Source organism: Mustela lutreola, chromosome 6 (genome assembly GCF_030435805.1).
Source record: "Mustela lutreola isolate mMusLut2 chromosome 6, mMusLut2.pri, whole genome shotgun sequence".
NCBI lineage: Eukaryota > Metazoa > Chordata > Mammalia > Carnivora > Mustelidae > Mustela > Mustela lutreola.
In genome coordinates this window covers 99,377,614-99,521,213 of record NC_081295.1, presented here as the reverse complement: position 1 = coordinate 99,521,213, position 143,600 = coordinate 99,377,614, and the positions used below count along the sequence as shown (strand labels likewise).

Below are 143,600 nucleotides of genomic sequence, written 5' to 3'. Positions count from 1 at the left end.
TCATGAAACCTGTCAAAAACAAAAAAATCCCTGTCTTTTCTTTAGAAAGTAAACAGTCATTCTTGGCTCACGGATATGTGAGGATCAGTTGAATTACGTGTCTTAAACAATTTTCTGCCAGTAAGTGAAGTTAGCAAATGATCACTCAAGTATGATAGACTGCTCTTTATAGTGTACTGTCTGCTTTTCTTGTGTGTTTGGAAATTTACATTAACAGAAAGATTTGTTTTAATTTTTTCCATTTTTATTGAAGTCTAATTTAAATACAGTGAAATGACTTTCAGGAATTGCATTTGACGTACATCAACCGCATCCTGCAACAATACAGAATACTGCCTGACCCTCAGAACATCCTGTAAGCTTCATTCCAATCCTTGCCTGCCCCCATCTCTGCAGACAACTACTGCTCTGATTCCTTTTGCCATAGATTGACTTTGCCTATTTCAGAAATTCATATGAATGGAATCACACAGTATGTACCCTTTTGTCTCTGTCTTCTTTTATTCAGTATAATGATACTGAGGCCCAACCAGCTATCACAAGTTTTTTAGTGTTTGTTTTCATTGCTGAGTAGTATTACATTGTATGTACATACCAATTTCATTTATTCATTCTCCTGCTGATGGACATTTGGGTTCTTTCTTTCTTGCTTTTTTAAAGATTTTATATGTTTATTTGACAGAGAGAGAGAGAGAGTGAGAGAGGGAACACATGGAGGGGGAGTGGGAGAGGGAGAAGCAGGCTTCCCACTGAGCAGGGTGCCCAATGCGGGGCTCAATGCCAGGACCCTGGGATCATGACCTGAGCCAAAGGCAGACACTTAACGACTGAGCCACCCAGGCACCCCGTAGGTTGTTCCTAGTTGTCAAGGCCAAGGCTGGAAAAAGAGAAAACAAGGTAAAATATTTTGAAATTTGATATTCTTTGTGGAGTATTCAGGGTTAAGAGTAAAACTACTATGAACATCCAGGCACAAGTCTTTTCTGTGTCTAGTGTTTCCATTTCTTCTAGAAATATATTTGCTGAGTCATAGGGTAGATGTATGTTGGACTTACAAGAAACTGCCAAACTGATTTTCAAAGTGGCTGTACAATTTTACATTCCCACTAGAAATATTCTTCCCAACATTTAGAGCTATCAGTTGTGGTATTTCATTGTAGCTTTCATTTGCATATTCTTGATGATTAAGGATGTTGAGCAATTTTTTCATGTATTTATCAGCATATCTTTTGTGAATTATCTGTTCCAGTCTTTTGCACATCTTACTTGGTTTTTACGTTAAAAATCCTATAATCTCAACTTCCAGATATAACCATCATTAACATTTTTGGACTTTTTTCTATGCATTTATTTATTTCTACAAATTGATTCTTTACAAAAAAATGTGTTCATATTTATAAACTGTTCTGTAACCTATTTTTTTCATTCAGCAATTGGTCATGAACATCATTCCCTCTAATAAATATGCTTCTATGCCATCTTTTTAAAAAAGATTTTATTTATTTATTTGACAGACAGAGATCACAAGTAGGTAGAGAGGCAGGCAGAGAGAGGAAGGGAGGCAGGCTCCCCGCTGATCAGAGAGCCCAATGAGGGGCTCGATCCCAGGACCCCAGGATCATGACCTGACCCAAAGGCAGAGGCTTTAACCCACTGAGCCATCCAGGTACCCCTCTATGCCATCATTTTTTTCACTGAATTTTCATTGCAGCTTTATGCACAATAGCCCAAACAGGAAACAACATTTAACTTGGTGAGTGTAGAAACAAAATATGGCGTCTATCTATGCATTGGAATACTACTCAGCAATAAAAAGGAACAGCCTATATAGATAAATGCAACCGACAGACAAAACCATTATGCTGAATGAAAGAAGCCAGGCATAAAAGTGTAAATATAAACTGTAGTGAGAATGTAAATAAAGTGACTAAAAAAAGTTGGGGCAGAGGGATGGACTGCCAAGAGGTAGGATGAAACTTTTGAGCGTGCTGAAAATATTCTCTATATTGATTGTAGCTACAGTTTCACTGGTATACTCACCAAATTATACATTTTAAATGGAAGCCTATTGCAGGCAAATTATAGCTCAGTAAAATTGATTCCAACAAAAAAGCATTGTTGAGGATCTGCATTATAGGATACAGGCTGGGCCCTGAAGGAGGTGGGGCAAGCTTGATCAACACAATTAGAGAAGAATTAAGTAGTAAGAACCCAGAAAGGATGGGGAGTTGAGACAAAAAAGTACATAGCAGAGTTTATGTTGCAGAAAAAATAGTTTTAAGTTGAATTGGGGCTCTTAATTAAGCCTTGTTAAAGTAGTTTAAGCTGAAAGGGAAATTCATTGCCTTATAGTGTACAAAAAAAATGAGAAACTGGAATCAGAGACTCGGTTAAAACCAGAACTTAGGGAGCCTGGGTAGCTCAGTTGGTTAAGCGACTGTTTTTGGCTCAGGACATGATCCTGGAGTCCCAGGATCGAGTCCTGCACCGGGCTCCCTACTTGGCAGGGTCTGCTTCTCTGACCTCTGACCCTCTCCCCTCTCATGCTCTCTCTCTCTCTCTCATTCTCTCTCAAATAAACAAATAAAATCTTCAAAAAAAAAAAAAAAAAGCCAGGACTTAAATCTCCGATGTCACCTTACTGAGAGGGTAGGGGAGAGGGTTGGAGTACCTGATAATAATCTCAGAAGGATGGAGATTTAGGCTCCCTACTTGGGCTTGCTCTTGAGGATGGGGGTAGGGTTGCAGTTTTATCTGGAGTAGAGTTATTGTCTTAACAGTTTTCTGTCCTTCTAGGCTGTCCCCTTTTGGTCCTTTGACTAGAGCTAACAGGTTTTTCTGGGGTGGGGGGTGCACATTCATAGGCCTTTTTAAAGGTTGCTGACTTCTCCACCATCTAGTCTGGGATATATGAGACAAAATGAAAACCCAGGAACTCACAACCTTGTTTCCTCAGTTCCTGAGGTCTGCCCCGGGTCTGCCTTCTCTCCATCTTTCAGCCCTTTTAGCTTTGTTTTATGTAGAATGTCCACAGTTTTTAGCTGTACTTATCAGCAGGAGGAGTAAGGGAAAAAAATGTGCTTATTCCATCTTTCTAGAAGCAGAAGTCTTTTTGACAACTATTTTCTCCCATTCAATGTCTTAATAAAGAGTTTTGATGAATAGAAGTTTACAATTTTGATTAAGTCCATTTTACCTAGCTGTTTCTTTTGTGATTAGTGTTTTATGGGTTCTTGACAAAGAAATATTTACTGATCTCTAAGGTGCAAAAATAACCCCCATGTGTTTTTCTAGAAGTTTTATGATTTCAGCTTTTACATTAAGAGTTATAATCCATCTCAAATTAATTTTAGTGTTTGGTGTGAATATGAGTTGCAATTGATTTTTTTTCCTATATACACTGCCAGTTGTTTCAGCACAATTTGATGAAAGTATTTACTTTCCTCATTGAATTTCTTTGGCATCTTGGTGAAAAAAATCCATATATGTGAGTCTACTTTTGTACTATTTTCTGATCCAGTAATCTATTGTCTCTGTCTTTGTGCCAAGACTACATTGTCTTGATTACCATAGCATTATAGCAATCTTGAAATCAGATAGTTTATGTCCTCTGAATTTTTTTTCTTTTTAGACTTACCTTGTATCTGTCAGGCTCTTCATATTTCTATAAAAATTTCATAGTCCATTTGTCAATTTTTACAAAAAAAGTCTTCTGTGATTCTGACTGGGTTTGTGTTGGATCTTTAGATCAATTCTTGGAGAATTGACATCTTGATAAGAAATAGTATGTCGACTGTGGCCATTGCTGCTATGAACATTGGGGTACAGATGGTCCTTCTTTTCACTACATCTGTATCTTTGGGGTAAATACCCAGTAGTGAAATTGCAGGGTCATAGGGAAGCTCTATATTTAATTTCTTAAGGAATCTCCACACTGTTTTCCAAAGTGGCTGCATCAACTTGCATTCCCACCAACAGTGTGAGAGGGTTCCCCTTTCTCCACATCCTCTAATACACACATCACCAAACTGTGGAAAGAACCAAGATGCCCTTCAATGGACAAATGGATAAGGAAGATGTGGTCCATATATATTATGGAGTATTATGCCTCTATCAGAAAGGATGAATACTCAACTTTTGTATCAACATGGACAGGACTGGAAGAAATTCTGCTGAGTGAAATAAGTCAAGCAGAGAGAGTCAATTATCATATGGTTTTGCTTATTTGTGGAGCATAAGAAATAATATGGAGGACATGGGGAGATGGAGAGGAGAAGAAAGTTAGGGGAAATTGGAGGGGGAGATGAACCCTGAGAGACTATGGACTCTGAAAAACAATCTGAGGGTTTTGGAGGGGTTGGGGTTGGGAGGTTGGGTGAGCCTGGTGGTGGATATTATTGAGGGCACATATTGCATGGAGCACTGGGTGTGGTGCATAAATAATGAATTCTAGAACACTGAAAAGAACTTTATTATTATTTTTAAAGATTTTATTTATTTTTTTGACAGATGGAGATCACAAGTAGGCAGAGAAGCAGGCAGAGAAAGGGGGGGAAGAAGGCTCCCTGCCGAGCAGAGAGCCCGATGCGGGGCTCGATCCCAGGACCCTGGGACCATGACCTGAGCTGAAGGCAGAGGCTTTAACCCATTGAGCCACCCAGGCACCTCTGAAAAGAACTTTAAAAAAATAAATAAAAATTAAAAGAATTACAAAAATGAGAGAGAGAGAGATGGTCCCTATATACAATGGAATATTATGCAGCCATCAGAAGAGATGAATACCTAATTTTTGTATCAATGTGGAGGACTGAAGGAGATTATGCTGAGGGAAACAAGTCAAGCAGAGAAATTCAATTATCTTATGGTTTCACTTACTTGTGGTGCATAGGAAATTACATGGAGGACATTAGTAGAAGGAAGGGAAAAATGAATTGGGGGAAATTGGAAGAGGAGACAAAGCATGAGAGATTGTAGCTCTGGGAAACAAACTGAGGGTTTTGGAGGGGAGGGGATGGGGGGTTGGTGAGCCTGGTGGTGGGTATTAAGGAGGGCATGTATTGCACGGAGCACTGGGTGTTATGCCTAAATAATTAATCTTGGAACTCAGAAAAAATTAAATTAAAAATAAAAAGAAATAGTATGTCTTTCTGTTTGTCTCCTTTGATTCTTTTAGCAATATTTTAAAGTTTTTAGGATATCTTCTCTATATTTTATTATGTGTATACCTAAGCTTTTGAGGTTTTAAAAGTTATTCTAAGTGGTATTGTTTTAAGATTACTTTTTCAAATGTTCATTTGCTAATATATCTATATACAGTTTTGTATCTTGCCCTTGTATCCAGCTTTTGTTAAGTTGCTTTAAGATTTTCTATATACATGATCATATCGTCTACAAATAAGGACAGTTTTACTCATTCCTTTACAGTTTAGTGCATTTTCTTTCTTTTTCTTATCTTATTACATTGTTGAAGACCTCTGGTAAAGGTATTTCAGACCTCTACTAGGAGTGGTGAGAGTGGATATACTCACCCTGATCTTCATCTTAGGTGGAAAATGTTTTGATTTTTCCCCCCACTAAGTATGTTGCTAGCTGTAGGTTTTTTTTTTTTAAAGATTATTTATTTATTTATTTGACAGAGAGAGATCACAAGTAGGCAGAGAGGCAAGCAGAGAGAGAGAGAGGAGGAAGCAGGCTCCCTGCTGAGCAGAGAGCCCGATGTGGGACTCGATTCCAGGACCCTGAGATCATGACCTGAGCTGAAGGCAGCGGCTTAACCCACTGAGCCACCCAGGCGCCCCCTAGCTGTAGGTTTTTTAGTAGAAATCCTCTATCAGGTTGAGGATGTTTCCTTTTATTTTGTGTTGAATTTTATTGAATGCTTTTCCTGCATCTATAGAGATGATTGTATGATTTTCCTTTCTTATTATTTAAATTACACCAATTTGTATTCAAATATTAGACTAACATTGCATTCCTGGAATAAATCCCATTCAATCATGATGATTACTCTTTTTCTATGTTGCTGGGCTCAATTTACTAAAATTTCGTTAAGGACTTTTACATCTATGACTGTATTGGTCAGTGGTTTTCCTTTTCATAACGTCTTTTTTAACTTTGATATCAGAATAACACTGGTCTTATACATCAGGTCTAAGTGTTCCCTCTCCTCTATTTTCTAAAAGAAATTGTATAGGATTCATAGTGTTTCTTCCTTAAATGTTTGAGGTAATTCATTAGTGAAGTCTTTTTTAGTGTGTATGTAACTTGTTTTATTTTCTTTCTTTCAGGAATTAAAATCCTCCATAACTATTGTCCAGTATCTTAAAACAATATTTTATATATTTTATCTAGTTCAGTGGGGGGTTATAGTGGGAGAGCTTTGTGGTACCAATTGCTTCATCATGACTAAGAAGAAGTTTGTTTTAATTGATGCTGTTATTAAGATAATTTAAAATTCAATAGATTCAGTATTACCCCAGTATTGAACCTACCTCAGCAGGTTGTATTAATAACATTTCTGTTGAATTTACCCCCAAATTAAGTAGCAATATAATTTGTATAATTCATTATTAGCAGAGACTAGTACACTGAACAACAGACATGTACTCATCAACTAATCAATAATTAAAATTATTTTTGCTTACTTCAATTTTGATATGCTTTCTTATATGGGATTAAAAAATAGTAAAGTTACAGGTAGAGTTATTTTGCATTATTCTAATATGCTCCATGAGTGTTTTGCATTTCGTCCATTATGCTTAATAATAGGAGATGAAAAGTTTGAAACCCATTATTTAGAGATATGTTTCAGAAAAGTTATTGCTTAAATGTGGAAAACTTTTCTAATAAAATGAATGTAAACATGTGTATGATTCTGTTATCTGAGCAGAAATTAGGTGTTCCCTGGTTGAATATCTGAGAACTTTACCATTATACCTACATCTTCTGCTTGGCTTTGTCCCTGCTGATTCTCATCATGGGATTAGACTGTGTGGAAAGCAGTCCTTTTCCCAAAATGATACATAATATCCAGGTTAATATCCATTAAGGATCAAGCTGGAAACCTAATCCTTTGCTTATCAGGCCTGCTCCAGCTTAAATCTACTTTCTCAGACAATCAAATTACTTCAACTTCCTTTTGGAAATTAAGTGGGAATAGTAAACGAATGATAAAGTAAAATTAAGAAACCACTGGGCAGTTGTGGTTCTAGCCTTCACTTAGGGTAGGTGAAATCATTTACCCTACACTGAGTTAAAGCACCCCACCCAACTCTTTGGACCACCCAAGATCTGAAGCCTGTATCCCACTGGGTCCAAAGGGAGAAGTCCTCAAAGCTAAGGATCACCATGGGTATTCCACTGTGAACTTGGAACCAATTGTAGATTAAAAAAAAAAAAACACAACCAAAAACTTTCTGGCATTTATATTGTTATATTGCCACTGTAATTAAGGGTAATGTCATATCCTTTGAAAAATCTGAAATGATATTAAAGTGCAGAGAACATGTAAGAACATGCAGTTTTAGCACTGTGGAAAACTTATTTAAAAAGTACATTATAATGAAACAATATGTTCATTGTTGATAGCACTAGTGAATAATTCTAGCAACTGCTGGATTTTAGCAATCATTGCTCTAGACCTTCTCCCACCACTCTCGTCATGGAAATTAACCATTTAATTTGAAATTAACCCATCAAAATTAATCCAATGATGGGAGTGGGAGGCAGATCAAAAAATCTTAGTATTCTCTGCCAACAAATTTATAATAAAAAAGATTGATGGTTTATTTAAATGTAGTAGATTACAGGTCCCAGGTGCTTCAAAATTACCAGGAGACTTTAAAAATTCAAAGGCCCAGGCCTCATCCCCAGATATTAGGATTTGATTGATATGTCTCTATGAATTTACCTATTCTGGCCATTTCATAAAAGTGGAATCATATTCTCTGCCTGCCTCTCTGCCTACTTGTGAACTCTGTCTATCAAATAAATAAATAAATAAATAATCTTTAAAAATTTTTTTTAAAAAGTAGAATCATACGATATATGACCTTTTGTGACTGACTTTTTTGACTTAGCATAATGCTTTCTAAGTCATATATACTGTAGCATGAATCAGCACATCATTCCTTTTTAGGACTAAATAATACTCCATGATATGGATATAACACAGTTTGTTTATTCATTCATCAGCTGATAGACAATTGGATCATTTCCATTTTGGCTGTTAGAATAGTTCATACTGCTACTATGAACATTTTTTTAAATTTATTTTTTATTTATTTTCAGCATAACAGTGTTCATTGTTTTTGTACCACACCCAGTGCTCCATGCAATTTGTGCTCTCTATAATACCCACCACCTGGTTCCCCAACCTCCCACCCCCCCCACCACCACTTAAAACCCCTCAGATTGTTTTTCAGAGTCCATAGTTTCTCATGGTTCACCTCCCCTTCCGATTTCCCCCAACTCCCTTCTCCTAACTCCTCATGTCCACCATGCTATTGGTTATGCTCCAGAAATAAGTGAAACCATATGATAATTGACTATGAACATTTATGTGGAACTCTTTTTTATTTTTAAGATTTTACTTATTTATTTGAGAGAGAGAGAGAGCATAAGTGGAGAAAGGTCAGCGGGAGAAGCAGACTCCCCGTCAAGCAGGGAGTCTGACACGGGACTCGATGCTGGGACTCCGGGATCATGACCTGAGCTGAAGGCAATTGCCCAACCAACTGAGCCACCCAGGCGCCCTTATGCGGAAGTCTTTATGTGGATATATATTTTCAGTTCTCTTGGGTATATGTTTAGGGGTCAAATTATTGGGTCACATGGTAATTCCTTTTTAAAAAAATTTTTTTTATTTATTTATGAGGGTGGCGGGAGGAGAAGAGGGAGAGGGACAAGCAGACATAGACTCCATGCTGAGCAAGGAGACGGACATGGGGCTTGATCCTATGACCCTAAGATCAGAATATATATGTATTCTATATGTAACTTTTTGATGTATTGCTAAACTGTTTTCCAAAGTGGCTGCATCATTTTACATTCCCACCAGCAATGTATGAGGGATTCAATTTCCCCACTCTGTCCCCAATAACACTTGTTATTATCTGTCTTTTTTGTTATAACCCTAGTGGTTATGAAGAAGTGATATCTTATAGGTTTTCTAAAAATTTTTAATTATTATTTTAAAGTTTTAATTCTGGTATAGTTAACATATGTATTATATTCATTTCAGGTATACAATACAGTGATTCAACGATTTCCATATGTCACTCAGGGCTCATCAAGATAACTATAGTTAATGGCTCTCACCTGTTTCACTCATCACCCACCTCCACCCCTCTGATAACCATCAATTTGTTCTCTGTAGTTAAGAGTTATTTTTTTTTTGTTTCTTTTTGTCTTTGTTTGCTTTGTTTCTTATATTCCACATATGAGTGAAATCATATGTCTTTCTCTGACCGACTGATTTCATTTAGCATTATATTCTCTAGCTCTATATATGTCATTGTAAACAGCAAGTTTTCATCCTTTTTATGGCTGACCAATATTCCATTGTATGTACATACTACTTCTTTATTCATTTATTGATGGACAGTGGGGCTGCTTCCATAATTTGGCTGTTCTAAATAATGCTGTAATAAATATAGGTGTGCACATATTCCTTCAAATTAATGTTTTCATATTCATATTCAAATTCACTAGTAATACAATTACTGGATCATAATGTAATTCTATTTTTAGTTTTTTTAGGAACCTCCATACTGTCTGTCACACTGGCTACACCAGTTTACATTCCTACTAACAGTGCATGAGAGCTCCTTTTTCTCTACATCCTTGTTAACACTTGTTTCCTGAGGTTTTGATTTTAGCTATTCTTACAGGTGTGAGGTGATATCTCATTGTGATTTTGATTTGCATTTCCCTGATGATGAGTGATGTTGAGCATCTTTTTATGTGTCAGTTGGCCATCTGTATAACTTGGAGAAATATCTGTTCATGTCTTCTCCCCATATAAAATTGGATTATTTGTTTTTTTTTTTTTATGTTGAGTTGTGTAAGTTCTTTATGTATTTTAAATACTAGCCCTTTATCAGATATGTCATTTGCAAATATCTTTTCCCATTCAGTAGGTTGTCTTTTAGTTTTGTTGGTGCTTCCTTTGCTCCGCAGAAGCTTTTTATTTTTGATGCAGTCCTAAGAGTTTATTTTTATTTTTTTTTCCCTTGCCGCAGGAGACATATCTAGAAAGATGTTGCTATGACCATTGTCAGAGATATTACTACGTGTGCTCTCTTCTAGGATTTTTATGGTTTCTGGTCTCACATTTAGTTTCTTAATTCATTTTGAGTTTGTTTTTGTGTTTGGTTCAAGAAAGTGGTTCAGTTTCATTCTTTTGCATGTAGCTGTTCAGTTTTCCTAACACCAGTTGTAGAAGAGACTGTTTTTTCCCATTGCATATTCTTTCCTCCTCATTGAAGATTAATTTACCATATAATTATGGGTTTATTTCTGGGCTTTCTTTTTGGTCCTATTGATATATGTGTCTATTTTTGTCCTAGAATATACTGTTTTGATTATTACACCTTTGTGATATAACTTGAAATCTGGAATTGTGGTACCTCCAGTTTTTTTTGTTTGTTTGTTTTGAGATTACTTTGGCTACTCAAGGTCTTTAGTGGTTCTTTACAAATTTTAAGATTTTGTTTTAGTTCAGTGAAAAATGTTGGTATTTTGATAGGAATTGCATTAAATCTGTAGATTGCTTTGGGTAATATAGACATTTTAACAATATTTGGTTTCCAATCCATGGAATATCTTTCCATTTGTTTGTGTTGTCAATATTATTTATCACGTTTATAGTTTTCAGAGTAGAGATCTTTTGCCTCTTTGTCTAAGTTTATTCCTGGGCATTTTATTATTTTGATGTAATTTTAAATGGGACTATTTTCTTAATTTCTCTTTCTGTTTCTTCATTATTAATTTATAGAAATGCAACAGATTTCTGTACATTGATTTTATATCCTGTGACCTTGCTGAATTCATTGTCAGTTCTAGTAGGTTTTTGGTGGAATCTTCAGGGTTTTATATATATAGTATCATGTCATCCTCGAATAGTCAGTTTTACTTCTTCCTTACCAATTCGGATGACTTTTTATTTCTTTTTCTTGTCTGATTGCTGTGGCTAGGACTTCCAGTACTATGTTGAATAAAAGTGGTGAGAGTGGATATTCTTGTCTTATTCCTGACTTTAAGGGAAAAGCTTTTAGTTCTTCCCCATTGAGTATGATATTAGCTGTGGGTTTTTCATATGTGGCCTTTATTATGTTGAGGTATGTTCCCTCTAAACCTACTTTGTTGAGGGTTTTTATCATGAATAGATGTAGTACTTTGTCAAATGCTTTTACTGCATCTATTGAGATGATCATATGGTTTTTATTCTTTCTCTTATTGATGTGATATATCATCTTGACTGATTTGCAAATATTGAAGCACTCTTATATCCTGGAAATAAGTCCGACTTGATCATGGTGGATCATTTTTTAAAATGTATTATTGGGTTGGATTTGCTAGTATTTTGTTGAGGATTTTTGCATCTATGCTCATCAGAGATCTTGGCCTGTGGTTCCTTTTGTGTGTGTGATGTCCTGATCTGGTTTTGGTATCAGGGTAATGTTGGCTATATAGTATGAATTTGGAAGTTTTCCATCTTTAATTTTTGGAAAAGTTTGTAAAGAATAAGTATTAACACTTCTTTAAATGTTTGGTAGAATTCACCTGTGGAGCCATCTGGTCCTGGACTTTTGTTTGTTGGGAGTTTATTGATTACTGATTCAATTTCATCACTAGTTATCAGTCTGTTCAGATTTTCTATTTCTTCCTGCTTCAATTTTGGTAGTTTATATGTTTCTAGGAATATCTCATAGTTTTGATTTGCATTTCTCTCATAACTAATAATATTGAGCATCTTTTCATGTATGTTTTGCTCATTTATGTATCTTCTTTGGAGGAATGTCTATTCAAATTCTTTTAAATTGGATTTTTTAATGGTTGATTTGTAAGAGTCTTTATATATTTTGGATACTGGAGTATAGATAGATATCAATAGTTAGCAATAGATGCATTGATATATAATATCTGATGTATGATTTATGAATAATTTTTCTCCTTTTATGGGTTGCTTTTCACTTTCTTCTAAACTCTCTGATGCACAAGCTTTTCATTTTGGTTAAGTCCAGTTTTACTTTTTTCTTATTACTTGTGCTTTTGCTGTCAAATCTAAGAAATCATTGCCTAATCTAAAAATCACAACGATTTATATCTATGTTTTCCTCTCTAGTTTTATAATTTTACCTCTTACATTTATGTCTTTGATGCGTTTTGGGTTACTTTTTGCATATGGAGTGAAGTAGGAATCCAATTTAATTCTTTTGTGTCTGGATATCCAGTCATTCCAACACTGTTCATTGAAAATTTTGTTCCTTCCCCACCACATGTCTCAAAACCCTCTCAAAACCAAGTTGACTGTAGACACATGGATTTATTTCTAGACTCTCAATTCTGTTTCATTTATCTAAACATCTATCCTTATGCCAATACTACATAGTCTTGATTACTATAGTCAGCTTAAAATCAAGAAGGGTGGGTCCTACAACTTTTTTTTTCTTTTGTTTTGTTTTGTTTGAGATTGTTTTGGCTATTCTGGGTCCCTTGCATTTCCATGTGAAATGCTATGAAGAATATTGCTATCTTAACAATATTAAGCCTTCTAGTCCATTAACCTGAGATGTTTCCATTAACTTAGGTCTTCTTTAATTGCTTTCAGTGATGTTTCATAGAAGTTTTCTGTGTACAGTATTGTAACATTGATACTTTTTACAGTTTTCCAGTTAATTATAATTTACAGCCAGAGTTGAGAATCATTGCCTAATGTCCATAAGATTATCCCCCAAATCACAAATCTTAGGGTAGCTGTCCATGTGTGGCCCTGCTAAGAACAGGGAAGTGAGGTTTACCTTGACTAAGATGTCCTACTTCTGAGAGATGTCCATTTCATAGGAAAATCTGGTAGTAAAATGTAATTATACCCTACAAAGAATCTGAGAGTTTCAAAATCTTGAGAGGTCTGAGAATTAATTTATGCTGGCCCAGAGGGGTGAGAGTCTATCTGATTTTAATGTCTACTAAGAGTGAATGTACATTGAACAGCCTTCATCAATAACCCATACCCATGTTAACTAATTCTCCCCTCTGAAGATTTCCTCACCCACTACCTCTGCTTTCCTCTTTATAGCTAGATGTTTAACCCCCTTGGGCTCTCCATCCCATCTGTACCCAAACTATGATATGTCTAAATTCTGATTATTTAACTTAAGGCTATTTCTCAGTGGATCTGAGGAACATCTGTTCACCATTTCTAGTACAGAGACTAGAAAGCCTTTGTTGTTTGTTTTTGTTATTCTTTGGTTGCTTTCTTTTGGGTTAGTTTGTTTTTTTCCTTTTGGCTCTAGATTTCTGCCTTTCTCACATGCAACACCTTCAGGCTTGACAAAATCACTGAAATCTAAAGGGGATTAAATGTCATTTCATATTAATATTACATTTTGTGACCCCACCCATAGATAAGTGAGGCTATGGATAGCTGGAGACATTGACATAGGATGCTATTGTGACAAGTGGTCAGGTTTTCTCTGAGAAAACTTTGGAATAAATAACATATCAATCCACTTATGACAGTAGTCAACCCCTGACTGCTCAACTTCCTCTTCTTATCTCTAGAACTCAGGATCTCTCTGGGTCCTGCTACCATCTACACCTCCGCAATTCTAGTTTATATGACCACATGACCTCCCTGAAGACTGAAGGGCAGGATAGATTTTCTGGAATACAAATGAAGAAATTATCTCTTCACATAGGACTGAACGATAGGCCCAAGGCGCTCAACTTTTTCCCACTTCACAAATGATAGATGATGCTTACAACCACCCCACTCCTTAGTGCTCTATCCATACACTGAAAAAAGTCTAAATATTTTATAACAAAGATATGAAAATAGTACTAAGGCTTTTTTCTTGGTTTAATATTAATACATCATTTTATCCATCTAAATAAATCAGTCACTTGGAATTTTAAAAATTATAATAAAGCATGGGAAAATACAGAGCTAGTCTAATTTTTAAACTTTATTTGACAAATGGATAAAGAAGAGGTGGTCTATATACACAATGGAATATTACTCAGCCATCAGAAAGGATGAATATCCAACTTTTGCATTGACTTGGATGGGACTGGAGGAGATTATGCTAAGCGAAATAAGTCAAACAGAGAAAATCGATTATCATATATTTTAACTTATTTGTGGAACATAAGGAATAGCAAGAAGGAAATTGGGAGAAGGGAAAAATAAAGGGGGAGAAATCAGATGGGGAGACAAACCATGAGAGACTATGGACTCTGGGAAACAAACAGAGAGTTTTAGAAGGGAGGGGGTAGGGAATGGGTGAGCCTGGTGATGGGTATTAAGGAGGGCATGGATTGCATGGAGCACTGGGTATTATACACAAACAATCATGGAACACTATATCAAAAACTCATAATGTACTCTATGGTGACTAAGATAACACAGTAAAAATAACAAAAAAATAAAATACAAGACAAGTTGTTTTTCAGCCCATTTCTCTACAGGTATATCAACAGGGTAAGTAAGTATTTCAACTGAAGAATAAGCTTAGATAAAAATTGTTTTATCATTTTAATGTGCCATCTGTTGAATTTTTTAAAAATTAGCATTAATATCAATAATATTAATGTAAACATTGCTTTGGTTTGGTAATAATATTTTATCATGTCATTATAATAGAAATGTTCATAGCACCATTCTTGTTTATAAACTACTTATATATACTTTGTCTGTTCTTTGTATATTTATCCATGTTTCTCATTTTTTTACTACGTTATGTTAGTCACCATGTTTCTCATTTTAAAAAAGGTGAGAAATTTTCTCATAAGAAAATGAGAAAACACTCCATTGCAATGGTTTTCAATTTTCCTACTTATTAATAGTATATCATTAATAAAGGCCGATTTGGGCCTTTAGAGAAACCGAAGCAAGCCATATGACTATCTTTTCTCCTGGGGGGAAAAAAAGCACACTACCAACACTAAAGTCACAAGCCACGAAAGAAAAAATTGATAAGCTGAACTTCATTAAAATTAAAAATATTTGCTCTGGGGACACCTGGGTGGCTCAGTTGGTTAAGCAGCTGCCTTCGGCTCAGGTCATGATCCCAGTGTCCTGGGATCGAGTCCCACATTGGGCTCCTTGCTCAGCGGGGAGCCTGCTTCTCCCTCTGTCTCTGCTTGCCTCTCTGTCTGCGTGTGCTTGCTCTCGCTCTCTCTCTCTCTGACAAATAAATAAATTTTTAAAAAATTAAAAAAAAATTTTAAAAATATTAAAAAATATCTGCTCTGCAAAAGACAATGTCAAGAGAATGAGAAGAAAAGCTACAGACTGGGAAAAAGTATTTGCAAAAGACACATCTGATGAAGTACTGTCATTCAAAATGTACAAAGACCTCTTAAAACTCAACAATAAGCAATCAAACAACCTGATTAAATAATGGGCCAAAGATCTTAACAGGCACCTCACCAAAGATGTACAGATGGCAAATAAGCATATGAAAAGATATTCCACATTATATGTCATTAAGGAAATGCAAATTAAAACAGCAGTGAAATGCTACTACACATCTATCAGAACGGCCAGATGCAGAACACAGACAGCACCAAATCCTGGAGAAGATGTGCGAGAACAGAAACTCTCATTCATTGCTAGTGGGAATGCAAAGTGGTACACCTACTCTGGAAGACAGTGGGGCAGTTTCTTAGAAAACTAAACATACTCTTACCATATGATCTAGCAATTAAGCTCCTTGGTACTTACCAGAAGGAACTGAAAACTTACATCCAACAACCAGCCTGCCTACAGATATTTTTAGCAGCTCTATTCGTAATTGCCAAAACTTGGAAGCAACCATGATGTCCTTCAGGAGGTGAATGGATTAATAAACTGTAGTATATCCAGACATTTCTTTTTAATGCTAAATGGAGTATTATTCAGCATTAAAAAGAGATGAGCTATCAAGCTAAGAGAAGACATAGAAGAAGCTTAAATGCATGTTAATAAGTAAAAAAAAAAAATCTGAAAAGGCAACATACTGTTCAATTCCAACCATATAACACCCTGGGAAAGGCAAAACTATGAGGACAGTAAAGATCAGTGGTTGCAGGGGTTGGAGGTTGGAGGGACAGATGCACAGGCAGACCACAGGAGATTTTTAGGGTAGTGAAAATACTCTGTATGATACTGTAGTAATGGATACATGTCATTATACAAACCCACAGAATACACAACACCAAGAGTGGACCCTAATGTAAACTATGGACTTGGTTTGATTATCCTGTCTCAGTGTAAGCTCATCAACGTTAACAATGTACCTCTCTGGTGAGGGCTGCTGACAATAAGGAAGGCTATTATACGTGGGGCAGGAGGTATATGGGAACTCTCTGTCCCTTCTTAATTTTGCTGTGAACCTACATCTACTCTAAAATATAAAGACTTTAAAGTTAAAAAAAACTTTTAAGCATACTACCTATAAAAGAAATAATTTTGACTCTGCTCTGATTTTCTTAAAATCCCAAGCTGACACAGTATTTCACTACTATTAGTAAAACATTAATTGCAACGTGCTTCACAGTTAACTGAGGCTAAGTTCCTCTGGTCTAGACTAATGATCTCCATTTTTTTTTTTACATGTACCCATGCAACTAAAAATGTAAGCATGAATACCCCAAAGTTGGTATGTATATTTATTTAAAAATTATATGCATATAACACTGTGCTTACATATTCTGTACACAGAATAGAAAGTTTTAAAAGGTGACATGAAAATATAAATGAAAACTCTAACATTTTTCCTGCAACCGTATGGATTGTGTTGCACAGACTTTAGCAAGTTTATTTTCCCCTCCCACTTCTAGAAAAAAATAAAGCAGGGAGCAATTTGAGGACCCACCAGGGAGTACAATTTTTGGCCTCAAATTTTTCTTTTTGGTGAAGGACCTTAAAACTACTAAAGAGCAGGTCAGATGTTTGCTTATGTATGTAATCTGAGTTATATGGGTGTTAGAAAGACTTTGGGTCCTTCCAGAAGCTTCCAGACCGGATTGATTTTGACCTGTCATGTGAACTCTGGAAAGAAGGTGAAAATGAGTCATTATATAGGCTTGGGCTTTTTCTTTTCTTTCCTCCTTTCTTCCCATTGAAGGAATAGTGCAGAATTTTATGCAGCTTTCACGGTCTTTTCCTTTTGACAAAACACTGAAATGATGAACCTTTCTCAATTGTCTGTAACACAAGGTGTGTCATGAGCTTCTTCATGAGAGTGTCCATTGGCTTTTGATCCTTTCTATGTTTTGTTATTTTCATTATTTAAGTCTCTAGTAAAATTGTATGGAAATTGTAGTCAACCATGGGAAAGCTTTTATTTCATCCTCAAAGGAACTGAACCAATGGTGATTTGTTTACTTTCCTTGCTTTCTTTTTTAAAATAAGGTTTTCTTGGGGCATCTGGGTGGCTCAGTCGTTAAGCATCTGCCTTCAGCTCTGGTCATGATAGAAGGGTCTAGGGCTCCCTGCTCTGTGGGGAGCCTGCTTCTCCCTCTCCCACTCCCCTTGCTTGTGTTCCCTCTCTCACTATCTCTCTCTCTGTCAAATAAATAAATAAAATCTTTTTAAAAAGTAAAATAAAATAAGATTTTCTTCTAAATACAAAAGCAACACATAGCATAATAAAAAATTTTGGAAAATACAAGAAGAAAAGAACAAAATTAAAGCCTCTTATATTCATATTAACTAAAGATAATGCCAAGCTAATCTCTTTTTCCCCCATGAAAGTAATGTTTATCAAAATTGGGATCATATTGCATTTCTCATTTCATTTCATCCTTATAAATTAATACCTGACCATTGTGACTATTTTTCATGTGAAAATTTTTTCAAAAACCTTTATTTTTAATGAATGCAAACTATTTCATCAAGTAGGTATATTATAATCTAACATTCCCTTATAGTGGATGCTTAGGCTATTTCTAATGTTTTTGTGTGTGCTTTATTGACATTGACAAATACAATTGTATATATTTAAAGCATTCAAGATGATAATTTGATATACATATACACTTTGACATGATTACCATGATCAAGGTAATTAACACATCCATCCCTTCAAATGTTTAATTTTCTTTTTTTTTTTTAGTGAGAATGCTTAAGATTGCTTTCAGCAATCTCCAAGACTGTGTTATTTTTTTTTTTTAAGATTTTATTTATTTATTTGACAGAGAGAGAGAGGGAGAGCAAGCACAGGCAGACAGAGTGGCAGGCAGAGTCAGAGGGAGAAGCAGGCTCCCTGCCGAGCAAGGAGCCCGATGTGGGACTCGATCCCAAGACGCTGGGATCATGACCCGAGCCGAAGGCAGCTGCTTAACCAACTGAGCCACCCAGGCGTCCCTCCAAGACTGTGTTATTAACCGCAGTCACTGTGCCTCAGAACTTATTCTTCAACTGAAAATGTGTATCCTTTGGTCTACATCTCCCCAATTTCTAATTTTTTGATGTCATTTTTGCAGTGACAAGCATCCTTATATGGATGTGTTTTATTACATATCATATTATTTGAGAGTGATGGATTCTAAGAAACTTAATTCCTTCCTTAGAAAGAATCTGAAAATTAATAATAATTTGGATAATATTATAAAAATGTTTTATAGAAAGCAGCCACTAATTATACATCTATTAATGATGGATGGAAATGGATGTCACTCAGCATAATTATGAATACTGAGTATTATCTCTAAAACATTTTCAAGGGGAACCTGGGTGGCTCAGTGGGTTGGGTGTCTGCCTTCCACTTCTTTCGTGATTCCAGAGTCCTAGAGTCGTGGGATCAAACCACACGTGGAACTCTCTGCTCAGTGGGAGCCTGCTTTCCCCTCTCCTTCTGCCTGGCTACTCCCCCCTGCTTGTGTGCTTGTGCACTCTCTCTGCACCAAATAAATGAATACAATCTTTTAAAAAAGAAAAAAAACTTTACAAAAATAAATAAATAAAACAGTCTCAAGAGAGGTTGACTGAAAAGGGGCATGAGAGAATCCTTTGTAGTTTTGGAAGTATTCTGTATCTTGAATACTTGGTTTGGTTTGTGTGGTTTCACTCTGTGTGTGTGTGTGTGTGTGTGTGCGCGCGCGCGCATATGTGTATAAGCATGCATGTGGGTCAGAAATCATTGAATTTTACCTTTAAAATTTGTGTCCCTTACTATATGTATTTCCCAATATTTTTTTACATTGTATGTGTGTTTTATATTTGCCAACTTGACAGATGGAAATAGTATATATATTTTTCATCTTTCCAAGTGCATTACTATGTCTTAAAGAGGGATCACCAAATTTCTTTGTTTGACCACTAGTACATTTTTTTTCACTAGTACTTTTTTTTGTTTGTTTGTTTTTTGTTTTTTTACTAGTATTTTTTTTAAAGATTTTATTTATTTATTTGACAGAGATCACAAGTAGGCAGAGAGGCAGGCAGAGAGAGAGGAGGAAGCAGGCTCCCCAATGAGCAGAGAGCCCAATGCAGGGCTCGATCCCAGGACCCTGAGATCATGACCTGAGCTGAAGGCAGAGGCTTTAACCCACTGAGCCACCCAGGTGCCCTACTAGTATGTTTTTAATAACAGAATTTTCCACTGTGGTCAATGAGTGAAAGCCTTATTTGCATTGTGTCTGTAAATCAACATTATATCTCCCTGGCAGATATTCCTTTGGAATGTTGTGGCTCATTATCTCTTCGGTTTATTCATTGCTTTGTTCAAATGCTGTTTTGGCATATTTTCCAGACAACATCAATAAAATATTTTTTTAAGATTTGATTTATTATTTATTTATTTATTAGAGAGAGAGCGCGCGCACACAAGCACAGAGAGTGGAAGAGGGCGAAGCAGGCTTTCCGCTAAGAAGGGAGCCCCATGCAGAACTTGATCCCAGGACCCCAAGATCATGACCAGAGCCTAAGGCAGGCACTTAACAAACCGAGCCACCCAGGTGCCCCTATAAAATTCTTTTAAAGAATATTAAAGCTTTGAAACTCTAGGTACAATACCAGAGTTTTTAGTATCTAGAATAGTGTATCTCAGACTGGAATCCATGTACAAATCCACCTGGGATTCTTTTTTTTTTTTTAACGTATAGCATAAAATGCACCATCTTAGCTATTTTTAAGTGTATAGTTCAGTAACATTGGGTATGTGCACATGGTTGTATAGCGGATCTCTACAACTTTTTAATCTTGCACAACTTTTGTGGCACCTGGGTGGCTCCATTGATTAAGTGTCTGCCTTCAGCTCAGGTCGTGAGCCCAGTACCGAGCCCTGCACGGGGCTCCTTGCTCAGCAGGGAGCCTGCTTCTCCTTCTCCCTCTGCTGGTTGCTCCCCCTGCTCGTGCTCTCTGTCAAATAAATAAACAACGTCTTAAAAAAAATCTTGCACAACTTTATAACTACTGGACGACAACTGTCCGTGTTCCCCGTCCCCCAGCTCTTGGCAACCATCATTCTTTCTGATTCTGTGAGTTTGACTATTCCAGATCCTCATATTAGTGGAATAGTATGTATTGTGTATTTGTCTTTTTGAGACTGCCTTATTTCATCTATCATAACGTCTTCAAGATTCACCCATGTCACTGCATGTGACAGGATTTCTTTTTTAAAGGTGGAATAATATTCCATTATATGTATATACTATATCTTTTGGTGAACACTTCGGTGGCTTCCACTTCTAGATTATTGTAAATAATGCTGTAATAAACATGGGGTGCAAATACCTCTTCTAGGTCCTGATTTTATTTGTTTTTTGGATATAGACTCAGAAACGGGAGGGATTGCTGGATCAATTGGTAATTCTATTTTAAATGTTTTAGTGAATTCCATACTCTTTTCCATTGCAACTGCACCATTTCATATCCCCTCACCCCCAACAGTGCACAAAGATTCCAATAGCTTTACATCCCCACCAACATTTGCTATTTTCTGGGGTTTTGTAGTAGCCATCCTAACGGGTGTGAGATGTGGTTTTGATTTGCATTTTTTTAAATGATTAGTGATGTTGAGTATCTTTTAAATATGCTTGTTGGCCATTTGTATATCTTCTTTGGAGAAATGTCTGTTCGACTTTTTGCCTGTGTTTTAATTGGGCTACTTATCTGTTGTTGTTGTTGAGTTGTAGGAGTTCTTTATATGTAGTGGATATCGACTCCTTATCAGATAAATGATTTGCAAATATTTTCTTCAGTTCCATAGGTTGTTTTTGGTTATGTGGGTTGGTTATTTTGTTGTTGTTATTGTTTGATGTACAGAAGTTTTTTTTTTTAAAGATTTTATTTATTTGATAGAGCTCACAAGTAGGCAGGGAGGCAGGCAGAGAGAGAGGAAAGCGGGAGCTCTCTGCTCCCCGCTAAGCAGAGAGCCTGATGTGGGGCTCGATCCCAGGACCCTGGGATCCTGACCTGAGCCAAAGGCAGAGGATTTAATCCACTGAGCCACCCCGGTGCCCTGATGTACAGAAGTTTTTAACTTAGATGTCCCATTTGTCTATTTTTGTTTTCATTCCCTGTGCTTTGGTGTCATATTTAAGAAATCATTGCCAGGGATGCCTGAGTGGCTCAGTTGGTTAAGTGTCTGCCTTCGGCTCAGGTTATGATTCTGGGGTCCTGGAATTGAGCCCCACAGCAGGCACTCTTGCTCAGCAGGAGCCTGTTTCTCCCTCTCCCTGCCACTCCCCCTGCTTGTACTTTCTCTCTCTCTCTGTCCAACAAATAAATAAAATCTTAAAAAAAAAAAATCATTGCTGGGCACCTGAGTGGCTCAGTGGGTTAAGCCTCTGCCTTCAGCTCAGGTCATGATCTCAGAGTCCTGGGATTGAGCCCCACATCGGGCTCTCTGCTCAGCAGGGAGCCTGCTTCCCCCCATTCTCTCTGCCTGCCTCTCTGCCTACTTGTGATCTCTCTCTCTCTGTCAAATAAATAAAAATTTAAAAAATATATATCATTGCCAATTCCAATGTCATGAAGTTTTACCCTGTGTTTTCTTCTAGGAGTTTTATAGCTTTAGGTCTTTGATTTATGTCTTTGATTCATTTGGAGTTGATTTTTGTATGTGGTATAAGGTAAGGGTATAACTTCATTATTTTGAATGTAGATATCCAGTTTTCCTGACATTTGTTCAATGTCTTTTCCTCATTGAATGATCATGGCACTGTTGCTGAAAATTCTTTGACCACGTATGTGAGGGTTTATTTTGGGGCCCTCTATTCTATTTTACTGATCTAATTTTCTGTCTTTATGCTGTACCACATTGTTTTGGTTGCTAAAGTTTTGTAATAAGTTTTAAAATCATGAAATATAACACCTCAAACTTTGTTAATTTTTGTTTTTTAAAAATATTTTTATTTATTTATTTGACAGAGAGAGAGATCACAAGTAGGCAGAGAGGCAGGAAGAGTGGGGGAAGCAGGCTCCCCGCTGATCCCGGGACCCTAAGATCATGACCTGAGCCGAAGGCAGAGGCTTTAACCCACTGAGCCACCCAGGCGCCCCTGTGTTTTTTTTTTTTTTTTTTTTTAAATCAAGATTGTTTAACTATTTCAGATCTGTTGAGACTCTATATGAATTTTAGGATGGATTTTTCTATTTCTACAAAATACACCATCGAGATTTCGATAGTAATTGCACTAAATCTGTATATTGCTTTGGACAGAATGACATGTAAACAATATTAAGTCTTCCAGTCCATTAACACAGATACCTTTCTAAGCTTTCTCTCTTATGAGCAGTTTTTACATATCTTTTACCCTTTCAAGGTCATATTGGTATTTTTCATTTTCAGTGTTTATGAACTCTTTATATATTAAGGATTTAATGTTGTCTCATTATCATGGCAAATATTTTCCCCAGCAATACACTATCAATTTATAGAGTATTTCTGGACTATAAATGAAGTCAAACCCTTTTTTAAATGTATTGAACAATCATATTTCCCTTTCTTGTATTTTCTTTTTTTGCAAATTATCTGTTCATACTTTTTTCATTTTAAATTACAGATTGGCATTTTTTATAATTTATCTGAAAGAGTTAATTTTATGTTATAGTAGACACCTATTGGTCTAACTGCTTAACACCCCTTGTTAGGAATTGGCCTCTTCTCTATCCATACAGTTGCAGTGGGGCAACGTGGTTTCACAGTGAACTTCTGATCCCCATCTCCACCCTGACCACAGACAATTGGTCCTGAGATAGATATCAGTCCAGACTCAGTTATTCACAGCGTTCCGTAGGAATTCGGAATAGAACCAACAGAGTCAGGTCATTCATTTTCCCAAGTAGCTGGGAAACCTACAATAAAACTTGGATGCTTCTGGGGACTATTTGATCACCATGTGCTCTGGGAAACAGATGGGGATCTGTGGAAAAATTTAAGTATGAAGTAGAGAATCCAGGGAGTGAGTGGGACAATATTAAATATTGATAATGTTTTGGAGCCGATTCTAATAACTGAGATCCGGCTGCCTTTCCAACCTCAGTCAGTTTTAATTTAAGTTAGCTCAAGTGGTTCTCTGGCAATTATATTAAAAAGTACTAGTTAAGGGTGCCTGGGTGTCTCAGTTGGTTAAGTGGCTGACTTTGGCTTGGGTCATGATCTCAGGGTCCTGGGATTGAGCCCTGTAGTCATTGGGCTCCACGCTCAGTGGGGAACCTGCTTCTCCCTTTCCTTCTGCTCCCCACCCCCTCCCCCACCAGCTCATGCTCTCTCTTTCTCTCTCAAATAAATAAAATCTTTTTTAAAAAGTGCTAGTTAACAAGTATTTTTATTCAGTTATTTAACAAGTAAATACTGAGTACTACCCGCAGGCACTGTTTGTCTAGGAGCTAGACATATACAAACAGTCAAAGTAGACAAAATCCTTGCCCTCACTGAGCTTGTATTCAAGAAGCAGGCAGACAGAAAACAGAGAAACAAGTGAATGTGTAGAATGTCAGTAGGCATTTGTACCATGGAGGAAAATAAAGCAATCCTTTGGGGGAGGGGCAACCCTAATGAAAAAAAAAAATGACATAGAGGTCTGAAGAAAATGAGGGAGAGACCCTTGAGACAGAGGGAAGGGCAAGAGCAAAGACCTGGCAATGGGAGTGTGCGGGATGGGTTCCTGGCACAAAATGGCCGAATGTGGCTGGGATAGAGTAATAGAGGGAAAGACCAGACGAAGGCAAGATCAGAGAGGTGGCCAGAGGGTCCTGAGGCCGCTGCAGACTTTGGCTTCTACTTGGAATGAGATGGAAGGCACTGGAAGGATTGAAGAGAGAAGTGATCTGCCAAGTTGCAAAAGGATCACTCTGCCTAAATGTCTTTGTCATACATCATGAAGAAGTCTTTTTCAATTCTGCCTTTGTTTAATTTGCATGATGATATTTTTTTGCCATATAGAAGTGAGACTGCGGGACTGTTTAGGCTCCAGGAGTCACCATTCTGCCTCTGTAATTGTGTAACCCAGAAGCCCTGTAAGAGTTGGGTTCTTCTTTTTTTAATATGCTCAAAACATGATCTTTCCTCCTATTATCTCTTTCTTTTTTATGTTTAGAAAGTCCTTCTCTAAAAATATCACTTATATCTTAATCTGTGTTTTCAAGTAAAATCTTGTATCTTACAGTTATATGAAAAATTTTGAACCCCAAACATTGGAATTAGCTGTGTTTTATTTTCCTTTTCCTATAACAATTTAGAAAGGTATCATCTGTTGAATAATTCTTTCTTTCATCATTGGATTATGATATTTTTCTCAAAAACATATACAGATAGATCTTTCAGAATTATGTTCCTTCTGCTGTATTAGTTTTTCTTTTCATTCTTGTATCGGTACCAAAACATTTCAAAAAATTGATGTTCTGTGTGATATTTTAATTTTTGTGTAACAAGAGAAATGTTGATTTTTCTCACCAGTCTATTCTTTCATGTCCTCAAAGTCCAACAAGAAAACGAAATTCCACTAGGATTTTTCAATGGGACTGCCTTAAGCTTATAAATTAATTTGAGAAGGATTTATCTTTATAACAGCCAGTTTTTTCCACCCAGAAATATAATCTATGTCTCCATTTATTTCAACTTACTTCTGTGTATTTCCTAATAACATCTTGGTCATATAGTTCCCGGATATTCCAGGATGCTTTATGCTTTTTTGCTGCTATTGTCAACATAATTTTTTTCATTGGTGTCTTGCAATCAATAATTGCTTATATATTGGAAAACTAAGCATAACTCTGGATATTTTACTCAATTTCACTTTATTTGGGGGGGGGTCCTTATTTAGTCCTACATTTATTCCTTAAGTATGTCTTAGTAATAAAGTTTTCTATAAGAAAGTATTCACAGTTTCCTTTAATTATCTATTTCGTAGTCTTGAAACACCAACTAATGGAAACCATGACTTTGTCATCTCAATACACTAACACAAATGCAAATTCTTGCTTAATAAGTCTATATTTCTTTAAAAAATTTTTTTTACATGAATTTGGCAGATATCTAAGTGGGATCCTCATATTAACAACCATGAAGCCTGTTTTTTTTTTTCAGATTAACTTATTATTATTTATTTGATAATTATTTCTATTTATAGTTATACAACAAATTCAGGAATATATCTACTTATAAGAAATTGGATATTATAAATGAACTGAAGTCCCTACTCTGTCTTCACCCTCTATCCTGTCCTCTCCAGAAGTATATATCTTTTCCAGAACTTTTTCCAATATATTTACTTTCAGAAAAGACACAGAGATACTCAAATTTAGTTTTACTTTCTATTTTTCAATACATAACTATTGTCAAATTGTACATATTATTCTGTAATTTACTTTTGTAAATTGTAAATCCCATCAGTACTTCCTTCTTCCATGTTGCGTGATGTTCCAAATATGGTTACGTTAGTATATTAGCCATCTCCTATTCATGAATATTTTGGTTGTTTTCTGTGTTTTTGCAATCATAAGACATGTTGTAATGAATACCTTGTATGCTTCCTAGAGAACATAGTAAGTAGTAGAATGTCAGCTGAAATACTCTGATTTCTCATTGAGTTCCTAACCTACTTTCAAGGTCTTAGATCATTTTCATTATTTTTTCTAACACTAAATAGTAAAGCAGTATTGAGATGCAGAGTTATCCTCTGAGACTTGAATTGGTTAACAAGCCGACTGGGCTGTTGTTTTCTTTATTGGAGAGGGTGATTCCTGGAAACCTCATGCAAGCAAGCTCTGCTGTTTGTTTGTTTGTTTGTTTTTTTAAAGATTTTATTTATTTATTTGACAGAGAACACAAGTAGGCAGAGAGGCAGGCAGAGAGGGAAAGAGAGAGAAGCAGGCTCTGCATTGAGCAGAGAGCCCGATGTGGGGCTCTATCCCAGGACCCTGGGATCACGACCTGGGCTGAAGGCAGAGGCCTTAACCCGCTGAGCCACCCAGGAGCCCCTCTGCTATTTGTTTTTTACCTTGTGCCATTTGGCTTGGAACACTTCTGGAGTTGCTCATCTAAAGTAATGACTGTTTCTGGGTACAGGTTATTTGGTGGTTTTTAAAACTCGGACACGGGCCTCTGTTTTTGGAGAACTAGGTTCTGTGTACCTTGTTCCCCCATACAAGGGAGCCTTATGTAAGGGACCATTCATTATACCTCTCGAATGGGCCATAGGAGAGAAGCGATTTCACTCCAGCCCACTAGTTATTATTCCAAGGCATGGGTCAGAGTTGAAGTCAGGGAGAAAAACATTAATCTTACTCCTTTTGCATGGCTTAAACTCTGCCCTCCCATGTCTCTTCGGTTTTATGGATGATGTATGCTTTTTTGCCGCTATTGTCAACATAATTTTTTTCATTAGTGTCTTGCAATCAATAATTGCTAGATCACCCTAAATACCCCTCACCTTGTTCCCTGGTGTATTTCTCCTTTACTACTCGTTTCTTTATCCAATGACATGTGCACTTGTTATTTTCCCACCACTTTAGGCAAAGCCTAGAGTAGCCTATACACCTGGCCTTAGGAGAAGGATAATGGAAAGGAAATATTGTAAAATATCTTTGATTAATACAGAGTAAATTTCAGCTAACAAAACCTTAAAATTACTTGCACTTTGGAGTCCTATTGTTCTGGGTTCAAATTCCAGCTTTATTTGTTCATATCGTAATAAGCAAATATTTGCCATCAAGCTTAAGACCTTGAGCCAGAAACTTCAACTATTTGAGTCTCAGTTTTCTCATCTCTGAAATGGGTAAATAATATGTGTCTCACATACAGTAACATGGGTATATGAGCATGGAGTGAGCACTCAACCAGTGGCAGCTACTACCTTTATGGCGAGAATTTGATAGGAAACACCACTAGGTGACATACTTGTTTCTGTGTTGATTTAGGCAGATCTTGCCTATCATTCTAAGGCCCAACAAGAGCCTGAATTCTCCCAAAGTATGTTTCGGTTGGGTTACTCAGACTTCCGGGATGAATGCAGGGAAATTAATCAAGCATCTTAATACGATCATTAACAATACTCCTGGAAAGAAACACCTTACTTATGGTTCCCAAAGACTTCTTTCCTGATTTATGACACCAGGGTACGGCATTCTCACAACAGCCTAATGTGGTCATGGCCCTCTGCTGTTTCAAGCTTGTCCGGCCTAAACCTGTTAGCCCGGTTGAGAGATCTCAAACCCTCTGGACTTGCTTCTGTCTTATGTGTCTTGTAATCTGTAGTCCACCTTCCATTCAGATTCAATTTTTTTTCTGGAACCCAAAGTGCTCTCATCCCCAGGCCACAGCTTTTTCTGTCTGGTACACACTTTCTTCATCGTAGTGTCTAACTTTTACACATTCCCTCTGGGTCACTGCAGATGTCATTTTCTCTGGGTAACATTCTTTGACTTCTCCGAGGTTGGATACCATATAGTTCTGTGCATTCCCATCATTTTCAGTGCCTCATTAGGAACTGTGCTCCTCTTAGCATTGCCACGGTCAATTCCTTGGTCTGTATCCTTGACTAAACACTAAGCTCTTTGAGTGCGGGAACGGGGCACCATCTCTTATCGCAGACTGCCACACAGAAGACATCCAATCCATTCTTGAATATATGAATAAAGACTGTTAAAGAGCAAAAATTCAACTGGGTGAATTTGAAGATCTAATTGGCTTTATGAAGCAATTTATGAAACCCTGGGCAGCCCATCTAGCGAGCAGCCTGAAGTTGTACAAAATGGAAGGTTTTTATAGGAAGGAGGGTGGACTGAGGAGTTATTAGCAAAAGAAAAGAAAAGGACTATTGTTTCAGGCAAGGTCACTTTCCCTTAGGGGAAGAGCAAGGGGTCTTATCATGCAAATTACCTCATCTCCCTTTGAGGGAGAGGGAGAGCCCAGTGACAGATGACCTCCCTGATGCTTATCGAAAATTCAGGACTGACTGGTGAAAACATTTCTGAAGGAGGTTGAAACTACAATTAGTTTAGGTATTAAGCCCTGTTTGGGGTCTTAGCCTAAGTGACGCCATTTTGGGCCTGTGGCTTTCTCTTCAGCAATAGATTGGAGCTAAAAAAGGATGTGTACTTTTAGTATAATAATCTGACCAGTTTGTCCAAGTAGAAAATTTACAGTGGGGAATTGTGGGAAGTAAGATCAGGAAATAAATTCATTCCAGATTTCAGAAGCTTTTAAGAGTTAAATTAAGAGTTTGATCTTTATCCTATGAGCACTGAGGAGTTATTAAAAAAATTTACCTCCATGAAATTACATGATTATAAGTTTATTTAGGAATATTAATTTGGCAGTAAAGTGCTTTATGGAGAAAATGAGTAGAGATTGCAATGGGAGATTAGACTTGGAACTTCAACTTTGCACATACAAGCTAAAAAACTGAGAAACTGTTGATAATTGTGACCTTTGAAAAGCTTTGTAAGAGCCAAGTCTTCTTACTTCTATCCATTTTTTTAGTCTTAAACGTATTTCTGTCTACTGCAATCTAATACAATGGAGTGCGTTTTACTAATGGTCAGTAACAGTCTCTAAGTGAATGAGTGAGGTATATAATAAAGGACAAATGCCCAGGTTTTGGCAAGGAAGATATGCTAAGACTTGACTGGTTGTAGTGGAAAGGTGTCAAGTAGTTAATACTTAGAATAATTACTATTGCTAGAAATAGATGAACAGAAACAGGATCCAGTTATGGAAAAGGTGAGCCCAGAAGTCCACACTTTTTGAGTATCTTTTTCCTAGAAGGGAAGGACAAAAAGCAGTTCATTACATAATATCCTTAGCCTGCAAAGCAGTTCATAATATCCCCACTGTCCTTCTCACCTCTTTAGTAGCAGGAAGGAAGTTGCCAGAAGGTTGAGTGAGTCACCCACAGTTCTAAAGCCAGGAAGGCATGCCCTAGAGGGGCCTAACACACTCCTGACATGGTTATCCGTGGCTAAGATCATGAAGTCCCCTGACTTGTACTGAAAAGCAAATACTGATTTGAATAAGAGCTTCCTGACACTCTGCTTACATTAGCTCCTCTTCAGCTTTTCATCTAGGTTGAAGGAGATGAAATTCAAATTACCCACAGTATATGTATACAGCAATAGTAGAAAGGAAATAAAAACCATGCTGCTCTTAGTAAAATCCTCTGGGTGGCTATTTTCAGGGAAGGCCCTCTTGGGTAAAGAAGTGAAATGTTGCAAAAATGGTTAAATTACAACTAAAGGGAAGGGTGTAGGTGAAGCCTGGTGATATGTCATCTAAGCTGGGGTTAAGTAAATGGTAATCACCCTCCACGCAGGTTTAACCAGTGACATTTTCCCCAAGGCATAAAGATGTTGACTTTCATGCATACTTGGCCAAGGGTCTGTGGATGTTGCTTGCCAGCTGTGAACCATATGCTGCCCACCCAGATAGCCTCTGGATCTCCGTTCCCTCACAAATGCCCCAGCTAGGGTACCCTCATGTCAATGAGACTCGCTGTGGCATACATGGGGTAGGTCATGGTTACACATTCACACACAAATATTGATAGAGTGCCTTGTATGACACCATGCTAAGTCTATGAGAGGTGGGAAAGAACCATAAATACCAACACAACTAAAGCATTCCCTGAGCCTAAAAGGAATTTACGATCTACTCAGGCAAAGTGCATCCCTCGAGAAGAAAAACAGCACAAACTTTTAATAGAGCATTATAAGAGATGTGGGGATCCCAAGATACTCTGTCCGCACTCGATAATATGTCCAAAAATCAAGAGGTGACCTGAGTTTGTAGGACAGAGATAGAGCTTACTTTTTGTTGGAGGGAAGATCTTATGGAGGAAAGTTGAGCGGGATGCTTTTGCTGTTCTTATTCAAACCTGGCCTGAGGCTAAGCTAAAACATGCCAGATGAGTCAAGGGGAGATAAAACCATTAAACAACAGAGTGCCTGGTTTGCACAACCCAACATCCGCACTTGAAGCCTTTTCCTCTGCGTGACCAGTTCTGATACTGCATAGCCTCAACCTAATATTGCAACCTTTACTGTGCTGAGACTTTAAATTCACTGAACTTACTGTTTTAGGACCGGTAGGAGCTTTCAGCTGTCAGTTATGAAGGATTAGTCAAACCCCTGGATAATTAAGAAACCAGGAAATGGAAGCCATTTCACCCTAGAATTCAGGACTGTCGAGGCACATCAGGGAGGATCCTGGAGACCAACAGAACATGCTAGACCAGATGGGTGACCCTAACCTACAACTCTGAAATCAGACCAGAGGTCAAAGCCTGCCTTTTCTGTGCAGAACCTTGGTGGGAAGGAAACCGTCTGAGATGGGATACAAAGAGTGTTCTCTGCTCAGTCCCTCCTATAAGGGGGGGAAGACAGTTGGAGGTATAGAACTGTTTAAGGTTGCTCATCTTCTATTCTAATCCAGAAACCCTGAGAAATTAAAAATACCATAAAAGCTTTCTAACATGATGGTTATTATAGAGCCTTGGAGATCAACCAAGGCCTTTCTACTTAAAGCCTAGGGCAGCTGTTTAGCATACTGAGAAAGGGCTCCCATCTAAATGGTGAGGTGTCGGACATGGGCAGAATGAAGGAAGTGATTTCAGGTTAAGAGCAAATCCTCAGGACTGGTACCACTTGGCCTCTTATTCACCCGCAAACTCCTTTTCCCTCAAGCTTCATCTCCTTTGGAAGTCTTCGCTCACTTTGAGCCACCTCGTCCCCTGCCACAACCTCCATAATTGCATATCACATGGTAATGCAATGAGTCATTCAACCACACAAATCCCTCTTTAGACAGTGAATTCAGGGAGGGAAGAGACATCTTAATCACTTTCTATTCTCAGTGATAGAATTCTACATGTCTAATATGTCATAAGGATTCAATAAAAGTTTATAGACAGGGTGTCTGGGTGGCTCAGTGGGTTAAGCCGCTGCCTTCGGCTCAGGTTATGATCTAAGGGTCCTGGGATCAAGTCCCACATCAGGCTCTCTGCTCAGCAGGGAGCCTGCTTCCTCCTCTCTCTCTGCCTGCCTCTCTGCCTACTTGTGATCTCTGTCTGTCAAATAAATAAATAAAATCTTAAAAAAAAAAAAAAAAAGACAGAACAAGTCCTTGGGAATAATAAGTTGATAAAGTTGTGGCCCAGGGGTCTGTTTCTCAAACTGGAGTCCTGGGGCTCCAGACAGGTGTTCTGCGGGCCCCCAAGGGAATGTAGGGGAGAGCACTCCCAAGTGTCCCTTCTCCTCCTGTAAAGGGTCTTTGATACAAGTGGTTCTGCTTTTGGGTCTTTTAAATAACAGGAGTTTGTTTGTTTGAAAACGGTTTCAAAACTGCCAGAAAAGTCCTGGAGGTAGAAAAAGGAAGAGCCTTTGGGACTATATGATTCAGTACCAGTGGGCTATTGTTACAGGATAAAGGGGAGGCAGGCCACTCAGTAGTGTTGCGGAACAGGGTCGTAGCCACAAGACTGAGTGTAGGCTAGTAGAGAGAAGACCTATAGAAGGAGAAAAGTGGTCAAAGAGATCTTCTGAATTACTTCTCAAGGACCTCCATTTGGTCATTGGCTATGGACGGCTTCGCCCTTATTCCTTCTCTTGCTCTTCCCACTGTCTCACTCTATATTCCAGCTGCTCTTGCCTCAAATACAACATGATATTTCTTGCCTCAAGATCTTTGCACAGGCTGTTCCCTCTGCCTAGAAAAGTTCTTTCCTGCGCTTCTTTTCTGGGCCAGTGCTTCTTTGAGTTTCCATTGAAATGTCCCTTTCTCACATCCTACATCCCTCAACCTAGACCAGGGTGGATCCTTTGTTCCCTGGATTTCTGATTTAGTGGGCTTATCACAATTGAAGTAGTCTGTTCAAGGACTGCTCCTGTTCCCCCAGATGGATTTTAAGTTCTGAGAGAAGGAAGTTCACCACTATAGTCTCTGCACCTAGCACAAATTCTTTAAAAAATGTGATTGGCAGCCTCTAAAATTGCCCTGATGATCCCTACCTGCTAGTATGCACAGCCTGAGTCATCTCTTTACCTGGAGTAGCTTGCTTCAAACCCATAGAACTCAGCACTGTTGGCTTCCATTATTAGTCCACCAAAGATGGTAACTTCCATTTTCCTGATTACCTTCTCACTTTACATGCTCTGATGAAGTCAGTTCATGTGTTGGAAAAGCTCAAGAAATCAAATCCAACAGCCACAGGAGCTTAGGAGGAGATGCTTCCCCCAGTCAGCCTTCGGATGAGATCAAGGCCCTGGCCAACATCTTGATAACAGCCTTGTGAGAGAACCTGAAGCAGAGGCCCCAGCTAAGCATGTCTCAACTCCTGACCCTCAGAAACTAAGAAATAATAAATGTGTAGTGTTAAGCCACTAAGCCTTGGGTGGTAATTTCTTACACAGCAATAGATAACTAATAAGACAAATAAGTGAATAAATCAGTAAGTGAATGAATGAAACTGAAGACCTCACTAAAGGAAGGGGAAGTTAAGACTGGGGTGGGGAGGAAATGGTCTGATGTGCTAAGACAGAGACACTTGGTGATGCTTCCTGTTTGATCATGTTCCTCTCAACTGTAGAATCTGAAGGCGGGGCTTGGGGAAAAACTTGTCCAAAGTTTTCAGAATCAGAAACCCATAATATGAGTGGACATTTTGTATGCCCAGGCACTATCTGATATCATTCATGAGAATTTGTGTTTGTAGATGAAGAGCAAAGATACATCCTCAGTGATATCAGTTTGGATGCAATTTATATCAAAACATACAGTTTGGCTTGGGAGGCCTTTATTTGAAGTGGCTGTATTTCAAATCTTGATCCAAGCGACCCTCTCTGAGAATCTTTGTCTCATTTGTATTTGACATTGAAAATGAAAACAGCATTAATAAATTGGACTAGGTGAGTGGTCTTTGGTTGGGTCTACAGTGCAGATATAAATAATATAAAATCCTTGATAAAGCTATAAATACTAGCTTTATCAATAGCTCTCATACTTTATAATTTTCCACTGCATTTCTGAATGCTGACTCTTACCTTTTTCCTAGATTGGTTTCCTCACTTCAGAGTGATAAAAGAGTACAAAAAGTAATGATGTACTGTGGGGTGCATTCATGTTCCAATGGCCAGTTTTAATAGAGGCCTACAAAGAAGTTCCTTTCCTACCTTCTTAAATCTCTTATTTTTCCTGCCCAGTTCTATATGGGAACTATAACTGATTATGAAATTTCCCTTGGGTTGAGCTTGTTTCAATAGGAACTACTAATTCCATTATCACTAAGGCATTGTAACCTGCCCTAACATTTAAAGTTTATTTACTTTCAGATATAGGGCATTTTGTATTCCTATTATTTGTAATCATTTTCTTAATCTTGTCCTAGAAACCAAATCCTATTACAATTGCTCATTATAAAAAACTCATGCTTGCTTTCTGGAAATGCATAAATGCATTTAATGGCACAATATACCTTTGTATGTATCCAAAAAGAAATGGAGAAATTTGAAGCAATTTGAATGGTAAAATCTTGAAGTTAAAGATGAGTTATGGAGTGCTTATTTGAGTTACAAACTTCTTAAAGTTTAAACTTCATTACTGGGGCCCCTGGGTGACTCAGTCAGTTAAATGTCTGACTCTTGATTTAGGCTCAGGTCATAATCTGTGGGATCGAGCCCCACATCAGCCTCTGTGCTGAGCAGGGAGTCTGCTTGAGATTCTCTCTTATCCTCTTCTACTGCCCCTATGCCTGCACATTCTCTCTCTCTCAAAAATAAATAAATCTTTAAAAATTAAAATAAAATCATTATTTGCAGAGGGATGCATTGCACTATTCCTTAAAATGTCCAGCCCTTGAACAAGCTGCAAGAGCAAGAATCTATTTTTTTAAGCTTTTGAAATTCCAGTATAATTAACATACAGTGTTAGATTAGTTTCAAGTATACAATGTAGTCACTCAACAATTCTATATGTTACTCAGGGCTCACCGTGGTAAGTGCACTCTTAATCCCCTTCACCTATTTCACCCTTCCCTCCACTTACCTCCCGTCTGGCAACCATTGGCTTGTTTTCTATAGTTATGAATTTTTTTTTTTATTTGTGTCTTTTTTTCCTTTGTTAATTTGTTTTGTTTCTTAAATTCCATGTATGAGTGAAATCATATGGTATTTGTCTTCCTCTGACTGATCTCAGTTAGCATTATATCCTCTAAATCCATCCCAGTGGATGCAAATAGCCAGATTTCTCTGTTTTACGGCTAATATTCCAAGACCAAGAGTCTTTTTTTTTTTTTAATTCTTTTTTTAAATAAATATATAATATATTTTTATCCCCAGGGGTACAGGTCTGTGAATCGCCAGGTTTACACACTTCACAGCACTCACCAAAGCACATACCCTCCCCAATGTCCATAACCCCACCCCCCTTCTCCCAACTCCCCTCCCCCCAGCAACCCTCAGTTTGTTTTGTGAGATTAAGAGTCACTTATGGTTTGTTTCCCTCCCAATCCCATCTTGTTTCATTTATTCTTCTCCTACCCCCTTAAGCCCCCATGTTTCATCACCACTTCCTCATATCAGAAAGATCATATGATAGTTGTCTTTCTCCACTTGACTTATTTCCCTAAGCATGATACACTCTAGTTCCATCCACGTTGTCACAAATGGCAAGATTTTATTCAAGACCAAGAGTCTTGAAGCTGCGGGGTACTAGGGGCCACCACCAAGAGGTAACGGATCAAAAATCAAGACACAGTAGCTGTGAAATTGTAACAGGAGTGTTCTGGGGCTGGAGAGGCACACACCTTATGCTCAAGTGGGCTGGGAAAATAGCCTGTGAGTTTCTCACAAGCTCTCACCCAGAGTTACCTTGGTCTGCTCCAACAATTCAAACAGTGCTTGAAGGAGAAGGCTTAGTCTCACCAGTGTCCTTGCTCTCTCCTGTGCTTCCACAAGATAGGATTGTGGGGAGGGGTGTATGAACTGAATTATCATGAGACTAGAGTAGAGAGGTTTGGAATCCAAGAAATATCCCTGGATGCTTGGATCCCCTGCCTTCCCTCCTGACCTTTGCATACAGCTAAGTCAACTGTGGGTGTGTTTCAACAACTGGCCTCTTGGCTAGGATTCGGGAGTGATTCCTGGCTACCTTGGTTCTCCAGACTTTTGTTAGTGTTAAACCGCTCCAGTCTGTCTTCTATCTAGATCCTGGTCTAGGTCATTAGCCCATGCTCTCTGCTATAGGGACATTTCCCCTTGTCGCAGAGGGCCATTCTCTGTGACATTCTTAACTCAGCTACTTTCTTCCCTCTCACTCCATCAAGGAAATTCAGGAACCCCTCCATACCATATGGACACCCAGTCACTGTGCCAAGTTTACTTAGGAGTAGCTATCTCCTAGGTTTGCTATAGGACAGGTTGCAAGGCAAGCTCATCCCAGAGTCCAAGTCGTAAATTAAACAGAACAAAACAAAAATGCCCCTGTCCTTGGCATTACTCCTTACAACTCCCCAGACTTCCCCTAAAATAAAGAGATAGGGAACGTCCAATTGACTTCCTGCCTCAAGTGACTCTAGTTCCTCTCCCCACTATTAATTCAGGCAAGAAGAAGAACTTTTTTGTTGTTGTTGTTGTTGTTTTTAAGATTTTATTTATTTATTTGACAGAGATCACAAGTAGGCAGAGAGGCAGGCAGAGAGAGGAGGGGAAAGCAGGCTCCCTGTGGAGCAGAGAGCCCGATGCGGGGCTCGATCCCAGGACCCTGAGATCATGACCCGAGCCGAAGGCAGCAGCCCAAACCACTGAGCCACCCAGGAGCCCCAAGAAGAAAAACTTTTATTTCACTTTTCAGAATACCTGAAATCCCCTTCTGTCATATCGTTTTCCTTGCCAACTCCAGCCTCAAGATCCCCTTCTGTCGTATCCTCCACCTTGCCAGCTCTAACCTCAAGGTTGAGATGTAATGACTGATTAGATAGCATATGAGAAAGATTCACTTACCCATAAAGGAACTAATTCAGGAGGCATTTTGAAATATTACACCTCTTCTGTAAGTCAGCAGGAAATATATCATCTGATTTGGAATGAAAAGTGTAACTTGATTCTTTAAATATACTTAGAAACTCATTGGATGCCACATATGTGTCAGCCTTTAAAAATGATGAGCTTTCTGCCACTCATTGCATGATTCTATTTATATGACATTCAGGAAAAGGCAAAACTATAGGGACAGCAAACAGATCAGTACTGCTTAGGGTTAGGGCTGGGGAGAGGGGTTGATGAAAAAGAGGCACAAAGGAACTTTCTGGGGTGATGTATCTCGATTGTGGTCGTGGTTACTTGATTGCATATGTTTGTTAAAATTTGTAGAAATGTACACCAAAGGGGGTGGATTCTATTGTATATAAATGACACCTAAATCAACCTGACTTTTATCAAAAAGTGATGAGCTTTCCTATTGCCCAGATTAAAGCTGACACGTACTGAGCACTTAGTAAAGAATGCTCTGTTCCACCACGGAGATTGTATTAGCTCATTGAGTCTTCATAGTAACTCTATTCGGAAGGTACTGTTTTATTATGATCATCTCTATCTTACTGAGAAGGGAAGTGAGCCCTCAAAAAGTTGAGTAACTTGCATGAAGACCACACAGTGAGTACAGCTGGAATTCAAACCCCAGATCTGTTTGGTGCCAAAGAGTGTGGGTTTCGCCACTGTGTTCTATGGCCTCTCAAGATAAACAAGTGTAGGCTGATAAATATTTAAGAAGTAAACTGGTCACACCTATGTTTGCCTGTACCTGACCCTTCCAAGAGTCTTCTTTCTTTCATCACATTTACTCTCAGATCAGAAAGGCAGGGGTACACCCCCACCCCAAACAGGCACACATCCCAGGAACAGATTTCCCCCTTTGCCCCATTGCCTCAGAATGAGAGACCCATTCCTGTCAGTAGCCTTCAGTGAACTGAGAATGACTCAGATCTGGGTGAATGTTTTTTAGGAGGATCCCCCAGAAAGTTCTAGGGGTTGTGTGGCCGTCCTGACCGAGCCCCCACCTATGCTCTCCACTAGGGGCCTCGCAGTTCCAACCGACTTGCCACCACCACCTGGTACGACAAAGATGGCAGACTTGTCTCCTGCTGACAGAGTTCCCTCTCAAGGTCATATTTTTGTGACCTGGGTCTCCAGCTCATGCTCCCTTAACAGCAAATGAATGAAGCACTGTGTGCATTAGTGGCTGGTGCTAGCCCACCCCAGAAATCAGAGTGACCAAGAGTCTTCCCCACTGCTTTTTTCTACAACAGATGGCTTTTCCTAAAAAATTCTGGAGGTCAGTGTAGAATAGTGGTAAGATAGAGCAAACTTGTGGGGATTCAGTGTTGGTTCTTACCCAGGAAAAGGAGTGCCGATCCCCATACTGGTCTTCAGGCTCTCCCCACGTGGTACGTTTGCTGCAAAGCCCACTTCCCATTAGCAAGGCAGTCAGGGAGTGCACTCTATTATGACAGAGGCTCTGGGCATGTGCCGAACCCACTGCAGTAGAAATCTAATTGGTCATGTAGCAGTTTGCTCAACCAGGGACCTTGGATCCGAAGTAAACAATGCAAACACACTGAAAGGGCAGCGATGCACCCCAGCCAATACCACTTTGTGTTTTCACCTTATCTACTTTACTTAGGGAGCAATTTGGTCCTCCAAGTGGGTGAGTCACTGATGCCCACGGGGCTGGAGGAAAGTGCTTGGGAATCAAGACAAGACCACCCAGGCCACAGCTTAACTCATCAGTCATCAGCCTTTATTGGGCCCCTGGGCCAAACAAAGCACAAGGCTGGTCTACCATCTCACCAAAGCACTTGCCCCCTATTCTCACTATTAAGGGGAACTGTTGGTATATTTGGTTAATTGATGATGAAGACAGAGAAGGCCGGGACAGGTTGGATACATTTTGGTGGGATGGTGAGGAGGGGAGAAATATAGGCGTCAGAGCAAGGTTACAGATAGGGGGCCTTTCCTGAGCTGATGGAGAGCCTCAGAAAGATGCTCTTGAAGCCAGGGACACCTTGACACTGAGAAGAGAGGATGGAAAATAGTCATCTATTTTGGGCTTGGTTTGGGCTGAAATAGAACCTATTTGTGCTACTCGAAATTGTTTTCAGTGGGTTGTACCTCTGCATAATGGAGTTTTCCTTCTTTCTAGAGAAGCCATGAAAATACTGGACTTCTGATGGGAAGGATCATGGTCAAGGGAAGAAAGGCCTAGAGGAGTAAAGACTAGAGACAAAAAGAGCAAAATGTTGCTCATATTTACCTTTGCAGCCCAAGCCTGAAGGATAAAGAATATGCAAAACCGAGTGGGACTGGCACAAAGCAGCCGAGAGATCAGCCAAGACGCCAACACAAGGCCAGTGGCCAGTCTTCGCTCCCAGACAGTGGGTGGAGAGACGAAGGAATGGGCTTCCTGGAATTTTATCTCCTCAAACATTAGAAAGCACATGCCTGAAACCTATAAAGCCATCTTACGTGCTTAAATAGAAAAGAATATTGCTACATTTAGAGCCATCCCGTTTCTTAGAAATCTCTTTTGTTATTTCAGTCCTCTTAAATCTTGTGGCTTCCATAATCTTTTGTTTCATTTAACAGATAGCTTGTGGGTGACTGCCTGTGCAAACCTCTTGGCAAAGCTTATTGCTACCGGTGTGAAAAGATGGGCATTTCCTAAAATTGCTCTGTGTTCTATGCTCAGACCATTATGAAAGAAACATTAGTGTATTCAAAAACTGAGCACCCACTGTATACAAAGCACCGCACTGATAAGGGAGGACTGTGTTTATCGCGAGTAATGCTGCCCTAGCAATTCTGAAGATGGGGAATCCCTGATTTAAAGGAAATGCCATGCGATGGGACACTGAGTTACGAAGTTTCCATTTCCATGATTACTTCAGCCTTCTGCAGCCTCCCCCAAACCCCACCCGCCCAACTTGTTTTTTTTTTTTTTTCTCATCTAGAAAACACACAAGATCACATTTCATTGATTTAGGTAGCCTGTTCATTGATTTGTAAACACGGATCAAGATGCCAGACCATCATTTGTGCAAACTTGCCTTGCTCAAAGCCATGGAAACTAAAATAAATCAGACCTTGGGCCAGCAAGTGGTCAGCATGACCTCAGGAGTCAGAGACTGGGTGCTCCTCTAAGCCTGCTCTATGCTTCTTCCCATGTTGAACAGTGGTTCACTGATGCCTTGCCCTGCCCACTTGGTCTCCTAAGCACCAGAAGATTCTTGTCCTCCCCAACCCCAGAGGTTTAGTTATCTGCAGAATGCACCTGTATGTACAATAGCAGATTCCATTCTGGTTCCTAATGCTGGGGAGGCCTAGAAACTTTGAGAGCATGAGATGTTTCAAGTTTAGCCTTCAAAAAAAAAGCAATATAGGTTGGTTTGTAGAAAATTTGGGCAGTACAGAAAAATACAAAGAACAACTAGAATTTACCTTTAATTATATTTTCTAGTATTTTTTATGCATATAAGTCAAAGCCATCCTTAAGAATATATTTCAGAGTAATAACAGTGATTGTGATACTGTTGTTTCTGCTTGTTCTATAAGATTGCCCAAGACTCCATGGAACTTTCTTCATCCTTTGCCTGACCCTCTGACCTGATCCAGAATAAGCCCCATTCTTGGCCGGAGAGGGAGCAGATTAAAATTCTAAATATAGTAAGGCAGTCCCTTCCCAATTATCTGGGATTATGTAAGAAGACACTTCCAAGCAATGCGGTTTCCTTGTTTTGTTTTTGGTGCGGGGACGTGCGCATGGAGGGGAATTCCAAGAAACACACTGGAGTTATTGGTCAGTCTGGAGTGGTCCTAGGGCAAGCAGCAGGTGCAGGCTGGGAACACAGACTCCCGGGGTCCATCCCAGACCTCCTGATGGAGAACCTGCATTTTCACGAGATCCCCAGGTGCTTCTGAGCCACGCACCTCAAGTTTGAGAAGCACTAGCCTGTGGGCCCCTTTTCTGACCTTCCTCAGCTGGTACTGATTGTCAGGATTTGTCCATAATGTTCACACCTCCTTGATGTTGCAACCAGCAATAAAAATCCCACCTCCGTGGGAGTAAACACCTTTTCCTCGGGCCACAGCTCACATTCTTTTGGGAAAACTCTAAATGTGTTACTTTCTGAAGACCCTAAGAGTTGTGGGGTGCTCCAAATGGAAGGTCAAGGGAAGAGGCCAGCCCTTCACCCTGCAAAGTCCATTCCGGACTTTGTGACAACAGTCACAGCTGTTGTGTTTGGGGGTTCCAAAGTCCTAGTAAATCATTCACCCCAGTCGGGGACAAGAGAGAGACTCACAACAGGGCTCTTTAAATTCTGCTAGGGGAAAGATCCACAGTGATTTTTCTTTTCCTCCCCCTTCTCCACAACCACACCTGCCTTATTTGAGGACCCAAAGGATGCATTTAACCTTTGCTTGTCCACCAGGGGGCCCCAGGAGGCACAGGCAGGGCTCTCAGATCCTGAGGACCCTAATCAGACTCGCTGGGATCAAGGACTCTGAGTACAGTGTGGGCCACCGATAGAGGGTGAAAAAGAGATGACAGAAGCCAAAACAGTGGTGTCTGTCTGGGCCGCCAGCCACAACCATGTGTGGGCCTCGGGACGGATGTGGAACCAGCCTAGGCGGAGCCCTCTGAAGGGCTGCTTTCATGAGGCCTCCCCAAACCAGGCGGGTGTCCCTGGGCAGCCATCTGAAGCCATCTGGAAGGAGTGGTCCTCCCCCTTCTTGGCCTGGAAGCACCTGGGGATCTCTGTCAAGTCATTCCCCTCTCTCTTCAGACTGGAGAGATGTCGCAAAGCCTTTCTGTCTGGCTCCCTCTGGTTCTGGCCCTTTGTGCCTCCTCTGTCTTCTTGGCAGCATCTGACAATCCTCCTGGCTTGGCCGTCAAACTGTCTTCTGGGGCCTGTCCACTCCGAGGCTGGGCTGCCCAAGCTCCTGGGGACCGATCCACAAACTCTTCCATGAGAGGATATGATGCTTGTTGGGGTGCAGTCCCTGAAGCAGCAGGGGGAAAGGGGAAGGGTGATTAAGAGTGGCTTCTTGGGGGGCACCTGGGTGGCTCAGTGGGTTAAAGCCTCTGCCTTGAGCTCAGGTCATGATCTCAGGGTCCTGGGATGGAGCCCTACATTGGGCTCTCTACTCAGCAGGGAGTCTGCTTCTTCCTCTTTCGCTGCCTGCCTCTCTGCCTACTTGTGATCTCTGTCTGTCAAATAAATAATTAAAATCTTAAAAAAAAAAAAAAAAAGAGTGGCTTCTTGACCCTTGGGGAACTTACCCACATCCCCCTGTCCATCCTGGCAACCTCTGCTCATGTATAAAGCCAGCAACCATGCTGATTTTCCTTCCAGAGGTTATGGAGCAAAGTGAGTGAAAACTCAGGCCCTGGCATTGCAGAGACTGGTCCAGATCCCGGTCCATCATCACTAGCTGGGCGACCTGACTTGGCTTTCTGAAATTTTAGGCCTCAATTTGCACCTTTCTATTTTTTTTTTTTTTTTTTTTTTTTTTTTAATTTATTTGTCAGAGAGAGTGAGCGAGAGCGAGCACAGGCAGACAGAGTGGAAGGCAGAGTCAGACGGAGAAGCAGGCTCCCTGCGGAGCAAGGAGCCTGATATGGGACTCGATCCCAGAACGCTGGGATCATGACCTGAGCCGAAGGCAGCTGCTTAACCAACTGAGCCACCCAGGCGTCCCAGTTTGCACCTTTCTAAAATGGGGACAATACCAGCCACCTAGGTCATTATGAGGATCCAATGAGACGCTGAATGTAAAGCTCTTAGCACAGTGCCCGGCGCTTAGTAAGTACTCAGTAGGAGGTAGCTGTCGTTGTTGTTATTTTTATCTAAGAATGGACAGCAAGTCATGCCAGATAACCTCACGCGTCAGTGCTATGTCCCAGGAAGCCTGAGAGTTTCAGTTCTGGATCTGCTTGGAATTAGCCTTTGTACCCCACGTTCTCCAACTGTAAGATGCAGAGGACACTATCTGGCTCTTTGTTTTTGTAGCTAACAGTGATCAATGCTAACTTGCTTTTGCTAATTCACTTGATTCTCACCACATACCTTTTGGACAGAGAGAAAACTGAGGTACAGAGGCACTATGCCCAGGGTCGAGCAGCTAAAACACATGGAGCTAAGCAGCTAAAACACACAGCCTAAGCAGTGTGGCCCCAAAGCCTGCATCTCTGCCTTTCTTACTGTGAAAAATCCAGTGGTTTAATAAGTATGAAAGTGCTTTGGGAGTGGGAAGCATGATACAAACATGATGGTATCAGTATTTATCCAAGTCTCTTGGTGTTTGGTCTTCAGCTGGGATCCTTAACCTTTCCTGGCAGGACATGATATTGAGGGGCTACTTTAGGTTTTCCTGAAGCCTTTTAATCACTGCCTGTTATGAGTTGAATAGTGTCCCCACCACCACCAAATATATGTTGAAGTCTTAGCCCCTAGTACCTCAAAAAGTGACCTTATTTGGAAATAGGGTCATGGAGTTAAAATGAGTTCCTTCAAGTGGTTCCTAATTCCATTGAACTGGTGCCACGTGGACAAGGACAATCACAGAGGGAAAATCTGTGGCAGAAGTCACAGCAGAATGCCACAGGAACATGGAGGACTATAATAATCATCTCCAAGCCAAGGAATGCTGGAGGCCATTGGAAGATTGGAGAGAGACAGAAAATTCCTTCAGTGCCTTCGGAGACTGAGAGACAGAGATCACCGCTCTGCCAACACTTTGATTTTGGACTTCTAGCCTCCATCACTGTGAGGTAAAAATTTTCTGTTGTCCTAAGCCATTCCATCGGTGGGTACATGATATGGTGGCCCTAGGAAACCAATACAGATCAAGGAAGGTGGAGGTGAAGGAGACACGTGGGAAACTCGAGGCTGACAATGGGTAAAACGATAGTGAGAGGAGCCACATACCCCTAGATGTGCATGTGCATGTGTCTGTGTGTGCGCCAATGTGTGTGTGCACGTTTTGACAGTGTAAAAATTGATCTATGAGCTCACCAAGCTTGAAGATCATTCCTCTATATGAAGATCACTTGAGAGGCAAGATGAACATGAAATTCTATTCCATCTCCACTGGAACAGGTAAGAAGGAAGAACCTTCTCTCCGAGATAGTACAATCAATTCCAACCCATTTGTTCCGCAGCAGAGAAAGTGAGGTGCAGGGGAGCTAAGCTTCCTAGACTATTCAAGCAGCAGATAACAGAGTACGACTGGAAATCGTGTCTTCTGACTTCTGACTCTTCTGCCCCAAGGAGCGGGGGGCACACCAACTCTCAGAGTCTTCCTTGTGGTTGGCACGCAGAAATTATTCTTCCTGTCACACTTCTTTCAAAGATTACATTTTGGTCCTTTTTAAAGGAAACTTGATTCAAATAGAACATTCATACAGAAACGTGTCCATCGGTGGATAGCTCAGTGTGTTCACATTCATGTAAGTGGCGCCAGACAAAGAATTAGTATATCTGTAGCACCGCTGAAGCCTTCCTGCCTTTCCCGGTTGCTAACGCCAACAAAGGAACCACTATCCTGACTCCTAACATCACAGATTGGTGTAGCCTGTTTCGGAGCTTGACATAAATGGGATTTCACAGTGCTCCTTTGTGTCTGCCTTCTTTCACTCCACATTATGTTTGTGAGATTTGTCTGTGTTTTGCATATGGAGTAGTTCCTTCTCACAAGTGATAGATTATTCCACAGTACTGGTCTTTTGAACAAAATCGGGGATATACGGAGAGAGAAGCCTCATGAAATAATTCAAGCTGGCCCCTAAAAAAAAGTTAAAGCAAACAGATTACAGGAAGAACAACAACAAAAGTTGTTTAATCTTTACCAACTGGATCCAATTTATTGGCCATCTATTAAAACCATTTAACCAGGTCACTCTCCAATCTCCTTTTCCTCTCCTGTTTCCCTGGATTCCCACAGCCTGGCTGCATCGCACTGGGCTGCCCCAGTCTGGATGAACGGAATGGGGGCTGGAGGTTAACAAGCTGTGTTCCACCTGGGTGAACCCATCACGACTTCAGAGTACCTTGGAGCTTGTTCTGTCCCTCATTGGACCTGTCCGTCCAGCAGCCCCACAGGCTGGGGAGCTGTCTGTCACAACTGAAATTCCAGAGCTCTTCCCCTTGTCGGAATCGCCTCCCGCAGCCCCAGGCCAGCCAGAGCAGAAGGGAGCCTGCAGGAGTGGGTTGGTTCTCTGCCCAGTCCCTCCCCTTGCAACCTCCGCTTTCTCAGGCTCTGGCCCTCATTCCCCAGAGCTGTGTGGCTGGATGGGGCTGCCTCCTCTTCTCAGCTTTCCCTTGCCAGACCACAACCGGGCAGATTTCTTCATGCTGACCAACCCTTCTGGGGTCTCCCTTTTCCTGGTAACGATGACCTAATCCCAAAATGCAGTTTTAAGGGAGCTCCGATGCAAATCAGTGGGACCGCCTTCTTGAGCCTGAGTCCATATATGGTATGGTACAGGCCCTGAGGCAGGAGGAGGAGGGTGCTGAGTGTAATGCCGCACAGCTGATTCACCGGCTGTCCCGCTCCCTCCAGTTTCCAGTGACATCAGCACTGCACCCATGACAAAAGTTCAAGACAGTGAGGGGCAGGACTTCTTGGGAGGCTGCAATGTAGTTTTTCTTTCTTTCTAGGCTCCCTACTTCCTGGGGGGCCGTCCTTTCTTGAATGTAACTGAGCGCTAAATCGACTTGGTGCCTTTTCTCCATAGGTCTCTTGGTGTGGGCGTGGTCAGGGGGAGGTGAAGGGAGGAGACAGAGCTCCAGACGCTTGCTCAAGCCCCGCCCACACGGGCCCTTTGGAACAGGACTCAGTCACAGGGCCCCACCCTGACACTGGGCAGAGTCCGGTATTCACAGCCCTTATGGGGAGCCTGGACTTTTCTTTGGTCTCTCCCGTCAGTTAGTTTTTATTTGTTTGGCTTTCGGTGAAGTCTGAGCAATGGAACCAAGAAATTCTCAAACACAGGAAAGAATATCGAAGGCTGAGTTATCACACTCTCTTCAAAACTCCTTCATGGGTACTCAAGTTCTTTTTATTAGCATCCTCACCACCATTCCAGTACCTTTTCAAAGCAAATCGGGGGCACCTGGCTGGCTCAGTCTGTTGCGTGTCTGACTCTCAATTTCGACTCAGGTCATGGTCTCAGGGGTCGTGTGAGATTGAGCCCTGTGTGAGACTCTGTGCTTGGCAGGGAGTCTGCTGAAGATGCCCTCTCTCCCTCTCTCTCCCTCTCCCTCTGTCTCCCTCCCCATTCTCTCTCTCTTAAATGAATAAATGAATCTTAAAAAAAAAAAAAAAGAAAAGAAAAAAAAAGAAAAGGCAAATCCTTGTACTAGACCCTAGCAGTAGTGGGCCAGAACCAGTTCAAATGGTATGCAAACTGATTTATTAAGTCTTCAGGAAATTTGCAAGCTGATCATGAAACACAATAATTATTAAAATTAAGTTACATAAAATTAAAACAGAATAAATTAGATTTAGAACAAAGGTAATAACTAATCAAAAGTCATTTACTGCCTAATTATTTTACCACTTTTTACTATTTTCTGTCCTCTTGAGGTTATTCACATCCACTGTATTTGTGTGGTGGAAATATCATATGATGGTGTGTTTCCACACAGTCCTCCTAACTCCTTGTTCAGTAATGTCACGTTGGGACCTTCAAATCAGTCATGATGAGAGGATTTACTCCATGGGAGGGGCACCCACTTACTGGGTGGCTCAGTAAGTTGAGCATCTGCCTTCAGCTCAGATCATGATCTCAGGGTCCTGGGATGGAGTTCTGTGTCAGGCTCCTTGTTGCTGCTTGGCACTTCTCTCCCCCCCCCCCCCTTGCTCACTCTCTGTTGCTATCTCTCTCTCTTTCAAATAAATAAAATTTTTAAAAATTTTTACCCCATGGGAAACAGTACAAATGAGAGCTTCCCCACCACTACCCCCCCACCCACCGACCCTCTCCCAGAGCCAGTTGTTAATCTTGACTAGCGCATCACTGATGCTGGGGTCCACTGAAGAATGACTCGCCCCCTGCACTCAAGATGCTTAGAATGTAGTGAGGGAGACAGATCCTTCCAGACTTCAGTTGGGCAGTGTCTCCTCTAAAATGCCCAACGGAGGAATGAGCAAAAGGATATGGGCTTTCAAGTTGGTGAGACCTAGAGGGGTCTGCCACTTACTGGCCAGGTCACCTTAAATAAGTTGCTGGATGTTTTGAATTATTTGCCAGATGGGAGTGATAACACCCCCTTCTAAGACTGTTGCAAGGATGTAATGGTAAAGATATAAGGGTATGGAAAGGGCGTTTCTGCCTGATGGAGCAGCAGGAAGAATGACACAAAAGCATAAAAGTGAAAGGGCTTCTCAGGGACGGGACAGCAGCCTAGTGTATCTGGCTATTAAGCTACACCAGAAACACCAAGATGCGCAGAATGTAGGTATGGTGTGACCCTGGACAGGCAGATTAACAGGGAGGGAAGAGCTAGCCTGGATGGTACAGAGCTGGGAGACAGACCCACCATGAGGGCAGCCATCAATCCAGGCCATCAAGTTTAGAAGACAGCCTAAGTTCAGGCAGCATCCCGATGATCATCTCAATCAAGAGGTACAGACGGGCAGGCAGCATTATGGACTTGGGAGATCTATTCATCCACAACTAATCCCCCCCCACCACCAGTAATATAGGAGGCTTGCCGAGCCCCTAAAAGAGAGGGAAACAGGAGCTAGGCCGGAGATTAGGCTGTTTCAGTAGCTCCACACGGTCACCAAAAGGCAAGCTTTTCTTTTCACTCTGATATTCCCACTGCTTTTCTCAGCGCATTAGCTTTTATTCTTGGTGTTGATGCCCAATGCTAGTAGGTAGGAGCAGGGTGGGACTCCTCAAAGCCCATCTATTTATCAGGAAGCAATACCCCCCACCCCCACCCAGCAGATACCTCTTTATAGCTCCTCAACCAGAGTGGGTCACAGGCTGTGGAACACAGAACCATGACCTCCGAGGATGCTCACGTTCTTGTCTCCGGGAGCCTGTGAATGTATGACTGTGCATGGCCACAGGGACATTGCAGATGCAGTTAGGGTAGAACCTTGAGATGAGGAGGTTCTTCTGGACTATCTGGGGTGACCAGTCTAATCCCACAAGTGCAGCTGGGGGACATAGATGGCTGTGTGAGGATGATTTGTTGCTGGTACCGAGGTGGAGGGGGCTATGTGTAAGAACTTGAAAGAGGTGTCTCGACCCTAATAGAGGTCCCTAACCGACAGCCTGGGACCTCAGTCATTTTGTAGGGAACAAAATTCTGCCAATCCTCAAAAGAACAAGGAAACCAGTTCTCCCCTAGAGATTCCAGGAAGGAACTCAGCCCTGCAGACACCAGTTTTTAGCTTAGTGAGACCTGGACCTGTTTTCTGACATATATGAACAAAAGATAAGACCTTTGTGTGGTTCTAAGCTAGAATTCCAGTCATATGCGGCAGTAATAGTAAATGAATGCATACGCACACTCCTAAAGACAATGACAGCAAAAGAGACTGGTATAACCAGTCCTGACTTCGTCCACTTAGGGATTGTCCCCTGGGGTTGGGTGATCCACGAAGTTCCCAAGAGTGCTAACAAGTGTCTGTAAAATTAGGAAGGAGGGAAGTTGGCAGCAGGTTTGGAGTCAACAGCAAGGAGTACAACAGCCAGTAAGTGCCAGGACAGACATGCCAGATGTTTTCAGCTGTCTTTCTGTCAGATTGGTCTGGCCATTAAACGTTTAACGTATCGCCCATGGCTATGACTAGAGGGACCTGTGAATGCCGGGGAGATCACCTCCATTATACTGGACCCCATCCCGATTGAGAGGGAAAAGCCTCAGAGAACTGGCATTTAGGTCACCACCCCCTGGCTGGGCTTCTAGAGCTCTGATCTGGAAAATGCTACTTACTTCTTCATCACATTTAAGAGGCCTTCAGTTGTAAGATACACCATGATTTTGTGAACCACTGTGAGAGAAAAAGTACTGCCGAATAATGCTGTGCCGTTGGTTTTAGAATCCATGTTAAGTGAATAGGTTTTAGAATCCATGTTAAGTGAATAAGATGTTAAAATGAGATAAAAAGGTTCATCTTCCAACTGACCGAATAGGGTGCTGCAAATCTTCTACCAGTCGTAGAGATGAGCTCAGGACACGCTGTCTGCTCAGTCAAAACTGGCAGGGGAGGTCCGCCTGAGTCTCCAGGGGAAGACTAGAGGTCAAGGTGGGAAGGTGAGTGTGTGCTCGTGCAGCTCCTTGAAGCCAAGCTAGAGTGCCGGCTTCCTCCCGCAGGCAAAGGGCAGTGCTGAGGGGACATGGGGGTCATATGGCCCCTGGTATCTGCAACAGTATTTATGACCCCGCTGGACTCCAGGGTCATATGGCCTCTGGTATCTGCAACAGATTTATGACTCCATCTTCTATCAAAGCATGAGGGCTCACAACCTCTTACCCGAGAGGAGGACTGGAACGGCGGCCTAGCACTGGACAGTATGTCTGCCCTCTTCCAGATGGGGATACACTCAAAGAACAGGTTCTTCATCCTTTTCCCTGGGGCTGGCCTTGAGTCCAAGAAATTTGGGATCTCTCTGAGTGCCTTTATAATGAGGAAAATAATTAGTGTCACTGTACAGAAGTGCCCCAGGAAATCATCTCCTTTCCATTATTTTTCCCATCAGGAGAAGGACATCTGGAGAACAAACATGGCTGGCCCGAAGTGACCCCACTAAGTAGTGGCCGGAGGAGGCTGGAATCCAAATCCCCTTCTACCCCCAGTGCATGCCAGGGAGAGGTAACCCGAGGGATGTGGGAGTGGTCAACCCCCAGGCACATCAGGGTCTGCCTCTCTCTAGCCTCACATCCCATCTTGTTCCTCCTCTATAAAGCAGGGCTAGGAATAGTACCTGCCTACAAGAGAGGATTGTCTAGAAGACTGCATTAAGAAACAGTGAGAGACCATTGCCTGCCTGCTAACAATTGCCTCCCCAAGAGGGACTGTTAAGTGTCATTCTTTCCTGCACTCTCCTGCTGCCCGCAACACCTCCCTCCTGCTATCAAGCTGGAGGTCTGAACTTTGAGACTTAGGGACAGAGGCATCTGTGGAATTTGCTCCTCTTGCTAATCTGGTCAAGTCAACAAATCATTTCTGTTCAACCCAGAGGAGCCGCTGGAGAGGTGAGGACATGGCCTACATCAGTTTCACATGGGGGCACGAGTGCTTGCTGGATGGAGGGAGAGTCAGCAGCCAGACTGGGGGAAGGAGGAGGTCTTTTAAGGGCTGGGGAAGCCCATTGAGTGTGGAGGGGAAAGGGAAGGGGCACAGGAGCCTTGAGGCGCGAGGGCGGGGGCACTTGGCATGTGAATGGAGTGGAGAAGGCCAGGAGGGGGGATGTGGTGTGGGCCTGTACACTAGAAAGGAAGGGGACTCAGTCTATGAAAAGAACCATTTTCTGTGGCGCTCAGGAAGGGCCTCTCACTGGGGATTTCCTACACAGGGCTCCAGGCCTTGGCCGCCTTCCCAGGGAAAGGTGGTGTTTGTCGTGGGGAACTTGCACACTGCAAGTCTTTAGTTCAGGGACGAATGGGGCCCACTCTTGTCTCTGGCACTGCCGGTCTCCCTGAGCCTCGTTCAGCTGCGAACAAAATGCTCTTTGCTTGAACCACCCACTTGAGCTGTCTTCATGCAAGACAGGGACATGGAGGTCGAGGCAGAAGTGCAGTGGAGAAGAGTGGAAGCTATGAATAATGCTGGACTAAGGGGAGGTGAGAGCCATGAAGGGGGAGCCCCGAACCTTGTACAGAGGGGGCTATTTCAAAGGAATAGGCCCTTGCCACAGCTTTGGGATGGCCCTAAGCCTGCTGGCCAGCCCCAGGCCCCTGGTCATGCTGTCCTGGCTAGGTAGAGCAGCTCTGTGTGGTCTAAGGAAAAGCCTCCTTGGAGAGAGTAATTTCAAAATCAAAAAAGAAAAAAAAAAGCACAATCAACTCCCTTTTTCAGTCTTTTCCAACCCCAATCAAAAAAGTACAGTATGTGCTATTGAAAAATCACGTCTCAGAAGCAGTGCACACGTTCTGACAGCATCTGCCAAGATTTCCGAAGAGGCTGATAGAAACAAACGTGTTCCATTTTCGTGTTGTATAATGAGGATATGGAGTCCTTGCGCACCTGTTCCGGCAAGACAATGATGATGTTATTACAGGAGCCATTGTGCTGCAAAGATCATTCCTCTCTCTCCTGCCCCTGCCCATCACCAGCCTCACTGGGTGCTTCTCCCCTCTCCTCTCTTTACCATCCTGCTTCTCCTTTCCTCTCAGGTTTCCTCTCTTGCTTTCCCTTTTCCTGGTCTCTCATTTCTTTCCTTGCTCGGCATGCCCTGCCCACCTTGAAGAAACCCAGGGGACAAAGTAAGGAATTCCCATCCTACCAAGAGGTGGGGTGCTGAGAAGGCCAAGGGGCTCGCTGCTAGGGGTCAGTTGAGAGAGGAGAGCCTTTGTGTTGCTTGTCACAGCGCGGGCAGATCCTACCATAAAGGGCCCATTCCTACCAGTCAGCAAGAATCCTTGAGCCTAGTCAGAGAAACCTCTGGACCTGCCCTGTGCCTACCCTCATCAGCGTGGAATCAGGAGAGATAGCAGTGTGACTAGCTATTTCCTGCCAAGTAGACAACAAATGGAAAGAGCTGAATGTATTTAATATCTAGGAGTATTCCACATTGTAATTGGATACTTTCCGGATACATAACTGATTTACAAAGGAATGAAATTTTAATGTTGGAATATAAGCACAAAGAATCAGAATGTGGGCGTGAATTTCAGGGTGGAGGAAGTCTTCCTTGATTACTGTTTTTCAACTCGTTCATTCATTTATTCTTGGCAACAAATATTCACGTAGGGCCGACTATGTAGCCGGGAATGAGCTGGTTCTTAAGGCACATAGATGGAAAGCTATAATTCTTGCCTCTTAGGTCCTTAAAGTCTACCCCAAGCCTAAGTTCTACCCAATCTAAATATAGCTTTGGTCTTGAACATATCTCCTATGTAGAAGTAGAATCCCTTTGGGACCCCTTTACTATGGTATTAACTTGGGCACCACTGTAAAAATGGAATGGTATGGATTCCTGTATATAGATCCACCCACCCATCCATTCTTCCATTCCATGCACTCATCCACTCCTCCATTCTATTTGCCCATCTATCTACCTACCTACCTTCCTATAAATCTATCTATCCATCCACTCATGTAGGGAACAAAATGCTACATACATCTAACTATCCACCCATCCACCTTTCCATTCATCCATCTGTCCACCCGTCAATCCATCCTTCCATCCATCCATCCATCCATCCACCCAACCATCATCCTTTCAAGCATGCAGGAGGTCAATTATTAGCTCAGTGGGAATCAAGGATCACCTAAACAATTATTGGGGTAAGGAGCTATGCAATGAAAGACCCCAATAGTTGTGTGTAGTGTCCATGCTTAACAATTCACAAGTGAATGGTTTCTGAACCCTGCGCTGCGATCTGAAAAAGAGATGGGGTGAATTTCAAGGGTTGCTCGTGAAGGTTTATTGGGAATTGGCTAGATTTAATCAAGATAGTGTCTATATTTCTAGGAATCTGGAGAGTCTAATCTAGTCTAAAAAGTCTAGAAAGTCTAGTCTAGGAAAGTGTAGGAGAGAGAGGTTCAGGGAAGGCAGTGGTTCATGCCCATCTTTCCAGGCAATTCTTGCTATTGAGCTCGTCTTCAGTGTGATGGCTCTATGCATCACAAAGGTCACTCTAACAATTACTGCTTTCTCCCTAAACATGAAAACACTAAGGATGAGGATTTTTGTGGGCAGCTTAAGTTCCCAATATAGTTTCAATTGAACCATAGCCCCCTAAGTTGGAGAAGTCAGTGCAAATCAAGGTCTGAAATTATTCTCATGTTTCCCAAATGTTGTATTCCAGTGTTTTTTTTTTTTTCTGCTGTGGGAATTTTGACCGAAATTTACACTTTTCTAATGTCAACTTGAGTTGTGACTCTTTTGAAAAAATGCTCCCTTCTTCCCATATGTCAGGTGGCACATTCTTTAGTCGTCTGGAATTAATCTGTCTCTAGCTGAATGAGAGCTGGAAAGAGGAAATAGGGGGCAGTGGTTAGAGCCCTGCACGGTCAGGAGGCCTGGTTCCCACGACTTGCTCTGCCACTGAGTCACTAGCTGACACTGGATAAGTGACTAGGTTTTTGTAAGTTATTGCCTGTCTGCTAAAGAAGGGCAGGCAAGGCCTGCAGAGACAGTGCTGGGGGCACTGGGCTAGGAGGGGAGAGGCTCTTGTCTTTGCCCCAACTCACCAAATCCTTATTAACCTTGGCAAGTTTTGGGGCCTTCGAACTTCCTTGGTCTCTAAAAGGAAGGGAGTGGAAATATAATTTTTACAGTAGTTTCTAGTACCTGGATCTTAATTCCACTCACTCTTATATTTAGCATATTGAATGCCTGGAGCTGATCATTTTTAACTCTCTGCTCCTCAACATGAATACAAAATTCACAAATAATCATGACCCGTGACATGCAACAAATAATAATAATGGCAGGTTGCATTGTTTCACTGTTTCAAATTTTAAGCACATATAAAAGCTGCACATGGTCACACAGAATGACAGAATTGAAGCCACACATACTCTTTCTTCAACTCTAAAATCACTGTGCTAGAATTGTTTCCTTTTTTTTTTTTTAAAGATTTTATTTATTTATCCGACAGAGAGAGATCACAAGCAGGCAGAGAGAGAGGAGGAAGCAGGCTCCCCGCTGAGCAGAGAGATGGACGTGGGGCTTGATCCCAGGACCCTGAGATCACGACCTGAGCTGAAGGCAGCGGCCCAACCCCCTGAGCAACCCAGGCGTCCCACTAGAATTGTTTCCAATTTGTGGTTCAAATGCAAGCTTCCGAAGTACCCTTGGGCTGGGGACATGACTGGGCTGGAAACAAGCTCAAATGATTCCAGCTGGATATGAACTTACTCAAAACAAGCGCATACATCTGAGACCCCGTATATTAGGGCTCAACTGTATATGTGAGAGTTACTAGGATTGTATATATGAGAGTTACTAGGATTAACCCGCATGTGGAAAGCAATGTTTATTAAAAGATAAATAATAAAAACGTGCTAAGTTGGAACTTACAGTTTTATTATTAAGACTCAACAACAGCTACAACAATTGCTTAGAACCTAGAACTGAAAGACTTGGGTGAGGTCCCATGTTTTTACGGATAACATTGTTTAGAATTGTTATAGAGATAATACAAAAAAGCCTACCCAATTTTTAGGCACTTTTGTCATTTATAAATTTTTTAAACTTTTGAAATAATTTTAGATTTAAAAGAGAATCGCAAAAAATGAGATAGAATTCATAAATCTTTTACCTAGCTTATAGAAGAGTGATACAGTTATTGAAATATGGAAATTAAAACTTGTACAATACTATTAACCAATCTACATGGTGAGCCAGCGGGTTAAGCCTCTGCCTTCTGCTTAGGTCATGATCTCAGGGTCCTGGGATCAAGCCCTGCATAGGGCTGTCTGCTCAGCAGGGACATTGCTTCCCCCCTTCTCTCTTCCTGCCTCTCTGCTCACTTGTGATCTTTCTCTGTCAAATAAATAAATAAAATCTTAAAAAAAAAAAACCAATCTACATGCTATCTGGATTTTAGCAGTTTTCACTAATGTCCTTTTTCTGTTTCAGGGTTTTTAATCCAGGATACCACATTGCATTTAGAGGTTTATCATTGTTTTAAAATTCTTTTTTTTTTAAAAAAAGATTTTATTTATTTATTTGACAGAGAGGGGCCCATTGAGAGAGGGAACACAAGCAGGGGGAGCGCGGGAGAGGGAGAAGCAGGATTCCTGCTGAGCAGAGGGCCTGATGCGGGGCTCAATCCCAGGACACTGGAATCATAACCTGAGCTGAAGGCAGATGCTTAACAACTGAGCCACCCAGGGGCCCCTGTTTTAAAATTCTTTATAAAGCAACTCCTTAGCGCTTGCTGCCGGGGATGACTGCTTCTACAGCTCTGCCCTTCGAATACCATGGATTCCATTAAACTGCTGTGATACTGGGGGCAAGACGATCTTGCGGCCGTGAAGCCTCATTCTTTGGCGAAAAGGTGGTATGGAGTCTGCTATCATATGCTGGGCTACCAGAGCACAAACCACCCACTGTGTCATGTTGGAGATCCTTCAGCCAGACCCTCCAACAGTAACTGTTAGGGGTAGGACATTGGCAAGGTTCATGTTCCTTCCGTAAGAAATCAGAAAGCAAGGACGGTTTGGGGGCAAGAATGCAGTGTGTCAAAGATGTGAGGCAAAGATGTGAAAATATATAGAATAAGAAACCCTGAAAAAAATCACTGTGCAGATCCTCCTCGATGCCTGTTCCACACCCATTCTCCCCTTTTCTCTGGCAATCAGAATTTTTATTTTATTCAAGTAAGGGGTAGCCAGGATCTTCAAAGGAGGTGTGAAATCTCCGCAAGCTCTCTGAGGATGTCTCCCTGGTGAGGTTAATCCAATCATGTCAATTCCATTGACCTTGCCAATGGCTGGTTTAGGAATGGGCACGGGTGCATTACTGGCCAGTGAAGCATTAGGAGAAATCTGAGGTTTCTGGGAAAGTTTTCTTCACTCTTCAAAAGGCCCTTCTCCCCCTTGTCTGAATTTTGGGTCTTTTTTTTTTTTTTTAAAGATTTTATTTATTTATTTGACAGACAGAGATCGCAGTAGGCAGAGATGCAGGCAGAGAGAGAGAGGAGGAAGCAGGCTCCCTGCTGAGCAGAGAGCCCGATGCGGGACTCGATCCCAGGACCCTGAGATCATGACCTGAGCTGAAGGCAGAGGCTTTAACCCACTGAGCCACCCAGGCGCCCAGAATTTTGGGTCTTGTTGTATGAAGGAATGCAGACAGAATACCTAGAGCTGTTGCAGCCACTTTGTAACCATGAGGGACAAGTTTGAGACAAAAGCAAACACAGAGTGGCAAAGTGGGAAGATAGTGAGATCCTAGTTTTCGATGAATCATTTACTTCTGGGAATGAACTAACTCAGGACTTCTTCTTATGTGAGAAAATACATTTTCCATTTGTTGGGGATGATGGTTACCTTTATACCAGCCTAGGCAACAGCACCTCTTATTCAATCATTCATTCAACCAACACTTGATGAGAGTATGCCATATGGGATTCTTGTGCTTGGTGCTATTAGAAAAGAGAGCAAACGGCTAGATTCCTGCCCCTGAAGGGTGACACTATTCAAAGGCAGGGTGGGGAGTGATAAAACTCATAGACAAATACACTATAGGAGAACGTGCTGCTACCTGAGAGCTATGTACACAGTATGGTGCCCATGCTTCCAGCCCCATGCCCTGAAGATAGCTTCAAGAGGAAAGCACGGTCTTTATCTTTTTTTTTTTTTTAAGATTTTATTTTATTTATTTGACAGAAAGAGAGATCACAAGTAGGCAGAGAGGCAGGCAGAGAGAGAGGGGGAAGCAGGCTCCCCGCCGAGCAGATAGCCGGATGGGGGGCTAGATCCCAGGGTCCTGAGATCATGACCTGAGCCGAAGGCAGAGGCTTAACGCACTGAGCCACCCAGGCGCCCCAGCACTGTCTTTATCTTGAGGGCTGGTTACCATTTTGGCAAAGGGACATGGAACAAAGGCCTTGTGAGGGGAACAAAGACATGAAGATTGGAAGCTACATGATCTGTTCTGGAGAGAGGGGCTACTCCAATTTAGTTAAGAGTTGGTGTGGCAGAATTAGCAGCAGCCGTGAGGGGTCAGGTGGAGAGACAGACCATATGGCCCTGATCAGTGCCATGCTTTAGGAAGCCCGAAATGCTGCGGGGTGGTCTAGCAAAGGGAACTCTGTGCTGACCTGCTGGTCTAAGTCCTGGTTCAGCTACCCACTAATTATGTGGCCCTTGGTCATTCATGTGTCTCAGAAGAGCGACAACAGGGGTTGGTAATAACCGTCTTGCCTTCCTCACAGGGCTACTGTAAAGTGCAATAGAAACATGACAGATCATTATTTCCTCCACCTCCAGATGTAACTATATATTCACCCATTCTTAGGTCCTTGCCCCAGCCTGAGGAGTTTTCCTTCTTCCGCTTATGGTTGGAGCTGTTCTCCTTGATTTTTTCAATGATCTCTAGTATTATTTCGAGTATTTTCAGTTCTGCCTTTTCTCTCTTGTTTCCTCTCCAAACACGCTCCAATCTCAAAAAAATATGTAATTTAAAGATCCTGCCTTATATCCTGTCTATCCCCCAAGACACTATCAATTTCCCTTTTCCTCACCAAACTTCTCAAAAGAATAGACTACTCTCTCACCTCCTTTTCTCACCTTCTGCCCACGGTGAAGCCCACTCCAATGTCCATTTAAAAACAGCTCTAAAAAAAAAAAAAAAAAAAAAAAAAAAAAAAGATGCTCTCAAATTCTGTAATGACTGCATCGAGGGGCTTCATTTTATTTGTATCCTGCCCGATTTACCCTAGCCTTGTGAAATGCCTGTGTCCTGGCTTCTGGCACCCCACACTTTCCCTTTTCTTCTCCTCCCTTTTGGATGCTGCTGCCCTTAGGCTTTTTCTCACTCAGCACACTCTCCAGGGATCGCTTACTTCCAACGTCTCGGCTTCAACAGTCCCATTGCAGATGAACCACAAACACCTTTAATTCTGGGTTTCCCTCCCTAACTCCAGTCCAACAGCCATTTTTACCTGAGCTGTCAAAGTGGCGATTTGCATGTCCTGTGACTCCTCAAGCCCAGCTTATTCAAAGGTGAGGCCACCTTCTCCTCTTATGCCTGCTCTTTCTCTGCTGTTCCACAAAAATTTTAAATTATTTTTTATTTTAAAAAATATTATATTTATTTATTTGACAAAGAGAGAGAGAGAGAGAGCTCACAAGCAGCGGGGAGAGGAAGAGGAAGAGGGAGAAGCAAGCAGGGAGCCCGATGTGGGACTCAATCCCAGGACCATGGGATCATGACCTGAGCGGAAGGCAGCGCTTAACCGACGGCGGCACCCAGGCACCGCCACATAGTTTTTTTTAATGACGCCACCATCATTTATGTCATCCCAGCTTTAAGTTTTGATTCCTTTCACTTTTGTAGATCTTATATTAAAGCAGTCCCAAATCCGGTCAAAAGTTCAGATGGGACGGCAGTCGGCTGGACTGCGGTCGTAAAGACTTGACGAGGGCTACGAGATCTTTCCAAGGTGGCAAGCCTGGCAAATTAGTACTGGCTGTTGGCAGGAGGCTTTGGTTCTTGGCCACATGGACCTCTCCATAAAGCTGCTTGAGTATCTTCACAATGGGGAAGTCGGCTTCCCCTGGAACAAGTGATCTAAGACAGAAAGGGGGAAACAAAAATATCTTTCACGACCTAGTCTTGGGAGTCATATACCATCACTTGTGCCATATTCTATTTGTTAGAAGTGATCTGCCAAGTCCAGCCCACATTCGAGAGGAGGGATCAATTGCCACTGCTTGAAGGGAGTTTCAAAGAATCTGAGGACATATTTTAAAACCACCACACATGGATTGTCTTATGTTTCATCCCTGGTAACTAGAGCAGCATTTGGCACTTAGTAGGTGCTCAACAGATGTTTCTGATGGAATGGTGTATTAAAGGGGGGGATACTGGAGGCAGGGTATCTGTGGGTAATTAGTGTGGGCCAGGTGAAGAATGTTGGGTGGGGGGATTGTTGGGAGGTTGTTCTGAGGTGCTGAGATTCATAGGCTCCATGACCAATTGGATGAGGTGCTGGGAAGAGGTCTGTCTGGGGTTGAAGATGGTTTTGAAACTAGGACTTAGAGGGGTGCCTGGGTGGTTCAGTGGGTTAAGCCTCTGCCTGTGGCTCTGGTCATGATCCCAGGGTCCTGGATCAAGCCCTGCAGCGGAGAGCCTGCTTCCCTCTCTCTCTTTGCCTGCTGCTCTGCCTACTTGTGATCTCTCTGTGTGTGTGTGTCAAATAAGTAAATAAAATCTTAAAAACAAAAACCAAAAAACAAAACTTAGAGATGGCTGGGATGGCTGAAGTAGGCACCTAGTGCTTCCTCCCTGGGGTTGTGAGATAGTGAATACCAATCCATGCATCTAAGAACCCTTTGTCTAGTTGTTCAATTGCATTTGAAAGGATTCGGGGCTGGCAGTCATCAGTATGAGCAATGTCTAAGCTATCTACTTTACATTTCTCATTTATAAACCTGGAGGTTATAATTACTAACTATCTCCTGGGACTTTCAGCCGGAACACAATATAAAGAAGTTGACAGTATTCCACTTTTTATAAGAAATTCCCACCACAATATCCTCTACAAATGATCATGGGGAAACATGAGCAAAGTATTAGGTTGAACCATCTGAAATGCTGGTATTCTAGTTTTGACCTATGGAGAAACTGATTGCATAGGGTTCAACCTAATAGATGTGGCTGCAGTTTGAAAATAAGAACACCTTTTCATAGATGAAAAATTAAGATGCTCTACAGTTCTTGATCTTTCTATTCCTCATGAGACTCGGGTTCAGCTGAAGAAAGGTCAGCCTTGAAGTTAAATGTTTAGTTGAACATAGGCATTACTTTTTCATTTCCTGAAGTCATACAAATTAAAGACCAAAGGTTGTATGCTAAGTACTGACAAGTGAAGAAACTTCAGATGTCAAATTTATCTAGGAAGTCAAGGCCTGTCTCAAGCACATTTTGTACACGTGCCATGTTTAAGAAATCGTATTTACTTAGAAGTGAAATAACTGTGGACCTAATGAAAAAGAGAATAGGAATTAAAAAGTTCTTTGTTCATTTTGTATTTTTGCACATCTAGAAAGTGATTAGTTGGCTCCTTCATTACTGGTAGAATTAATCCAATATTTGCCTATATAAATTAATTTATTAAAAATACATTTTGTCCTTTCCAGGAGTACTTTTAAAACTTAATATTAAATAGAAACTTTACATGAGACAGTGCCTTCTTTTTTCTTCTTTCGTGTTTATTCTTCAGAGCAATTAATATTTGAGGCAAACTTTGGGTAAGACGTGTGGAACTAATTTATAGCAGCACAAGTGTCTCAGAAGTTAGCAGAACTGCACCCATTCATCCACTCCCCTCATTGGAAAACAGGCCACCCCGGGGCAGGTTTTTTTTTGTTTGTTTGTTGCATTATTCCCAGCAATCCGAACCGTGTCTAGGTCACTGCCAGCTCTCAATAAACACTTGGTTGACTTGATTCATTGATCATCCGTGCCTGGCGCTGCGGCCAGCGGGAAGGCCCGCCGGCAGCCCTCCTCCCTCCATCGAACCTGCGCGGCTCTCGGCCCCGCAAGGAGCATATGGCTACCCGGCCCACCCCGCTCGGCCCGGCCGCGGCCTCCCCGGCCCTTGCCTTCCCGCGGAGGAAGAAGCGAGCGCCGAGAAGTGGGAAACCCAGGCCCACTTCCTGTCCCGGCAAGGCCGGGCGTCAGCGCCCCCCGCGGCCTGCTCCCTGGGCGCGGCAGGCGGCCGGGCCACAGCAGCGAGAATGCGGCGGGGCGCGGCGGCTGCGGGACTCGGCGGCGGCTGCGGCGGCGGGCCAGGAGGCAGTCGCCGGGCCAGGGGACCCGGGTTAGGGGACCCGGGCCGCGCTCGCCGCCCCGCGCGCCGGCCCCGCCCCCTGCGCGTCCCGGCGGCCAGAGGGTTAAGCGCGCGGGGGGCGGGGCCGCAGCGAGGCCGGCGCGCGGAGTGCGGGCCGCGGGTGGGGAGGGGGCTGCGGCCGGGGGCGGTTCCGGGCGGCGGGGGCGGGGGCGGGCGGAGGAAGGGGGCGGGCCCCAGAAGTTGTTGGGCGCTAGGCCGGCGGGCGGGAGGGCGAGCGGGGCAGCGGGCCGGCGGGCGGACCGGGCCGGGGCTGGAGAAGTTTGCGCGGCGGCTCGAGAGCGCAGGGTGCGGGCCCCGCCGGCCGCTGCGCGCCCGCTGCCATGGCTTTCCGCAGGAGGACGAAAAGTTACCCGCTCTTCAGCCAGGAGTTCGTCATCCACAACCATGCGGACATCGGCTTCTGCTTGGTGCTCTGCGTCCTCATCGGGCTTATGTTCGAGGTGAGCGAAACTGGGGAGGGGGTGCCCCCTCTTGTGCGTCGCCCGGCGTAGCCCTGCAGGTCCCGCGGGTCCTCGTCAGAGCCGGGGCGCCTGGCTGCCATGTACGCTCTCCGCACCCCGGCTTTGTGCACTCTGCGCCCCCTTGGCCTCCTGGTCAGCCCGGACGCCACCCCTCAGCTCTGCGCCCTGCCAGCCTTGCCCTGCTCTGCAGCCCCCTTGAGCACCCACCCTATCCTGCAGCGCTCTCTGCAGCCCTGGATCCTAAGCCTGGCCTTGAATCAACCGCAGCGCTGCCACCCTGGCCTGACGAGTGGGGTTTCCTTTCTGGTGTCCTGGAGTCAAGCCCGGAGACTCCCAGACCCGCGGTCATTGCACAATTCCCCCTCTCAGGCGGTGGCCGCCAGCTAGCTCCCTCTGGCTTTGCCAGTGGGAGGGACCTTGACTCTTTTCCACGTCTCACCTGGTTTTCCAGCTCTAATGTATCCTCACGTCTGGGATATGCTCAGGGTGTTCACGTGTGGTCCTGGCCCCATCCCAGCAGTGCCCTTCTGCCATCCTCCTGCCCCTCCTCCCCTATTTCGCCCTTGCCTAAGAGGCCAGGTTTCATATACCCTTTATTACTCTGTGGACTGTTCATTTAGATCCATCTATAGTGGACCCAGAACTTCTCCCCTGTTACAGGAGCAAGGAGAGGGACAGGGATAGTCTCTGTTTTTAGGGGAAAGGTGATTCTCTCAGGGCTATGGGGGGACAGGGGCTAGAGAGGATGGGTCCTCACCAGGACAGCAGTGCCCTGGTGTGGGCCTCACCAAGCAGAGTTTTAATAAGGCCCCTAGGGGTCAGAATCCAAGGGAATGATTCTCTGCTCCGGAGAGGGAGAAAAATGTGATATCCAAAGTGGAAAGAACTGGAGGAAAGTGAGTATTGGGCTTGCTCTGGTATATCTTGTCTCAAGAGTGAGATTATGTGAGTGACACTCCCCTCACTCTCACGGATGATGTCCCCTCTGAGGCGTGCCTGGTCCTCCCTGCTGGCTTGTGTTGCTTATCTGTGTTCTTGGGCATGGGTTAGGAAGCTGTAACCATTTATAAACAGCCTTGGAATTGGAGGCTTCCCAGTGTGGCTAATTTCTCCTTCTGGAGCCCTCTCTCTCTCAGTTCCCTGTCTCCCCTCTAAAGAGGACAGGGGTTCTACTTAGCCCTGAAGCTGTGCTCAGGCTGGGGACACTTTCATGGTGGCTAGTCAGGGTTGGATGTGTGAATGCACCCTTGGCTGGGCTTCCGAGTCTGTAGGAAACAAACCTGGGACCAGGATTGGGGTCTGCTGTCCAGATTTTGCTAGCGCTCCTCCACTTCTGTCCCTCCGTCCTTCCTTCCCCCACCCCACAGCTTTCATGGTATATTCACCCTGACTCTGTCAAGCCGGGGTCGTCCCCGGGTCCCCTCTGCTCTGTCACTAGTCAGACTGCAGAGCTGACCCGCAGCCTCAGTTTCCCCTTGGCTAAAGAGGTTAGTAAAACCTGTCTTCCTCACAAGGTTATTGAAAAGTTTAACTGAGATCATGTAAGCAATAAAATAAGAGCCCAAACAGAAGCTACAGATGTGAAAACATGTCGCTTGCTGCTGAGACCCTGTACTGTTGATCATAGTACTAGCTTAATGAAATAAGAATTTTGTTTGGTGGCAGCCCATACCCTCAGTATCTGTTTGCTGTCCTCTGTTCTTAAGAGGCCTCCCAGCGCCGTGTCACCAGTCTTGGAGGGTGTGGTTGGAAAGACGCACGTGACAGCTGTAGCCCTCAGAGCCACGGCCCTTTGGCCAGCGGGGGGGTCTCTTGCATACTTGCGCCTCTGCTGCATTGCAGGTAATTGCTAAGGTTCGTAGCTCTGTGGGTTTTATCTTTGCTTAAAAGAGCTGCGTAGGGTTTGAGGTCGGTACCTCCTTCCCTGTCCTGCCTTCAATCTTGTGGAAAGTCCAATGCATGAAACCTGGAACTTTGTGGCAGTTGAAAAGTGCTAGGAGCCCTACCTACCTGCCAGAAGAGAAAGGTCCAGGATGGAGGACGTAACAGAAAAGCCCCCCCCCCCCCAACCCCCGTCTTGGGATTGGCCTGGAGAGTATGGAAAGGGCCCTGGCAGAGATGCACTGCCGACTAACTCCCTCTTCCCACCACCCTCTGTCTGCCAAATCTTAGACCAGCAGCCGTTGGCTTTACAGCGCTGGGCACCCTTTCTAGAAGGTGCGTCTGAGGTCTGTTGTGGAATTGTCCATGTATGCTCGTATGTGAGGACAGCGCAGGACTTAGTAGATCTCACTTAGGGTCTTCTGGGTTCTCCCCTGGAGGTGTGGTATATGTAGGGATGCGTATGGTGGGGGAGGGGCAGTCCAGCACTTAACCACCTTTTTCCTAGAAGTGAGAACGGAAGGGGGTGGAAAGGGAAGGGGAGATAGGGAGAGAGGATGTTAGGCTCTGGGTTTCTAATTTGGGCAGAGCTAGAGTTCCTTCATTCAGGAGCTGAATCAGGAAAACACAGTTATGATTCTTCCCACAAGGAGTGACTCTCCTGGCCGTTCCTTCCTCTGGGATCCTCTGCCCAGCCTCTGCCAATGAGTTGGACCCCTCTGCCTCCACCCCGGGCAGCCACAGCCCCTGGCATCCTGGCTGGTGGATCCTCCCCAACTCACCCTCAGCTTGCCAGCATTTAGGGGAGGCTTTCATTCCCCACGCCCTAGGACCCTAGAAGATGATGACTCCAGATTTCCTCCTTAGGGATCGCTTCCTTGGGGATCACTTCCTTTGGGGAACACACATGAAAGTGCCCCTCCCTCCTCCTTCTGGTTTAGTTTTGGGCTGTCCTAAAATTCCTTCTCTGATTTCCCGGGTTGGGGGGGGCAGGTTCTTCCCCCTGCACCCAGATTTTCTTTCCATTCCGCAAAGCTGTTTGGAATAGAGCTGTTCTGTGCAGTCACAGCACTTGGCTAAAAAATGTCAGGAATGTGGAGCTTTATTTTCCCCCTCCTTCCCTTCCAGCTTTCTCTTTCTTAACTCTGCTTTCGGGGGAGTTGGTGCAAATGGGAGTTTTCTACCCAGTGGTTTGGTTCTTTGGTCCTGGTGGCGGTGGAGTCAGGCCTTCAGGGTGTGGGCGGCCCGCCCGGGGGGTGTGTGCGTGAGTCAGATCGGAGCAGCCGAGTCAGATCGGAGCAGCCTTCCCCTCCCCTTTCCCTTTGCTTTCCCGTGGCCTGTTCCGTGCCACGTTTCAAACTGAAACAGGCAGGGGAAGAGGAAGACTTTCTCATTAGTGAATGGAGAATGAGAAGAAGGCTGGCGGGGGGCGGGTGGGTGGGGGTGGGGGGCATGCATCGAACAGAGAGGAAGCAGTTATACATTACCTCTAAAATGTCATTTTGAAACAGAAACTTTTTTGTTAGTTTTAAAGCCCGTTTGCAGGCTCTGCCGGCTCTGTGACAAGGAAATATTTCTACAGTCATTTGTAGATGCGGTTCCCAGTTTGGTCTGCCATGACTTAAGGGTTCAGACCCCAGAGCTCTTTTCCAGTGGTGGCTGGTTTTGCTGCTTTCAGGGGTAGCTGCGATAGGGCTGCCTTCTTCCCTCTTCTGACACCGTGATTGACTTGTCAGGATGACACGTGAGCTGCGTATACAATGGGAGTCCTGTTAGTGCATGGGCTCCGTGGCACGGGTTCACATCCTCCCAGACATACGGATCGGCGTTGTAACCGAAGTCAGGTGCCTATCCCGTCTGCTAGCCTCAGGAAACAGTTCTGCTTCTGTTGTGCTTCTGTGAAGGAGACGCAGGTAAATGGCACCGGCCTGTGTCTGCGAACATTGGTTATTTCTTTGACTGTGCCTTCCAGTGCACTTTTGAAGACGTTTCTCCACCAGTTTTTATAGCTTTTGACTTTATGCACTATACTGTCTAGGCTCTGACGTCGACGACCTTCAGTGGTGGTCTAGAGAAATGAGTCCAGGGAAACCGAGAAGGGTTACTCACTCTCTTGGGTGCCCTTGTTCTGTGGTTGGATTTCACTCATTGATCTGAGCAACAGAACAGAATTTGGGAGCTAGTTCTTCTACTGGTCAAGCCTCACATTTAGGCTTCGCCTATGGGACCTAATGGCCCAGCAGCCATCCCTGTGTCTTCCCTTGGCCAAAATGTGATATCCAGAAAGGTGGCGTTGATCATTTTGTGAGTTTTAGACCCTATTTCAGGATGAAGACTGAGACCTGTAAAAAGGCCTGGCACTGTGCCCGGCCCACGAGCTCTTGATCGATGGCCTCAGTGACAACGACCATGCTGATTGCTGCCCTCCTTGGCTTCATCGCTGGTCTTACCAGCACACCTTCCACCGTCATACTGACTTGTGGCCCACTGGGGCCACGTTTCATTTTAGGAGTGACATGTGTTGCCGTGAGACCTTGCCCTCGTGATTTCCAGTGCTGGCCATTTGCTCACCAAAGGGGATTTCTGCTCTACCCTGGGTCCCTCTTTTCCCCAGGTCACCTGGGGGATGGCCACTCTTGGGAGAACATCTGTTTTCTCTGTGACATCCAGTGCATTAGAACAAAGGCTGTGGGTCCCTGGGCAGCCTCTGTCAGCCGTGCGCAGGAGTCAGAACCGTGAGGGGAGCGCGCTGCACGCTAAGTGGGTGCCACTTTTCTCTTGCTTGCTCTGTTTTGTGAGCCCTCCCTTGCTGCTTTCTCGGGGGCACTGTCCGGACCAGTCACAACAGAGCTCCTCAGTCCTGACTGTTTGTAGAGTACATGTGTTGCTATGGTGAAAACTTCACTCTGGCAGGCATGAGCTCCCTTTTGATCTGCTTCATCGTGGGCAGGGGCCCCAGAAATCACTCCGTCGCAGAGCTGATGTGCCTCCTGTTCCCACCCTGGTAAATGATGAAGCCAGAGGGTTGATAAGACCGGATTAGAGTTCCCAAACGACAGAAGTGCTTTCTAATCAGCGAGAGCGCTCTTAGCAGGCTTCAGTGGGAAACTGCCTGATGCTATCTCTTCACCTTTTCATCCAGCGCCCTGTATCTGGTATCCACTGGTACCTAATGGTTAAAGGAAGGAGGGGTTGGGGAAAGGAGGAAAAGAAAACAGTAAAACTACTAACATGGCTCCTGACATAGCCCTTCTTATTTCACGGGCCGACCTTTATCTTTTACACAGCCCCTTGCTCTGCCTTGATTTCCCTCTGCTGTCTCAAGTGCCCCACAGTGGAGGAGAGCCCAACCCAACCTCGTCACAGCTGGTTGGCGTTTCGAGTTTACGGCGTGGTTTGAAGAGCTTTGCAGGCAGCTCTTCTGGCCCGTGTGGGTTCACACAGTGTTCCTTGCTTTTCAGCAGAGGAAGTGGAGCCAGACTGTGAGTGGGGGGGCGGATCTGAGGGCCCCCGAAGCCCTCTGGTGAGTTTGCGGGAGCCCAGGGTTAGGTGAGGCTCTGCTCCGTGGCTCTCCGCCCGAGCCACGTTGCCTCTTGACGGCTTCCCTCATGTGTCTTGAGGGGTTGGCAGCCCTTTCCCTCTGTGAAATGCTTTACTAGCCTCACCCTGTAATCTGGATGGTTTATGGGGGTTGTCATACCCATCCAGAGCCTGGCTTCCAGAGGAGAGACTTGGCCAAGGACCATTCCCTCCGAGTTAGAGCTGGAGCCAAAATAAGAATTCAGCAACGTCTGGCTCACATTTAGAGCTCAGCCCTAATGCTTCCATGAACGGGGAGTCTGTGGAATGTAGCCACAGGCAGCTTTATTTTTCTTTGTCTGAGCGGAATCTGTTTATTACCTGGAAGTAATGTCTGCAAGTCGTTGTTCCACTCGGAGGTTTTTCTGCCTGGAACAGTCACTGAAATGTGCATCTCCCTGAGCAAGAGACTACCGAGAGGGACCCAAACTCCTGTATCCCACGTGAATATAGGCGAATGGGCGGGGGCTTTACCTGCCGTGAAAGTTACTGCCTGTCGTTAGCCCACATCTGGGTAAGCGGAGCTGCCTCCAGCTGTTCTATTTTCATTGCCCTTATCCTCAAGTTAATATTGTGGCCATAGCCCAAGGGCATATCTTTCTTCCACATGTCATGAGTTGAAGGGCTAGAGGGAAACCTAGAAGTCATCTACTGTTTATAGAAAAGGAAAATAAGACTCTCAGAGGTTGGGACAGTTGCCCAGGACAGTAGAGGGAATTTCTGGCAGATGTGGGGCTTGAACCTACATCTTCTGACTCAAGTGTAGGGAATTTTCTACACATTTGCCCCCTGGAATTCTCAATGCTGCCTTTGAATGCAAGGGTACACGAGGAAGCTTGAAATTGATACATCTTTGTTAAGTGTGCCACGTTGGTTAATTTGGCAGCTGTGTATTGAATTCCGGCCGTGTGCCTGCATTGAGCTCTGGGAATGCAGATGAAGAAGGTGGGGTCCTTGTCCTCAGAGAGGTCACCGCGTGGTAGCTTGAACCTGGTAAACTCTTTGTGGAGGGGCATCAGGCCTTGAACTTGATATAAGTGGCAGGTGCAGCTTACAGACAGACTGTCGGGCCTCAACCTCAAACCACTGCTGTTGATGGAAGGGAGTGGTTTACTGAGCCCCAACATCCTGAGTGTGGTGTTGTCAGTTGTTAGAGGACAAGAAGGGTGGTCATTTAGAAGCCTGTGACGCACAGCTGGTAGTCTTGTACTTTATAGCTTTGAGAATAAGTGAGCTGACCAAGGCTCTGTGTGTGTGTGTGTGTGTGTCCCTGCATGTGTGCACAGATGTGATTTCTAGTACTAGGAGGTCTTTATTTATTTTTTTAAAGACTTATTTATTTCCGGGGTGCCTGGTGGCTCAGTGGGTTAAGATTTATTTATTTCATTGAGAGAGAGAGTGAGCAAAGTGCGAGCCGAGGCAGAGGCAGAGGGGGAGGGAGAATCTCTGGCAGCCTATCTGCTAAGTGGGGAGCTTGATCCCAGGAGTCTGAGGTCTCCACCTGAGCCTCAAATCAGGAGTCGGATACTTAACCGACTGAGCCATCCAGACGCCCCAGGAAGTCTTTATTAATTGAGGTTAGGAGAACTCGTCTGTATGATTTCTTAAGATTTTTGCCATCAAACTCCAACATGATCTGAAATGTTCCTTTTGGGTTAATGGAGGTGATGATCATACCTGGCATAAGAAGGATATCATCCTCAGAACCTCAGATGCCCTGTCTTTGAAGTAGGTTGAGGATTTCTTAATAAAGCTCCTGAAGTTTGCAAAAGCAGGGTTTTTTTGTTTTTTGTTTTTTGGTAGGCTCTATGCCCAACATGGGGTTCGAACTCATGACTTGGAGGTCAAGAGTCACATGCTCTACTGGCTGAGCCAGCCAAGTCCCTCAGGGCAGAGTATTATTAATCACTTTGTTCCCTCATTTTTTATTATAAAGGTATAGGTTACAGAAATTTTTAAGAAGAGACTTTTTAGTGACCCACCACTATTAGGAAGATTTCATTGACTTTTGGGGAGGCAGAGGGCTGTGTCTACCTTGAGACAAAAGATAGAAATGTGATTTGCCTCTCCCTCCGCCTGCCCCCACACTTGCTTTGAAGAATGTCCGGGATCATCCTGGTTAGTCCGCAAGTGTTTATAGTCTGGTCTGTGCGCCTGTACAGTGTGGGATCTGGCGAAAGATAGCGTTGAAAGTTGGTGAGAATGTTGCCTTAAGGCTTAGGGGTGCCAGGGATGTATTACGGCTCCGTTCCTGAATGTGAAGAGCAGTCTGGGGGCTCCTAACCTGAAGGAGCGCTCCTGGGGCAAGCAGGCCTTCCCTCCAGCAATTCCTGGAGTCCTGCAGGAAATCACTGGGCTTGCTTCACAATGCCTGGTTTCCTGCTGAGAATTCCTTGGAACTTGGAGCAGAATTGAACTTTTCAGACCCAGTGCTTCTGGAGTTTAGAGCGTGTGTCCTTTGTAGTCTGACTTTGCACTGTATCAACTTTTGGCCTCTTGGGCAAGGAATCACTTGTCTGTATGGATTTTGTGACTGTTGCCTTGAAGGTAGAAAGGAATGATTGATAGCTGTTTCTCTTCGTTGTGGTTGTTGTTTTAAGTTGCAGTTTGCTCTCTGGTTTGGTGCAAAGTGTGAACATGTGCTCCTCCTCCAGAGTCCTCGAGGCTTGAGTCCTGACCCGGACATGGAAGCACATGTGGGCAAGGGCAGGGGACTAAGACCTGGTGGCCTGGATTCTTGTTGGGGCTTTGCCACTAAATGGCTACGTGGCCCTTGCAAGCCCCTCGGCTCTCTGGGACCCCATTTGCTTGCTGGGGTGTCAACTCTTGTGTGGCTCAGTCATGCCATTTCCACGTGATTACACAGAACAGGGCTGGGGAATGTGTATACGACTTAAGTTGCCAATCAGAACTGGGTCCACATCTGGCAGGTGGCCACCAGCCACATGTGGCCATTCTGCTTCACCAACGTGAAACGAAATGGAAAGTTCAGTTCCTGGGTCACACGGGCCACAGTTTACATCTCAGGAGCACAGACACAGATAGAGCATTTCCATCACCGCAGAGAGTTCGTTGGACTGTGCCGGGGCACAGGTTGCTTTCTGAGGGCTGGTTTCTGTTTGTTTTTGTAGTCGTAAGCAGTATCTTGTGGTGTGGTTCTGTGGGGGAACCGTTAAAGGCCCCGGATCACTGTGGCTAAGGTCAGGGTTCTACCTCTGGATCTGCTCTGGTTTGTCATGTCCTCGTGTCCTCACCGTGTCCTCTTGGTAAGCGGTTTCATCTCTCTGCTGTAGTTTATACGTCAGTAAAAATATGCCCCAGAGTTGTTGGGAGGATTAGGAGCGTTGATATAAAATATGTCAGAAATGTTGATATAAATACAGTGCTTGGAAGAAGGCCTGGCACAGGCTAAGTGCTCAGTACCTGCTACCTGTTGTTCTTACTGGGCTCGGACAGGCTTGGAGTGATACCTTGACTCTGCAGAAACCCCCTTTGTGGCTGCCTCCTCTGTTTGGAGCGTAGCTAAGAAGTAGGATGGCATGGGAAGGACGTGATGCAGGAGATGGGGGTCCTGGAGTGGCCCGGGGATGGCCCCAAACCCACGTCCTCACCCCACACCCGGACTAGTTGCTCGGGCTCTGACCCCTGCTCAAAGCCCACTGCACTTTTCACACTTTTTAAATGAAGCTTGGTTATCTGGTTTCCAAGATTATAGAAGAAAGAATGAGTTAAAAATGAGAGAAGTGGCTTAGGTAGCTGACAGCTGGGAGGACTGTCCATTAGTAAACACTTAGGAGTCATAAGAAATGAAAAGAGAAAAAGTCATGCATATTTGGCATCATGTAGTGTACATACACAAACAACGTCTGTAGGTTTCAAGGTTACCAGGAGAGACAAGCGCACTGCAGGCTTGATCATAATGATTATCTGCAGAGAAAGTAAAAGCTCACAAACACCTTTCTTTTTTTAATTTTCACTTACTGATTTTTTAAAAAAGATTTATGTGTGTATTTATTTGAGAGAGAGAGGAGAGGGCACACAAGGAGGGAGGTGGGGTAGAGGGAGTGGGAGAAACAGAGCAAGGAGCCTGATGTGGGGCTTGATCCCCGGACCCTGAGATCATGACCTGAGCTGAAGGCAGACGCTTAATGACTGAGCCACCCAGGCACCCCTTTCACAAACATTTTTAGGAACATTACTATCCACAAGGATTAATGTTAAATTTTCAATACCTAGAACTTTAGCAACAGGGAAAAGTTGGATACCCAGAATCATTCAGCCCCAGAAATTTCTGGCAAGCCACGTTTCTTTTTTTTATAGCCTGGAAATAGAAGGCGAAGTTGGTGTGTTGTACAGTGTACATTCTTACCCACAAAATGTGGAAGAAACTTTTTTGACATTCTTCTCATCTAGCCTGGGAAATACCTTCATACAACACTATTCAACCATCTGCCAGTCAATTTTCTTCTTCTTTTAATCATTCAGTAAGTACACCTATTCCGTGCAGAATTCTGAAATCTGAAGTGGAAGCCAGCTAACATACTTGCTGACATGCTTTGCTCTCCTGTGGTCATTTTTGGAGCTCTGAAACAAAGAAAATGAGATGCTTGTCGGTCACTGTTTCTTGAGTTTCATGGGTCCAGACACTCTGGGCTGACAAACTGTGGCCTTGTCAGGTTGTCACAGGCCACCTCCCACACCTTCAGCCTGTAGCTGGAGCCAAGTATAACTTGACCAATGTTGCTGGCTTCTCAGTCCCACCAGGTGGGTCGTTGCTCATGTGGCTCAATGGATGTGAATCTGGACTGAGCTGATTCTGATTTCTGGCCTTGTTTTTCTACAAACATTGATTAAAGAGAGCTTTTTTTGTGAGGCATCCTTCTGGATGCTAGGAACACCGGGGAAGGACATGTTGCCCAGTTACAGGGAACCACTTTGCTATGTGGTAAGGGAGATAGATAAAAGGAAACAACTACAGTCTCTTGGTGATGAGCTTTCCAGTTGAGCTGCCATATTGGTTTCCCATGTCTAACCCACAGTGGTATTCACTAAGTACTGGTCTGCTGGAGGGGATGCTTGCCCAGGATAGGGGTGAGTGGATGCTGGTCCAGACCAGGGAGAGAAGAGGATGTGTGTTTGAGTTCATACCTGGGGCTGGCATGAAGCCTTAGCGTCCCTCAGTGGGCTCGTGTCATGGGATGCCCTACGTGAGATTGGAAACAGTGGATCTGGTTGGGAGGCTGTGACACTGATCCTTGTGGAAACTGCCCCCGACCACAAAATTTCAGCCTCCACCCCAACCAGGAGGCAGAACCAGGACCCCCACATCTGAATTCTCGGTTGTTGGAAGGGCAAGGCCTATTCTCCCCCAGTTCTCTTGCCTCAGGCATTCTGTGTGACACAGGCAGGCAGCTCCGGCAAGGACAGCTAAAGCTGGGTGAGAGGAATAGCCTTTCCTTAGACCTTACTGTAACCCTGAGGCATGCATTGATGTGGTGTTGCCCTTGAACATGACTATTATTGTTTTACTGTTGTGTGTTGCCGGGGCATTTTCACTGACGTGTCCTTTGAACTTATTTAAAAGGCATTTTTTGCTCTAATAGGATTTCTACTTGTTTAAAAAGTAGAGAGGGCCTCAGCTAGAGGAACATCTTTTTTTTTCCTGCCTTTTATTATTATTTTTTTAGCTAAATAGGCCACAAAGAGGCTTGCAGTTGAGTACTGTGGCCTTATCTGTGGAAGCTGGTTCTGTTCCAGTGTTCAGGGGAGGCCAAGGGTGGGGGAGGCTTTTCTAGGCGTAGGTGAGGTGGGACAGACAGGTACGTTCGCTGGTGGACAGAGAAACGTAGGCATGGCCCGTATGAAGCATTTCATTCACCAAATTATCAAACCCTCAGTGGGTACTAGAGTCTGTACCACATTGTGTTGACAAGGACCTGACAGGGGTGTCAGTGAAGAATTCTTTGAAGCAATCTGTCTTGTGCCTTCTGTCTCTAAAGTTTTGCAGACCCCTAGAAACAGATGCAATGAGACTTGCCCTCGTCTGACTTCTAGCACCTTGTTTGAACCCCTGGGTGTCTTCTTACCAAGGCCTGTTGGTGATTGTCCTCAATTTTATTGAACACCTCTTACCCCCATGAAAGGTTTATGTTGTTTTCAGAGGAGAGAGGGAAAACAAGAGCCTGTATTGGGACAGAAACCCACAGTGGTCGGTTCTCCCTTGCCTTGTCCCCTGCATCCAAGTCCTAGCGGTTTTAACCCCTGATTTGCTCCCAAGCCCCGCTCTCAGAGTTCTTGGGCCTTAGCTCTGAGCCCTGAATGGTTCCGTGGGTCCTAGCTTGGACCTCAGCCCGTGTCTCCTGTCCCATCCCTTTCCACACAGCTACCAGTGATGGTCGTCAGACACAGAGCTCAGTTAGGGGCTCCCTTTAGATCCTTCCATGGTGCCACCTGAAGTCCGAGTTGGTTAGCATGGCGTTCCAGGCTCCCCCGAGGTCTGACCAGCCTTTGTCCTGGACCTCCTCTGTTCCTCACTCAGGCCCTGCCCCCTCCCCCACCGCCCCTTCCCAGGCAAACCACCTACCTGAGTTCCAGAACATCACCTCTCTGTGCCTGCCTCCATTTGTTCATGCTCTCACCCACCCCCAGGGCTTCTCTTTCCCTCTGTCCTGTATGTCCTCCTCCTTGAACGCCTGACTCCCGTGTCACACGGGCACCACCTGCACCAAATGTTGTCCCCGGCCCTTCTTCCCCAGCAGCGTTCCCTCCTCCTTTCTGCCTGCCTCTGTATTTCTCTTGTTTATTCATGCTGCCAGACTCACACTGAGCATTTGCTCTCTGCCAAGCCCTGTTCTTGGAGCTAGGATAAAAGACGAGAAGGCGAAGGTTCTGCCATCACGGAGCCGAGAGTCCTTAGGGAGGTGGGGGTGTTGCTTCTGCTCTTGTGTGGGGCGCACACTGCGAGAGTCTGGGAGGGGAGCGCAGTTCTCTGAGGAGGCTTAGGGACAGTCTCTTAGAAAACGGAGAAGAGGTTTGAGCTGGGCCCTGAGGCCCGAAGGACACTGGCCAGGCAGACAGTGCATGTGTGTAAAGGACAGACAGGTGCGGGGGGGTGATGTGGCAAGTGGCTCCGTGTTACCAAAGTGAGGTGGGGGCAGGGGTTACAGAAGGAGGTGATGGAAGGTGGGTCTGGACTGGCAGGCAAGGTTTGGCCTATGGTGGCTCTTGTTCAAAAATTTGGATTTACTCCTCAGCTCAGGTAATAGGGAGCCATTGAAGTTTTCGGAGCCCAGGAATGACTCCATCACATTGTGCTTGGAGGGTCCCAGGCAGTAGGGCTAGAGCTGGCTCCTTGCAGCTCCCTGAAAGGAAGGGGTTGCTTTGCACTTTTGCAGTATCCCCAGCGCCTCTGTGCCTAACACGTGTGGTTGGCTGAACTGATAGAGGCTGGTTTGGTCACACAGGGGACAGTGGGTGTCTTGAGTTGCCTTTCTGCTGCTGGAGGTCATTTGCAGCTTTTCTATCTGTGCTGTTGCTTCAGGGCTCTTGGGGCCCAGTAAGAGATGTTTGTGAACATATTAGGAGTACCTGCTACCTGAGCGTGTGCACGCAGGTGGGGAACCTCTGATCCGAGCCATTTAACTTTTTTTTTTTTTTTTTGAATGGGCAATATTTGGCAATACAGTCACATTGTTCAAAAATCAGAAACATAAGAAAAAGAATATACTGCACGTGTCCCTCCCTGACCTCTTCTTACCCAGCTTCCCTCCCCTGCCCTCTCCCCATTACCGCTTTCATTAACTTTCAGGTATCCTTCGGTTTATTAATGCAAATACAAGTAGCTATAACCTATATGGTAGATTTTGCATATATATGTAGTATACCTATAGACATAAACAATATGCATATGTGTATGTGCTACATATACATATGTGTGTGTATTCCTGTCCCCTTTCTTGTTCAGAACAAAGCATGTCGTCTACACTATTCTGCACTTTGCCTTCTTTGGTTAACAAACCATCCTAGAGCTCTTCCCACGTCAGCACACAGAATTTCCTCGTGGCGGTCTAAGGTTGCCTAGGCTCGCGTCATGCAGGTTCACTGTAACTCATTTCACCCGTCCCCTTTGATGGATACTTGGGTCGTTTCCAGTCGTTTGCTCTTACAAACAATGCTGCAGGGAATATCTTGGCACCTAGGTCGTTTCATGCCTGTACAGCCATATGTCTTATAAAATATTTTTACCAGAAGTAGGATGATTGGATCCAAGCATTAGTACATTTGCACATTTTTAAAAGATTTTATTTATTTATTTGACACAGAGAGAGAGAGCGAGAGAGGCAATACAAGAAGGGGAGTGGGAGAGGGAGAAGCAGACTTCTTGCTGAGCAGGGAGCCCCATGTGGGTCTCGATCCCAGGACCTTGGGATCATGACCTGAGCCGAAAGCGGATGCTCAACCACTGAGCCACCCAGGTGCCCCTGCATTTGCATTTTTGATAGAAATTGTCAAATTGCTCTTGTTCTTGTTAAATACCATGTTGAAACCAAGGAATCAGCCACAGATTCCTTGTTTACCACATATCACTGAAAATGTAATACCAGTGTCGGCACTGAGTTCGTTCAGTATATTCTCAGCAGCTAATGTAGTGCCCAGCCCATCACAGGAGTCAAATACTTGTTGGATTTCTAAAATTAAATTGTTTGGCACATTAGGTAACGGGGGACTCTTCCGTATTATCTTTCAGCTCTTCTGTGATCTTTCTGTCCTGTCTGGCTCTTTATTTATTTATTTATTTATTTATTTATAAAGATTCTATTTATTTATCTGACAGAAGTCACAAGTAGGTAGAGAGATGGGCAGAGAGAGAGGAGGAAGCAGACTCCTCACTGAGGGGAGAGCCTGATGTAGAGCTCTATCCTAGGACCCTGAGATCATGACCTGAGCTGAAGGCAGAGGCTTTAACACACTGAGCCACCCAGGCACCCCCTGTCTGGCTCTTTATACAAATATTTCTCTCCGGACACTCTCCTGCTTTTCCTTGGCCACTGTTCCTCATTCCTTAGGCCACAGCCCACCTTTCCGGAGTACCATCCTTTGCCCCCCTGGTGGGGTACTTGCTTCTGCCTCAGCAGTCAGTTCCCTGGGCTCCCCTGTCATGGCTGTCATCACCCTGCCTCTGTGGTGTGTGGCCTTGTTGCTCTGTGCGACCCGCGAGGGCAGGAGAGAGTCTTGCTCGCCGTGGTGTCTGTAAGGACCCAGCATGGTACTTGGCATTCTGGTGGTTCCCCTATAATATTCTTGCAGTAAGTACGTGGCGAAGCGGAATTACCAACGAACAACCAGTTTCCAAAGGACTTTGTGTATTTAATTGAGGTATAATTTATATATCATAAAGTTTGCCCTTTAAAGTGAGCAGTTCAGCTGTTTTTCACCATGTATATTCATCATGATTTGCAACTATCACTGTTACTTAATTCCAGAACATTTCCATCATCCCCCAAAGAGATCAGTTAGCAGTCACTTCCTGTCCCTCCCCTACCCTCAGCCACTAATCTGCTTTCTGTGTTTGGATTCGCCTCTTCTGGATGCATCACATAAATGGAATCCTATCACACGTGGTTTTTTGTGACAGCCTTCCTTCACTTCACATAATGCTGTCAGGGTTCACCCATGTCGATGCTTGTGTCATTCCTTCTTGTGACTAATACTCCACTGTATGCAAACACCACGTCCTGTCTGTTCCCTCGTCGGTTGATGGGCACTTGGCTGGGCACACCCGATCGCGTGAGTAATGCTGCTGTGAACATTCAGGTACACGTTGTGCGGACACAACATTTTCTGTTTTCTTGGGCCTATCTCTAGGGATAGAATTGCTGGGTCATCAAATGATTGTAATGCACGGAAGGAGCCGGGATTGAAACTACCATTGGATTGGTTTGTTTTTTGGATCCAAGGGTTGACTCTGTCCCAAGGGCAGGCGATGCAAATACTGTTCCTTCTCACCCAGGCTTCTCATAGCAGTGCCTGCCTATTGTGAGTTATGTTTGATAGACTCTGGCTCCGTGATCATCTGTGAGTCTGAGGCAGATATCGTCAGGGTTTACACAGCACGATTTCCTGAATTCTTACCATGTGCATTGGGCTGACTCCATGGAGATGCCAAAACACTCGGGACACAGCGCCTGCCCTGAAGACATAATTCATTGGAAACAACCTAAATATCCATCTGTATTGAACAGATTAAGTCAATTATGGTGTGGTTGTACAGCGGAATCCTCATTCTACAGCTGTTTAAAAGAGGACAAGGTTGGTCCTTAGGTAGTGAGATGGACTGCCGTGTGAGGGAACACATAGGCTGGAGATTAGTAGGCACAGGGTGAGCCTGTTTTAATAAAAAATGTAGGTTTACATCTACACAGTCAAAATCTGGAAAGATCACAGAAGGCTGTCAACATTTATTACATCTCTAGGAGGTAGGCTGTGGAAGACTTTAGCTTTCCAAGGTTGCGTGTTTCCCGTTAAAAATGTTTTTATACTGGGTGTATGGAGCTTTTCAAACTTAATTAAACTCATTAAGTTAGTGGATCGAGTCTGCCCAACTCTATTTTGGAAAAAGAGCTTGAGATAAGCATTACGTGGGAAAACACTAGATATTCACATGGGATCTGATACTGCATATCATGTGACTAAAGCTGAGTGGGTTTGTACCTAAATGGTCTCATAAGTGGGATAGCCAGGCATGAGAGGGCGCTGAGACTCTGGCAGCCAGGGGAATTCCGTGAAAGCAGGGTGGGACTTTGCTTGGGCCTTGAAGGATAGTGACATTTAGGTAGCACTTTACAGTTTATCGGGGCCAAAGAATAAATGCATACCAAGTGCTGTCATGAGTAAGCTCTTCACCTGTCTCATCTCACTCAGTCTGCACTCACCCTGTGGGGCGGATACCATGATGACTCCCATTCTACCGATGAGAAAACTGAGGTTTAGAAGAGCTGAGTAACCGGACCAGGTACCTATTGGTCATAACGTCAGAATCAAAATTCAGAGCCTGTTTGCCTGACTTCAGACCACATGTCCTGTACTCCATTTTAAAGGGAAGGAGATACTGAGACCTAGAAAATTCAAATAATTTGCCCAAGGTTATGAAACTGGGAAGCCAGGATCTGAACTCAGAAAATTCCACAGAAATCTCTGAGTGTGGTCATGGGAGACTGGAAGGTTCTGGGTCAGAGAGGTGTGTGAAATTCTGCATATCATGCCCCCTTTGGAGAGTCACATATCACATAAACTTATTAAAGTAGCGTCCTACATTTCTGACCTACCTGACCATCTCTCTCAAGCACTATTTAGTAACATCCCACAGATCTCACTGTGAAACGCCACCCTCCGTCCTGTCAGGAGGCACGAGGGAAGGCAGGTTCGTGAGGAGCTTTCTGTCTCAACTTTAATAAATAGGAGTGCCAGCTCCAAGGTCAAGGTTGGAAGTGTATGAGGAAGAGCATATTTGTTGGAATTAGTGGAGTGGAGTTCTCTGGATGGATTTGAGGCCACATCTCCACCCCCCTCCCTACACAATTTATCAACCCTTCCTGCTTTAGAACATCTGGCTGAACATTCTGAGTGTCATAGTAATAATTGTCATAATAATTGCCACCTCGTTGTGACTTTTTGTCTCAGGAAATCAGGGTCCATTGTTGATAACAGTTACCTCCTTAAACTTTCCCCCATACTTCTTACACTCAAATTAACCAACCTGTACTCAACCAAATTTCATAAAGTGTTAGAATTAATGTGTGCCACCTTCTCTCCACCCCATAACAGGTACTGTTGTTTTTTTTTCCTCCTAAAAACTGTGGTTAAGATACTCATAACATAAATTTTACTATGTTAACCATTTTTAAGTGTACAGTTCAATAATGTTAAGTACATTCATGACATTGTGCAATCTCCAGAACTCCTTTTAATCCATTCCACGAATACTTATTGAGCAACTGCTCTGGGACATGGAGATGGTTAAGACACACTTTCTGTTCAGTCTGATGAGGAAGATGGATTAAAAAAAAACCAGTGGCTTCAGTTTGGTATGGCCAGAGTCGTGAGGTGGTCCTTATGGGAATAGATCCTTGCGGGGGCTTCTGTTCTTCACGGTGGAACCGCATTACCACCTAGAGCTTCACGGTACCTCCTTCTCTTCTGGTTCTTGGTGGCTATGTGCTTGTTGTTTCTTGCCCCATCGCTCCCTGGAGTAGTTTGCCACCTCTGCTCTCCAGAGCCTGGGGAGAAGTTGGGAGACTGTGCCCCTGTGAGGGCCAAGCTCTGTAGCTGAGCCCGTGTGGCCTGGGGCAGGGGTGGGGGGCAGGGTGGGAGAAGTGTGCTCTTGCCAAAAGCAGAACGGCACTAAACCCCCAAATCAATGGTTTGTCCAAATATAGCATGCTAGACCTCTTCCGCCAGCGTGTGTAAACTCAGTGTGCCTGTCCCTCAGCTTGCAAGCTCAGCGTCCTCCAGGAATGACTTCTGTGATGGTTCCCGAGTGCTGTTAAGTCCGCTGTGCTTTTAGAAATTGACCACAGTGACGTGGCTGGAATCTCAGACTAGGGGCATGTTGGAAACGAAGCAGATCGGCTCCGGGTTGTGTTTGGTTGTGTGCATTCCCACGGAGACCTTGTGGAAGTAAAAGACAGTCGCAGACACTCAGACACTCGTACAGTACTTAGAGCTCCTTACAGAGAAGAAGGTTTGTGATGATGATTAACTCCCAGGCTCTCCTTCCCCTGAAAAATAGGCTGCGGGTCTGGAGCTCATTGCCTTAGCCATCTGGATGCATACCCTGATTCCCCACTGCTTGGTGCCAGCTTGTATTGGGCTCATAAATACCGCGAAGTGTGTGCAGGTTGAGAATGCAGGCTTTGAATTCAGATTGCCTCATTCTTTACCAGCTCCCTCACTTCGCTAGATAACTTGATTAAGTTACTTAACCAGGCCCCAGTTTTTTTGTCAGTAAAACAGAAATGAAGATAATTGTGCCTACCTCATGAAGTTTTTGGAAGCATCGACCAAGCTAATAATGCATGTATAGCACTCTTACGTAGCCGAATACCGCGTGAGGACTCCACCAATGTGAGCTGCTCATGAATATTAATTAATTAATTCCATGACGGTCACCACCATCACTAGGCAGCCATTTTTCTGTTCCCCTCATTTTTGTATTCTGCGTTAGTTATGCATAGTCTGTACATTCTGGTGCATTCTGCACCAGATACAACTTTCACACTCAGACATTGCTCCGTGGGCCACCACGGCTATTAAGAAGCATGTGGGTTGAGTCCATCTGAGGGCTTCTCCTTTTTTTTTTTTTTTTTTTTTAATGATTTTACTGATTTGTTTGACACAGAGAGAGAGCACAAGCAGGGGGAGCAGGAAGAAGGAGAGGGAGAAGCAAGCTCCCCACTGAGCTGGGAGCCCGATGCAGGAGTTGATCCCACGACCTGGGATCATGACCTGAGCTGAAGGCACATGGTTAACCCACAGAGCCACCCAGGCGCCCCTGAGGGCTTTCCTGGATAGGCTCTCACCCTGAGCCCCCAGCCAATGGTTTTCCCTATGAATGCCTTTCCTTTCCAGAATTATGCCTCCCCTTTTCCCTTCCTCAAAGATCATATGGCTTCATTACTGCTCTCTTCCTTTCCTACTCGGAAGAAAACTCTGAGGTTAAATAAGTGGAAATCAGCCACTTGAAATATTTCACATTGAGGCATGACCTGTCCTAGCATCTTTTTAGACAATAGGGATTCTGTATTTTACAGATTTTCTGTTGAAGGACTTTTTTGCTGTTTGAATACTACTTACATAAACAGATTTCCTCATGCTCTTCCACATAGCACAGTTGATTTAATTTCTATTCTGTTCTTGTGCCCAGACACTATGGTTTTTGAGATTATAGTAAAAAAGACACAAACCAAATTCTGATTTTTTTCTGCTTGATATGATATCCAAATATTTGGAGATGTTAGCTTTTTTAAAAGATGAGGTTTTTCCTTAATGCCTACCAGTAAGGAATTGGTTAAATTTCAAATGATGACATATATTGATATGCAGTGTCACTGAACAGTGTCCAAAACATATGGCTGTTTTTTTTTTTTTAAAGATTACAGAATGCCATATTGTTGTGGGACTTTTTCTATAAATGTTTGGATTTGTTTTATTTTTATAAGAGGGTATCTATAAGGATCATCATCAAAATATAATTAGTGGTTTTCTCTGTGTATACGTAGAGTTTCAAGTACATTTTTTTCTTTGTACATTTCAATAAAATGTATATTATTTTGATGGTCAGAAAAGGCACATAAAAGCTGTTTTCATTTTGGAAGTAGAAAGATGGGAAGGTGGGATCAGTGACCGCCTGTTGCTTGGAGAGCAAGAATGGTGGAGGGAGAGAGGCCGGAGCTTGGGCTGGGAGCTCTGTGTGTTGGGGGGAGGGGAGGGGCTTCAGCAGAGCAGCTAGGGCTGCTGGAAAGATAAGCTCTTGCCCTTGATCTTAAAGATGTCATTCCCACTACTATAAATAAAAGCTTTGCTTTGCAGAAGCCTTTTGAAGGATGGCTCAGAGGGTGAAATAGGGTTATTTGAAACCATTCAGAGGAACCTCTACAAAAGCATCAAGAAAAATGCCAAGTCAAGATTGACTAGAAGTGGAAATGAAACTTCTCAGTTCCAGATATGAACTGGAAAAGTCACATGAATGAAACGGATTGTGTTGAAAATTAAAGACTTTAAAAACAGCAATTGAACATTGAAAATTTAAGGCCCAGCACAGCAGCCCACTGTTGTCCAGTTGTGGAACTGTGGGGACAGACCGCCCAGGCCGCTTTTGGCTGAGACCTGTTCACTCTGGTTTACAAAGCAAACCCCCTCCTCGCTGATCCCCCCTCCCCAACTCACACACCCTCACCCTTCCAAGGACATAGTAAACAGGTGCTGGCGGCAGAGCAGAACAGCACTGCCCATGAGGTTCTGGGACATTGTAGGACTCCACTGCCTTGAAGAGCCTCTCTCCTGACAGCTTCCTTTCCAGTGCTGCTAGTCTAGGACTGGTGGTTCTCTTTCCCTGCCAAGGTACACACGTACCTGCCGTCTGGCAGAGGGTGCAGCTGGGAGTGGTTGCTGGCCTTATCAACACACCTGTTTGTTAGGCCCCACTTGTATGTAGAGGGCCAGGTAGAGGAAGAGGCAGCACCTAACTCTGGGGCCTCCAGTAGCTTCCCATCTATAAGATACACAGAAAATAATGAGTGATAAAACCATGATAAGAAATCAGAAGAGAAATGACTAGTCATTACTTCTTGAATACTGTGATATGTGCCAGGCCTTGTGCTAGACTTGACTTTCTTATCTGGCCAATCCCCTCAATAATTTCCTTTGACAGATTCTGTTCTTTCTGTCCATACCAAGCAAGCTAAACAACTCCATCTCAGAATTTGTGAGGGCAGACTTGGGATTTTATTTATTTTGTTTTCAAAGATTTTATTTATTTATTTGACAGAGATCACAAGCAGGCAGAGGGGCAGGTAGAGAGAGAGGGAGTAGCAGACTCCCTGCTGAGCAGAGAGCCCAATGCAGGGCTTGATCCCAGGACCCTAGGATCATGACCTACACTGAAGGCAGATGCATAACTGACTGAGCCACTCAGGCAGCCCCAGACTTGGGATTTTAATTCAGGTCTTTCTGAATTCAAAACCCAGGCTTGTACATCCCTTCCTCTCAGCAAGGAGGTTTAGAAAGCAGGTGCTTCAGGTGGGAAGGAAGGAAGCATGATGGGTGCTCATGGGAGAATGGGGGAGAAGGAGGCCTAAGGGGAGAAGAGATGAGAACTGGCCCTCAAAGGAAAGGCAAAGCTGAGACATAAATGGAAGACAGAACAGAGAGCTGGTATTTCAGGCAAGAAAAAGCGTTCCAACAACTGAAGAAAGCAGTTAATAGGTGTAATGCTAACAAAAAGTTGCTGGGCTGTATAGGCTTGGGGAAATGATAGGTTAAACAGGTTGGTTTACTGCAGGACTTGTCAGAACCTTTAATATAGTAATAATGAATACTGTATATCTGTACCAAACATATTTGTTAACTTCGGAGAGCATTTCATGGAATAATAATCTAGACTATCCTTTGGGACACCCAGGGCAGTTGGGGAGTTTTGATAATCAAAGAAGAAGAGGGAAGGAGGTTCAGGAATGTCAGATTAAAGAGATGTTATCCTGTAAGCAGTGAGGAGCCATGAAGGGGGTGTCTGTGGTTGATGTGTAGCCTGGCTGTTCTGTCTAGGATGGTGGGACGGGTACTGAGGCAGACCATCCAGTTAGCAGCCTCTTCTGTAGGCTCGAATGAGATGAGGGCGTGAGGTGTTTTAGCAGCAGTATGGGTGGAGATAATGGCTTTAATAAAATAATAAAGGAAAAAGCCACCAGGTGGTTGGCTGTAAGGGATAATGGGCAGCCTAGGATGTGGGCAGGAATAGGCATGCTTCCTGGGCACCAACTTTTGGGATAAAGATGCGAGGTTTGATTTGGGTGTACCAAATGGAAGTTGGCCACGTGCTTTTTTGGTAGGGATGCAGGACTGTCCACTGGGAGAAGGATACGAGTGGGGGAGAGTAGATTTGAGAGTCACTGGAACAGAAGCAAGCACCGTGGCAGGGATTTCCAGGGGAGCAAGAAAGCCTGGGCTTGAACCCTGCATCCAGCATCCGGAGGTGAATCCCCGTCCTGGAAGTGCGTGGAAGAAAATCGGTGGAAGCCAAGGAACTTCTGCAAACACCCTTTTAAAAATTAAGAACCCTGAGGCCCAGTGAGGGGGATGGGAGCAGCCTGCAGCCCCACATCTGGTTTGTGGCTGAGCTTCTCCAGAATGGGTCTCCTGCCTCCTCCCAGGGCTTTTTCTCTTCTGCTCGTCAGGGCTGCGGACTTCCTCTTCTTAGTAATATGTAGAGCCATCTGGGGTTCAACACCTGCAGATGTGTCAGGAGGGCTGCAGGGGGCCTTCCTAACAGGTGTGGCCACCAGTGCCCACCAGGACTTTCCCTTGTCTGTTCTTGTCCGCCCCCACCGCCAGAGCTCTGCAGGGCGGCAGAAAGGCCCGCATGGCCTGGTGGTCTTGTGTGGTGGGCTGTGTGCTCTGAATCCTGCTCCCCTTTCCCCTGCTAGGCTGTACATAAGGGAGCCCCAAGCGTCTGTCTTTCAGGCCAGAGACCAGGAAGGCTGCCTGTGACTGCTGGCTCCTGTGTTCCCCACTGCGCCTGGCCTCCGACTGGGGCCGACCGTGGCCCGGAGCCTGCTTGTCAGCACGTGGCTTGAGTTTCCGTGTTAACGTTCCCAAACTGGGATCGTGGAGGATTGAGTGTCTGTGCTGTCTGATCACGCTGAGCCTTCTCCGGCACGCAGCTGCAAACCTTTCAAAGGGCTGTGTGTAATTGGTTTGGGAGATGTTGGCGGGGGAGGGTGGGGACCAAGATGGGGACAAAGAAGTCAGTTTTAAAAAGAAAAAAAGAAAGAAACATAACAGCCTGGGGACATTGGGGTAGGGCGTGGTGCCTTGGGTACATTGAAACCCCTTTCTTCTCACCTTCCTATTTTTCCATTTCCGGAGCCCCCCTTTGGCTGGTGCCTTACTGACCCCTGCAGACCCCCTCTGTGTAAATGTGGCCTCTGCCTCTCACCCCCTCCCTCATTACACATTCCTTTAATCTGACCCATCTCCAGGTCGCCAGCTGGCAGAGACTCAGCAGATTCCAAACCCCAGCTGGTGCCAGACTGTTTACACGGGGCGGGCGGGGAAGCTTGGCAGACAGCTTGCCCCCAGGCTACTCAGCTGTAGGAAAAGGTAGAAAGACATCCCAGAGATGAGTGACCCGTTTGTTTGCAGACTCACCCTCCTCCCTCATTCCCCTTCCCCCCATCATGTCCACCCTTACTCCAATTCTTGCTCTATCCTGAATAGAAGGGAAAAGGGTCTCTTTGTATGTGTCAGAGGAGGTAGTGGCCTCAGGCTCCCTGGCTTATCCCTTCCGTCTCAGGAACCCATAGGTGGCACTTTGAGCACCTAAGGCAAAGAAACTTTCAATTCCTGACTGGAGCAGGTCAGGTATTATAGAAGAGACACGATCTGTCAGTATAAAGTCAGTCCCCACTCACAGGGGCTGTGATTTTCCACGATCAGTCCTTAAGGCTCTGTGGCCCAGTGGGTGTGATGCCAGGCATGGGATTTGTTCAGGCAGCCTGAGGTCGGTGGGGAGTGGGGGGAGGAGGTGGTCTTTGAGGGCTTGTGTTGGCCTCTGTCCACAGTAAAGCCCTCCCCACCGCCGACTGTCAAACAGGTGGTCACAGAGCCCCAAGGAGGGTTGTCTCCATAGGAGGCAGTGAGAAGTCCATTGGCATCGTGTCCTGCCCCACTAAATCTAGTCGCCAGCACCGCTGGGCAAGTGGCAGTCAACTCGCCTGGAGGGAGGGGCTGGTCTTCTGTGGAGTGGTCCCAGCATGTGTGTCTGGGAGAGAATTTTGCTGGGTCGAAGTGCCCTGTTGCGAGTGGTTGTATCGAGGTGATTCACTGTTATCCGTGTGCTGTCTGTAGTAGGTCTTTTATTTGAGAAGCATAACTGCATCTGTCCAGGTCCCACCGGAAACAGATGGGGTGGTTAAAGAAAGGTTATTGAGGGCACTATTAACAAGGGCATAGACAGGATCAGGAGAGACAGATAAGGGATGGTAAAGCACCCCAGGGTTTGCAGAAGGGGAAGATAGCCCTAAGCCTGAAGGGCCAGGGATGGAGTGGTTACAGAACTTCTTAATATGTCAGAGGGAAAGAGAGATGAATGGAGAGATAATGCCAGGAGCTGCGACTGAAGGAGTGCGGCTGGACCTTGGATCTAGAACAGGATCTAGGACACATCTGCCCAGCAGGGTGGCAGCCAGGTTGTGAGCACCCTCTTCGTGCCCTCTGGGATTCATGGGAAACCAGTTGTCCTGGAAGCCGGTTGATGTGCTCCAAAAAGGTCATCCTCTCTCGGCTCTGGGGCACTGGGCAGGATGGAGAATGGACATGGACGGGCAAGTGGAGAATTGTCCAGCCCAGGAGCACTTACAGACCCTCTATTTCCTATTTGAATCCTGCCTCATTTACCCCCACAGGCAATCGGAAAAGGTGGCAAAGCAAGACTGATGCTGTTGAAATACAGCAAAGTCTGACAACAGGCTTTCTGGACAGATGTTTCCTGATCTCAATAAGGCAATTTGCGTGACATGTCTACTTTCAGTTACTTATTGCCCTGGTCTCTTGTGAGACCGGGATTGCCCTTGCTTCTTAAATTCACAGTACATCAAATGCCTTTACTTCCATCTTTTGCGGCTAGCTCAGATAATACTCAAGTGCCACTTAAACCCATTTCCTTCTCTTACCCCAGTGCTTTGCACGCTCTGCCCTTAGGGATCAAGAGGAGTTTCCAGTGTAGCATTAATGGAATTCTAATCGCCCTGTCCAGTTACCACTAGTCTTTGAATATTGGTATCCAACAGGAAATTACTTTCTTAACAGTTTCACGTGGAGGAGCTCAGACTCGCTTGTCCATTAGGTAACTGATAAAATTTAATTGGTAAATTATGAAATATGGGACAGCTTTTAGAGTTTTGTGGCTGGAAATAAAGTGTTAGAATCTTTATGCTACAGTGTTGCCTCCCTTACTTTGAGGGAAGCAACTGTTTCTTTATGTGGGCTTGAGTGGTTTGGGGAAGCATGGTTTTGAAATGCACATTGGGCTGGAATAGGCACATCTCCATCGATGAACTCAGTAGATGGAGACAGTTGACGTTGGGGCATAGTAGCTTTTATAATAAATGAATGGATGGATGGATGAATGGATAAAAGCTTTAAGGAGTGTGATGGCCAGATTTCCCTCCCTCATCCCATTTTAGGCTTGTTTGAAACAGATGAGGATGGCTGAGATCCAAAGTTGGCCTACACAGTGGATGGTCCCCCCAAACTCCCATGAACACATTCAGCTGGAAGGTTCCATCTGGAGTCCTCCTCCTGTACTTTCTCAGCACAGTAATGACACTGTTCTAACCCTGAGTCTTCCCCTTTACTTACCTACAATTCATGTCTTCCCTCCACCCCACCCCCCGCAAACTCTTTGTCTTGCCAGCTTAGCGCAGTCCCTCTCAGAAGTCTTCACAGAGAATATTCATCAATCTCCAAACCCAGAGTACGTAACTGATATTTGTTGAGTCCTTCCCTTGTGCCAAGGACCCTGGGGGTGCAGTCTCTGCCTTGAGAAAGGATGAGAGCCTTCCCTTGTCCTTTGCCTAATTGTGCCCTGATCTTGTCTTAAAACTCACTTTTCATGGATCAAAGTTTTGCTCTGATCCTGAGTTTTTAGAGCCATTGCTCAGGCAGCATGGTGGCTAAGAATTCCAACATCACAGTCCGATGGATCTTGAGATCCAGTTCTATGTCTGGGCTTTCTAGCTGTGTGCCTTTGAGCAGGTGTCTTAAGCTTCCTGAGCCTCACTTGTTCGATACCATACGGCCTCTGGGAGGGTGAAATGAGATGGTTTCTGTAGGAGTTTAAAGCAGCTCCTGGCATGCGGTAGGAGCTCCGTAAATAATAGTAGTAATAGTATCAGACCCAGCGGCAGTGTTTCTAGAGTGGGAGGTTAAACGAGGTAATTGCGTTTGGGGTTTATGCCTGGCATTTAATAAGATCTTTCACATTAGTTGTTCTTTGTAGGGTTGTTGAGGGTTGCATGAGGATAAAGTGCCTCAGCCTTGCCTGGCTCACAGTAAATGGTCAATAAAAGGTGGTCAGTTTCATCCCTTCTGAAATAAGGGAGCTGGGCTAGATGGGTCCTAGATGGGCTAGGATCACCTAGCTCCTGATTTTGGTCTCTGGGGGAAGGAAGTGGGTCTTCCGAGTTTTTCTGTCTCCTGTAGCACTGTGCCTTGCCCCAAGCATGCACTCGAATATTTTGATGGAAGTGTTGATTTTATATATTTTTAAATTCTGTTTTGCTGGAGATGTTGCTAAGCAAAGACATGTTTCTGGAGTGTGAAAAAAATGTTTTAGCAGCTAGCTTAGCTCACGTGTGTGTGTGTGTGTGTGTGTGTGTTTGTGTGTGTACACATGCATACATGTGTGTGCACCCCCCACCCCCAAACACACACTGCTTTCCTTGACACATCCATTTAGAAACCTGGTGGGGCCATTATAAGATCCAGGAAAGAGCCCTGAATCACCCCTGTGTCTGTGACCGCAGCCACTGCAGGTCTCAGAACGTGGACCCTGGCCCACAGCCAGATGCTTATCTGTGTGTCTATGGGTTCTGATTCCAAGAGCCCCATCAGCCTGGCCAGAGACCGTGCAGACTGATGAAATGATAGGAAGCCAGAGGCCTCTTCCTGGCCTTCTAGCCAGCACTGTAACCTTTACTCTCTGGAAACCTATAGGACAGCCATCCTCATAAATCCATCCAGGTGGCCTGGCCTCTCCCTCTTGGGAGATGAATGAAAAGTAAAGTTATGGCCATGGAGAGTAACACTGTAGCTCTGGTTCCGAGGAATTGATTTGGGGCTCATGGGTGGCTCAGTCTGCTGAGCATCTGATTCTTGATTTATGCTTCAGTCATGATCTCAGGGTCGTGGGGTCTCAGGGTGGTGGGATCGACCCCCGGGGTTGGGCTCTGTGCTCAGCCAGGAGTCTGCTTGAGATCTTTCCCCCTTCCTCCCCCTACGTAGGAGCATGTACTTTCTCTCTCTTTCTCTCCTCTCCTCCCTCTATCTCTCAAATAAATAATCTTAACAAAAATAATTGATTAGGGGCGCCTGGGTGGCTCAGTGGGTTAAGCCGCTGCCTTTGGCTCAGGTCATGATCTCAGGGTCCTGGGATCGAGTCCCGCATCAGGCTCTCTGCTCAGCAGGGAGCCTGCTTCCTTCTCTCTCTCTCTGCCTGCCTCTCAGTGTACTTGTAATTTCTCTCTGTCAAATAAATAAATAAATCTTAAAAAAAAAATAATTGATTAAATAGAGGGCAGAAACATTTTCTAGTCCTGCCGTGAATATAATGGGGGGGATTTTAATTTTGGTTTTGCCTCTCCCCTACCAAGTTCTCAGTAGTCTTTCCCTTCTGTTTTCCTTTCTCTGAATTTTACATTGATTCAAGGCACATTGATTGAACATCTTCTCTCTGTCTGGTATTTGTATCTAGACACTGTCAGAGCATCAGAGGGAATAGGGATCTTAGGGAACGGGGAGGGGTGGGCCCAGGTGGGGAACCTGGTCAGGGCCAGTACCACCCCCACCAAGCACCCCCCTCCTGTGGTTCTAGATGCTGTTTCCTAAAGAAATTTCCCTTGGATTGATGTATTCCTCTCCAGTTCCCCCTACTTTTCTGCATACCCAACCACTCTTCTCTCCGTGGTCTTTCTCCTCACCACCTGTAGGTTTAAGTATCTCCTACCATGTCCCCTGACTCCCTGCCCCCTCCCCACCCCAGCCTCCCCTCTAGCTCCCAGCCACCCAGACATGCAGTACAGACCTCTCTGTGTCTCCCCGCTTCCACTTTGCATTCACCTACGCACACTGACTTCCGCCCCCGCCCCCTTTTCTGTAACTTTTATTCTCCAAAGTCCCCTGTTGCCTTCTGGGCCCCAAATCTAATGGACTCTTCATGCATTCATTCATTCCACAAATACTGACTGAAACCTCACTGTGTGCTGAGCACCATTCCCACTGCTTGGGACCCATTGGGGAAAAAAAAAAAAAACAACTAAGACTGATAGACTGCTGCCCCCCCAGCCCTCCCACCCCCTACCCTCCTGCTGTGCAGCCTGCATCTCAGCCCCAAGTTGACTTGTTCTCTCTCCCTGAAGGCCTCCCCGTGGTGAGCACTGACTCCTTGCTGCTGGTCATCCTTGGCTGCTGGGGGCCTCTGGGTATCCTCTGGCCTCTGGCTGGTCCTTCTCAGTCCCCAGCCCTGGACTTCTGCTGTTCTCGCTGGTGATACCACCATCTACAACATTTTTTTAAAAGATTTACGTATTTATTTGAGAGTGTGTGTGTGCAGAGGGGTGAGGCAGAGGGAGAAGGAGAGAGAAAATCTAAGCAGACTCCGAGCCTAGCACAGAGGGTGGAGCTCCATATGGGGCTCGATCTCACAACCCTGAGATCATGACCTGAGCTGAACTCAAGCGTCAGATGCTTAGCTGACTGAGCCATCCAGGTGCCCCCACCATCTATAATACTTTGCGTAACCATCCAGATACCTTGCATGTTTTACTTAGATTATACATTTGTGTGCCTGCTTCCCGAGCGTGATCTGAGACCATTCTTACACCCTGAGTCTTCCCCTTCACTTACCTACAATTTATGTCCCCCCCGCCAAACTCTATGTCTTGCCGGCTTAGCTCAGTCCCTCTACTTTTACACCTTAATTTATTGTGCCATCGAATCTTCCAAAGATTACCCATCACTATCCCGTGTCTGTGCCATGACCTTCACCCAGGCCTGTGTCACCCCTTGTTGTAGCAACCTCCTTCCTAAGCTTTCTGGGTCACCTCCCCCACCCTAGCCCACCTCCACAGCTGGAGTGGGATGTGCTCTCTGCAGTGCAGATCTCCCTGTTCCACCTCCCGCAGGTAGGATCAAGTCCGGTTTTTATACCTGCCGTAAAGGACCCTTAATAGACCTGTTTCCTGCCAGCTTTCCAGCCTCATCACCTTCTACACACAGACCGTTCGTTTCTCCGGGGACTCATATTTCCCCTACTTCTCCTTAGTGCCAGCAGCCCCTTTCCTGTCTTCTCTTGGCCCATTGATCCCTTCAGGATACAGGTGAGAGAGAACATTGTTGGTGATGTTTTCCATGGAACGGAGTGATTGTGGGGGACTCAGGACCCATTTCAGTCAGGGGACCCCCCTCTCATCTGCTGAACGGCTTGCGCGTGCGGTAGTCCCCCCATCTGTGTGGTTTCTGTTAGCTGCCACCCACTGCAGTGCGGAAGCAGGTGACCGTCAGACCATCTGTAATGGCCTGATGCTGTGTCACAAGGCCCCCGTCATTCCCCTCGCTTCATGTCATTAAGTAGGCGTGTGACCATCTCACAGCATCCCTAGAAGGGGGGTGAGTACGGAACACTAAGATATTTTGAGAGAGACCTCATTCACAAAACTCATCTACATCCTGTTATAATTCTTCTGTTTTATTATGAGTTATTGTTAATCTCTTACTGTGCCTGATTTATAAGTTAATAGCAGAGACATATAGGTTTGTATAGGCAAAAACATAGTATATGGAGGGTTCAGTACTATCTGCAATTTTAAGCATCCAGTTGGGGTCTTGGAAAATATCCCTCATAGATAAGGGGTACTACTCTGCCCTCTAATAATGATCATTTCGTTGTGTTGGAAGTGAGCTTTTACATACTGGTTTATCTGACTGGGCTCCCCATTTGGGTGTTGTCTTTCCTGCCTGGGATAGGTGTTTGGAGTAGGAGGGGGAGGGGGCATTCTTGTGTCTAGGATTTGGAGGGGGTGAAGCTTGGAAAGGTGAAGTGGGGTACCTGTAGGTCCTGTGAAACCACGCAGGGGCTTGATTCTCTCCTAGGCACTTGGGAGTCATGGGGGACTGGAGAACAAGGCCTGCAGTGTTTTAGGAAGATAGGATCTGTCATCTTTCCCAGAAAGAGCACTTGAGGATAGTCCTTTAATCTGCCCTCTGCAGGGCATGGCCTTGGTTCCTGCCTAGGGCAGACAGAGCAGTGGCTAAGAGTGAAAGGAACAGACCCGCACCCCCACGCCCAGGGCCCTATTAGCAGGGAGTCTTTCCTTTCTCCCTCCCACTTGGTGTGTGTCTGTGTGTGGCTGTGTTTTCCCCTCCATCAGCTCTCACTGTGTGATTGTCTTGCATGGAGATTATCTGTGTTTCTTGGCCAAGGCCTAAGGTCGCTGGTGTCCCAGGCAGTTCCTGTTCCTTTTTGTATCCCCCTGAAAGAGAGTTGCCCAGTGGGCCCTGCAGGGGGGTACACCTGGCCTCCTGGCTCTTGTTCTAAGGCCTGGATTTATTAGCAAGTAGGGTGTTCCACATCAAGCCTTGTATGAGGGGCCTGTAGCCTCCTGTCAGCTCCTGAGGATCCCCTGTGAGTTCAGACGAAGAGCCAGGCTTACCCTCTGATGGATGGTTTTCTTCCCAGACTGTCTTTACCTTGTGTGGGGTCACAGTCAGGCCCCTGGGGTGCAGAGAGGCGGGACAGAGAAAAAGCACACCCAATTTGTAGATGTTATTTAAAATGTTACTTTGTATTTTTTTTTTAAAGATATTTGCTTATTTATTGGGCAGAGAGAGACACAGTGAGAGAGGGAACATAAGCAGGGGGAGTGGGAGAGGGAGAAGCAGGCTTCCGCTGAGCAGGGGGGCCAATGTGGGGCTCAATCCCAGGACCACGGGATCATGACCTGAGCCAAAGGCAGACACTTAATGACTGAGCCACCCAGGCGCCCCAATATTACTTTGTTTGGTTTTTTTCAGGGATTTATTTATTTATTTGAGAGAGAGCATGGTGGGAGGGGCAGGGGGTGAGAGAATCCCAAGGAGACCCTGCACTGAGCACGGGAGTCCAGAGCAGGGCTTGATCCCATGACCCCGAGATCAAAACAGAGAGTCGATGCTCAACTGACTGCTCCCCCCAGTTGCACCTAAAATACCACTTTCTGTTGGTAAAATGAGTTCTGTGGTAATGTATATGTCTGTATATTTGGGGGGTCTAGCGGGTAGGAGAGACGGCATTATACCTAAGTATTGACATTTGCCCAGACCTTATTAGGTTTAGGGGTATGGAGGGATTGGTTGGGGGCACAGTGTGGTAGTGTTTACCTCGGGCCATGACTTTGGGGTGAGATTTGTATTTTCTGTTTATCTGTAGCACGTTTCTCTGGGAACTCTTGCCTTTTATGTTGTTATTTTCCTGTTCCACTTTGCAGATGATTTGGAATATCCCCTGTGAATGTTATTTGCTGATGAATAGGGATATCTGAGTGCTCGACATTTTTCATTAACCTTCTTGGCCTTGATTTAATCTACTTGAATCAAATCATCATCATTAAATTCTATGTATCAGGTGCTGTCATTCAGGTGGTCCTAGACGGGTCTTTGTAGACCCCTGCAAAACAGGCTGGATTCCAGGCCAGGATGGGGCTATGATGTGTGTCCCATAGGATCGGGAAGCATTGCTGTGACACAGAGCATGGTAGGGAGCAAAGGTGACTCAGAATCAAGAGGCAAGTAGCGGGGGTTCCCTGGCCAGACCTCTACTCCTTGCCGTGTGTGGAGGAGGATGGTTCTTACTGGTGTTAGACTGGCACCCGTCAGTGGAGTTAGGATGTGCAGAAACTGGCACAGCAGAGATCACACGTTTAAAATTCCTACAGAATGGCTTATTTTAAAAACTCACTTATTTGCCTCCTAGCTCTGGTGTGCTCAGTTTAAATATGGGCAGAGGTGGATGTGCTGAGCAAGTCCGGGCCTCTCTTGAGGCATCCCGACACAAAAAACTGGAGGCACCTAAAGGCTCCTGGGTTGAATCAGCTGTCGGCCCCTTGGCAGGGCCTGGTTTATGGCCTGTGGAGATGGCTTTACTTCACTCCATCCCTGTGAACTCACAGTTCGTTTTCCTAGCAAACTCTAGTCCCCATGGCTGGCTCTACAGACAAAACATGGAGGCTGACACACTGGCGTTTTGAATAGGAAACTTTCCAGGCGATAGAGAATAATTACAAATGGTTGCCACGGAGAGATCACCTTCTGCCTCCTCTTTCCTTTCCTGAGTATAAGCAAGCAGGTGAAGGCAAATACACCTGGGCCCTGCCTTGTCAGGCTTGAGAACCCCTGGATAATGCTTTCATTTCCCAGATGCCAGGAACTGCCCCAAGGGCCTTGGGGGTGATTCTCCCTGGCACCCACTCTTGACCACGGGCAACGATCAGATCAGTGACTTGCGGTCGTAGACATATCTGTGACGATTCAAATTGCCCCCTCCTTGTGCATCCTGCTTTATGGCGCTCAAGCTTTGTGAAAAACTGCGGCGGAGACGACATCTTGTCCCTGGCAGGGGCCCCTCTTCTGCAGTCTAGTCTGAAATGGGACCCAGTCTTGCAGCCCGAAATCCCACACTCCAGAGCCTCTTCCTTTTCCTTTTTGATTTTTAATTGTGTATTTCTCTCATATTTATATTCTCTCTGAATAGGTGGCTTTTGGTCATGTTTAAAAATATTTCACTCACTCCTGTGTTAGGAATATAGACAGTGTGGCCAGTGATCTGAACCTCTGCCAAGCAGCCCAAGAGAAATGCTTCTGAAGAATACCGATATTTTAGCAATTATTTCGGGTGCATGCTTCATTGTTTCCCTTTAGTTTTTAACTTCCACATGGCATTGTTTATGAGTATGCCATGCTATCCGAATGCGGGGAAAGGTATTGGGATGGGGGGCGGTGAGGAGACTGATGTGCAGACTGATGTGGAGTTAGGATGTGCAGAAACTGGCACATCCTAAGTATGTAGTCAGATAGGAGACTGGAAGTATTGATCCAGGGATCTTTTTTGAGGAGGTAGATGAAGTGTATATGTTAGGGCCTTGAGAGAAAATACATTTCATGGGAAAGTGTGTATGTTATCTGAGGCTGACCGTAAGTACCTCATAGGTCAAGTTCAACCTGTGCAGACATAGATTGCTTGAATATGCAGTGTTCTTGAAGTGATTGTTCTGTGGTGGATATAAAGGCCGTAGGGAAGAGCTGTTTTCCCACAGGCTCCCTCCTGTGTTTCAGTCCATAACTAACTTCCCAAATGGGGGATGGATAGCGTGACACACTTAATCTTCAGATGCATTTTTTTTTAAAAGCCCAACTTCAAAGATTTCTGAAACTCTTTGAGTGACCCTTTCTAAATTCCCGTTTATCCCAGTATAAAATGTAGACCTTGGAACCAATGCATATAATAAAGCAGGTAACATAATTTTATCATCACTGTTCTGATTATGGACTTTTCTCAAAAGTACTCATTGTCATTTTTTAATCCAATATGGACTGTTAAGGGTAACTCTGTTCAGCTTTGTGAACATGGGCTTGTTGAGAATCTGTCGCGCGTGTGTGTGTGTTTGTGTAGCTTTGCTAAATTCTTCTATCAAGGCAGTTTCTCAAGTGAGAAAACCAGAATCTCTAGGCGTTGCTAAAAACCACACAGAAAGGTACTGTCAGAACTCTGCCTCCTGGTTTCAGGCACCCGGCCCTCCCCGCCAGCTTCTGGTCATCCCAAACGGAGAATTTCAGAAAGCAGGAGTGAAAAGCATCTTTGTTCCAGCTGTATCTGCCTTCTTTTGAGTGACCGAGGGACCACAAACCGGGTACATCGAGTCCCAGTCATAAAAATGTGCGCGTAGGTGACCAGCTGGACTCCTGGGGTTCTCCAGAAGCAGGAGCCCCAGGGAACAAACGCTCCAGGAAAGAGGGCCTAAAAGACTCTTTATTTAAAAAAAAAAAAAAAAAAAATCTTCCCCACCAATTGGGCGTAACTTTCAAATGTTTTCCTGTCTGACTGAAATTTTCCTGCCTTAGCAGCAAGATGCAAAATCAGTGTTGGGAAAGTCTGAGTTGAGCCCATCTGGCTGAGCTGGGGGACAAGGACATTTCATTTGGCCCTCCATATACTTCTCAGGAGGAAGGATTCCGAGCCCACTGTCCCTCAGGGGGTCAGGGTTCTCCACATGCTGCTTCTTGTGTTCCAGTCCCGAGGTGGGAGTGGTGGTCGTTGGGCAGCAGCCATTGGAACAGAGTTGCTTCTATGAATCAGGCCTCACACCCTCTCCTGTCCTCAGTGGTTGGTCTTCCAGCCCAGCCTCTTCCAAGCGCCCACGCTTGGTTGTGTCTGCCAAGGAATGAACCAGCCAAACCCGAGGATGAAATGCTATCTAAGAGGAAAGCCATGAGTTTGCTTTCACTGCGTTTCTTCTCTCTTATCTTTGGTGCCTGTATCTCAATTCGCACGGGAGAGACAACAGTTTGGGGCATTTGGGGAGCCTAGGTGTGCATAGGGTCTGTGGCTGGCTGGCTGGCGGGTAAGCTCAAGAGACCTTGCTTTCTTGCTCTGTCAGATACACGGGATACCCAGGCCCCATCCCCACAAGGTGGAGGAGCAGTAATACGGTTCAGACTTGGGGGAGGTCCTCCCCAAGTTATCTGTGTAAGGCTGTGCTCCTGGGGGTTGATGGGAAGTGGGATCCAGAAGTGATAGCCTTTAAGAGCTGACAGTAGAGAGGATCTTTCAGGACATCCATTCTACCTGACTTGGCCTGGTCCTTTCTACCTTATCTGGACAATGGGGATATTATTAGTATCTCTCCTCTCCTATACAGCTCTTGTGAGCATTCCATGCAATAATTTAGGTAACGCCCGTAGGACCATGCCAGGTGCTGACCGAGCACTTGATGACATTAACTGCCGTAACTGTTGTTGCGAATGGGTGAGAAAACTGGGGTCCAGTGAGGTCACCCCCTGCCCTGCAGCAGACCTGGGCCTGGAATCCAAGTCCAGCATGCTTTGCTGGAAGCAGCTATTTGCCTAGCATCTCTGGTCTCCTTGCAAGCAAGAGCTCAGCTCCTTGTCCCCCTAAGAGACTATGGCACATGGACTGGTTTTAGTTTTGTTATGGCTTCATAGTCATGTGCTGGATGCTCTGAGTGAAAAAGTTCAATGAAGCTCTGTGTGTGTGTGTGTGTGTGTGTGTGTGTGTGAGAGAGAGAGAGAGAGAGAAGGGAGGGAGGGAGGGAGATATGGCCCCTCCTACATAATTTAGTGTTCTCCCTTTGCATTAGCATCTTAGCACATTTTCACTTTTAACCTTTCACCCACTGAGCCTGGGATTTAAAATGCTATTAAACCCCATAATGTTTCCTATAAACAGCCATAGAGAGATGGGAAATAATTGGAATGACATCTTTAATAGGCTCCTGTTTCTCAGCCCTGCGTGCTGTGAACCCAACGAGAACTTGCGGGAGGGGAACTTGGTCATTGCTCTGTCCTTGCTCTGAGGTTGGCAGAGGGTTATGGAGGGAGGTTTTGGAGGTGCCAAAGGACCTCCTTTGCACAGAGACCTTTTAAGCACAGAGAGTAGTTTTTATGCTGGAGAAATAGAACTGCTTCTTTGGAGTAGTCTTGTTTTTTAAATTAGTGAACATGGTGAATGAAGGAGCAGATCACTCCTTCCCCTTTCAGAGGGCTTCAGGAGAGCATTGAGCCGAATTTCTGGCTGCCCTCAGCCAAGGAGAAGGAATTCCTGGACTGCATTTTTGTGGATCAGCTTCTTTCCTTCTTCCTCCTCTTTGCCTCTAGTAGATAGTTTTTGGTCCTCTCCTTCTCTTTCATGCTGCCATTCTGTTTTATGTGCTGTACTGTGTATATCCTAAATCTGTTTTGGGGACACATTTTTTAAGAGTCAAACTGAACGTGCCTTTTCTGCTTATAAAGCTGTGAGGTGTCAGGAGGCCACTGTGTGTGTCGGGGCCGCACGTTGATCTTCTTTGTCTGTAAAGCTAGGAAACTGACATCAGCTGGCTGAGACGTAGTAAAGTGGAAGCAAGCGCAGCTGCCGACGGAGAAGGTGTATGGCCCAGAATGGTTTCTCCTGCTGCTGCCTGGGGCTTGGGGATGGAAAAATACTGGAATTTGGTGTTTTTGCCTTAATCAGAATCCTAGATCCTATTCTGTGAGACTCATGTTCAGAAAACATTTGTTAAGCATTCATCTGTGGTTACTATTACAGCTGCTTGCAGTGTTAGTTCATCAAGTAGGTATTTACAAGATACCCTATGACAGGCCCAGCACCCGGGACCCAGGGATGGGGGAGGAGAAAGGACATGACCCGAGCGTTAATGGGGGCAGATGACAGGCACAATCCTGGTTCCCCTGTTGAGTCGCTGTATTCATTTAACAGGCACTTACTAAGCGCTGGTTGTGTCCTAGACCCTACTTCAGGCTATGGATCGAAGCTAACCGAGACAAGTAAGACCCCCACTTCCCTCGTACTTCTCTTGCAGTAGAGGGAGAATTTAAAAGGAAGTAAAGATAAACCCCATGAAGTACACTACAATGGGTAAATTTTATAGTGTGCAAATTATACTTCAGAAAGGTGTTGCAAAGGAAAATATCTTGGTCCTTGTGCAGCTGGCAGTCAGGTCTGTCCCAACACAGTCGATCCTCACCCTTCACACATTTCGTGTCTACCGATGCACCTACTCCCTAAAATTTATCTGTGACTCTGCAGTCAGCACTGGGCGATTCTGTAGTCATTTGTGGACATGCACACCGCAGTGGAAACTTTGAGTCACCCCCACGAGCACGTTCCCAGCTGAAGTCAAGCAAGACGATGGCTTGCCTTCTAGTTTCAGCCCTCCTGTTGTAAGCAAGTGTCTTTTTTGTGGTCTATTTTATGCCGCATTTTTTTTTTTTTTTTTGCATTTTCATGTGTTTTGTTGCTGATTTTGCTGTTTAAAATGGTTCTCAGCCTGGGTGCACAAGTGCTGTCTATCGTTGATAAGCATGAGGAGGCTCCGGTATGCCCCACCGAGAACATACTTGTGTTAGATCAACCTCTGTAGGCGTGAATTGTGGTGCTGTTGCACGTGGGTTCAGTGTTCACTCTTCAGCTGTATATATTAAATAGAACATCTTTATTTTTTTTAAGATTTTATTTATTTATTTGACAGAGAGAGACACACAGCGAGAGAGGGAACACAAGCAGGGGGAGCGGGAGAGTAGGAAGCAGGCTTCCCGCTGAGCAGAGAGCCCCATGCAGAGCTCAATCCTAGGACCCTGGGACCATGACCTGAGCCAAAGGCAGACGTTTAATGACTGAGCCACCCAGGTGCCCCTAATTACAGCATCTCTAAACAAAACCACACATAAGCAAGGTTGTATATTGATGGGTTGATGGAAATGTGGCCAGAGACCATGTATTCCCATGTATTTCCACTAACCCAGTGTCCAGTGACTTCATTGAACAGAACTAATGTGAACAACAAGATGTGGCTGTCAGGGCTAGGGAAAGAACACAGGTAGAGCCCGTACACCAAATGTCTGTCTTCCTCAAGAAAAAAAAGTGGGAGGATTCTTTCAGGAGTTAGAGTAGTGGATTTATATACATTTATATACACCATCCGATCCTGTCTTATTTAGCTGAGCTTTTTGGTATCCAATATTGGTGAATCTGTGGAAAATCTAATGAAAATGCTAGGATGTGTCAGGAAGTTTTTATTATATTCCCAGGTGTTTGTATGTTGACACAAGTCAACGGAAGTTGACCTAATGTTTTCCACGTAGCTAACTGTATTGACATACTTTGATATATGTTGAGATTTGTATTTTGGCCTATAGGATCCTGCAGTAACTGTTTCGCTGACAGAGCTAAAAATGTGATTTAAATGTTACTTATAAGGTGTAGCTCCTTTCGCATTTTTTTCACTCTTTTATCCCTTGGGACAAGTTACATAAACACAGCTCAAGTCATAATGTCAGAAATAAAATGAAATGAATCCCGAATGGACACATGCGTAGGAAGAGCTCTCAGAGAGCTGGCGTCAGACGTGTGGAGGGAGACGTCAATATGGGCTGCTGAAGGGAAGAAAGCAAAGAACGCAGAGGGGATGTGAGGTTCTTATGTATTCCTGAATTGTTCAGTGCTTTCAGTGTATGTATTTCTTTAGAAATTAAAATAAAAATGTACTTAAGACATAAATTAATTAAATTCTGTGAAGGGCACAGGACAAGTTCCAAGACAGAGACTGGCCTGCCGGGCTTGCCCCAAGAAGATGGTGAGGGCTAGTCTCTGCCCGAGTGGCTTACAGACTTGGCTGCCCATGGGAGAGCTCTGGGCCGGTGCCCCAGAGGGTCAGATTTGGTGGGCTAGTGGTCACCCAGGCATAGAGATTTTAAAAGCTTCCCAGGGATTTGAATGTGCCAGCTGGAGTTGAACACCAAGACTCTACTAATGGAACTATACTATATCACAGAAATGGACTCTGGCCAACTTAAGGAGGCTCTCTGGGGGTTCGCACCATTGATGTGGCTCTGGGGTGCTCCAGGGCAGGGCTGTGGGAACTGCAGAGGAAGCATCTGGGTAGGCACACGGCACTGACCAGCCCATTCCTCCATTCCTGCCCCAAATACAGAGTCCAGGATAAAGTGTCTGATTGACTGGTCTTCTGTCCTGGGGGGAGAGTGTGGCCCTGTCAACCTTCCAGGAGGAAGCTGGTCACCAGAGTGACTGCCCCCCCACCCAAACACACACATGCATGGACACAAATACACACGCACATACAGCTGGGGAGAGGTGTTTCCCCAGGAAATGCTGGTGCCTTCAGGAAGCGGGGAATGCTGGTCAGCCAAAAGCTCACTGGAGGCCCAGTGGAGGCCCACTCTATCCCACAAACTTACAAGATGGGTATGTTTCCCGGATGAAACTGAATGGAGATTTGTGCCTAGAACACGTGCAGTGGTTGGTCAATACTTTCTTCTTGTCTGCCTTCCTTCTCTCTCTTCCCTCCTCCCACTTCCTCTGGCTCCCATGTCTTCTCTCGCAGGGCTGTCAGCCTGAGAAGACAAGGCTTACCCTCAGAGGAGTCATGGCAGACAGTACAGAGTCAGGCATTTGGGTCAAGGATGCCCAACGGGAGTGGAGCTCAGGAGGGGACCCTCCATTCCTACAGTGGTGGTGGGGGAGGGGCTTCATGATGGCATGATGGCATGTGGTGGGTTAGCACCCAGAAGGTGTCAAGAAGGATCCTGGGGGTGATAAGCGCAGTGACAGAGAGGACGGCCAGAGTGATGGCAGTGGGGCAGCTCTCGTGAAAGAGTGGGAACAGAACAGCTGAGTGAAGCAAGCCAGCCCAGACTCAGCTTTCCATTCTCCGTCTTGCCCATGGAGTGGTTCCTGAGCCCTTCCCGTGTGCGTCTGGGTTAGTCCCTGTGTGCAGGGAGTGGCACGTGAGGAGAAATAAGAGGAGGAGACAGAGAGGGTGGTGTGGGGGCCACAGTGCAAGGTGCCTCCAGTAGAAGGTGTCCTTGGACTCCGTGAGCAGTTAGGGAAGGCTTCACGGAGGGGCTGCAGGTGAGCTGGGTTATGATGGATAAATCAGATTCTGATCAATAGGATTTGGTGGTGGGTGTCTGTGTGTGTGTGTGTCGGAGGGGGGAGTGTAAAGAAGTAGGATACAAAGTGCGAGGGACTAAAACCCCCAAAAGGAAGTAGTGAGTAGCACATTTTGGCAGAAACCGTGTCCATCTGTTCTAAAGAAACACAGGCAGTTGGACGAGAAGGGTGGTTGGGAGCCCCCTGAAAAAGGTCTTGGTGGACCACAGTAGGAAGCTTTTGGGGTGGAGGCGGGGGAAAACCTGTGCGTTCGGATAGGGCTTTGTGTTTTCCAAAACGCCTTCTTATCCCTAGTCTCATTTGACTTTTTCCCTGCGAGCATGACTGAGCACGTCCCAGACAACAGCACAAACACATGCGAAGCCTCAGGCATTGCTGTGGACAAAGAGCAAAGGACACCTGGCTGCAGAGACATGGGGCTTGGTGACGGGAGAGTGGCCTGCAATGTGTCACTCACTCAGTTCCACGCTGCTTTTTGCTGTGCCCAGTGTGCTCCCCCACCCCCACAGTACAGGCTTCAGACCTTTTTGTTTAGAGGAGAAGCAGTCAGTCATTGCTGAGGTGTACCCAGGGGCGTCCTCCCCCGCTTCGGAACAGTGTGGGTGGTGCTTCTGAGCCCCAGCTGCACATCGGAAACATCTGGGGAGCCTGAAACCGCACTAGCAGCTGGGCCAGTGCCACCCAGAGCAGCTGGAGGACCACGGATGTCCCTGATTTTGTGGACAAGGAGACTGAGGCTCAGGGTGCAAGTTCACACCCCTCGCTCATGGCAGAGGCTGCATGTGAACCCAGGTAGTCCATTTCGATCCGTAAGTCCAAGCTTTGAATCCCCGCGTTCGGTCCGCTCTTCCTTCAGACGGAGTTGCTCGAGTACTGATTTGGCAGGTAACAGCCAGGTGGCAGGCTAAACCAGGCACAGCCCAAGTGAGATTTTCGAGGCAGCTTTCGAAATAAACAACCAGCTGCGTGGGGTGTTCCGTCTTGCCCCGGGCCCCCCGGCACAGTGGATGTGAACTTCGCAGTTGCAGTTCTCGCTTTCTAAAGCTCGGGTGTCGACTTCTGGGGCTGCTGGCCAGCATGTGGTTAACCAGCATGCTGGGGACACCTCAGCTCCATGGAAACTTCTTGAAGTCGGAGTCATTTTCTACCTGTTCCTGTCTTCCACAGCGCCCGTGCCTAGGACTGACTTACTCAATACTTGAATGGATGGCAGGCGGGTCTGTGCGCTTAGCCTCCGAGCTCTCAGCGTGTGGTTTTATCTGCAGCAAGTATAAGCCTAGATACTGCCCAACGCCCCCTGTTGTTGTTCTGTTTGTTTTTAGTACAGGCACTGGGAGGCGGAACAGTCAAGAAACACAGGGAAACAAACAAACAAACAACCAGTTCTACCTTTTGTGATAGGACAGGCCTTCAGGTCTGAGATGCAAACAGAAAGGACCCTGGGGGCTGGTAGCAGGATCCCCTTGTTTCTTTCGACATGGCCAAGAAGCTGAATTGGAACATTTTTCCTTTCTTTTACAGGTCACCGCCAAGACTGCCTTCCTATTTATTTTACCTCAGTATAACGTTAGCGTGCCTACAGCAGGTAAGAAAAGCACGAGTCCCCATCTTGCCCTGGCCCCGTGAACTCAGAAGGCCTTGGAAAGCTTACTGTTCTGTGTACATGCACGGTCTTCTTAGCTGTTAAAGCTCAGCCTCCCACATCCTAGCTCTGCTAAGAGACAGCCTCAAGCCACGTGCAGCCCTCGGCCCACGCCTCTGCCCTCTCAGGCCCCTCAGGTCCCACCATCAGGAACCGGGCACTGCACCCCTCTTCCAGTAGCAGAGTGCTGGGCAGCCTCTTGGTGAATACTGGAGGAATTTCTGTTTGCTGAATCTAGTTCTTTCTTCATTGGTACAGAGGGGAATCATCTTGTCTTCAGGAGGAGAATCTCTTCTTTGTCTGACTCTCCCAGTGACTCGCTGAAGGATTCTGGGGGCAGTCCCTTACCCCATGGCCTCCAGAGGATGTAGACTCGGGGAAACTGGGCTTTGGGGCAGCCCGATCCATTCCCTTATTTGAGAGTCAAGCTGTGGGGCACTAGAGAGAGAGGAGGAGAACTCCATGCTCAGGAAAGGAGAGACAGGAGCCCCATGGCCAGTGCAGATGGTAAGGAAGCAAGGCCAATGCTTCCTCGTCCCTGGCGCACTCCGGCCCTGGCAGGCAGGGAGGGTTGTCGCACTCGGTGCCGTGTGGTCTGAGGTCCGATTACGCCTTCTCTGCTCCTGTCCCTCAGCTCTTTTATTAAAATTGAAGTAAAGTCAGAACACAGTGTTACACGAGCTATTCCTGTCTCCTGAAAATCCTAGTACCTCGGTTGCCTCTAGATCCAGTGGTCCATATGATTTACTAACTTAAAAAAGCATTTAGCTTTTCTCCCCTTTTTTAAAGATTTACTTGAGAGAGGGAGAGAGCAAGAAGGAGAGTGAGCGAGAGAGAGCCCTGGAGCATGAGCAGGGGGAGGGGCAGAGGGAGGGAGAAGGAGAGAGAATTCAAGCAGCAGCTCAGCTCCTGCTGAGTGGAGCCCAACAACTCGGGTCTCCATCCCAGGGCCCAAAGGTCGTGACCGGAGCTGAAATCTAGAGTCAGATCTAGAGTCTGAGCCACCCAGGCGTCCCCTTTTTTCCCTGTTTTTTAAGAAAGTTGTGATAAAACACCCATAACACACAATTTACCATCGTTTTATAACCCTTTCTAAGTGTAAGTCCAGGGGCGTTAAGCACATTCACATTGTGCAACCGTCACCACCGTCCATCTCCAGAACTCTCTGTCTCGCAACACTGACGCTCCACTGACGCTCCGGACTCATTAAGCAGTAGCTCCTCACCCCACCCCCTGCCCTTCAGCTTCCGACAACTTCCTTGCTACTTCCTGCCACTATGAAATTTGATGACTCGAGGTAGTTTATTTAGGTGGAATCATATAGTATTTGTCCTTTTGTGACTGGTTGAAATTTACTTTTGTATAGAAACGTTTTTCAAAATACATGTATGTGACATGTGACACTCTGAGGAAATTTATAAAATGTAGATAAACATAGGAAGATAAAAATCACACAGGACACCATCACCCAGTTAACCACCACAGTTGACTATTGATTCATAACCCACTATTTTTGCTTTTAGTAGATGATGAGCCTTCTTCCCATGCCATTAATTATTATTCTGTTCAGTAAAATATTTTGAAAAACTGCAGAGTATTTCTTAATAGGGATTACTACAGATTATCTGTTCAATCCCGTGTTATTGGATATTTAAGTTTCCAGCTTCTGTTTTAAACACTGCTACTATAAACATCCTTGGGACTAAATTTTAATGTGCATTTATGATTATTTTTCAGGATACATTCCTATTACTGGAATTTCAGGGTCAAGTACTAGGTACATTTTAAAGGTTTTATATATATATGCATTTATATATATATATGCATTGTCAGAATACCCTCTGTCATCTAATTCTTGTGACCCATAAGTCCTAAGTTTTTAGGGTTGGTTTTGTTTGTTTGTTTGTTTGTTTTTCAAATTTAAAATAGACAGGCCTTTTCTTTTTTTAGTGTTAGAATGCCAGTGTATTAATTTATAAAGAGATCCAGCTATCAGATGTTGTATTGGTATTTTCATTGCATTTCTCCCTGAAGTCCATTTATATGGAATGGCAGATCATAACCCAACACTGCTTTATTAATTTAGCATGAAAAAGCATGATCCTGAGGACTCCAGGAGCTGATGCGCGGGTGACCAGAGCATGCTTTTATTGTAGGAAGGGCCTCGGAGATACTGTGGGTTCGGTTCCAGACCACCGTTGTAAAATGAATAGTGCCGTAAAGCAAATCAGGTGAATGTTTTGGTTTCCCCGTGCATATAAAAGCTGTGTCTACACTCTCCTGTAGCCTGTTAAGTGTGCAGTAGCATGAAGTCTAGAAAGCAGAGTACGCACCTTAAGTAAAAAGTAGTTTCTTGATAACAAATGCTAGCCACCATCTGAGCCTTCAGGGAGTTATAATCTCTGATCACAGATGATTGCCGCAAACATAATAATAACAAAAGCCTTTGAAATAGTTTTAGAGTTACCAAAATGTGACACAGAGGCAAGTGAGCAAATGCTGTTGGGAAAATGGCACCAACACACTTGCTTGACACAGGGTTAAACACATTAACCCTTCGATGTGTTTAAAAAAAAAAAAAAGCAGTGTCTGCAAAGGGCCATAAAATGAGATATGCCTGTGTGTGTAAAGCCAGATCACAAGCAGAGAGTTGATTTTTGAGTTTGAAACATTCCCAGAGAAATTAGCAGGCAAGTGATACCCTAAAAGAACCTGTCTCCCACTGGGATGAGAAGGTAGACTTCTGGCTCCAGGGCTGAACCTGGAACCTCTGAGCATGAAGTGCTTCCCGCCAGGATTTGGAGGTATGCCACCATTGATCATATCATGCTCTCATTTATTTTATTGCTTTGTTTTTATTTTTTTTAAGATTTTATTTATTTATTTGACAGAGAGAGATTACAAGTAGACAGAGAGGCAGGCAGAGAGAGAGAGAGAGGGAAGCCGGCTCCCCACCGAGCAGAGAGCCCGATGCAGGACTCGATCCCAGGACCTGAGCCGAAGGCAATGGCTTAACCCACTGAGCCACCCAGGTGCCCCTTATTGCTTTGTTTTAAAGATTTATTTATTTACTTAAGAGAGTGAGAGAAAATGGCAGGGGGAGGGGCAGAGGGAGAGGGGGAGAGAGAGAATCCTCAAGCAGACTCCCAGCTGAGCCTGAAGCCTGACACGGAACTCAATCCCAGGACCGTGAGATGGAATCAAGAGTCTTGATGGAATCAAGACCTGAGCCTGGAATCAAGAGTCAGACACTTAACTAACTGAGGCACCCAGGCACCCCTCATTTGTTTGTTTTAAATAATTAATGAATTAATCAATCAATCCAGACAAATGTGTATGTGCCTCCTTGACTGCAAGTCCTGGGGGTTAAGTAATTTATAAAACATTTCTGATTTCTTTCTCTTTTTTTAAGAAATTTTTAAAAAATTTTTATTAAAAAACAATCTGGAATTTTTATTAAAAAACAATCGATGAACAAAGCGGTAAGAATTCCGAGTTCTCAGAAACCGTGAAGAAGCAAGAAGAGTAAAGTGACATAAAGTTTTTAATTTTCATTTTCAATTTTTTTATTTGGATAGAACTGACATACAATGTTATATTAGTTTCAGGTGTACAAGTTAGTGAATAGACAAGTTTATACATTTTGCTGGGCTCACCACAAGTCTAGCTATAGTCTGTCACCATTCAATGTTGTTACAATATCTCTGACTATATTCCTTATGCTATGCTTTTCATTCCTGGGACTTACTCATTCCGTAACTAGAAGCCTAGATCTTCCCTACTCCTCCCCCCCATTTTGCCCATCCTCTTCCCTTCTCCCTTCTGGCAACCATCAGAGAACAATACAGTCTGTTCTCTGTATTTATAGGACTGATTCTGCTTTTTTTTTTTTTTTTCTTTTTTTCTTTCTTCCTCATCTTCTTCTCCCCCCCCCCCTTTTTTTTTAAAGTAGGCTCCTTGCCTAGTGTGGAGCCCAACACGGGGCTTGAACTTACAACCTGGAAATCAAGACCTGAGCTGAGATCCGGAGTCAAGACGTTTAACTGATTGAGCTACCTAAGAGCCCTTGATTCTGCTTTTTGTTTATTCATTTCCTTTGTTTTTTTAGATTCTACATATAAGTGAACTCATATGGTATTGTCTTTCTCTGATTTATATCACTTAATCTAGTACCTTCTAGATCCATCCTTGTTGTTGTATATGGCAGGATCTCATCCTTTTTTATGGCTGTGTAATATTCTGTTCTCTCTATATATTCTGTGTTTGTATAGACACACACACAAGCACACATGCACCACATCTTCCTTATTCATGGATGAACACTTTGGTTGCTTCCATGTCTCAGCAACTATAAATAATGCTATAGTAAACAAAAGGACACATCTTGTCTTTTTGAATGAGTGTTTTCTCTTTCTTTGGGTAAATATCCAGTAGTAGAATTATTGGGTCTATGGCATTTCTATTTTTAATTTTTTGAGGAAACTCCATGCTGTTTTCCACAGTGGTTGGACCAATTTACATTCCCACTGGCAGTGCATGTGGGTTCCCTGTTCTCCACATCCTCACCAACACCTGTTAGTTTTCTGTCTGAGTCTAGCCATTCTGACAAGTGTGAGGTATTCTTGTTGTACTGGTTTGCATTTCCCTGATGATGAGTGATGTTGAGTTACTTTCCACCTGTCTGTTGGCCATCTGTATGTCTTCTTTGGAAACATATCTGTTCAGGTTGACTATGCATTTTCAATTAGATTATTTGTTTTTTTGGCATGGAGTTGTAGGAGTTCTTTACATATGTTAGATATTAGCCCCTTACCAGATAGATCATTTGCAAGTATCTTTTCCCATTCTGTAGGTTGCCTTTTTGTTTTGTGGACTATTTCCTTGGGTGTGCAGAGCTTTTTTTTTTTTTTTTTTTTTTTTTTTCTGTAGTCCCAAGCGTTTGCTTTTGCTTTTGTTTCCCTTAGGAGACATTTCTAGAAAAATGTTGCTGTAGCTGATATCAGAGAAATTACTGCCTTTGTTCTCTTCTTGGATTTTTATAGTTTCAGGTCCCACATTTAGGTCTTTAATCCATTTTGAGTTTATTTGTGTGCGTGATGTCAGAAAGTGGTCCAGTTTCTTTCTTTTGCATGTGGCTCTCCAGTTTTCCCAACACTATTTATTGAAGAGACTGTCTTTCCCCCATTGTGTATTCTTGCCTCCTTTCTCATAGATTCATTGACCATAGAAGCATAGGTTTATTTCTGGGCTCTCTCTTCCAATATGTAGATCAGGTTTTTTTTTTTGTGCACAAAACATGTCTGATTTCTGACTCCTAGAGCTCACCGTTTATTAGGGCGGGATAGATAATAAATGAGTAAACAATAAAAAAATTGTGGTTGTGATTGGGGTGGTGAAGGGAATAAAACGTATGTGTGATAAAGATAAAAAAAAGTAAGGACAGAAGATGTTGCCAAGAAGCTGACATTCGGGCTGAGTTTGTGTGACAAGTTGTGTTGGGGCAGTGGGGGGGAGGGGGAGTCCAGGCAGAAGAAAGAACATTCCAGGCACAGGGATTAGCATGTGTGAAGGCCTCAAGTGAGAAATAAATATCTTGGCACATTCTAGTGCCTGAACGAAGGCCAGTGTGACGGGGCCAGCTGGGTTTGGCATTTTTCTAGGGTGCGGTTATTGAATTCTGCTCCTGGCATCCCCTTCCAGGCCAGAACAAGGCCTTGGTAAAGGTGAAGGTACCTTATAATCCATACTGAGACGAGGAGGTTTCAGTCACTCTAGGAAGAGAAGATGAAGTATTGTTCAGTAGTATCTCTTGTTTAAATCTTGCCACCTGGGGCTATTTGAAATATGACAAGCAAATAACGAAGAGTGGCAATGAAATCAGAACAGCCAGCTTCATTTTGTGTGGGGCCTCCTTACACGGCAGCTCTGTATGGTCATGTTTGGTTTGTAAGTACAGGAGGAAAGCAAACTCCTCCAGGGAAAACAGCAGTTCACAATAATGGGTCTGTTGAGGTTGCGATTTTTAGAACCCTCCTCCCAAATCTCTTTGAGGCCGAGGGTGCTTGGGAACATACCCTTTTAGTATAACCTGGGTAAATTCTGATTTCTAAGGTTTCTTTAAATTTTGTGTAACTTTGCTCTGTTCAGCATTTATTTACTTATTTTTCAGTTTGTCATTTATTTATTTTAAAGATTTTATTTGTTTATTTGAGATAGAAAGAAACATAGAGAAAGAGAGACTAGGAGCAGGGGCCAGAGGGAGAGGGAGAAGCAGGCTCCCTGTTGAGCAAGGAGCCTGTTGCGAGGCTCGACCCCAGGACCCCGAGCCCAAGGCAGATGCTTAACTGACTGAGCCAACCAGGCAGCCCTCGGTTTGACATTTAAATTTGAATTTTAGTAGAGCAGTGACTGTGTTCATTAAAAAACAGTCTGCCATTTCTGACTCCCTGTGTCTTTCCTCGGCTGAGGTTGTCAAGTTCTGCAGACAATAACTAAAGGTAATGTTGATGAGTTTCTCGCCTCTGCTCGTCTCTCTTCCCTTCTCCCAGCTCCCTGTATCGGTTTATAGGCTAAGGTCACAAAAGTGCCACAAACTGAGTGGCTTACCAAGAGAGATTCATTGTCTCACAGTTCTGGCGGCAAGAAGTCCAAGGTCAAGGCATCAGCAGGGCCATGCTCCCTCTGCAGGCTCTGGGGCAGGGTTGGTCCCAGCCCTCCGTCCTGGCTTCTGGTTCCTTGGCTTGTGGCAGCAGAAAACGCCTCTCTTCATATGAGATTTGCACTGTGTGCATTCAGTCTCCACGTCCACGTTTTCTCTTTTTATAAAAACATCAGTTACATTAGGTTAGGGGCCCACTGTACCCCAGTCTGTGACCTCGTCTTTACTCACGGCATCTGCTACGATTCTGTTTCTAAATAAGGGCATGTTCTGAAGTGGCAGGGGTTAGGACTTCAACAGATGAATTTGCAGGGATGCAATTCAACTCATAATACCAGCCCTAAGCGTATGATTTTGTCCCATTATAACGAGCTGGCTAAGCAGATTAAGCCCCAGTCAGAGAAATGGGCATTATTGTTATAGTAATAAGCTGTGCGCCTCCTGATGGAATGCCTACCATGCCAGCATCCTTGTGTTTTTCTTTACAGTCAACAGCCGTGAAGCAGGAAGTGTTCCATATTACCAAATCCCTACTGTCCTTATTCCCATTTTGCTATCCTGTTAGGGTCGCCAGACTTAGCAAACAGAAATCCAGGACTGCCAGTTAAATTTGGAATTTCAGATACACAGTGAGTATTTTTTGTTTTCTCTTTTCCTATGAGTATATCCCAGATTATACGTGCTACATAATTATACTAGAAAATTATTCTTTATCAATCTGAAATTTAACTGGCTTTTTTTTTTTTTTTTTTTCCTGAGTAGGCTCCACTCTGGGCAGGACCCAGGCTGAGACCCAGAGTTGGGCACTTAACTGACCCGGGTGCCCCAGTCGCCTTGGGTTTTATCTGGCAACCACACACCCTGTCCAGCTCTGGCAAGGAATAAAATGCCCGGTTTCTGGTCTTACCATTAGACTCCAAGTCTTCTTCCTGTTGAAAATATCACAGAGTGTCAGTGTTATGGCCAGAAATAGAACGTAAAAGCTCAGAAAAAGATTCTTTACACAGACCCTTCCAATCCAGAGCTGGTGACACCAGATGGGTTTTTACAAGGTCGAGCATTTACAAGGTTGTTTTGCATTGTGCCATTAATTCACCCAGTGACTCAAGGTCGCTGGCTTTTCTTCTGTCCTAGAACAGGTGACCCCAGCTGGGCTTAACATTTATGAGGTTGTTTTGGGTTGTGCCGCTCATTGGCTCAGTGGTCTCGGGAGCACTGCTTAACATTTGTTGTCTCCAACCTTCTGCAAAACTGAGAGCTGTGGTCCTGGTCTCAAGCCCATGTGTTTCCTGAATACAAGAAGCCCTGAGAGTCCTCTCAAGGGCTTGCCCCTCAGATTGTCCTCAGCCCCACACTGTTCACATTGTCTGGGAACTCACTAGACATGCAGTCTCCCAGGCCCCACCATGCAACTACTGCGTCAGATCTTGTTTTAAAAACAAAACAAAACAAAAAAAACAACAAAAAACATGTATTTATTTGTTTGAGAGAGAGAGAAAGAGTATGCGTGCTCTCGAGCAGGGGGTGGGCTGAGGGAGAGAGAGAATCTGAAATGGACTGGCCGAGCGTGGAGCCGGATGAGATCATGATGTGAGTGGAAACCAAGGGTCAGCCAGTGAACCCACTGAGCCACTCAGGTGCCCCCAGCTCTTGCTATTTAAGGAGATCCACAGGTGATTCCTGTGAAGACTGAGAAGTGCTGTTCTCAGTGTCCTTCATAAAAAGCACCAGGCAGGCTTTCACATGACCCTGCACTTGTGGACACACTCAGCCCTGAACTCGTTTGCATTTTTCTCTGCTCTCCCAGTTTTGGTTGTTCTAGAACACTTTGGTATGGGGGGAGCGGGTGGAGGGAGGTGAGGAGTACCACGGGGTAGCTTTGGGTTCAAGCTGTGTGGTAGCTCCCAAGAAGTCATGGCTGTGTTTGTAAGGCTGTGTGTGAGTGGAGGTGGTGGTCTGTGTGGGTGGAGGTGGTGGTCGCTGTGCATTCCCGAGCCCACCTGTTGCTGCTCCCCTTGATTAACAAGGCTGGGTGGGGGCGGGAGCTCTTCAGGAGAAGGGTTTGTTTTGTAGTCCTTGAAGGTGACAAGGACACATCCCAGGCTCTCGTGGTCGTCAATGGTGGCTTTATCGCCCCAAGCAGCTGGTGGCATTTTGCAGCTGGGAATGTGAAGGCCAGGGACTAGCCCCACCAGCGCTCGGCTGTTGTTCCCACAGTCCCTGGTAGGACGAGACACACCACCCTGTAAACTCCCAACAGACAGATGGTTTTCAGGCCTCTTTCAGCGGAACGCCTTTGTCCAGGGCTCAGGGCGTGTTTTTGTTCCCTGTGCTGCCTGGCGGGAATTACCCTTGTCTCCTGCTTGAAAGACTGGCATCACATAGCCGACTGAGCCCCTGTTTGTCAGATAAGCTTGTGGGGGACAAAAGGGAAGAGACAGGTGGGCAGCAGTGGCTCTGGAGACAGTCTTGCTTGATGATGGAGCAAGCTACCCACCTTGGAGGGGGCTGAGACACACACAGGTCCCTTCCCAGGGACCCACCCCAGGCTGGGCTGTTTCCACTGCGTGCAGCACCCGGGCCCAGGGAAGCCGGGGAAGGCTGGGTTTGTGAGGTGGGGCCGTGGGGAGAGGTGGGGAGAACCACCAGGGAGGCAGAGACCTGGCTCTGTCCTGGCCCCTCAGGTCAAACAGCCCCCAAGATTCCCTTTGGCCCTACAGTCCTGTTTGTATAAGTAAGAAAAGAACCCACATTCCCCAGTGTCCCTGGCCTTACTGGTCAACCTTCTGAAAAAGATGGGGAGTCTCTGACCAGGACTTATAGCCAGCCCTGAACTTGATTTCCAACCCCCCCCCCCCCCCCCCGCCAAGTAAACTGAATGAAACTTGTTATTAAACTTACTGCCTTCCTCTGTTTGGTCTGCTCAAACAGAATCCCACAGACTGGGTGGCTTATAAACAACAGAAACTTCTTTCTCACCGGTCAGGAGGCTGGAAGTCTGAGATGGGAGCACGGTCAGGTGAGGCCCCCCCTTCCAGGAGTGCTGTCAGGGTGGAGGGTCCTGGGAGCGCCGGGGGTTCCCTTGTAAGGGCCCAGCCCCACAAAGGCTTCACCTCATGACCTAAGTACTCCCAGGGCCCCTACCTGTAACACCTCTCATCGGGTTAGGACTCCAGCAAGTGAATTTGGAGCTGGAAGCGGGGACACCTTCAGAGCAGGGCACCGATTATTGAAGCCTAACAATTGTGTAGAGAAGCCGGCAAACCGTAAGTGGTTGGCTCAGTGAATTTTCACGACTGAACACATCAAAGCCTCCAGTGACCCCTTCAGCCTAGACCTGATTTTCTCCAGGTCCCTGTTACGGCCCAGAGGACTCCTCCCCTTCAGTGTGCAGTTTTAGAGGTTTAAGTGAGTGGAACCCTGAGTGCCTGTGGCTGAGGTTCACCAGCCAGAAGTCGAGCAATGGCGTCCTTGACCTGCTGCGTCTGCCATTCTCTTGTCTCCTCTGGCGAGTTTTTTTGCTCTTTTCCTTCCCTCCCACACATCATCTGACCCAGACCCCATCCCACATTTTGCTTCTTCACATTCCCGTCTTTCCTGATCCAATATTGTCTTCTGTCTAGCTTGGGTAATTGTTTTCTTATTCAGTTCTTACTGAAATAGTTTTTTTTTAATTTTATTTTTTTTTTAAAGATTTTATTTATTTATCAGAGAGAGAGGGGGAGAGAGCGAGCACAGGCAGACAGAATGGCAGGCAGAGGCAGAGGGAGAAGCAGGCTCCCTGCTGAGCAAGGAGCCCCATGTGGGACTCGATCCCAGGACGCTGGGATCATGACCTGAGCCAAAGGCAGCTGCTTAACCAACTGAGCCACCCAGGCGTCCCTTACTGAAATAGTTTTTGTTTAACAGTGGACTTGTTGACATTGTTATCTTTATCCAGGGGGAAGAGGAAAAACTGTGATTCTAGATTTTTCTTTTTCTTTCTTTTTTTTTTTTTTGCACATGATCCTTGAAGAGTTATTTTTCCTTTGTGGCTCTCAGTGAATTTTTATTTTTATTTATTTTTTTATAAGCTCACACTTGCCTGCATGTAGACGTGCTGTTTGTTGTCTGCACAGGTGGATTGTAGATCGAAGCCTCACGGCTTCGATCTGCAGGGGTGCTGAGTGTGTGCTTGGCGCCTCGGAATCATTGCTGTATTTCTTCCTGGCAGCCATGAGGTATGGGGTTTACAGCCTTGTAAAAAGGAATGGTACTTCAAGAAAACAGTTCCAGAGTTAGGCCCTTTCATGAAAGTATCCTTTTCTTATCTATTTTACTAGAAAACTGGTGAAAATCTATCCCAAATCCTGTAACTTGGAGTTAAAATGGTAACCTTGACGATTCCCCAGCTTGATCTTTAGTTACCTGGATGGAGGGGCGTTTGTGTGTGTGAGGAAGGATTATATAAGGGCCCGTATTTTTTGCTAGGGCTGCTGTGACAAAGGACCACAGACCCAGTGGCTTCAGTAACAGGAATTCATTGTATTACAGTTTTGGAGGCTAGAAGTGCCAAGATCAGGGTGTTGGCAACTTGGTTCATTTGAAGGTTGAAGGCCTATTCCTTCCTATTCCTTTTTGAAAGCCTATTCCAGGCCTCTCTCCTCAGTGTATAGATAAATGGCCGCCTTGCCCATGTGTGTGTCTGTATTTCCACTTTCCCCTTTTTGTAAGGATACCAGTAAAGTTGGATTAGAGCTCACTCACATTAATCTCATTTTTAACTTGATGACCTCTGTAAGGACCCCGTGTCCCCATGAAGTCATGTTCTGAGGTGGTGGAGGTCAGGACTTCAACTTAATCATTTTGGGGGGATGGGGAGGAAGAAGCCACATTCAACTCCTAACAGCCGAGTGCATGAGTGCCTCGGTGATGCTTGTAGCTCTGATGTCCCCGGCCAGAGCTTCCGGGTCTGGAGGCCAGTGAGTGCGTGGCCTGGCAGCCTGGCCAACAGAGCAGGAGTATGGTCAGCATGCTGCCCTTTGAGGCTCCATGCCCCACGCCTGTCCTCCACCCCATTCACCTCCTGGCACCTCGAGGAGAAGGCAGGCCTTCGGGGTTTAACAGATGCACCATCTGTAGGATTTGAAGGGAGGCAGAAGGCCAAGAGGCCTTGGCCCCTGTCACTGGCCGCATGCTTGGGGGCTTGGCTCACCCCTCACTAGCTGTTGGCCTCACACTTCAGTTGCCAGGTGGGCAAAATGGGCAAAATGCATGGGCTTCCTGGGAGAGGTGACTGATGCCACTTACAAGATGTGTTCACTACCATGCCTGGCGCAAAGCGTGTGCTCAGTAAATAGATGGTTGTTCGTAGTCTGGATCCTAAATAAGCACCCTAATGGGAGTACTTCCTGTGTGTAGTGCATGGTGATGGTTGTTCTTTTACCTTCGGATTCTGGTAGAAGCGTCATAATGATCCTGTCTGTTTGTGTAGCCCTTCACGGTTTGTAAGTCCTTTATCTCGTCCTTCTGCCTTTGATGGTGTAAGGTAGATGGCCTGATCCTCCTTGTCTGGGGGGATGAGTGCGAGCAGGGAGACCCTGGTCGCATGATGGGTTCCAGAGATGAGCTTCGGGTCTCTCCATCTAGTCTGGGTCTCTGTGGTAAAAAAAAAAAATAAAATAAAATAAAAAAAATAAAATAAAATAAAGCAGTAAGGTGGGAAAGACAACACCTCCTACTTTTATTTGTACAAAGTGAAAGAATTTGCACATGTATTTATTTAACTAGTATTATTATTATTTTTTAAAGATTTTATTTATTTATTTGACAGAGAGAAATCACAAGTAGATGGAGAGGCAGGTAGAGAGAGAGAGAGAGAGGGAAGCAGGCTCCCTGCTGAGCAGAGAGCCCGATGCGGGACTCGATCCCAGGACCCTGAGATCATGACCTGAGCCGAAGGCAGAGGCTTAACCCACTGAGCCACCCAGGCGCCCCTTAACTATTATTTTTTAAAGATTTTATTTATTTATTTGACAGACAGAGATCACAAGTAAGCAGAGAGGCAGGCAGAGAGAGAGGAGGAAGCAGGCTCCCCGCCGAGCAGAGAGTCTGATACGGGGCTCCATCCCAGGACCCTGGGATCACAACCTGCACACACAAATAACACGTTTGTTTTCTCTTTCTCCTCGACTGGTAGAGTACTGCGTGTTCTGTACCTTGCTTTCCCCCCACTAAGTAATCGATCCTGTATATCCTTCCATGGCAACACATAGAGCACGTCATCATTTTTCTCACAAACCATCCTGAGGTATAGCACACGCACTCCATGAGGCCCTGGCTCGGTGAATTGGTACACAGGTGCACACCCATGCCGCCATCACTCAGATCAAGGTACAGAGCGCCCAGCCTCATCCTAGCCGGTCCCCCCTCCCAGAGCAACCATAATTCTGCTCTCTAAATCTGATTAGTTTCCCCTGTTTTTGATCTTGGTCTCTCATTTTTAAAAATAGCCCCATTGTTTATGTTGGTGCTGCTTAAATTTAGTATATGCATCAGAATCACCTGGAGATACCATTAAACATGAAGTCTGGGGCCGTCCCCAGAGTTTCTGATCCCACAGGCCTGGGGTCGATCTGTACCAGCAATCGCCCAGCTGATGCTGGGACTGCCAGTGTGCATTCCCGCTTTGAGCAACCCCAGCGCATGAGAACTGTGATCTGTGTCACCAGGCCCCAGCAGATGGAAGCCACTTGGACTGCTGCCATCAGTTTATTGTTAAAAACAGTGCTGTGGTGCATAACCTTGTACACATGTCATTTTGAACATGGCAGGTGTTACTATAAGATAAATTCCCAGAAGTGGAGTTGCCACATCAAAGGGCTGATGCACTTGTAATCACGATCAAAATTGCCAAATTGCCTTTCCAAAGAGGGGGTCCGTTTTGCATTCTCATCAGCTGTGTGTGAAAGAGAGCCTGAGTATATTGTCAAGCTTTGGATTTTTGCCAATCTGATAGGTATGAAATGGTGTAGCTCACTGTAGTTTTAATTTGCATTTCTCTTCTGTGTAGGGTTGAGCATCTTTTTAAATGCATAAGGGCCATCTCTCTTTTCTCTGTGAATTGTCCGTTCCTATCCTTGCCCGTTTTTCTGTTACAGTTTTGAGCTTTTTATCCTCAAGTGCTGGGAGTGCTTTACATGTTAACAAGATTAGCCCTTCATTTATGGTCTGAATTATTTTCCCTCTAGGTAATCATTTGCCTCTTGATTTTGCTTATGGTGCCTTTTTTTTTTTTTTTTCATATCTAAGTTCTCCTCCTTTTTATTCTTTTTAAAGCTCGATTATTATTTTTTTAAGACTTATTTGAGAGACAGCATGCCAGAGAGAGAGCACGAACAGGAAAAGTGGCAGAGGAAGAAGGAGAAGCAGACTCCCCAGTGAGTAGGGAGCCTGATGCAGGACTCGATCCCAGGACCCTGGGATCGTGACCCGAGCTGAAGACAGGTGCTTAACCAACTGAACCACCTAAGCGCCCCTAAGTTCTTCTTTTAGAACTTCAAAATAATTTGGAAACAGAATTGGCCATAAGCCTAGAAACCTACAGTAAGTGAATTTTGTCAGCCTGGATGTGCAGGTGTTGGGAAAGGCGCCGGGAACCAGAAGACAGCCAGAGTGTGCAGTGAGGCTCTCTGAACAGGGAGATTTTCACCCAGTGTCGCAAGTTTTCTTGGCAGATGCCTGGATTCTAAGGATCTGGAAGGTGGATGGGATGGCTCCAGGCGGCCACCCACCAGCTCAAGACACAGGAGGACGTGCGAGACCGCATGGGAGTATCCGGATGACATGAGAACACGCAGGGCAGACAGGAGAAGCTGCTTACAGGTGACACCAAAGGAAACAGGAATGTATCTCTTAGTCATAGGAAGCAAAACAGGATGTCCATTAGAACGTTACTCCCGTCAAGGGACAGCTGCTGACAGAGGTGGTCAGAACAGCCAAGGGGCTCGTTATGGACGACTCTAGATCTCTCTTTAAACCGTGACCAGAGATAAGCCAAGCAAATGCCGTGTTTGGTGGGCGGGGACGAATGCATCTATAGTTGGAAGGTGCTTTCTTCCAAAGCTGGGCCCATTCCTGCAGAAGGGCATTTTGACATACTCCATGGGGGTGCGTGGGAGGAAGGGTGTTAGGGGTCATGGAGGCTTGAGGCTCCCTACTGCTGGCCCGTGGTCAGAGTTGGCATGCAGATCTATTTACTTTGGCCAGTCTGGTGTTGGCCCATGAAGTGTTTTTTTAAATTTTGAATTAGTCCCCAATATTTTTAAATCAGATGATTTCACGTAAAAATTTTTCTCTTTGCTTCTGGAATATCGGGAATCCAGCCCCACTGGGCTGCCCCTCTACCCTGGCACGGTCTCTGAGGAGCACCTTCCCCACTCCTTCATCACCCCCCGGGGGATATACGCTGTGTGGCTTCCCATGACCACACTCCCCTCTAGCGCCCCTGACCTCGAGGCTACCTGTCAGCTAGTGTGTATTCCAGTTTTAACTGTCTTTTAGTAAGGTAGAAAGGAAAGTGGATATTTTTTTCTTTTACTGAGAAATTTTTTAAAATTTAAATTTTAGTGAATACACAGTGCCGTGCTGGTTTCTGAAGTAAAAGTCAGTGATTCTGCATTTACATACAACACCCACTTCTCATCACAACATGCACCCTCCTAACCACTCACCACCCCCCTCGTCTAGCCCATCCCCCCACCCACATCCCTCCATCAGCCGTCAGATTGTCCTCTGTAGTTAGGAGTCTCTTATGGCTTATTTCTTTCTCTCCTCCTCATCTGTTTTCTTTCTTAAATTCCACATATGAGTGAGATCATCTGTTAATTGTTTTTCTCTCACTGACTTCTTTCATTCAGCATAATACACTCTAGCTCCATCCACGTCGTTGGCAAATTGCAAGATTTCCTTCTTTTTGATAGCGGAGTAGTATTCCATAATATATATATACCACGTCTTTGTAGGAAAGTGGCTATTTCTTAAATTTGTCCCCCTCTCAAAGCAGAAGGGTGAATGATAGACCAAGAGGACACTCTGTTTAAAGAACATCAATAGGCAGGTTCCTGTGCAAGTGGAGGTAGCAGCTGTGTAATGGAAGCGGACCTCTGGGCTGAAAGGTGTGACCTTGCCAGACCCGGACTGCCTTGTTCCTTTGGGTTGCCTCTCTGGTCTAATAGTTCAGAGGCCTATGTGTTACCAGTTACTTTTCTGCAAAAGTAGAGTAGGTTACTGCAAACCGTTGCCAGCCTCTTTGAGAGTTTGTGCAAGACGGGCAGACCTTCAAGAGCAGAAGCTCCAATGAGCAATCAAAATCTAAAAAAAAAATGTATATATACCAGAAACATGGATTGGTTTATGGCCTCCTAGAAGATTGCAAAGTTCCAGCCTCGTGGCTCTGTGGAGAGCAGAAGGAGCCAAACCGGTTCCTTTCCTGTTGTGATGGAAAGTGGGGAGATCGTGGGTCAGGGGAAAGTACCAGAGATAATGTGTATGAATCAGAGCCCAGCTTTTGAGTGTTTGGGGATACTGCTGCTTGTCCTCAAAGTAGGAGGACCTCAAGGAGTGAATTATCACCATTAAGAATGCAGGGCAAGCGGAGGGCATGTGTGGGTGATGGTGACCCTTGAGATGGCGTTTGTTGGCTGGACTGGGGCACCGAAGGCCCTGAGAAGGGCTCCTCTTACCTCTCTGAACCCCATGATCTCCCCTGCTCTCCTTGCCCATCTCATGATATCAAACAGAATATCCCATGTTGTAGAATTCTGAAAGCATGAAGGAAGGCTCCAGAGTGCCGATGGGGTTCCAGAAGGAACTTGGGAACAGTTCCCTACGGTAGTTCTATCACCCACCTCTATCCGAATGTGTCTTCTCACCATGACCCTGGCACCGTGCTGTTCTGCCTTCCATGCATGCCTCTTTGACTCTGTAACTCTCCATGGGGCAGGAAGAGTGAGCTTTATAAATATGGCACCAAAAGTCTCAGTAGCCTGCCAGGGCCTTTCAGACCTTGCTGGGACCTATAAGGGGACATGAAGGTCATGGCCCACTCACTTCTGCAGCCCCCCAGACCCCTGGTCCAGTCTCAGTCCCCCATCACCTGCCTGGGGTCTCTGCCCTTGCCAGCTCCCCCCCCCCCGCCCCGCCCCGCACAGCCCGGCTGTGTCCCCTCCTTGAGTGAGTGACACTTCTCCCTGTTACCTCCCCTTTAGCCTTCGGTCCACTTCAGAGGACTTATCTAACACCTGGCCGCTGGTGGTGGTTTTTTTAATTTAAACATGCATAAGATAAAATTTACCATCATCACCATTTCTAAGTGTTCTAAGTGTACAGTTCAGTAGTGTTTAATACATTTATATTGTTGTCTGGCCCATCTCCAGAATGCTGTTCTTGCCAAACTGCAACTTTGTAGCTAAATCAGCAACTCCCCATTCCCCTCCCCCTCTGGCCCCCCAGCCCCTCCAGCCCCCCACCCCAGCCTTCTGGTTTATGTCTGTGAATTGGACTCCAGCCACCTGCAGGTTCATCTACAGTGTAGCCCATGGCAGGATTTCCTTCCTTTTTAAGGCTGAATAATATTCTGTTGTGTGTGTATATTGTATTTTGTGTGTCTATCCATCCGTCAGTAGACACGTGCGTGATTTCCACCTTTGGCTGCTTTGAGACCCGGCTCTCAGTTGTTCTGGGCATATACACTGAGGCAGAATTGCAGGATCATACGGTAACTCTATTTATAATTTTTTAAATGGAAATCTAGTTGACCTACAATGTTGTAGTAGTCTCAGGTGTACAGCATAGTGATTTGACAGTTCTGCATATGACACTGGGCTCACCACCCCGAGTGCTGTCACCATCTGTCACCGTACGATGTTACTGACTCTATCTGCCATGCTATACTCTTCACCCCTGGGACTTAGTTTAGAACTGGTGGGGTGTACCCCTTGATCCCCTTCACTGACTTCACACATTCCCCATCCCCACCCTCGGGCCAACACCAGTTTGTTCTCTAGATATAGGAGTCTAGTTCTGGTTGGTTATTTTTTATATCCCACATAGACATGAAATCTTAAGGTTTTTTTTCTTTCTCTGACTTCACTTAGCATAATACCCCATAGATTCATCCATATTGTCCATATTGTCCTAAGTGGCAAGATCTTCTTCTTCTTCTTCTTCTTTTTTTAGCAGCTGAGTAATGCCCCTTTACATGTGTACCACATCCATTTATTTCATCAGCGGACACTTGGGCTGCTTCCATAATGTGGCTGTTGTAGATAATGCTGCAGGGAACGTAGGAGGGGTGCAGCTGTCTTTGCAGATGAGGGTTTCATTTTCTTTGGGTCAATACCTGTAGTAGAATTGCTTGATTGTATGGTATTTCTCGTTCTGGTTTTGAGGGGGAACCTCCATACTGTTTTCCACAGTGGTTGGACCCGTTTCCATTCCTGCTAACAGTGCACGAGGGTCTCTACTCTCCACATCATCACCAACACTTATTTCTTGTCTGATTCTAGATGTTCTGACAGATGGGAGGTGATCGCTCATTGTGGTTTTGTTTGCATTTCCCTGATGATGAGTGACGTTGAGCATCTTCTCAGGTGTCTGTTGGCCATCTGGATGTCTTCTTTGGAAACATGTCTGTTCAGGGCTTCTGCCCATTTTTAATCAGATTACTTGTGTGTTGACATGTAGAAATTCTTTATATATTTTGCCTATTAATCCCTTATTGGATATGTCATTTGCAGATACCTTCTTCCATTCCGTAGATTGCCTTTTTGTTTTGTTGATGACTTCCTTTGCTGTACAGAAGCTTTTTATTTTGGAGTAGGCCCAATAGTATATTTTTGGTTCTGTTTCCCTTATCTCAGGAGACAGATCCCAAAAAAAGTTTCTAAGGCTGATGTCTAAAGGATTACTGCCTATGTGGTTTTTTGTTTAGGAGTTTTTATGGCTTCAGATCTTACGTTTAGGTCTTCCATCCATTTTGAGTTTACTATTTTTAATATTTTAAGGAACTACCATACTGCTTTCCATAGTGACTCTCCCATTTTACATTCCCGCAATCCGTGCACAAAAGCTCCATTTATCAATGTCCTCACAAACACTTGTTATTTCCTGTTTTTTTGTTTTTTGTTTTGTTGGGTTTTTTTGTTTCTTTTTTTGGTGGCTTAAAAAAAGTAGCCATTTTAATGGATGGGAGGTGGTATCATGGTTTTGATTTGCATTTCTTAGTGATAGCGATGGCGGGCACTTTGTCACATACCTGTTGGCCATTTTTATGTCTTTCTTTAGATGTCTGTTTGATTCCTTTGCCCATTTTTAACCTGGTGATTTGGTTTTGTTGTTGTTACTGCTGCCATTGGCATTTTAGCCTCTGGTTTTTTCATGTGAAGATTTGGTGTGCACCCACTGAGTCCTGGGGGTTCATTGTCCATGGGGGTCATTGTGTGTTTGCTTGTCCATCGCCTCCCCAGTCCGTGTGCTCTGAAGCTGGGCCCGTGTGCCTAATCTCCATGCTTTTGCAGTTAGCCCTGTGCCCCTCAGAGGGTAGGTCCTTGTGGAAAGGAGGCCGGAGAGGAAACAGGCAAGTGGGTCTGCCTTCAGGGTTGCCGTGCTCGCTGCCCTCCCTCCCCTCGGCACCGTGGACCATCCATTCTCTCATGTCCAGGGATGCAGGGGGCATGGTGTGGCTCCCAGAGTGACCCCGTCACCTCTGCTCCATTCTGTGGCCACCCTGAGCCTCCCTGACCCATGTCTACATTCTGGTGAATGATGACTCATGGGTGTGTGACTCAGAACGCCGCACAGCTGGAAAGGCAGCCAGTGTGTCTGCTTGGCCAAGTTCGGGAGTGGTTTATGGAGCAGCAGAGATCCAGGCCCAGGTTCACCGGCCCTGGCCACCCTAGCTTGCCGACCCAAAGGAGGGTAGAAATCCTCCTCTGTTCGTGGAGAACGAGGCTGCCACTGCAGGACTTTGTAAGGCTTCTGTCTGGGGTTCTGACGAGTGTATTGCTGTGCGGTGATACCATTATTGCACGCTTGCCATGGGTGTCGACACTGATCCGCATCTCACATACAAATTATTCCACTTAATGCTCACACAAGCCAACAATAACAAAAATAGTAACAAATACATATAGCACTTCCTGTGTGTTGGATAAGAGTTCTGAGCCCTTTGCAGCAAAGTCCTCTGATCCTCAGGAAGACCCTACAATATGGGAACTGCTGTCACCCTCATTTTACAGATGAGGAAACTAAGGCCCAGAAAGACCACCTAGAGAAGTGTCCCAGCATCTTGTAGGAAATGACAGCTGTGATATAAACTCGGGCTTCCGAGTCGACACAGGATCCTGACCTCACTCCATGCTCCCGTGATGAAGGCTGCAGTCCCATCTTACAGGGAAAGAAATTGCAGCTCAGAGAGGTTGGTTGCTTCTGCCTAGTCACGCAGCCAGGGCCCGATTGAGATCGCTTGTCTCCCACCCCGCCTCTGAACCACCCGGCTCTCCTTGCCCAGAGGCAGGGGAGGTAGTCCTCATGGTGTTCCTTAGCCCTGGTGGCTTCCCAGGGGCCATGTCCAGAGGTTGGGTAGGATTCTAGGGAGGAAACTTTCTGCGTCTAAGGATACAGCATGGCACATTGTGTTTCAGAGGTCTCCAGTTCGGGGTCCCACAGCACTTCTTCAGCACAGGGTGCTGATGTGGCCTTTACCTCCACAGACAGTGAGACCGTGCACTACCACTATGGGCCCAAGGACTTGGTCACCATCTTGTTCTACATCTTCATCACCATCATCCTGCATGCCGTGGTTCAGGAGTATATTCTAGACGTGAGTGTCGCGTGTGGGCCCTAATGTCAGAAGCTGGGGAGATGCCGTAGGCGGCGAGGCCTTACCCTGGAGGAGACTGCAGCTCCTGGCCCCTCTGCCTCCTAATTTGCATGCCCTGATGGGTCCTGCTGGACGTCCCTCCCCACACACTGTGGGTCCCGTCCTTACTCACAGCCTCCTTTATGTAGGGGACAGTACCACTTACGAAGGGAGGGCATCACACACCTGAAATGGCAGGACAGCACCCTCATGGGTTTGTCCTATAATCTGACTGGGGGATGTTTTCTTCACATCTGGGCTGAAGACCTCCATCTTGCCACTTTCTCAAAATACGGGCCTTGAACTTGAGCGCTCCATGCACACAGCAGGTTTACACGTATGAGCCCGGGTCACGCCCAGCTCCCGACTGCTGCCCTTTCATGGGTGGGAAATGGGAGGTCAAAGCCTGCCTTTTAGCCATCCACCTGCATACATTAACATGAAGGCTTCTCTTTATTCCTTAGAAAATCAGCAAACGGCTTCACCTCTCCAAGGTCAAACACAGCAAGTTCAACGAATCTGGGCAGCTGGTCATCTTTCATCTCAGCTCGGTGGTATGGTGCTTCTACGTGGTGGTGACGGTGAGTGGCCCTGGGGACTGGGGCCTGGGCTGCCGGCAGCTCGTCTCTTCTTGGATTCTCAGATTGCTAATCAGATCACTGTGCGGGGCTGAGCAGGGGTTGGGAAGGGGAGGCAGGAGCAGTTTGTAAAAACTTGGAGCGGTGTCTTGGAACTGAAGCTATTTTTGCATCCTCCTGGTACGAGAGGGGCCAAGTGGTATAGCTGCTCTTCTGTAAAGGTAGAGAGAGCCCTCTTGTCCAAAAACAAGCACGTGTTTTCGTTATTATGGGCTGGTGCAAGAATGACACTGTGCACCTCCGTAGCACAGCATCATTTGGGCCCTCCCACCAGTGCTGTCCAGTGAGAGGAGCCTTGCGTTCACTCTGGTTCCCGTGTTAATGGATTGAAGACCTCCAGGATCAAATTTTGCCATTTCCCCGTGGTCATGTGGTTTGGAAGCGGCAAGGACCAGACTTGGACTTAGGAATCTGGTTCTAGGTCCAGCACACTTTCCGTTTTCCTGCATTGGCCACCCCTGTAGGCAAGGCCAGCCGCCCCCCATCCACACATCAAAACCTGTGAATCTGTGCCCTTCCCACAAATGCCTGGACCACCAGACTACTCATCTACTTCTCCTGTCTATACAATAGGACTCTTCTTTCGAGCAGCCTTTGATACAGCAGATTTCCTTCGTAGCAAGGAATGTGCACAGCCCTTTGGGGTTCACCGTAACAAGACCTGGCCTGTGGTGTATGACCGAGCAGCCGAGTAGCGCCCCCCCCGCCCCCCCACACACACTTGGGGCACCTCCTGTTTGGAACTTGGTCTCTTTCCCAAGAGCTAGATTTATCCTATGAGAAATGCAGACCTGGGGCTTGGAAATTTCAGCAACCCTGTGATCTTTTAGAAGTTCCCTTCCCTATCTTCCACTGACCTCTCACCTGCTTCCTCTTCCTTCAGTGACCACGATGAGCTTTCATCGTAACATCCTAAGAACTCCGCATCCAGAGCTGAATGCTGAATTCCTAGTCTGAAAGCGGGAGTCAGCATGTCCTTTCGTATCTCGCTTGTGTTTCTGTTATCATATAATCATGGAACGATCTTCCTAGCCAGAACATTAGGAATTTTAAATGCCAGGACCGAAAGCTTCTGTGCCCCAAGAGGGAATGCCCTGTTGAACTGTCCCCAAGGGAAGACCTACAGTATGGCCTGTGTGTGGAGCGCGCCCTGTGTTGCGCAGTGCACGTCCTGGCCCACTTGGGTCTGGGTAACAGAGGAAGCATTGCCTCATCTCTGGGTCCCTTTTCCCTAAGTAGACAGCTTCCTCACCCCCAGACATTCTGTCCGAGCGGGGAAGAATTCAGACCAGGTTCTAGAGGCCAAAAAACATGTTACTTAACACCCCTTCCAGAATGTTCACTGCTCAACTGCTCTGTCTTTTCTTCTCTCAGGACTTCAAGGGCTTGAAAACAATGAGCTCTGTAGTCTGGGAGCGTGCAGCAGTTTATATGGTGGAGCTCGTGATAGGCTTTTATCATGGGGAAAGCCAGGTCCCCACTCACCATCTTCCATAGGAAGTGGAGAACCAGAGGACCCTGGAAAGCTCCAATGACCCTAGCTTCTAACAGCACTGGGTGGCCCCTGGTCCACAGCTAACTCCATCTGTACTGTCCAGTGGGGAGTGAGGCTGCTTGAGGAAGAAGAGAGAGGGTAGTTTTCTAAGAGGAGTGAGACATAGCTACTGTTCTTTAAATGTTCTTGCTTAGTGAGGATGAAGTCTTTTTTGATCCTTTCTTTCCCCACCCACATTCTGTTCATCAGCAGGTCCTCCCCTCTGCTTCCACCCATGAGCACATTAGGTATCCATCGCTGCCCACTTTCTGTCCAGGCCTGAGATCCACAGGGGAGATTTGCGCCCCTGGGGACACTGGCAGGATGCTGCTGGCAGTGGTAGCGGGAAGCCTGGGACGCCACTGAATGTTCTGCCATGCACAGGCCAGCCCCCACGACTGAGAACTGTCCGGCCTCAGGTGTCAGGAGTGCCGAGGCTGGGAATCCCGGTTTGCAGTATGAACCACCATCCTCTCTTGCCTGACCCACTGACCGTTGCCCTTCTAGAAGGAGGCTGTTTCTGCGCCAGTAGTCTGCCACCCAAATCCGTTTTCTGCTTGGCCGACAGGTCTTTTCGGAACACACATGCAATCCCACACCCTGTGTCAGAGCCACTGTCCCACTTGGAGCAAAGTCATTTTCTTCCTGAGTCTGTGATCCGGGTCCCCCTCTTCTTACCTCTGCTCTCCCACCTCTGCTGGCCCTCTGGCTCTGCGTGGGTGGTTCCTCTGCCCAAATGCTCCATGGCCAACTCCCTCCCAACTAAGTTTCCACCTCAGAGTCCCCTCCTGTGGGAGCCCTGCCTCCCAGTGTGTGCTGTGCACACCCCAGCCAGTGCTGGAGTGTTTTTCTCATTCATGTGTGTGCTCTGCTGTCCGTCTGTCTGTCCCCCCAGCCCCGAAGCTGCTTGTTACCAGTCTGTGCCCACCACAGTGTCTCGAGTACAGAGCCTGGCAGGTCCTCAGTGCTCAGAGTCGTGCTTGTGAGTGGAGGAGTAAACTGCAGGCACATCTTCTTGCTCTGGCCCTGATGGTTTGTCAGATCACGAGTCACTTTTTATAAACTTGTAGATGGTCCTCTACTTAAAAAGTTGAGTAATACATAAAGGTGTTTTTTTGTTTTTGTTTTTAGAAAAAGTGAACATTTGCCCCAGAACCTTCCCCCTAAAATAACTGGGTTTTGGGGGGTGTTTGATCTAGACACTTCTGTCTGCATTTATACAAGCAGAGTGATGAGAGCCTGGCTGGACCAACCAATAATGTGGGAGAAAGTCAGCTTCCTTCCTTTGAGCTGCTGACTCCTGATTATTAGAAGACAAAACAAGATACCCACGTTCTCCTCAGAGAAGCCGGTGAGGGGGCAGGCGTCTGGTCTCCCTGCCCAACTTCCTTGGGATATCTCCCTTCGTATCTTAAAACCTGAAGGCTGGTGCCCCATGAGAGCCTGGTCGAGGGAAGGCCCTTCCCTCCGGACTGGTTCCTATTACAGGGCTGGCCACTTAGAGCAGAACTCGAGTACATGATTGTTCTTGAAGGACGAGTGATGTTGGTATGTCTGAGTCTAGGTAGCAGCCGGCTGTGTTATGACTGGGTTCTGCTGTTTTTGTGGTTCTTTTTGTCCTTTCACCAAAAAGGAAGGCTGCAGGGGCAAAGGGAGAGATTGTTCCAGTTTGCTTGGACCTCCCTTAGCTCCTAGGGTAAGGAGAGAACGAAGGACTACAGGAGCTCCCCCAGCCTCCCTGCCCGTGCCTGTCAGGGACCGGGGTTGGGGCAGGGCTGCCACATTCAGCCCCCTGGGATCTCAGGTCCTCACCCTGGCCTCTGGAGCTCAGGGAGCACCCCAGCCCCCGGCCGCCCTCAGGCAGCTGCCTGGCCCGAGGTCTGGAAAAGGCTGTTCTCAGAGCTGTGAGTCATTTTCTCGGACTCCTCCGCCCTCCTCCCTGCACTCCCTCCCTGCACTCCCTGTGGACTAGACATTCACAAACAGGCAGCATTTTTCTGGGGAGTTTCTTTGCTTGTTGGCTTCAAACTTCTGACCTCGTTGTCTCCTAAGAAAAGGGGCCAAGCGGAGGAGGGTTCCTGTTTAAAATCACTAGGTTATCTGGGCTTTAGGTTTCTCTGAGGGCTGCTTCTCTTGGCCAGTCTTTCTGGGCAGAAGTGTCCCTCCCACCTCAGTCCCAGATGGACCATTTTCTTCCTTAATTAAGTACATCGCTGCTTCCTCTAAGAAGGGATATTCTCACCAGAGCTTTCCCTGGAATGAAGTAGAGAGTGGAAGACCATATATGTTGCTGTGTACCTGGGTCCCCCTGAGCAGCAGAGAGGGCAGGCAGAGCCTGAGAGCAGAACTGTAGGAGAGTGCTCCTGTCACCCTTCAGAGGCCCCAGAGCCTTCCTTCTCTTCCTCAGTGTATATGTGACCAAGGGAGGAAGGCAGGGGTAAGGAGAAAGGGCTGGAAATGAAGCCATGAGGGGCTGGGGAAAGACCTTTTCTGTCAGCTCGGAGTTATCATGCCCACACTGGTCCATGGACCTGACTGGACCTATTAGTTTGGTCACGGTGCTAATGGACCCCAGGTTGTGGTATAGGGGCCGGGGACCACATCCAAAACATCCAAGGCCATTTAGTGACTCGAGGGTGGCTGGGTCAGCCCTCCCTTGGAAGTCCAGCTGAGGAATCACTGGGCAGGAAGTTGAGTGTTGTCCCCAACCCCTGTTGGCTTCTTCCTTCTCCAGAGCCCTGCTAACACCCCAGACCTGAGTCCCAGTGTGACATTTGAGTCTGTCTCCTTCTCAAAGCCACCAGCTCGGTGGCTGACATACTGAGGAAGCTGGCTGGAGGTTCTTGTACCTGAGTTGAGGTTGGTGGCTGGTGGCCCAGCTTAGATTTCACCGACACTGCTGAAAAAGCATCTCCTTTTGGGAGCTACTTCCTGTCTTTTCCTTCACTTCCCTGTTTCTGAAATGGGGTTGTACTGCCCTAACTTTCTCTGAGGGTCAAATAAGAGCCTTGTTCTTCGCTCAGAAGAGAAACATTGCCTAAAGCATTCATCATTGATTCATTCATTCAGCCAACAGATTTTTATCTAATTCTTGTAATGTCAGCTGACTCTCGTCACAGTGGAGTGGATACTCTTATGTTTTGTAATTTTGGATTACAAACTCATCTTCGGCAAGGTTTTATGTGTGAGAATCCTATATATCCTTGGATGAGAGTATGCCCCAGTGGTATCACTGGCCCACAGTATTAATAATACTAACTTCTAAGCTTGGTAGTTCTTGGACCATACAAGGAGTATGAGTTTGAACTCCAAACCCATGTGAAAGTGAACCCGAGGTTATAGATTTTCAAGGGATAATATATTGTGCTTTTCATCCTGAGCCCAGGATGAGCAGAAATCTTCTTTATCTCTCTTTATTGGTTGTCAGACCATAGTCCACCCTTTCCCTAGTCTAACCCAAGCTTCTTCAAACTCTAGTCTAACCATCTTTTGCCGCCCTTCAGGGGTCCTGATGTTATATAAGGCTCTTGGATTCCACCTCTGGAGGCCCATCTTCTGTTGCCATGTGGGCACGAACACCCTGACCCCAAGATTAGTACCTTCTGAGCTGTTCCAGCCTCACCCCACTGCTCTGGCTTTTAGCCTCCTGTCCCTTTGGAATCCCTTTCTGGGAAAACCCTCTGCATGTAAGAGAATAGTTGTTAGCTTGCATCCAGCATTTCTAGATGTTTCATGATGGGAGGGCTTTTAGGTTACCTCCCTTACTCTATAATAGGCCCTGGGCTAGGTGCTGGAGGTATAGAGAAGGGTGTGATGAGGCCCTGGCACGAAGGAACTTGTGGAGTGATGGAGACCTCTCGTGAGAATGATGAAGTGTGGTAGGTGTCACACTTATAAGGCCTGTGGGGCCCCACGTTGTTTTTATTCATAGTGATGCAAAAGGCCAATGTAGGCTTTTGGTTTTTCTAGGGGATGGTGATTCTTCAGTCCACTTGCTTATTCATTCTACAAGCATTTCCTGAGTGCCTTCATGCCAGGCATCATGCTAGACACATAAACACAAGCTATCACACTTATTTCTAACAATAACTCTGCGAGGGTATTTTTATCCTCATTTTCAGATGAGCCAACTGAAGCTTAGGGAGACTAACAGTGCTGGGTCCACATGCAGACAGAGGTCTTCAGACCCCAGAGTAGGGCTCTTCGTACAGTATCATGGCTCTTTAACAATAAGGAAGCCGGCTGAAGGCCGGGTGCGTCCCATGCAGAGAGATCCTTCATTTTTGTGTTTCCCGTCCCTTCCTCTTTCTGGCAGCTGGGGATGGGGTGCGCCCCTGACCTCTTCCCCGGCCCTGCCCAGGGCCCCAGTGGGTCTCCTCTCCCCCTCTCTAAAGGCCATCTCTCCTTGCCCACTGCAGGAAGGATATTTAACAAACCCAAGAAGCCTCTGGGAAGACTATCCGCACGTGTACCTCCCGTGAGTATTCCCATGACTGCGTCTCCAAGGAGAAGCAAGCTGGTCCCTGGCTTCCTCATCCCAGCCTGTGGCCAGAAGACCGTGGGCCAGCTGGCACGAGGAGCCGCTCACGCCCCGAGCCTCTTCGGGCGCCGTGTTGCAGACGGCAGTCCTGTCTGCGAGCTGCTTCCTCCAGTGCGCTTGACTGAAGACTCCCAAAATAACGTGTCCCGCACTAGCCCCATCACAGAGGCGACGTCTTCACTCCGCCTGCTGTCCCAGAATGCCAGAGGCTGGTGGCTTAGAAATTATACAAAAGAGATGTGTTGCTCACAGTTCCAGAGCCCAAAAAGCCCAAGATCAGGGTGCCAGCAGATTTGGTGTCTGGGGAGGGTCTGCTTCTGGGTTCATAGAGGGCTGTGTTCTGCTTGTGTCCTCACATGGCAAAGCCCAGGAGCTATCTGGGTTCTCTTTAACAAAGGCCCAGATCCCATGAAAGAGGTCCCCGCCCTCATGACTCAGGTCACCTCCCCAAGGCCCCACCTCCAGATAGCATCACACAAAGAGTCGGATTTCAACCTGTGAATTCTGAGGGACACACACATTCAGTCCACAGCAGGCTTCCACACCGTCAGCGCAGGCTCATGGAAGCAGGGCGTCTCCGTAAAGTTCTCTGGCCCCATACCTTCTCGATGAACTGCACCCCCTCACAGCACACCTTCCTCCCACCCTTATGAGGCTGGTGCCCCTCACGAGGCGGCCCCCCTTCCTCTCCTGACCCCCAGGAGGGTCTGCCTCCTGCAGGAGACCCTCTGTGCGTTTCCTGAGACCCTTCCTACAGAACAGGGGGCTTACAGCCGAGACGCGGCCTTTGCCATTTACCTCAGCTCACCCTTCAGTCTACCGGTGCCCCATCTTCACTGTCTGTGCTCAGCCTTCCCTTCTCCGACCCAGGGGACCCTCCTCTGGACTCTCTTAACCATGTTTGGTTCCCTCCGTGGGCTGTGTCCGTGGAGTGCTCTGGTCTGTGAAGCAGGGTCCCTGGGCTTGGGGCATGCCTCTGGCTCCTGGACCAGCTCCTCCCACAGTCCTGCCTTCCCTCCTCCCTCTGTGCTTGGCCCTTCCGGGTGACGCATTCCCTTGTCTCCAGCTTCCAGGTGAAGTTCTTCTACCTGTGTCAGCTGGCTTATTGGCTGCACGCTCTTCCGGAGCTGTACTTCCAGAAGGTACGGAAGGTGAGTACTCCGCATCTGGGAAGCCCCGTGTCCTCCACACCCCAGCTTCCCAGTGGGTAAGCTGCCGCACCTTCCTCTAGAAGCCCAGAACTGGGGGGTAAGGGGGCAGGGTTCTGTCGGTGGGTTGAAGAGGATGCTGAGCCAGCGAAGTCCCCACCAGGCTCTCCCTGAGAGCAGGCCTCCAGCGGGTCTCCTGCCTCCCACGCTAGACATGTGGCTTTGGGGGAGGTTTGCCTCTTGTCTTCCGGATGGTGGATCAGAGGTTTTTGCCTCTCTTGGTCTTTTTTTTTTATTAATAGCCTCCCTCTGAATTATTTCCAAAAGCCCTGTTCCCCAGTCCCTGCCTCTTCTTTCTCAACTCAGTCCCGCCTCGTGGACTGGAAGCTGGTGCCCAGCAGCGTGGGGCATGGGCCTCTGGCATGATCTGGGACCGGCTGGAGCAGAGCACCCCGGGCCCTCTGCACCTCCCCTCCATTCCCACATCTTCCGTTAGGGAGGGAGCATGCTTACTGCCAGCTTCTCTTGTTTGCAGGAGGAAATCCCCCGCCAGCTCCAGTACATTTGTCTGTACCTGGTCCACATAGCCGGAGCATACCTCTTAAAGTGAGTGAGACCCCAGGGCTGGTCACATTGCCATGCCCTTTTACTTCCAAGCAGCTCTCCACACAGGCATTCAGTGAGGAGGCCTTTATTAGACAACCTTCTGTTTGCCAGGCACCATGCCAGACCTGGGAACACGAAGGGGGTGATCGCTTTATCTTGAGTGGTTCATGCTTAGCCCAGCGGGAGATACCGTTGTAGGCACAGGTCAGGAAAGCTCAGTGTGACCAGCGTGGGGCTATGGTACATGCCCTCTGCCGTGGGAACCCAGAAAAATTACTGACTCCTCCTGACCCAGAGCAGCGGAGGCTTCAAGGGATATTGGCACTTGAACCATGGCTTTGAAGTCAGAGGAGCTGCCATAGCGTTTGGCCTTGAGCGTCTCTTACAGAAAGAATCCTGTCAAGAGTAGGATGTGTCACTGCTAACTTGGAATTTTCTTGAGCTTTATCTGTGCAGCATAGGAGAACACCCTGTACTTTTTCTGGACTGACATTTTGAGGGTTCGCGATGGATAACTTTTTGCTAGGCTCCCCAGAGGCCCCTGAGCCCCTCATCTCCCAGGCCCTCTCGGCTGGCATCCTACGAGAGTGACTCCCCAGGAGTGATGGAGTCAGGAGGAAGGCAGCTCTTGGATATGGTCTCTTATCTCTGATGGCTGATACGGCATCAACCCCGGCTGGGTCTTTGGGGCGCAAAGGCTGTACAGGGGGTGGGGAATCAGCTCTGCCCTTGTGTGGCAGAGACCTGGGTGAGAATGTGCGGGGACGACCAGGTAGAGAGTGTCCTGCCGTGGGGTCCCTGTTGTACCACCGAGGTTCATCCCAAAGACGGAAGATGCTCTCGGATCTTTATTTCTCACACCTGGCATGTCCCAGGGAAGGAGATGGACATGTATCTGACCCTGTTCGGGCAGGGTTCTGTGATTCTTGTTTTGGAATCAGAATAGAACTGAGAGGGTAGGGAGCAGCAGATCCTCCAAAATGAGGCCCATTCCATTCCCCATTGATGCTGGCACAGCCACCTCTCTGCCCACGTGAGGACCATAATTTTCCTTCTCCATCCTTGTTCTGGTTCTCAGGAATGTGGGGGAAAGGAGAGACCCTTGACTACAGGATTGCCCCAGAAAGACACACTGTTGAAATGGCGACTGCTTCAGGGCCTTGTTTTGGTGAAGAGCTTGACTTTTAGAGGCCTTCACTCACTCAGCACATACCTGAGCTCCTCCCATAGGCCAGGCGCTGCCTGAGAAGCTGCTGTCACATCTGGGTGAGGGCAGACCAAGGCCTTGCTCTCCTGAGGTGTCCATTCTGGCAGGTGGCGATATCAGCTCAGGGTATGATTTCAGGGTCATAAGATTGAGCCCCGCATATTAGACTCCATGCTCAGTGTGGAACCTGTTTGGGATTCTCTCTTCCTCTGCCCCTACCCCATTCCTCTTGAAAAGGAAGGAAGGAAGGAAGGAAAGAAAGAAAGAAGAAAGCAGAGTTTCCTGTGTTGCTAAGTGTGATGAAAAGAATAATGAAGCTGGGGACTGGGAGAGAGTGACTGGTCTCCTGGCACCTTTGTTGTGGGGCGGGAAGACTCTCTGAGGAGGTGACTCAGGTCGAGGCAGGAATGACAAGACTTGGGCACATGAAGATCTGGGGGGATCTCTGCCTGGCGGTGCAGGCAGAGAAACCACAGGCACAGAGGCCCTGAGATGGGAGTGGCCGGAAAGCCCACTGTGGCTGGAGTGCAGAAAATGAGATTTGAGATGAGGTCATGGGCAAGATCATGTTGGACTCTCCAGGTCGTGTGAAGACATGGGCTGGTTTTCATGTCATTCCCCAAGCATCCTCAGGGGATGACCCTCCCTGTCCATCTGGCCTTGCCTTGGTTTCATTGGGTGGAAGCGGCGGGATCCGTAGTTAGCACTGCTCTCCCATCATCTTGCCAGCTTTCCGAAGCCCGGCGCGTTCAGCACGATCTGCAGTTTCACTTTGCAGCCCCTCTGCATTTCTTTGAACTGCCATTGACCCTCTGTAGCAAACTGCCCAAGAAGGTCCGTAGCGACCCTGTGCCTGGAATTGAGCAGAGGGGATGTCTGAGTGGGTGGTGCCAGTGTTTTCAGAGGTTGGTTCAACTCACACGTACTTTTGTGTTATGTTGAGTTTTGCTTCTCCATGTACCTCTTAGCCGCGAAGACTTGGATGACGAGACACCAGACAGTGGGAATCCCATGTATTTCTACCCGCAAAGCTCGTCCCCTTGTTCTGAGCACCTTTTGTGTGCTTGGCCCAGGCCAGGCGAAGCATGCAAAGGGACAGGTGCTGTGAGAGCGGAAGCCAGGTTCACTGTGGGAGCGGGGAGGGTTGCTGGAGCCAGACAGGCCGGGCCGGATGGCCGGGGGATTCAGTATTCTCTTAAAGGCACGGGTGCAGAACTGAGTCCTCTAGGCGGAGCCCCCTCCCCACTCCACCCCACCCCCCCATCCCCCGCTGGCCAGGGTGAGGAGGTGTGGCGCGTGGAGCTTGGGGTGCGGGGCCCTGGCCTCGGCTCTCCATGGCACCCGGGGTGGACTGGGACACTTGTCCTTTCTTCCCAGCCTGAGCCGCCTGGGCCTCATCTTGCTGCTGCTGCAGTATTGCACCGAGTTCCTCTTCCACATGGCTCGACTCTTCTACTTCGCGGACGAGAACAATGAGAAGCTGTAGGTGGCGTGGGGCCGGCTGGCTGGTTCGGAGGGGCTGTGGGCAGGGGCCGCCTGTGAGGCCTGGCTGTGGGAGGCTCCTGCGCGCGGTGTGAACTGTCCCTTCCCTGCAGGTGGTGTCCAGAGGCTGGTGTTCCCAGCCTCTTGTTCTAGCTCTCTCCACCCTCAGACACCCTGCGGCTGCCCTTGCACGCTCTTCCCACGTGGAAGACAAGTGGGTGACAATTCCCTCATGGGCCCTAAAGGCGGACATCCCTTTTCTGCCTCCATGAGCAGGTTTAATGCCTGGGCTGCTGTATTTGGGATCACCCGTCTCTTCATCCTCACACTCGCTGTGCTGGCCATTGGCTTTGGACTTGCTCGCATGGAAAACCAGGCCTTTGACCTCGAGAAAGGGAACTTCAACACCTTACTTTGCAGGTGAGTTGGGAAAAAGTCCAAGGAGGGAAATCATGGCTCCCCAAGCCCTGCCAGGAGCCCCCTGAACTTGGCACAGCTTTGGAAGGTTGGGGGCAACAGATCCCTGAGTCTTCTACACACTGATGTTTCAAGGGAGCTCTCTAGACAGCAGGCCTGAGAGGAGAAGAACCCCAGCCTTCTGCTTCCGGCAAGACCGTCTTCACAGCCAGCCTGGCCTGCTGGGACTGCAGTCAGGATCCCCAAGCAGGACTCCCCTCACCCTTGTCCAGGGCTTCGTGGGGCACAGGACTCGCATTGTGCCCCCACAAAGGGGTTGTTAAAACCCCTCGGCTGGTTGTTAAAACCGCACTTGGACTCTGTACGGTGGTGTGCTTGGCAGGTTGGCCAGTGGCCTTCCATAGTGGCAGGAAGGCAGGGAGGAAGCCATTTTGCTTCCGTGTGACCGTAGGGCCCGGGAGGGGGTGTGATTTGTCCGGTGTTGCTCAGCTTTCAGGTGGCGTGCGAGATGAGAAGCTGCTCTCCTAGAATTATTTTGCTATATCCTAATTCAGTTCATTTGAGTTCTTTCACTACATCTGTGGAGCTGAAAGGTGTCCCATTCTGTGCTGTGGGTCAGAAAAGGCCATGGAGGCCATGTGACTAGGGAGCCGGACGAGTGTCTGTCACCTTCTCTTTCCCGGTCTCTCTCGCCCCTGTCCCTCTGTCAGCACCCCTGCAGTGTGCTAGAGGGGAGGCCAGCGCGGACACACGCTCTCCTGGGGGCTGGCACTGAGGGTGCCCCTGGGGGGCCTTCGGGCTCCTGACCTACCGTGTCTCCCTGTCTGCACCCCCACCCCCGCCGGGGCCCACACCCCTGAGCCAGCCCTCACTCCCCCCACAGGCTGTGCGTGCTGCTGCTGGTGTGCGCCGCCCAGGCCTGGCTCATGTGGCGGTTCATCCACTCCCAGCTGCGGCACTGGCGGGAGTACTGGAACGAGCAGAGCGCCAAGCGGAGAGGCCCAGCTGCCCCCAGACTGCCAGCCAGGCTCATCAAGAGGGAATCTGGTGAGTGCCAGGCCCCCGGGCTGGGAGCAGCGAAGTCTGTCTGGGATGCGCAGGGAGGAGCCGCGGCCCTCAGGCTCTCCCCTGACCAGTCCCGCCACTCCTCCAACCTCCCTGGGGCCCTGGCTCCTGGGCTCCTGCCGGGGCCTGACCGGCACGTGGCTGGGCAAGGGCCAGGGACGCGTTGTGGGTGAGGCTGGCCCTGAGGAGGCAGGGAGCTCTCCTGGCCATGGTGGGGCGGGGCGGCAGCTGGGTGGGGAGCTCTGGCGGCAAGCGTGTCCTCGAAGTGGCTTCTGAACGCCCGCCAAGATCTGCCGCCTGCTGCCTGTGCGGCCCTGTCCTCACCTGCCCTCTGGCTCCACATTGCACCATGTGCCTGCCTCCCAGGCTGCTGGCTCCTCTTCCATCTTCAGGAGTGACTCCGGGGACATGATGCTTGGTGGAGGGCAGGGGTGGGACGCCCTCTTCTCTTGTGGCCCCAACCACACTCCAGTAACCTTTTGCCCTTGGTCCCAGGCCATGGCCAGCCCTGCCCTTTCTGTCCAGCCTGGGGGCCTGTCTGCACCAGGCTCTGTTCTCTGACTCACCTGCCTCTCTCCAGGTGTGGCCTGCGAGGCAGGGGCCCCCGTGTGTTTGGAGCAGACACGTGCACGGCTGGGTGTGCTGAGTCCGGCCAGGCTGGGAGGGATGTGGGGCAGGAGGCTGCAGCTGCGTGGACTCGGAGCAGGCACAGGGAGTGGCTTTCGACAACAATAAAAAGATGGCAGAGTTTTCTCTGCCAGAGGAGCACTGGGCCTCTGAGTAATGTCTGTCCCTGCAGCCTCTGCTGCCCCCTCCCCATTACCCCTCCCTGGGAGGGCATCCCCCCAGCCCGTGTGCGCTGCGCCAGTCTCGCAGAAACACCGTGTTTGTCTGTCTCCTTTCACGTCCTAGGTTACCATGAAAACGGAGTAGTGAAGGCAGAGAATGGCACCTCCCCACGGACTAAGAAACTCAAGTCTCCTTGAGGCCAAAGTGCTGGAACAGGGATCCTCTTGTGGGGGCCCAGCAGGGAGGTGGGGAGTCCTGCCCCCACCACTGCCTTCCCCCTTCTGCTTCTGATGCTGCCTCCCCAGCAGCGGGAACCTGTCTCCAAATGGGGCTTTTCCTCTTTCTTATTTCTTGGCTTTCTCTTCTTACTCTTCCATAAACCATTCTCAATAAAACCAAAACTCTTCTTCTTTCTCTCTCTCAAGCCACCTCATGTCCTTACCTCTGTGCTGTGTTGGGTTTTCTAGAAGCCCAGGCTCTCACGGTTCTCTCTTGGCTTGCCTCCTCTTTCTCTTCCTTCATGGCTGCTTTCTTTGACTTTTCACTGTATTGTGCAATTTTTCTGTGTCTGATTTTTACAACGAGAGGGAGCTCAAATTGCAGTTGCGGCCATCCGACACCTAGCATCAGTGTCCAGGACCTGTCAGAGTCAGAAGACTGGTGCCCAGGAGCCTCCGCCCAGAGCCGCTAACAGGCCTGGGGTCGTGGGGGGGGCGTATTCGGACAAGGAGAGGAGAGACCAGCCCTCTTGGATCATCATCTCCAGGTGCTGATTAACTGAGATGTATGATTCCAGTTCTGCATGTACCATCCGGAGGCCTGGCTGCACCCCTGCTACTTGGAAATGCAAAGGCGTTTGGCTGTGGGCATGGCGACCTGGCCCAGAAAGGTGGTGGTAACAGTGTGGCCAGTCCTGGACACAGGCCAGCCAGCCCTCACTCTGCCAGGGAGGTGCTGAAGGAGGACAAGTCTCCCCACCCACTAGAGCAAGAACAAAGCGCTTCTGGAAAGGTAAAGGTGGCAGAGATGCTGGAGTGGTCACCCTTGGCCTTCCTTCGGCCGCAGCCCCAGCTGCTTTTTCAGCCGTTCACCAGCATTCAAAACCCAGCCCAACCCAGTTACCAGAGCGGCCTGGCAGATGCCAGTCCCGAAGCCCAGAGCCAGGCGGCCGGGGGAAGGGCTGACCTCGCTGCCTGACTTCGTCTCTCCCACTGCAGGAACACCAAGCCCCCCATTGGCCCCTGGTGCCACGAGGAGGCTTGCCTAGCCGTTTACCCTCTGGCTCATCTGTGGAGTGTCTCTGGGCTGGTCACTGTCATCCTGTGATGTCTGAGCGCACCTGCAACATTTTAGACTGTATGAAAGTGGGACTGACTCTGAATGATCTGCAGGGTAGATGAGCAGACATCTGTGCCAATGGGAGGCACTTTTCTCCCTCCCTCCTTCCTTCCCTCTGCTCTACCTAAAGACAAGGCCTCCAAGTCCATATAGGGCCTGGGGAGGACTTCCAGAAGGGGTTAGGCTTAGTCCTGATTAAGAACTCTTGAACTCTGTGCTGAGGTGCAGGGAGCAGGTTTTGATGGGCATAGAAATGTGTCGTTTGAGGGGCTGGTCCTCTTTCTGACCTCACAGTGGAAGCCTGACCTTGGGTTACTACCCTGAAGTGGGGGTAGGGGGCTCTTCATCAGGGCAGCTCCCCTTCTCCATGGGGAGAAGATACATTTAATTTTCCAGTGACTGGGGAATTTGTACCCGAACACCACTGTAGAGCTTCCTCTCTCTGTCCAGACTAAGGCTGTAGAAATGGGAAGAACTGCCCTTGGCCTCTGATCACCCCTAGGAAGTGGGACAGCCTTTTTGGAGATCGGTATCTCTCCCATTCTTCTCTGACACTTCTCTGGACTGCAGAGCAGAACAGTGCTAGGAAGGTGGCTCGGTATCACCCCAGCAAACCTGAGCCAGGACCCCTCAGTCATTTGGCCAAATACCCCTGCCCCGGCTGCGGTTTTGTTCACAATCCCCCCCTTTCCTGGTGAGGGAAGGGCGTCCAGCCAGCAGCTCCAAAGCTGTCCCATGAGGCTTCCTGCCCATCCTGGTTCTCTCCTGGCCATGTCCCGGGCCACATGCTGCTCCCTGCAAGGGGCCACTCCCTCAGGTGAGCCCTGGTGAAAATTCAGCAGCTTCGCTGTATACCGCCAGCCGAGAGTGGGGCAAGCAGCTCGAGGCCTGCTGTCAGCCTCCCTTCTCAGCGCTGTAGGTCTGAGTGTCTGTTGCCGCAGGCTGCATGGCTCCGTGTTCCCTGAGTGCCCTGCAAGCTTCTGGCTCTGGGGTGGGTGTGATTCAGAGGTGGTACCGCTGGCCCAGGGGCGGGGGCCAACGTAGGCTCTGTTGCTTGAAGGATAGGGTGTGTGCAGGGATGAAGATTAATAGAAGGATTGTTTTTTCTGCCATGTCAACACCCGAAGCCATGAGTAAGGCTAGTATGTCCCCCGCCAGGCCTCAGGAACGATTGCGGGGTGGGGAGGAGAATAATTGTAGGGATCTCTCACCCCCCCCCCCCCCGCCGGCATCCCAGCCGTGTTTATCTCCAAAGCCGGAGCCCTGGCTTTGGCAGGCTGGCTCAAACCCAGATGCCAGGGGCCGAAATAACCCCACTTCGTCCTGTGAGCTTGTTGTGCTGCCTTGTCCTGATGTGGCCACTTTGCTGTCTTCAGTCTTAAATGCTCTCTCCAGTTCCCAAAGTGTCAAGCTGTCTGTGAGGGCCCTGCCGCCCAGCTCCAAGTGTGAGAGCCGGCTCAGCAGGAGCTGGGGGACAGATGCTCATCTACCTCAGCAGCAGCCACTGCTCTTTAAATGTCCCTGACTGCCACTGGTGCAGGGCAGTGGAGGGAGTGTGAGCAGGTGGCCGTGGTGGGGGAGAGTGGCTGTGGCGGCGGGAGGACCCGGGACTGCTGAGGTCCAGTGGTGGGAGAGTTATTTTTACCATCAGGCTCTGATAGCTGCACTATTAATAAGTTACATGTGTCCTTTTTAAAGGTAGGGGAAGGTTCAAGAGCAAAGGGGGAGCAGGGAGAGTCAGGAGGGAAGCTGCTGCTCCCCTTTCTAGTCTATTCCGTGTGTGTGTGTGTGTGTGTGTGTGTGTGTGTGTCTGGGTCACCAGACTGTGTGTGTGTGTGTGTGTGTGTGTGTGTGTGTGTGTGTCTGGGTCACCAGACTTACATTGTTGTGTGTGTGTGTGTGTGTGTGTGTGTGTCTGGGTCACCAGACTTACATTGTTGCCCAGAACCTTTCATGCTTCTGTCCCAAGGCAGCACTTACATTTCAGAAACCAAACTAGACCTCGTACGCTGGCCCCCTTTTCAGCCGCAGCTCTTGACTGGAATCCTCAGACCCTAGAAACCCCTGAAGCCTGGCTTCGGTGTTCTTCCGGCAAAGCCTGCGTCTGGGTTTTCCTTTGGGGAACTTCTTCCTCCACACCCTTTCACTTTCTTTCTGAATGGTGAAGGAGAGATAGAGGCAGAGCATACACCCCTCCCAAGATTCCACAAGAGGAAATTCTATTCCCTGGATGCCTTTTTAAATTTGCAGTGGCTGGCCAGGCCCCATGTGGCTCGGGAACTTCCTTCACAGGTTTCAGCCTTCCCAGTCTGTTTTTCCTCTCCTGCTGAGGACTGTGGAGACCCAAGTGAACAGACTTCGTTCCCGAATGTCGTTCCCGCTCTCTGTTCTCTGATGTAGGCAGGACAGCAGAGTGGTCTGTCTTCCCTCCTGCTGCCTCCCCTTCCCACGGCCCTGCTCCTCAGAAGGCACTCTGGGCACGACTTGGGAACTGGGTCATTGTCAGATCGTGTGAAACTTCAGTGGAACCCCTCTCCGGCCCCGGCTAACCTTCTCACTTTGCTCCCCCCAGGGACAGTTTAATGGTTGCCCCTCATCTTCTGCATCCCCTGCGGCCCCCTCTCTCTTGTTCTGGAGGTCTCAGAAAAGCATTGCGATGTCTGTGTTCCGTGCTGACCCCGTGCTCGGCAACCTCTGAGAGTGCTTGTCCCAAGCGGACACCCCTTCTCTTTGTGTAAGAAGTGCCTTACTCGCCGTGTGGCCTTCCAGCCTCCGCGCGTGCTATGTGGCCCGGCCTCTGGGGTGGGCGGTCATATGCAGTCGAGGACACTGGACCCTGGTACATTCCATGTGAAAGGGACACCGATTGTGAGAGTTTGGCTTCATTCATCTCTGTTCCCTGCCACCCCACCCCCGCACCATGGTGTTGGGGTCCGTGGTATATTCTAGGTTCTGTTTCTGGTTTCTCCCTTGTGTCAGCTTTCTAGCCCACAAGGGTGGCGGCAGAAGCCTTGAGGACCCAGCCGCAGGCACCTGCACCTTCTACCTGTGAAGGGAAGCCCAGGGGCCTCCAGGGGCACAAGGCCCCCCATGGCAGACCCTGCCCTGCTAGTCCTACCCACCCCCCACACCCCCTATTAAAAAGAGAAGTAGCCTGACTATAACCTCTTCCAATCTATTCTGCCTCCCATTCATCCCACAGTTGATCTGATCAAGGTGTTTACTTTTACTTCCCAGTGGCAAGTGTGTGCTCACAGACCCCAGGCTGACAGGGGTCTGGTTTGGCTGTTGCAGAGTTTCTTTGCGCTCCTAACTCAGTGTTAGCCATGTTAGCAGCCGCAGCTGCCTGCCTGCCCTCTCCTTGCTCCTCCGGGTTGTGCAATAACTCTCCCAGCCGGTGGTCTTTCCACAGGCCCTGCTGTCCCTAAGCGCCCTGCAGCTGGGAAGGGAAGGGACCCGCGGGAGGGTGGTCGTCCTCCCCTACAGAAGAAACGTGTGCGCTCTTCTCCCTTTGTTGCTGCCATTCTCTTCATCCTGGGTGGGTTTCTGTGGCACTCTCCTAGAGCATTGTAGCATCACCTTAGAAGTCCATAGATTCTTTTGTTAAAAATTCTGTTGAAAAGGAAAAAAAAAAAAAAACCATCCTCATGATGGGGCATTAAAGAAGTCAGCATCTGGGAATAAGATCTCTTGGGACACCGGAGATGTCCCCGTCACTGTCTAAGAACTTTCCAGAGCTGCTTGTTCGTGTGCAGAGAGAGGAGGCAGTTCTGAGGAGCAGCCATGTGTGGCCTGGCCACTGACAGGAGCCGGCTGGGACAGTAAGCTCCACGTGTCCTTGGGTGTGGCCTCGAGTGTTCGGTGAGGAGAACCTGCACCTCACTCTTCAGTTCTCTTGTTCAGTAAACACCTGAAGGGCGAGCTGCGGCTGCCGGTGCCATGAGCAACTCCTAATGCAAATGTGGACAAGTTGTCTTCTGGTTGGTCTACTTTAGCCTATTCATGTTATGGACCAAATTTCAACAAGGAACTCAAGGAAAATTTGTACCTGCCGTATTTATGCTTTCATGTAAAAGGTTTTTTTGTCGGGGGGCGGGAGGGGGGAGTCTTTTTACTTTCAGTGAACTTTTTTCAAAAGCCTTTTCCACGGTTTCTGTCTTGTTTTAAAACAAATTACAGTTTTGTATGGATTTTTTTAATGTACATTTTGAAACAAATGATCAGCAAATATTTTTGAAATAACTGAATAAAAGACATAGAATTATCAATCTAATTGTCTCTGGTCACATTCCTTATATTTTTAATCTGGATGCTTATGTTTTTATTTGAAAAATAACTGTATGTCCATTTTAGTCTCATTTATAAAATTTTTCGCTCTATTAGTCCTTCCTTGTATAGCTTTTTTAAGCTGTATTTGTTCTTTTTGGTCCTAGGAAGGAGGGAATTGGAATGAAGGATGGAGAAAGTTCTCTTGAGTGTTGGGTCGTTCTAGGCATTTTTTTTTTTTAAGATTTCTATTTATTTGACAGAGATCATTCGTAGGCAGAGAGGCAGGCAAAGGCGCGGGGGCGGGGGAAGCAGGCTCCCTGCTGAGCAGAGAGCCTGACGCAGGGCGCAGGGCTCGATCCCAGGACCCTGGGATCATGACCTGAGCCAAAGGCAGAGGCTTTAACCCACTGAGCACTGGGACCTCAAAAGGTGAGTAAAAGGACATTTTCCTAATGTCTCCCTTTCAGCTAAGGACCGAAGTCAGCAAGTACCTCCGTCTGCAGCAGTTGGTGCGGATCCAGGAAAGACTGAGGATCCAAAGTTTTGTGAACTTCCCTCTCCCAGGGGTTGTGAAGTCCCTGGAGTGCAGTAGGTCCACAAGCTAAGTGTGGGAGATGCCCCGAGTCCCCTGGAGCTCAGAGCGGGAGAGTTAGTACCGCATTCTAACCTCCAGGGAGCTTCCAGCAAAGGGACCAGCTGTAACTACACAGCCCAGAGAGCAGTCTAGCGGACACACTGGCAAGAGTGGAGCCCTGGGAGGGGATGCCCGAGGGGACCCCCCATGCAGAGGGCCTCTGGAGAAGAGAAGGAGGAATGGAGGGAACGTGCTGTTAGAACCAGGCACGCTGGAGATGGGGAGATGGAAGTAGAGACATCTGAGGGTGCACAGCGACCTTTCTTGGGGGAGGGTCCTACGATCACACAAAAACTGCCCTGGAGGTGGCGGTGGGGAGCCAGTCTTTCTGTGCACAGGACACACAGAAGGCCCTGACCCAGATGCGGACTTCACAAGCCACAGAAATAAAACTTTGCCCTTTCCCTCTGATGTCTACTCCCTCCCCTTCCCGGACACTACACAGGCCAGAAAGAGCAGTGTGGGTGAATGGGGGCAAAGGCAGCGAAACCAGAAGGAAGGGGAAACCTGCTGTACGTGTTGTAGGCCTCAGTCTCAATCTCTCTCTCTCTCCCTCTCTCACACACACACACACACACACACACACAGAGGCTTCTAGGCTTGGCAGGCAGGATAGAGTTTAGTATTTTTACTTTAAACTGAAATGCATTTCTGAATATCTAGAAATTGGGTTTTCAATAGTTAAGTGACTGGGGGTAACAAATTTTAAAACGGGTTCTTCTGGAGATAAGGGCCTGGGATAGGAAAGTAGGAGTCAACGAGTATGGTCTTAGAGCCCTTTGAATCAGCTAGTTGGATGTGGCTTGGTTCGTCAGTGGAGGAAGGAGCCGTTCTGAGAGGGCAGGTGTCCTGGATCCTGCAGGGACAGCTCCCCCTCCTCTATATCCCTGCCCGAGGGAGGAGGCAGAATCTGGGCTGGCAGCTGGAAAGAGGTGGGGGTGGCTTCAGCTGGGGAGCAGCCCCAGTTCTCAAAGCTGAGGCAGAGCTCATCAGAGGACCAGTACCTACTTTTCCTCCCATCTCAAAACCAGGCTCTCGAAAAGCAGCATTTTTCTATGTATTTTAACCATAATTCACATCAAGGAATAACGTTTTCCATAATGGCCCAATAAATAATTGAAACAAAGAGTTTCGTGAACCAGTATATAACCTATCTGTACCATACTC

The 143,600-nt window shown here is 46.2% G+C and overlaps 1 protein-coding gene across 4 annotated transcripts; it reads left to right on the top strand.

Moving 5' to 3' along the window:
• The first annotated feature begins 60,586 nt into the window (after positions 1–60,586).
• TRAM2 (translocation associated membrane protein 2) lies at positions 60,587–139,349 on the top strand. Of its 4 annotated transcripts, XM_059178248.1 has the most exons (12): positions 60,587–60,854; positions 102,088–102,151; positions 111,798–111,885; positions 122,618–122,727; positions 123,231–123,347; positions 129,357–129,415; positions 130,545–130,629; positions 131,162–131,232; positions 133,817–133,921; positions 134,198–134,341; positions 135,222–135,385; positions 136,316–139,349. In XM_059178248.1, exons 1-12 carry the CDS (start codon positions 60,799–60,801, stop codon positions 136,387–136,389), a joined length of 1,137 nt encoding a protein of 378 aa, XP_059034231.1. In that variant the 5' UTR covers positions 60,587–60,798; the 3' UTR covers positions 136,390–139,349. The 4 variants fall into 4 exon arrangements, with proteins under 4 accessions (XP_059034231.1, XP_059034230.1, XP_059034232.1 ...); XM_059178247.1 differs by lacking the exon at positions 111,798–111,885 and having other exon boundaries at positions 122,549–122,727; XM_059178249.1 differs by lacking the exon at positions 111,798–111,885 and having other exon boundaries at positions 60,588–60,854.
• The last annotated feature ends 4,251 nt before the right edge of the window (positions 139,350–143,600 follow it).

What these genes read in the sequence shown, in the direction of transcription:
- TRAM2 (XM_059178247.1), top strand. Translation starts at nt 60,735, where the DNA reads ATGGCTTTCCGCAGGAGGACGAAAAGTTACCCGCTCTTCAGCCAGGAG. An exon ending in CGTTAGCGTGCCTACAGCAG is followed by an intron (nt 102,152 to 122,548) that starts GTAAGAAAAGCA and finishes ATTGTGTTTCAG; the next exon opens with AGGTCTCCAGTTCGGGGTCC. An exon ending in TTCAACACCTTACTTTGCAG is followed by an intron (nt 134,342 to 135,221) that starts GTGAGTTGGGAA and finishes CTCCCCCCACAG; the next exon opens with GCTGTGCGTGCTGCTGCTGG.